The sequence below is a fragment of the Schistocerca nitens genome, chromosome 1, assembly GCF_023898315.1.
Source record: "Schistocerca nitens isolate TAMUIC-IGC-003100 chromosome 1, iqSchNite1.1, whole genome shotgun sequence".
NCBI lineage: Eukaryota > Metazoa > Arthropoda > Insecta > Orthoptera > Acrididae > Schistocerca > Schistocerca nitens.
This window is the reverse complement of record NC_064614.1, coordinates 78385180-78529358: the sequence shown is the minus strand read 5'-3', so window position 1 is coordinate 78529358 and position 144179 is coordinate 78385180.

Sequence of the window (144179 nt, the reverse complement as noted above, 5' to 3'; positions counted from 1 at the left end):
GCGTTGCCAAGGGGAAGTGGCGTTTGGCCATGCAAAGAATTTCCGCGGCGGTGCGGGTTGTTGTTCGGCACACGCCATGCAAGAAGAGCACATTTTCGTAATCGCAGCATCGATTTCGAACCAAGTACAGTGCTGACGAGCAAGTTGTTTCGTGCGCCTTTACCCCAATGTCCTCGGTGGAGAAGCCGTAAGACAGAGGACTGTAACGAACGTGGGACCACGACCCTGGACTGATCATTATCAGAACGCAATAGCAAAACACCACGTCGAACAAAAAGTCTCTCCTTGTGAGCAAAAAATCGGCGAACCAACGGATCGTCGATCCGTGACTTTGACAAGGGCCATTGCGTAGCAACAAAACGCAGAACGGTAGCAAGGACAGGGTCAGCAGCTGTGGCTGAAGCTACACGACGAAAATCAATCGGAAACGATTCGACCACGTCATCGGTTTCCGCATCAATGAACATGGAAGCAAGATCGGAAGAATCGAATGCTCTATCCTCAGCAACAGGCAAACGGGACAACGCATCAGCGTTTCCGTGCTTAGGAGTGGACCGATACAAGATATCGTAGCGGTACTGCGAGAGGAAAATAGACCAGCGAATGAATTTCTGCGCTGTACGTGGAGGTACAGGCTCGTTCGTATGAAAAAGCGATGTCAAAGGTTTGTAGTCTGTGATGATGGTAAAGTGACGACCATACAAGAAATCATGAAACTTAGTAACACCAAATACGAGAGCCAAAGCTTCTTTCTCAATCTGTGAATAATTTCTTTGCGCAGACGAGAGCAATTTGGACGCAAAGGCAATAGGGCTATCATGCGATCCATCTTTGTGCGCAAGCACAGCACCGATCCCGAAATCCGATGCATCTACCATCAACAAAAGGGGTTTCTGGGGATAGAATGGCGTAAGGCAAGTATTTGAAAGCAACGCCGATTTCAACTGGCGAAAGGCGCGATCGCATTCCGTCGTCTAGACGAACGGAACACCTTTACGGCGTAAGCGATGAAGCGGAGCTGAAATGGAAGAGGCCTGGCGCACAAATTTGTTATAGTAATTTATTTTTCCCAGCACACTCTGTAGCTGCTTCAAATTCTGCGGCGAAGGCAAGTCTTGTATGGCACGGAGGTGTTCTGGACTGCGATGTATGCCTTGGGCATTGATTACATGTCCCAGATAGGGTAAGTCACGAGCAAAAAACACATATTTGTCCTTCCGCAAGCGAAGACCATTTTGTCGCAAGACCTGAAATAATGTTCTGAGATTGGCGAAATGTTCTTCTTCCGTCTTTCCGGAGATCACAATATCGTCCAGATAGTTTTCTGCAGTAGGGACCGACGCACAAACAGTTTGCAGATACTGCTGAAACAATGCAGGGGCGGATGCACACCCGAATGGCAGTCGTTTGAATCGATACAAACCAAGATGCGTGTTAACCACCAAGACGCGCTGGGATTCGTCGTCCACTGGTATTTGCAAGTACACATCTGCTAGGTCCAACTTCGAAAAATATTTACCCGGGCACAGTCTGTCAAAAAGATCTTCCGGGCGGGGTAAAGGAAAAGTTGCAATCACTAGTTGTGGATTCACCGTAGCCTTGAAGTCCACACAAAGTCACAATTTTCCGGAAGGTTTTGGCAAAATTACTAAGGGTGATGCCCAGAGAGAAGCCTGCACACGTTCAATCACACCTTGTGATTCCAAATCGTGTAATGCTTTTGCGACCTCATCACGCAATGCGTGAGGAACATTGCGAGCTCTGAAAAATTTCGGTTGCGTGTTGACTTTCAGTTCCAAATGTGCTTGATAGGTCTTAGCGCAACCCAGTCCCGATGCAAAAATGTCTGCAAATTCTTCACATAGACGAGAAACACTGGCGGAAGGCACAGTCTGGTTCACTGATAGGACCTGATTTACTATAGACAAGTTAAACAACTGAAATAAATCTAAACCAAACAAGTTCACTGCAGCAGAAGAACGAAGTACGTAAAATGACACAAGTTTTGTTTGTCCCTTGTATGTTGCAAGAAGGCTGCACTGTCCTAACACAGGGATATTCTGACCGGAATAGCTAGTTAACTTAACATTTGCGGTACACAAGGGAGGTGTGCCCAGATGTTTGTACGTGTCGTTATTGATCAATGAAACTGCAGCTCCGGTATCGAGCTGGAATGGTATCACGTGGCCATTAATGTCCAAATCTACAAAAAGTTTATTGTCCTGCTGACGACAAGAGCGACTGTCTCGTGCAATTTGAACTGACTCTGGTACAGAAGCACTTGCGACTTGACGTGATTTCCGTCGATGTCGACGCACACTTTTTGTGGAACGAACACAGTCACTGTGAGAGAGAGTGGCACTGGGCGCAGTGGAATTAACTACATGAATGTCCATGGGCGAAGGTTCACGAGCCTGAGTATTCTTGGTTCGATTCCGAGTCCGGTGCGAAGCAAAGGGCCTGGAATGGTTGTTAGTGTCCGATCTAAGCTTTTTCTGGCAAACACTCTGAACATGTCCTTTTTTATTACAGAACAAGCAAATAGCTTGGCGTGACGGGCAATTGTCACGCGAATGTCTAGTTGCACACCGCGGGCATGACTTTAGCATTGCATTTGCTTGCTGGTGCGGCAAACGTAGCGGAGAGCTGGCGGCAGCTGCGCGGACGAGCGCGAGGGCTGTTTACTGTTCTGTGCAGCTCGCCCGGCGGGCCGGTTAATCTGACACACAGTTGGCGAAGTTTCAAATGATTCCTGAGCAAAGTCAAGTGTGTCTTGCCGATCCAATATGTCCATCATTTGTTGAAGGGAGGGATTGACTAGTTTCAAAATCTGTTCCCTTATACGAACATCAGAAACGTTCTGTGCAATTGCATCACGCACCATAGTATCTGAATAAGGGAGTCCACATCCACACTCAAAAGCGCAATCCCTAGTAAGGCCTTGCAAAGTTGCAACCCACTCCCGATTAGACTGACTGGCCGTACGTTTGGTACGAAAGAAAGTATACCTTTTTGCAACTACATTGATAGATTCTTTGAAATATGCATCTAATGCAGACAAAATTTCGTCGTAGGACAGAGTTGCTACGTCGCGTCAGGGAAATAATTTCGCTATCACTCGGTACGTGTGCACCCCGACGGATGCTAACAAAAAAGGCTGCCGCTCGTTGCCTTGAATTCTGTAGGCGGCGAGATGGAATCCAAATTGGCGTGACCACTCCGTCCAGCTTTCCAGTGCCGCATCAAAAGGACGAAAAGGTGGTGCAACTGCGTGTTGTGGCTGCGGTAGCGGTGAAGCGGCGGCTGCCGCATCGTTTTGCATTGCATGTTGACCCTGGATGAGCTGTCCAAGGGCATCCAATAAGGCCTGCGTCTGCTGATTCTGCAAGCGATAAAATTCGGACAGTACATCTGGAGATTGTGGCGAAGCCATGACACAATGAAATCAGTCTATCAACAAACACAAAATCCTTGGCGCCAATGTAGTGTTGGCAGAAGAGCCAACACCGTGTTGCTAGAGGAGGCCGAAATGCACGCGTTTAATTACACGCAGACTGGCGTCAGGTCTGGAACAGGACAATGTCTTGAGAATTGCAAATAAAGTACGTAGATGATGTAACACTTAACTTTAATCCATAATTGGTGTACATCGCTCTTGACTGTACATGCTTCTATATAAATATCAATTGAATACGGCGTCTTGCTAGGTCGTAGCAAATGACGTAGCTGAAGGCTATGCTAACTATCGTCTCGGCAAATGAGAGCCTATTTGTCAGTGAAACACTGCTATGAACGTCGGCTGTACAACTGGGGCGAGTGCTAGTAAGTCTCTCTAGACCTGCCGTGTGGCGGTGCTCGGTCTGCGATCACTGACAGTGGCGACACGCGGGTCCGACATATACTAATGGACTGCGGCCGATTTAAAGGCTACCACCTAGCAAGTGTGGTGTCTGGTGGTGACACCACAGTCCTCATCCCGAAAACAAACGGTCGACTTGATCTTGACTCACTTCATATGACTACTTCCATAAACTTCGAGTATAAAATTGTCGCTCGAGCTACAAAAATTCGTCTCTCTAAGTTGTTCGACACCGCTGTGTGGCTGGAGGCTTGATATTTACTTTTGTTATCGAATGTCGAGATGTCGTTTCAGTAGCTGCGTCACTAATATCTCGGAGGCCTTGCTTTTTCTCGACTTCCACATGGTCAGTGCCAGCTTTTTAAAGAGTGCGTTAACTGCCTAGGGCTATAATCGCGATGCATGCCAGGTCCTAACAGATCTTTTCGCTGTTACCCGTGCCTCAGTGGTTGTGAACGGTCTCTTTACTCGCAGGATTTCGATTCGAAGAGGTACACCCCAGAGAAGCCTCTTATTCATGTCTCTCTTTGTTTCTAAAATGAATAGAAACAGTCTCGACAGCTACAAACCTTTATTTTTGTGGATACGGGTTTCGATCAGCTACTGACGAACTTCAGACCTCATACTATGTTGGTAGATGATACGAACTCCACGAACGTAAACTGCTCAAGTTCGTAACGCCTGCTCGGTTCATCGCCACCACCTACCAACTTGGTATGAGGACTGAAGATACTCAGTAACTGACCGAAACCGGTAACCACAAAAATAAAGGGTTCCTGCGTTCGCGACTGTGTTCATTTGAAAGTAGTAAGACTCTCTGATCTTCATCCGTGGTCTTGAGGTAGCGTCTGTGACTCATAATCAAAGCGTCTTCGGTCCCGGGTTCGAATCTCGTCACTGTTGAACTTTTGATTAATAAATAGCATTAGCGGACGAAGACTTCCGGCATAAGAAGTCACCCTCATTCTGCCAACGGCCTTGTCAAAGAGGGTGGAGGAGTGGACGGAGGTTCAGGGCACCCTCTTGTCCTAGTGCGGCGTTGCTGGGTTAAAATTCGCGTAACTACTTACTGCTTCTTTCGTCGTACTGTCAACCACAGAAGTTCCACCTACCTCAGTACGGCGTCTGGTCACCAACCCGCTTCTCTGCAACGTGCTGTCCTGACAATGTTGAAAGCAGCGTTGAAGAAAAACGACGTGAATACTAACGTTAGCACAGTCTGCATTAACTCTGTAGCTAAATGTTATGTAAAAAAATTATAATAATTTTCGGGTGGAGGGTGATTGTTTCATCTCTTACAAAAATGTCAAAATTCGGCAAATAGTTCTTTATTTGCTTTAGATGCCAAATCAAATAGGTACCATCAGCCTGCATTTACAACTAACAGCTAATATCACTGACCTCATCTCACAGCTCGTACCATCTAGTACACACCCAAGACAGCCAGAAGTGTACCATAGTTCAACCCGAATTGTTACGCGATTTTCACATTTTATACTGAGCTACAACATGAGTTTTACATTCCGTCCTTTTCAGTGGATTTCTTTAAAAGAAGTTGCTCGGCAACTATTCCGTAAACGATTACGAAATATGCCACGCGTAATTCTTCACAAAGGCCGAGAGTTCACACGCGTTTATCTCTCCAACTAATTCCTTCACAAAGCTCAAATTTTCACAATCTGTTCGTAAAACCATCTGCTTTCAGGGCGATATAAACCGAACGCGAAATAACAGTAGCTTTTTCATTTGAACTTTTTCGGACACATTCAACATGACCTGCGCGTCCGACAGCGAGACTACGACTGCCTCAGTGCCGTTGCTCGCAGCGCATATACTACTTGATAGAGCGCGGGAAAGACTAGGCTCTCATTGGTTGATCAAATGAACAGCCAATCAGATCAGTTTTTCAAGATCATAATCGTGCCTAGTTTGTTTTACTCCAATCAACATTCACAGATGAATTTAGGTCATTTTATGCTGCAGATATTAATAAAATGTTCCACCAAACCAAACCAAACGAAAACTAATCTTGAAATAACTTTAGAAAACATTATTCTACAAATAACTATTCTGGCTGCCTCCTTACAAAAACAAGCACACTTGGACATACGTCGTCAGAAAGTAAGGGGAATTACAGCTTTCGTTGCGACAGATTGTTGCACTCTTTTCCATGACCGTGTTACAGGTTCGCAGGAGAGCTTCTGTAAAGTTTGGAAGGTAGGAGACGAGGTACTGACAGAACTAAAGCTGTGAGGACGGGGCGTGAGTTGTGCTTGGGTAGTTCAGTTGGTAGAGCACTTGCCCGCGAAGGGAAAAGGTCCCGAGTTCGAGTCTCGGTCGGCACACAGTTTTAATCTGCCAGGACGTTTCATATCAGCGCACACTCCGCTGCAGAGTGGAAATCTCATTCTGGAAACATCCCCCAGGCTGTGCGTAAGCCATGTCTCCGCAATATCCTTTCTTTCAGGAGAGCTAGTTCTGCAAGGTTCGCAGGAGAGCTTCTGTAAACTTTGGAAGGTAGGAGACGAGGTACTGGCAGAAGTAAAGCTGTGAGGACGGGGCGTGCGTCGTGCTCGGGTAGCTCAGTTGGCACAGTCTGCCGCCGGCAGTGCTGCGAGGCGGTCACGCGCCAGAGCGCTGCTGGCGAGGCGCGCACCGTGTGTTTGTGTTTACTTCGGCCGCTGTAAGTTCAAATGGTTCTGAGCACTATGGGACTTAACATCTGTGGTCATCAGTCCCCTAGAACTTAGAACTACTTAAACCTAACTAACCTAAGGACATCACACACATCCATGCCCGAGGCAGGATTCGAACCTGTGACCGTAGCAGTTGCGCGGTTCCGGACTGCGCGCCTAGAACCGCTAGACCACCGCGGCCGGCCCGCTGTAAGTGCCGTATTCCTTGTAGACTACCATGGCGCACAACTATCGGAAGAAGACATTACGTTTCACCTTTGTTCCGACTTCACCCGATCCAAGGCCCTGGAGGTAGAACGATTTATTCGCGATGAAGTTAAAATATCACCAACGTATCTAATTGGTATCCACTTGTTCATAGTTAGCAGTACCGTCAACGGCAAAATGATCAACGATGCGGCGTGCGACAAGGTGCCTCAAGAGCCAAAACGTGGACTGCGCTTCTGTCATTCCGACGGCAACGTCGGACCCGTTACCGTCGATCACACAGGTCTCGGCACGCGGACGATAAGGATCTTCGAACTGCCTTTCGAACTACCTGCAGACGTCGTCATCTAGGCGCTCCGTCCCTATGGCAACGTTATGGAACATGTTGCCGAACGATGAGTGCAATTTCAAACCTATCCCGTTTTAAACGGTGTTAGACAGGTCCGCATCGAGTTGCAGAAACACGTGCCTTCCTATCTACGTATCGGAGGCTGCCGTGCCATTATAATGTACGACGGCCAACCTCGGACCTGTTCCGGTTGCGGGAAAGAAGGTCATCTACGGTCTGAATGCATTCAACGACGTGTCGCGCAGCTCCCGTTGTCGGAAGTGTCCGTCACACCCATGATGACCGCCCTAACGGTCACTTACGCAGCGGCTCTTGCCACGTCTACAGTTTCGTCCAGTCCGTCGCCCGGTCCTTCCGATCGGCACGTCCCACCGTCCCAGTCACCTATGGACGGTGCGGACGTCCCACCTGACAACCTCACTGCCGAACAGGCTCCCGCACCGGACGCTGAGGAGAACAGTACTTCTTCACAACACATGTTTGACAATGTCATTGTACCCACCGACGCCTTCGAACCAGGTCGACGCCCTTCCTTGCCGTCGCCCGACACTGAGGAACACGTGCGCAAACAACGCTCGCCACGTAGGCGCAAACGCCGCCGCCGTACACCCACGGGCTCTCAAAGCGTCGCCACCCGCGACGACGAAGACGACACCCCACCAGAAGACATTTCCATGCAGAGGTCGGCGGCCACCCTTCGCGATGAACAAGACGTTTCGCAGGACGGGACCACCATTGAGGTCGCCACGCACAATGTAACGATCGGTGCGCAGGTTGAGACGCCTGTCTCCCCGCCGACAACTCCTGATCTCTCTCACCACGACGCAGTTCCCATGGACATTGGACAGGCCCACGGCACAGGAGCATGGGCCGACGACATTGAAGAAGATATGCCCCCTCCTCCGGATGAATTGCCTCCGCCGGACGAGGCTACCTGTTAACATCAAAAGCGAGGCACTGCAGCTGATGGGACGGGACTTCCTGTCGGTGCCCTCCTCTTACTTCCCTTGGTGATGGTAGATGCGCGTCCACCACCACTGACACAAACGTACCGGTTTGCCACACTGAACATCAACATGATCGGCACTGCACCCAAGCTGCAACTCCTATGTGACGTTCTTCGGGCCTCTGACGTCGACGTCGCCCTTCTTCACGAAGTACGCGTTGCCACACTACCCCCAGTCTACGGCTACGACTCAAACACGTCCACATGTGATCAATGAGGGCGTGGAGTGGCTTTCTACATACGCGAAGGAATCCCACTCAAGTACACGACAATCCTTCCCTGTGGAAGGGGCATGACTGTTACCATCTTCGACACGCGCGTCATCAATATTTACGCTCCGTCTGGCTCCACGAACCGTCGGCAGCGGGCCACTTTCTTCGGACATGACGTGACGCCCCTGTTTTCTGGACGCTATGATCGCCTTATCATGGGAGGCGATTTCAACTTCGTCCTCCATCCGCAGGACCAAATGTCTGGTTATTCGCCATGCCCGGCGCTGCTCAACTTAATCGCAGATTTTCATCTAGTGGACGTTTGGGAGAAACTTCATGGCAATACCCCCGGTTTTACTTATTATATAGCATATTCTGCGAGCAGACTGGACCGGTTTTATGTCTCTGCCCACCTTGGCAATGAAGTCGCCAAGGTGAACGATGGCCCCTTGCATTTTCGGACCACTGCGCCGTCATTTGTTCCCTGGCTCTGCTACCTGAGTTAGTGTGTTGCAGCAGAGGTTACTGGAAGCTTAATACCTGCCTCCTTAATGATCCACACTGCCGACAATGTATTGCCACTAAATGGGCGTCTTGCGAAAGACGCCTCCCGCAGTACAAATCCACGTTTCATTGGTGGCTCAAATGTGCATCAGAAAGGTCTTCATGCAATGTGGCAAGGAAGCAGCAGCATGGCATCGAGACACCACAAATTTTCACTACGCCGTCCTCTATGAACTCGATGCGCTCCCTCCATCACCCGACACCCATAGGGAACGACAGCGTACTAAAGCTCGTCTCCTCTCTCTCCAACGTGCACGACTTCATGGTGTCGTGGTGCGTTCCCGACGACAAGACCTCCACGACGAAACCCCATCCACAATCCATGCAGCATCGGATCATAGTCGTCGACGTCGACTTTTCGTCCCCAACATCACGACCTCCGACGGCGTTCACCACACAACACAGGCGGCAGTGGTGTCTGCCTTTGTTGAACATTATCGCCAATTTTATGACGATGAACCGATGGCAACGCCAATTCCTGATGATCTCCGTCCTTCCCCTGATCGGACCCTCACCGTAGCGGAGTCAACGTCCATGATGTCTGCAATCACCGCAGAAGAGGTGGTAGATGCGATCAACAAAGGGGCCAAGAACAAATCACCAGGGCCAGTGGAGTTTTACCGGGCGTTCAACACGTTAATGCTTCCTCGCTAGACGGAAATGATTCAGGAACTCTTTATTCCGTCCTTCCCAATTCCACCTGAATTCGTCACTGGCTGGGTGTTGTGTGATGTCCTTAGGTTAGTTAGGTTTAAGTAGTTCTAAGTTCTAGGGGACTGATGACAATAGATGTTAAGTCCCATAGTGCTCAGAGCCATTTGAACCATTTGAATCGTCACTGGCATTCTTCCACCTGTGCCTAAGCCGAAGGGAAGGTCTCAAGTCTCTGCATATCACCCCCTTACACTACTGAATGCAGACTATAAAATCTATGCACGCCTCTTAGCAGCGCGCATACGCACCGTCTTACCTACGGTCCTTTCACCGGAGCAGACCGCACGTGGTTGTGGGGCCACCTTACAAACAGCCCTAGGAGAATGCCGTGACCTCATCGCACTGGCGTCGGTTTGTTGCCTTCGTGCAGCACTGGTATCCATCGATTTCACGAGTGCCTTTGATCGCGTTCGCCAACCATTTCTCCTCATGGTGGCGACACGTATTGGGTTCCCATTACTTTTTGTCGATGCCATTCGCCGGTTACTACTTCCCGCGGTCTCGATGGTACAAGTCAATGGGAGGCTTGTAGGACCCTTTTTCTATATGCCACTCTGTGCGTCAAGGATGCCCTATGTCTAGTTTACAATATACCATTGCACTTGAGCCCCTCATCACTGGTCTTACCTCTAGACTGCAGGGTCTCACTTTGCGTGACTACACCTTTCACTGCAGGTCTTATGCGGACAACCTCCTCCTTCTCACCTGCTCCTCCACGGAACTCAATGACGTCATCCAATGGATCCACCAGTATGGACGTCTTTCTGGTAGCATTCTTAATGTCCATAAATCGACTATGATGCACATTGGGCGCGGCCTCCCGGCTATGGTGCCGACCCCACTCCCAGTCAGTACCACCCTTCGATACTTGGGTATCGACTTTACGAGCTCCACACACCGCACAGTGGCTTTCACTTACCGGCGGCTTTTGCAGTCGATTCGAAACCATGTCCGCGGTCAAGTGCACCCTAACTTAAACAAACCAACTCCAACGTGCGTCCTATGTCAACACGTATGTCGCCCCTAAACTGGTACATGTCGCCCACATCCTCCCAATGCCGTTACTTCTTGGCCACCGCATCCAATCAGCCTTTGGATATTTCCTGTCAGCATAGGCACTTTTCAAAGTCCGCTACAACACTCTACCTCCTGCAAAAAGGTGGCCTCGGACTCGTCAACGTGCGGGCACGATCTTCTGCACCCTTTGTCTACACTATGTTGCGGCACTGGCAGGGGCCGGTCCCGTCCTTAACACGCAGTCTCTTAGATGTCCTCCGACCAGCTTCTCGATCCACCGATCAATGTGGCACCTATTTCTCCATTATTGTACCACGTCGCCAATTGTTTCAAGAATTCAGCTACGTTCCGGCCGATCTTCCAGTCACCCGTCCTCCCCGTACAAAAGATTATTATCGTTTGTTTATGCTGTCCAACCCTTGCCATCCCATGGTGCTACAGCACCCTGACATTAACTGGCCAACGGTTTGGGGGTGTGGGCATGTACTCTTTTTACTGTCGTCTGTGTCTGCACTCTGGTATGTTTTAGTCTATGGCAAATTCCCGACTAATAGTCGCCTTTATCGCATAGGACTGGCCACCTCCCCACTCTGCCCTGACTGTCAGCTCGCAGACACCGACGAGCATCGTCTTACGTGCCCCTGAAACGAAACGTATGGCTCCTCATCCAACGAATCGTGGGCTTTTACCTCCGTGCCCCGCCAACGACGGTAACCCCGGATTTCCTGTTGTTGCCCCAGACATTTCACTACCCTCTTGCTAAGCACCATACCCTAATCTGGTTTCGAGGACAGGCTTTAGAATACCTCTATCAGAGTGGTCCGCATACAGTCCTTGACTTCTGTTACAAAGTTGTGACTGCGCATAGCACCTTCACCCGTAAACCATCTTACCGACCAACTTTTGCCGGTTATCTCCGCAGCGTCTTCCTTGATCCCCCTCAAAGTTGGGGTGTGCCATGCCTACCTGTGACATGATGCATCACCCTTATCCACTTCTCATGCATCGACAAAAAAAAAAACACCGTTAAAAAAAGGAAGAAGACAGAATATGTTATATTTTCTTGTATTTCATGTTTTTCTAATATTTTTTGTTGAACTAACAGTCATTTGTATATGTTTAAATGGTACCTTGAAGAACTCTTGCGTAGTATATATATATATATATATATATATATATATATATATATATATATATATACTTTTAGTTTGTTCAATAAAGATTATCCAAAAAAAAAAAAGAAAGAAAAGGAAGACGACAGAATATGTTATACTTTGTTGTATTTAACGTTATTCTAATAATCTGTTTACGTAACACTCATTTGTATATGTTTAAACAAAAAAGCCTGTTCGGTCAGAGGGTTAGCTGCCCTCTGTAATGAAAAAAAAAAGTGAGTGAAAAAACCTAAGGGCCCGGGTTCGATTCCCGGCTGGGTCGGAGATTTTCTCCGCTCAGGGACTGGGTGTTGTGTTGTTCTAAAAAAAAAAAAAAGTTGTAGAGCACTTGCCCGCGAAAGGCAACGGTCCCGAGTTCGAGTCTCGGTCCGGCACACAGTTTTAATCTGCCAGGAAGTTTCAAGTTACATAATGTTTAACAGGAGATAATATTGAATCTTTACGTATGTCCCGCATACACTCTCTCATTTACACTCATTTATTTACATGACAAAACAAATAGTTATTAAATGAATATTAATTCGCACTGATATCTTTATTACGAAAACGAAAAATAGTGAACGTTATTTAAGTATAAAAATTCAAACATACTGACCTAACATTTTGTAAACTTCGTTAATATTTAGTATTCTTTATTTAGATTCTTAAGGGTTTCAATATTCTGTCACTGGAACTGACACAAGTAGAGCTTCCCAAGGTCGTGCTAGCGACAGGTGCGAGTGAATCACCGCCACAGACTCCAAAGCCCGTACTGCAAGGTAGCTTACTGCAATAAGCTGCTACTGCGGTTTGAGTCGCAACCTTACACTAGGGGTGGGAAACTGCCCCTAAAGGCGGAAGAATCAGCAATGTTGGATGCAGAAGGCAATGTAAACCACTGCATTAAAGACACGTGGCATGTATCCACAGGACGTGCGGCCTGTAAGGCTAGGCGCAAACTGAGACGCGAATAGCACGTGTGACGTGACACGACACTACAGCGCGACACGCACGTTCCGCACGGGTCGCGTGGATCCAGGCGTATTGCGACGCGTACACCATATTTCGTACGCGCCGACTGGCGACGCTCTGCGCTGACAGAACCGAACGCGCGCAACCTGTTATCTTACTCAAGCGATTTTACAGAAACTATTCACTGAAAAAATTTCATTTTTGCCTTACTTCTAGCGTTACGTGTCAGCTTCGTGACGAAGTGCCCATCATCTCGTTAATGGTCATTTTTATTGTGATGAACACATTTTAGCAAGACACTAAGCAAAACTCAAAAAGTTTGCAACGAAAATTAGGGGTCGATGTGATTTTGCGTTTGGTGCTTATTACACCATATGTTGCTGCGTATGAAATTTAGCTAACATGTTGAATTTTTGTTTAGACTTGGGAGGAGGTCTCTATCTGCTCCGATCTTTAGAAAACGGATCCTACGTAGCGCGCTCACTTCCGATCTCACGCCCTCGAGAATGATATACTCGCAACATGTCTCATATCTCCTGAAACGCCCGAGACATCGAAACGAAAGTTTGGCGAATGATAGAAAACAAGGAGGAGAGTGTTTTGCCAATTCTTAAACACACGGAACTTTCTTATCTATGGCCATATATCAGTACTTATACTTCCCTTTTTATTTATTTTACTCCAGTGACTGTAAGTTTTTAAGAGTTATTAACAGCTAGCGAAACAAGAGCTTCCTAAGAAATAGTTCAAATGGCTCTGAGGACTATGGGACTTAACTTTTGAGGTCATCAGTCCCCCAGAACTTAGAACTACTTAAAACTAACTAACCTAAGGACATCACACACATCCATGTCCGAGGCAGGATTCGAACCTAAGACCGTAGCGGTCGCGCGGTTCCAGACTCTAGCGCCTAGAACCGTTCGGCCACTCCGCCCGGCCAAGAGCTTCCTAGCATGAAAATAAACTTAAAATTTCTTCTTTTATGTTACTGCAAACAGACACTATGAGCTTTTTAGTAAGCTATTTAGCTCTGTGATTGCCAATTACGTGTTTAATGAGGCACTCCGTTTCGGAATTCTGTCCCAATAGCTGCTGTGAGATGAGTTCGGCAAATTACACTATGACAAAGGAAGTACAATTAAACCTGTCACCAACAGAAATGTGGCCGTTACTCATAAATGGTGATGCTTCTCGGAATGAGAAAAGGTTAACAACTCACACAAAAATAAATTACCAATCCTCTTGGAATTTTGTTCGAATCCCCGGACTGGAATGGAAACATACCAAAGGATTTTATTCCTTCTCTTGATCTGAGCAGTGTTCAAATAATGACGAGCGTTCCATCATGTAGAACTATAGGCACATGCCAGATATTAGTTACTCACCTACGGCTTGCCAAACTGACAATGTGTGATCGCGAATAAAATAGTTGTTATTGAGAAAAATAAACAATTGATCTGTCGCACAACACAATGGTCAGTGTATTGTCAGCAGCGGAGGGCAGTGCCTTGTGAGCTGGAGCTCGAAAAACATTGTAATGGAAGTAGATCTGCCTTTGTGAGCAGTACATTTCAACAAATTAAATATTTATAGTGATAACACTCTTTTAGGATATTCCTACTTTCGTAATAATACCAACCATTTTCTTCATTTGTGTAGCCTGTTGTGTAATTAGTTTATTAATGCTGATAATGTGCATGCAACAATTGAAATACTTTTTCTCATCACGGTGAACCAATTAAAACATTGCTATTTGGGACTGCTTTTCCACTGTTCCTAGCTTTCAGTGGAAATGTGATGTTCACATGCATGTAGTACAGTGTGATGTATTACATTATTACATCCATATCCAAGTAATCACAGTGAGACTTTTATACTTCAGATCTAGGACGCTTTTTACCAGGAGCACAAAGAGGTCACACCTGTGGAGATTATCCCTTTCCAAATTTTGGTAACAGATAGTACAGATACGCCAGCATACTAGGCAGCGAGAAGATAACCTTGCTTCTTAATCGCATAATTTTGTAATATTCCTTGCTTCCTTATTCTCTTTCCTCTGTCCCTTCTTGCGATCTGAAAACATCGCGGAGGCATATGATAATATTCCAGCGGCCAATGGCTCACCAGTTACAGAAATATAGATTTTTCTTGACAGAAGAAAAACAAAACAAAACCATACAGATACAAATAACAGTAAATTATAATGTGCCAACGAAAATAGCTGGAGCGTTTAAATGGCGAAAAACGAAACACTACACAAAGCAATAAAATTTAGTATACAGTAAGGCAATATTTATCGTATGGGCAATACTACCACCGCTTATATGCGCCGTGCTGATGTGAGCATATGGCCGGGCTACTTTTCCGCTCCCCGCCTCAAATTTCCGTCGGCGCGAGAAACTATGCCACAACCACAACGCCGCGCAACCTGGCGCAGACGCGTTTCGCGTCCCACTAGCGTCACGTCGCAATTTGTGCGGTGCCATTTGAACCTGAGAAGTTACAAAAACGCACTATACGCGTCTAAATTTGCGCCTAGCCTAAATGAGGAAGTGTCATGATGATCACTCCATTGGCAAAGATTCCGAAATAGACCCCTATTCGGATTTCCCTTAAGGGATTGCCAAGAGGATGGTTACCATGAGATAAAGATTGAATAATCAATGGAAGGATAACGTTCTATGACTCGGGGTGTGTATACCAGGAGCTTGCACGTGGTAAGGAAACTAGAAAACCGGGAAAGGGAAATGCAAATTCTCAATCTAGATATATTAGGGGTCAGTGAATTGAAGTGGGAGGAATACAAGCATTTCTGGTCAGATGAGAATAGGGTAATATCAGCAGCATCAGAAAATGGTGTAACAGGAGTAGGATTGGTTATGAATAGGAAGGTAGGGTAGAGAGTGTGTTACTGTAAACATTTCAGTTATAGCGTTGTTCTTATCAGAATGTACAGCAACCCAATACCGCCAACGATAGTTCAGGTACACATGCCGACGTCGCAACCTGAAAGTGAAGAGACATAGAAAGTGTATGAGGATATTGAAAGGGTAATACAGTATATAAAGGGATATGAAAATCTAATAGTCATGGGCGACTGGAATGCAGTTGTAGGGGAAGGAGTAGAAGAAAAGGTTACAGGAGAATATGGCCTTGGGACGAGGAATGAAAGAGGAGAAAGACTAATTGAGTTCTGTAACAAGTTTCAGCTAGTAATAGCAAATACTCTGTTCAGGAAGCACAAGAGGAGGCGGTATACTTGGAAAAGGTCGGGTGGTACGGGAGGATTACAGTTATGTTTCATCATTGTCAGACAGAGATTCCGAAATCAGATACTGGATTGTAAGACGTACCCAGGAGCAGACAAAGACTCAGATCACAATGTAGTAGTGAATAAGAGTAGGCCGAAGTTTCAGACATTAGTCAGGAAGTATCAATACGTAAAGAAGTGTAACCCGGAAATACTTAGGAATGACGAGCTACAATTGAAGATCTCTAAGGTTATAGATACATCAATAAGAAATAGCTCAGTAGGCAGTAAAGTTAGAGAGGAATGGACATCTCTAAAAACGGCCATCACGGAAGTTGGGAAGGAAAACATGGGTACAAACAAGGTAACTGCGAAGAAACCATGTGTAACAGAAGAAATATTTCAACAGATCGATGAAAGGAGGAAGTACAAAAATGTTCCTGGAAACTCAGGATTAGAGAAATAGAAGTCGCTGACGAATGAAATAAATAGGAAGTGCATGGAAGCTAAGACGAAATGGCTGCAGGAAAAATGTGAAATCGCAAAAGGAATGAATGTCGGAAGGACGGACTGAGCACACAGTAAGATGAAAACAACCGTCGGTGACATTGAAAGCAAGGGTGATAACGCTAAGAATGCAACGGAAATTCCACTGTCAAATGCCGAGGAGAGAGTGGATAGATGGAAAGAATTCACTGAAAGCCTCTATGAGAGGGAAGAAACAGGAGTCGATTTAGAAGAGATAGGTGATCCAGTATTAGAATTAGAATTTAAAAGACCTTTGGAGGACTTAAGATCAAATAAGGCAGAAAGGATAGGTAATAGTCCATCATAATTTCTGAAGTCCTGGTGGAGGTAGCAACAAAATGACTATTCACCTCGGTGTGTAGAATCTATGAGTCGGGCGACATACCATCTGACTTTTGGAAAAGCATCATCCATGCAGTTCCGAAGGCTGCAAGAGCTGACAAGTGCGAGAATTATGCACAATCAGGTTAACAGCTAATGCATCCAAGTTGCTTGCAAGTAGCCGGCCGAGACACAAGCAGCAGTAGGAAAGTAACCGATATTGTGACTTTTACGAGTTCCTAACCAGGAGAGAATTTTACAAGGGCATCTGTATGCTTTGAGAGTTTAGTTTCTTGAGTTTCTGTGTATTCATTTAATTTCTAATAACCACAGTTCTCGCGTTTTCGTTTGCTTCGAATAGTAAACCGGTTTTGTGACATATTACTAGTGCCCAATCAGGGGCGAATTATTTACTTTCATCTGGCTGCTTCGGTAGTTAGGTTCTTGAATCTCCGCGTATTAATCTAATTTATTAGACACAGTTCCTGCGTTTTCGTCAGGACCTACAGAAGAGTTGTGCAGCACGTGCCGATTTTCCGTTTATTGGATGGTTTAGTTTTCCACGGTCTTTAGTACGGACAGGGACTGAGACTGTTGTGTGCGGATGCGAGCAGACTTAGTGACACTTCTTTCTCATATTCAGGCTGTGATGGCTTCGGTTACACGGCTTGAGGCTGCAGTGGAAGGTCGCTACTGTTGTGGGCCGGTCGTGGGGATCCAACTGACGTCCAGCACTTCCGAGTCCTCCGATCGTTCCTCAACGGTGGCCAGCCCAGTTACCGCTCGCGCTGAGGTTGACCCCTCACCTGTGGTCGAGTGGGAGGTCTCCCCGGGCGTATCAGGCAGCAAAAGACTTCCCAGGCGGTCGCACGTAAGTCCTCCCCGGTTTGTCTGACTAGCAGGTTCCAGGTGCTGTCTGTGGCTGACACTGTCGCTGAGCCAGATGCTGTCACCTGTCCTGTTTCAGAGGAAACCAATCAGCCTGCAAGATCCGGTGGTGGTGGTGGTGGTTAGTGTTTAACGTCCCGTCGACAACGAGGTCATTAGAGACGGTGCAAGATCCGGACAATCACAGAGGCTGGTATTATTGATAGTTGGGAGCTCCAACGTTAGGCGCGTTATGGGGCTCCTTAGGCACATGGCTACCAAGAAGGAAAAGAAAACCAATGTGCACTCCGTGTGCATACCGGGTGGAGTCATTCCAAGTGTGGAACGGGTACTCCCGGATGCCTTGAAGAGTACAAGGTGCAGCCAATTGCAGGTGGCTGCTCACGTTGGTACGATTGATGTGTGTCACTCTGATCAGAAGAGATTCTCTCTGGTTTCGAGCGGCTCAGAAGTGGTAAAAGCTTCCAGTCTCGCATGCAAGATGAAAGCAGAGCTGATCATTTGCAGCACAGTCTACAGGATCGATTACGAACCTCTGGTGCAGAGCCGAGTGGAGGGTCTGAATCAGAGGCTCATACGGTTCTGCGACCGTGTGGGCTGCAGAGTACTCGACTTGCGTCAAAGGGTGGTTGGGTTTCGGGTTTCTCTGAATAGGGCAGGTGTCCACTGTATCCAGGAGGTGGCTACACGGGTTGCAGGGGCTGTACGGTATGGATTGGGCAGTTTTTTTAGGTTAGAGTGCCTCTTCAGTCACAAATGATGCAGGCCGAACACAGGAAGAACGTAGATACAGCAAACATCGGTATAACGGTTGTAAATTGTCGTAGCTGTGTTGGGAAAGTACCAGAGCTCCAAGCGCTAAAGCTGGATATAAGCTCAACCAAAATTTTGCGAAGAACCCAACGGTGTTCTGAATAGATAGGCTAAACACAGTTGGCCGTGGCGTGTTTGTTGCTGTTAGAAGTAGTTTACCTTGTCGCAAATTTGAAGTAGATGGTTCCTGTGAGTTAGTATGGGCAGAGGTCATTGTTGGCAACCGACCTCCCAATTCAGATGATACAGTTGCTGAAAGGTTCAAAGAAAACTTGAGTTTGATTTCAAAAACGTACCCGACTCATACGATTATAATTGGAGGTTGCTTTAATTTACCCTCGATATGTTGGCTAAAATCCATGTTAAATTCCGGAGGTGCGCATAAAACATCATCCGAAATTGTGATTAACGAATTCTCTGAAAATTATTTTGAGCAATTAGTTCATGAGCCCATGTGAGTAGTAAACGGTTGTAAAAACACACATGACCTCTTAGCAACAAATAATCCTGAGTTAATAACGAGCATCAAAACGGATAAAGGGCTTAGTCAACATAGGGTTGTCGTAGCGAGACTGAACATTGTAACCCCTCAAATCCTCCAAAAATAAACGAAAAATATACCTGTTCATAAACGCAGATAAAGATTCACTTGACGCCTTCCTGAGAGACAATCTCCACTCCCTCCAAATTAATAATAAAGTGTGGACCAGATGTGGCTTGAATTGAAGGAAATAGTATCGGCAGCAATTGAGAGATTTATACCAAATAAATTAACTAACGACGGAGCTGATCCTCCATGGTACACAAAAAGGGTTAGAACACTGTTGCAGGAATAACGACACAAACATGCCGAATACCCATGATTGGCGATCTTTTACAGAAGCTCTAAATTTAGAGCGGACCTCAATGCGAAAGCTCATAACAGTTTCCACAACGATACTTTGTCTCCAAACCTGACAGATAATACAAAGGGATTCTGGTCGTATGTGAAGTATGTTATCAGCAATAACCAATCAAACTCTTCTCTGCGCGATAGCAATGGAGATACTATCGAAGTCAGTGCTGCCAAAGCAGAGTTACTAAACACAGTTTTCCAAAATGCCTTCACAAAAGCAGACGAAGTAAATATTCCAGAATTCGAATCGAGAACTTCTGCCAACATGAGTAATGTAGAAGTAAACATCCTTGGAGTAGGGAAGCAACTTAAATCACTTAATAAGTCTTCTGGTCCAGACTGGATACCTGTTATGTTCCTTTCAGAGAATGCTGATGCATTAGCTCCATACTTAACAATCATATACAACCGTTCGCTCGGCGAAAGTTCACTACCCAAAGACTGGAAAGTTGCACAGGTCACACCAATGTTTAAGACTGGTAGTAGAAGTAATCCACTTAAGTAACATCGGTATGCAGCAGGATTTTGGAACATATATTGTGTTCGTACATTATGAATTGCCTCCAAGGAAACGGTCTACTGACGCACAGTAACACGGGATTAGAAAACATCGTCCTTGTCAAACACAACTAGCTCTTCATTGACATGAAGTGTTGAGTGCTTTTGACAAGGGATTTCAGATCGATTCCGTATTTCTGGATTTCTGGAAGGCTTTTGACACTGTACCACACAAGGGCTTATAGTGAAATTGCGTGCTTATGGAATATCGTCTCAGTTATGTGACTGGATTCGTGATTTCCTGTCAGAGAGATCACAGTTCGTAGTAATTGACGGCACGTCATCGAGAGCTTCACTGCAAATATAAACTCAGCCAAAACATCTCAGCCAAACAGAAGCTAACGATGTCAAAGTTAGCGTAAGGAGGGCTATGCGTGAAGCGTTCAGTGAATTCGAAAGTAAAATTCTATGTACCGACTTGACAGAAAATCCTAGGAAGTTCTGGTCAGTAAGTGGATCGAAACAGCGCATCCAGACACTCTGGGATGATAATGGCATTGAAAAAGAGGATGACACGCGTCAAGCTGAAATACTAAACACCTTTTTCCAAAGCTGTTTCACAGAGGAAGACCGCACTGCAGTTCCTTCTCTAAATCCTCGCACGAACGAAAAAAATGGCTGAAATCGAAATAAATGTCCAAGGAATAGAAAAGCAACTGAAATCACTCAACAGAGGAAAGTCCACTGGACCTGACGGGATACCAAATCTATTCTTCACAGAGTACGCGAAAGAACTTGCCCCCCTTCTAACTGCCGTGTACCGCAAGTCTCTAGAGGAACGGAAGGTTCCAAATGATTGGAAAAGAGCACAGGTAGTCCCAGTTTTCAAGAAGGGTCGTCGAGCAGATATGCAAAACTATAGACCTATATCTCTGACGTCGTTCTGTTGTAGAATTTTAGAACATGTTTTTTGCTCGCGTATCATGTCGTTTCTGGAAACCAAGAATCTACTCTGTAGGAATCAACATGGATTCCGGAAACAGCGATCGTGTGAGACCCAACTCGCTTTATTTGTTCATGAGACCCAGAAAATATTAGATACAGGCTCCCAGGTAGGTACCATTTTCCTTGACTTCCGGTAGGCGTTCGAAACAGTTCCGCACTGTCGCCTGATAAACAAAGTACTTACGAATTACAATTACGAACAACTTGAATTGGAAGGAACATATAGTAAATATTGTGGGGAAGGCTAACCAAAGACTGCGTTTTAATGGCAGGATGCTTAGAAAATGTAACAGATCTACGAAAGAGAGTAAGTACACTACGCTTCTCCGACCTCAATTAGAATACTACTGGACGGTGTGGGATCCTTACCAGATAGGACTTACGGAATACATCGGAAAAGTTCAAAGAAGGGCAGCACGTTTTGTATTATCGCGAAATGTGGGAGAGAGTGTCACTGAAATGATACAGGATTTGGGCTGGACATCAGTAAAAGAAAGGCGTTTTTTGTCGCGACGGAATCTTCTCACGAAATTCCAATCATTAACCTTCTCCTCCGAATGTGAAATTATTTTGTTGACGTTGACCCACTTAGGGAGAAACGATTACCACTATAAAATAAGGGACATCAGAGCTGGTATTGAAAGATATAGGTGTTCGTTTTTCCGCTCGCTATACGAGATAGGAATAATAGAGAATTGAGAAGGTGGTTCGATGAAGCCTCTGCCAGGCACTTCAGTGTGATTTGCAGAGTATCCATGTGGATGTAGATGTAGACGATCCGTTTGAATTTAGGAAAGGTAAAATTACGAGAGATGCAATTCTGACTTTGCGGTTGATAATGGTAGCAAGACTAAAGAAAAATCAAGATACGTTCATAAGATTCGTCGATTTGGAGAAAGCGTTCGACAATGTAAAATAGTGAAAGGTGTTCGATATTCTGAGAAAAGGAGGGGTAAGCCACAGGGAGAGACAGGTGATATACAATATGTACAACAGCCAAGAGGGAATAATAAGAGTGGACGACCGAGAACGACGTGCTCGTATTAAAAAGGATGTAGCCTTTCGCCCCTACTATTCAATCTGTACATCGAGGAAGCAAAGACAGAAATAAAAGAAAGGTTCAGGAGTGGAATTAAAACTCAAGGTGAAAGGAAACCAACGATATAATGGCATTGCTATCCTGAGTGAAAGTGAAGAAGAATTACATCATCTGCTGAACGGAATGACCAGTCTAATAAGTACAGAGTATTGATTAAGAGTATATCGAAGAAAGACAAAGGTTTATCTGTTATGCTGACGATGGTCTACTGATGGCAAATAACGAGGATAACTGACAAAAGTAACTTCATCAGTTTAATAAAACAACTAAGAAATTTAGAGTATAGTAACACCGTAAGCAATATTACATGGACATTTCATCTAAAAATCTAAGTCTATGGTAATCCATGGTTGACAAAAGAACTGTGTCGCTAAGAAGACAGTGTAGAATATAAAATATAAATATACGAAGACAATGAAAAGAAATTGTTTGATGTGGAAAGGATGGGCCCTTCGAGACTAGCTAAAATTTGTAACCATGGACGTCTGCAAGGGAACCCACTACCCGGTCGACCACCCGAGAGATGGGACAGCATTTGGTCCAGTACATTGACGGAATCAGACAAACAGGGACGACCCTAGACAGAAGTAGAAAAAGAAGAAGAAGAGACCAATTCCGTTTACCGCCATCGGATGTTAGCTTCAGTGTTGTCGATGACCTAGTATTGCCCTTTCTCTGTATCTTCGTAACGAGTATGCTGGACATTCCTGTTTTTCAAGATGAAAACAGCAATTACACAGGTCTGCAAGCGGAATTTCCCAGTTTGGCGTACAATCCCATTGACAATATCTGGGCCTTTTTTCAATAGCTGATGCAACGTAACGCTCTACATCACCACACTTCGGTAGCTCTACAGGATATTACCACCAGTGAGTGGTTTCATCTGAACAAAGGATACCTGAAGAAGTAGGCTCTCTTCCTCACCGAACTCACTCTTTATAAAAGCGAGAGGCAGTTTACATGTTTTAGAGTGATAGAACCCGGTTGTGAAAAAAGTTTGCGCGTTCTGCCTTTATTACCAATGTTTGTTGAGGGACACTAGTTTTCCTAAGAAGTTACTTGTAACTTATATTGTAACGTTTGTAAAGAGTGAATCTTTTAAGTTCAAATATAGTACACTCGAGCAGAGAACACAAAGAGAATGCAAATCTCTGCAGATACTTCGAAATCGTTGCTTTACTGGGGGAAATCAACCTGAGCTAAGCATCTGAAGTAAGACCTGATAATAGATCGAAGTTTCCAAAACGCTTCTAAAACAAACATTAAAATTTAGTGATGGTTTACGTTGTGCTTCCTTAACGATAATTGACAGACTCACAGAAACTATCTACCAAACACGGATTTGTGTAAAATTTGCGTGTTTTTCGGTGTGATATGTCGTATGCTAAGCGAGTGTGGTATGAAAAGTTGCCCATTTTATGGGTAACTCACTTATGCACAAATTCAACCGACAGCTTTTTATTCGTCCCTTTGAGTTAAAGGAATTTTGTAGCTTTCGATTTCCAATTGGTGCAAGTTGCTGTCAGTTTGATTTTCAACATTTTTTTCTGAACGGATATGTGGAACGTTTTGCATCAATACACATTTATTTTTCCATCAACTACTTCTTGTTAAACCACCAGAAACATTTTTAGTTACCTTAAAGCATACGCTCACAGGTGGTCAAACGACAGTTACTTACCGTTATTTTGCATAAGGAAGTTCATGTTACACTCCCACATACCATCCCAATGGGGAATATCGCCGGAACTCTACGCTGTTGTTGTTGTTCCAGTTATAGCGACCGATAGACCAAAGTTAAGTGTAAAATATTTAACATTAGTTTTCAACGCATGTAAATTGTGTTTCTTTCCGATCGTATGTAAAGTATCATGCAAGACCTCGTTGCGCTAATTACCGAATTGTTAACAGTAATTTCATGGAAAAACAATGAATTCCCACCATTGGAATAGTGATTTTAATTTTTCCAGTAATTGCCGTACACAATTCAACAGCATAGTGTTCGCAGATAGTGCGCATAGTTACAGTACTTCAGGGTAGTAATGAGACTCTCACTTTTTAGTCCTGTCTTCCTCAGTTGCGTGTAATATTACGGTATATTGATAATTTTTACTTATGGACCGTCTGACAGCAACTGAATAAAACACAATTTTAGTGCCATACGCGTTTCGCCTTTATTTTCTGCAAGGCATCATCAGTGGCCTGGAATATGTACATATGTTAGCTATTTTATTTACATTTTTGTCACTGTGCCTATAGGTTATAAACAGTTCTGGTGGTTGGTACTACTTAATAGGAAATACCAACCACCAGAACTGTTTATAACCTATAGGCACAGTGACAAAAATGTAAATAAAATAGCTAACATATATACATATTCCAGGCCACTGATGATGCCTTGCAGAAAATAAAGGCGAAACGCGTATGGCACTAAAATTGTGTTTTATTCAGTTGCTGTCAGACGGTCCATAAGTAAAACTTATCAATATACCGTAATAAGACTCTCACTGTATAAATTATGTAGATTTAACTCTGCTGTTTTTCCAGAAACACAGTTTCGTATTTTCTTCTTAACGTAGTCTCTTATTTTCTTATTAAAGTAATTTCGCAGAAAATTGGTCTGGCGATATGACGCCCTCTGTACCTTGCATGTTAATTCAAGGCACAGTTTACTTTCCACGTTATTAGCTCTAGCACGCGCCTCGATTATGCGCCCTCCTGCGCCGGAGCACAACGTGCCGCTCGTGAATGGACCTGTCGAATGAGTGTGTGCATTTCGCTGTGTGTACGGGAAAGCTGTACGCGATACAAGCGGTAATGGGTGATAAACGGCAGCTATTGTGGCTGCATTTTTGAGGCCATTGTCGCCCTTGTAAACTCTGTAGACAGAGCAGCTATTCCGATAACATGACGAGTGCATTTTTGATGGTGCTTGCTAAATGCACGATTGTTGACACACGTACTGTCTGCGTTATTTAAACTGATATTCAGCGAACTGGAGCTCTTCTCTACTCCATCACACATTTTTGCGGTGCGTTTCAAAACGAGAGCAATGTTTGCTGGCGTTCTTTTCAGTTAAACTCTAAATTAGAATATTTATGTTGTTGCTCCATAAAAGAGTGGGAAACACAAATAATCTTCCATAGACAGCAATTCATGAGAGCTCGGTAGTTTAGGATTCACATCTGACTACAGTACGTCGACTACGGTATTTGGTCTTATAAATATGCTTCCAATAAGATACACAGGTTAGTGGTTTCGTGCGAAGATAAGAAAACAAACTGTCTATTGAAATCTCCTGCCAGATTAGAACTGTGTGCTGGACCCGAATTCGAACACGGGACTTTTTCCTTTCAGAGGCAACTCCTCTGGCAACTTAGTTACCCGAGCACGAATGACGACGCGTCCTCATAGCTTTACTTTAACCAGTACCTCATCTCCTAGCTTCCAAACTTCACACGAGTTCTCCTGCGTAACTTCTATGAAGTTTGGAGGGTGGGAGATGAGATACTGGCGGAAGTATGACTGTGAGAACGAGTCCTCAGTCGTGCTCGTCTAACTAAATTGGTACTGGCAGGTAGCTCAGCGTGTTTGATCAGAGGAATGACCACATTCTATAATACATTTAAAGTATAAGGTTTTCATCAATAGAATAAAAGAGCTGTCAACCGGCTTCCGTACAGAACGGCTCATCAAAAATGACTAGTAAACTGATATATAAGAACAGGGGATAAAATAGGAAGGTGGTAGAGCACTTTCCCGCAGCAGGTAAAGGTCTCGAGTTCGAGTCCAGATCCAACACACGATTGTAATCTACCAGGAAGGATCGTAAAAGCGTACACTCCACTGCGGAGTGAAAATTCGTTCTGGAAGTTGTATATTAAGCCTTTGAACACATAAATTATACTACTCCAAATTTATTCAAGAGAAGTCATAATATATAGATTATTTTTAGTTAATTGCAGTTATCAGATCTTCATTGGTGTCTTATATACCAAACTAATTACAAAATATCGTGTTCTATACCGACTGCCATTGCACATTTTATCACGGTTTAGTAACCTAGGGCGAAATATAATAGAGCACATTGCGTAAAATAACCGTTCTGACAATTTTGTACTTTTGTTAATGCCATCCTCACAAAGGGTAAAGACAAAAAGAAACCAATAGAAGTCGTCTGATGATGGCTGAAAGTCTCAAATCTCACTAAAAACTGTTGAAAATCTTACAGATTTCGTTTGAAGTAAAGCTGGTTTCGAAAAGGAACAAGGGACTTTGGTTCCCAGCAGAAGGAAAGCCATAGAAATAGGGCTGAACGAGTGGATTGAAGAACTCAGGCAAATGCTTGAAAACGCTTACAACAGGACATCTGATGAAGCCAAAAGAGAAGTGTAAACAAACAGACGAACAAGTTTTTTACAGTTTTATGAACGAAAGAGATTTGGGTACGTATGGAAATTTCGAAATGTGTCACTGTAAGAACGCTCCGAAAAGAAATTAGTTTAAAAGTAATCACCATTAAGATTCAGAGTTAAAATATATCAAATTTTTCAGAGCAACTGGAAGAAAACCACTGTAATGAATCTAAAACAAGCACTCTAAGAACCAATTTTCTATGTGGTAAACGTAAAGGCACCATCAAGCCCCAGTATGAACATGAACTAGCTTACGCGTTCCCGTCATGTAAGCTTCATCTGTGGGAAAAGTGAAACACGGAATTACCGACGACTCCCGAAGACATGAAAAACCATGTAACACGGTCCTATGCTTCGATAATTTCGAAAAAATGTCAACGTACATTAAGTTAATCAGTTTATACTACCTAGCAGTGCTCAGGATCTAGATATGGAGTAGTTGAGATGGTAGTCATGATAGCACTAATCAGATGAAGTGCATTTGAGTTGAGTGCTTGGTTACATTTGATACATCAGATATGCCGTTTACTGAACCTTTCCTTCTGACATTCTGCGACGTTCTTAAGCCTTTACTTCTGACAGCGGAACGGCATTCTGCGGCGCTCTTACTTTTCACTATACGGTGAAATTTCATAAATTTTATGTCGCTATTGTTCTCTTTGAAGACAGTTTCTGATACCACACAGAATCACATACAGATACAAAAAGCAGAAAACAATATCCTTGAGGTAATTAGACTTCTACAAACATTAAACATTCCTTGATTACGTCGTGAAATTATCCACATTGTCCTCCACAACTTCGCGCTAACCGCACCGTACTATGTTTACTCATTCTTGGTATATTTAGGATAGATGAAGCCTATTGTTTCCATGATGGTCCACGTCCTCCGCTCGTGGTCTGGTGGCTAGCGTTGCTACCTCTGAGTCACAGGGTCCCGGGTTCGATGACAGCGAAATTGAGCGCCCCACAAACCAAATATCATAATGATGGTCCATGATGAGCTAATAAGGCAGAGTATTATTTTAAGGACAAATCAGTAAAGGCACGAATGTAACTGATTTATAAATTGTTTAAATAACCTCGCAGTGGATTCCGATAAAAGTCACAGCGTCTGGTAGCGTTTGAGATAAGTCAAAACATTAACAGTTCGATAGATTTATACACCAATCGACTACTTTTACTTACGAACTGCCGGAAGGGCAACGAGCAAAATAATATCAAACATTTCAGTTTAACATGTTTCTCATCTGGACGGAGGCTTTGCAAAGAGCAAAAAAGAAAAAAATAATATTAAAATTGCGAGAACTCTAAAGTGGCTAATTGTTGACCACCACTGTCGTATTCGTGGAAATTACACTCGTCTGGGAAATTTAAGGACGATATTGATAAACTAACATGACATCTCACCAACTCGGTGGAAATGAAGTGCGAGACTGGTTGTCAGAGGTCTCCTAGAGGAAAGGAGGCTGGTTTTCACATGCCATGAGCTAAGAGTGACAATACCGCAAAATGTATCTGGCCCCACAACACAGGGCAGTAGCAGGAACGCTAAAGACAATACGTGTCAGTCAGCGGGCAGCTACGGTCCCGCTCTGATTTACAAAATGACCCGGAGACAACATCTGGGTGAGTTCACATGGGACAGGATCATCGCGAAACTGGAAGAAGGGCGAATTGTGGCGAGTGTAGCGTAGGAGTTTGATATCGCTCGCAGCATTGTTTCACGTGCATGGGGAGTGTTCTGAATAGTAGGAACAGCTGCCGGAAGAACAGGAGGTAGTCAGCATCACGGTCAGCTACAGCAGTAGATCATCCGTACATTGTGCAACAAGCAAGAAGGGACCCCCGTCAGACAGCGGCTGCAAGGCACGCAATCTCAGGCTTCGCGGCGGCACGGTGACTGCACGTGGGTAGCCTCTTTGCCCAACGACCGGTAAACTGTATTCCATTGACGCCCCCGCATAGGCGCCAACGTTTCCGACGTTGCCAAAAGCATGGGAAGTGGACCAACGAGGAGCAAGGATGCGTCCTCTTCCTGGACGAGAGTAGATTCAATCTGAGGAGCGATTCTGGACGTACCCTCATAATGTAACAGGCAGGAACACATTATGCACCCAAGGATTTATGGAACATGATCGTTTCGTTAATCTAGATGTTATGCTGTGGAGAAATGTCCCATGGACATATTGACCAAATCTTTGAGCACGGTCAACATTACTGAGACACATTACCCCTTTCCCATGTGGGTCTTTCCAGAGATGCATTCGGCCCTGACCACACTGAGAAACCACATTGAACAGTGTGGGTAGAGGAGCAGTGGAATGAGAGGGCATTCGGCGAGTGGACTGGCCTGCACATTCTGCATCTTAAATGGGATGCGTCGGGGAGACGTACTGCAGCGAGTCCAATTACACAAATGACCATCCGTTTGTTGTCAACCGTGGTCTTGGAGGAATGAAACACCCTACCATAACAACTCCTACCAACCTTGAGCCCAGCACGGGAGAAAGTTTCAGTGCATCCACTGCCAACGTGGAGATCAGACACCCTATTAAGAATTTCATTCGGCCTTTTGTATTGTCCAGGGACCATGATAAACATCGGTAATATCAGTGTATTTACTGTCTTTGAATAAAAGTGTAATTTCTGATTGTCTTGTAGCTGTCACTGCCAAATGTAGATGTTGGTATGCGGTGGAGGAATGTTGGACGTGGGTGTTAGGATGGGCTGTATTAAAACTCGTCTGTAATCTTCAAGTATTTTATTATTCCCAGCTACAGTGCTGTGTTCCTCTTTGTCTGTGTCACAGGGTGCCATGATGCCGAGGGCGCCACTTCCCTGTCTGCAAAACAGCTTGTTGCGGATGGGCTACCTCATGGACCCATGCAACGTATAGCGGTGTGCTGGTCATTTACAGGCGCGGTGTTTTGACGACGTCAGGGTTTGCTGGCAGCCAACTCAGTGGCCTTCATCTCCACTGCCTCAGCGCTGCTCAGTGGGAGCCATATGGAAGCCCGCTGCGTGCTTCATTACCATCGTGGTTAAGATCGCGGCGACAAAAAGCCACTGTGATCCGACAGCCAAATCTGCGGCACTCACCTTGTAATACCTCTGGCGTGTGTTCGGAGCTGATTGCCTGCGATAGCGAGCCATTGGTGGCCAGCCACTGGCTGGCTACTGATCCCACATTGTCTCAGAGGGTCGAACCAGTGACCTACCATGGGCTGGAACACCGGTGCCCCATCTGCTGCTGCGTGTAGCTGGTGGTGTGACACGCCCCGCCATCCAGGAAAGCTGCCACACTTGAATCCCCCTCGTTAGGAAACCGGCACATATTTATACGTGGCTGTGTACCTCTGTTTTGCTTATGCGCCACTCTGAGTCATGTACTCATAACACCTAGGTTTGGCTAGTGGACCCCTTCTGCTAGTACCTTGCGCCACGAAAACCGCCGTGTTTACTCTTTTCAGCTGTTCTATTGGCCTGTGGCTTCCATTCTACTTTGCAACCGCTGGTAAGTGTAACTTACTGTCAACATGCCTGCACCTGGCTCTAACTTGTGCAAAAAGGTGGTCCAAATGGCTCTGAGCACTATGGGCATTAATTTCTAAGGTCATCAGTCGCCTAGAACTTAGAACTGCTTAAACCTAACGAACCTAAGGACATCACACACATCCATGCCCAAGGCAGGATTCGAACCTGCGTCCGTAGCGGTCGCGCGGTTGCAGACTGTAGCGCCTAGAACCGCTCGGCCACCCGGCTTGCTAACTTGTGCACTCAGAAATATTGCACAGAATATAACTTTTTCCTTTGTTAAACGGTGGTACTATTACAATCTCATTGGATATTTCTTTCAATTACCTTCTGTACTATACTGTAGCAGTTCTTTCTATGTATGTTCCAAGTATAATAAAACAATGTTACTTGTCTGCAGTCAGTAACACATTATGAAAAAGTTACTTTGGTTGTTAAGTTTTGCAGAACAGCATACAAATGAATGCGTGAGCATAAGTAAAGGAGAGAGGGAGAGGGAGAGGGAGAGGGAGAGGGAGAGGGAGAGGGAGAGGGAGAGGGAGAGGGAGAGGGAGAGGGAGAGGGAGAGGGAGAGGGAGAGGGAGAGGGAGAGGGAGAGGGAAAGGGAAAGGGAGAGGGAAAGGGAAAGGGAGAGAGAGAGGGAGAGGGAGAGGGAGAGGGAAAGGGAAAGGGAGAGGGAGAGGGAGAGGGGGAGAGGGAGGTAGAGGGAGAGGGAGAGGGAGAGGGAGAGGGGGAGGGAGAGGGAGAGGGAGAGGGAGAGGGAGAGGGTGAGGGAGAGGGAGAGGGAGAGGGTGAGGGAGAGGGAGAGGGAGAGGGAGAGGGAGAGGGAGAGGGAGAGGGAGAGGGAGAGGGAGAGGGAGAGGGAGAGGGAGAGGGAGAGGGAGAGGGAGAGGGAGAGGGAGAGGGAGAGGGAGGGACAGAGAGAGGGACAGAGGGAGAGGGAGAGAGGTAGAAGGAGAGCGAGAGGGAGAGGGACAGGGAGAGACTCCAAGACGAACGGTGTATGATATGAAAGAGTTTCATCGATCTAAGGAAGTGAAAGCCGCATCAACCATTTGAAATTAGAAAAATAAAAACAGAATTTTCTAGGGTAAATGAAAGTTTTTACAGACTTGTCTCACATGTGTGTGTTCGTCGCAGTATACAAGGAAATGAGGTCCACCGAGAAAGAAATCGAAGTTTCATGAAGCTAGAAGTTGCAGCACCATCACAGTACCTCTAGAACTGAGGAGTTGTTGATAAGGTGGGAGAACTGGAACAATGATGTCATGGTTGCTCAATATTCAGGCCTTATTCTTCGACTGGGAGGATGTATCGGCTACTCTTTCAGAAGCAATATCTGATCAGACGAGACTATAGTCTGCCAGGGTTACCCAATCCCAGTCAGCGCCAGTCTTCGTGCCGAGACGAGCCAGCTAGCTGCCAGCAAGCACCAGATCCTGTGTTCACTAGCTGCTAAGTGTGGCTGCTGCCGTATTGGCTTCTTGAGAACGGCGAGCCACTCACAGGGTGCCTGTCATCAGCTGCCAGCCGCTCTCATCATGGACTGAGTTTGAGCCCGAGATATCTTGCCACGCAGCTGTAACTGCCCTAGCGTGCGGATGTTCATCGCCTAGAGTGGGCACTCGCTGTCTATGTTCGGCATCGCAGCACGGGCGTGCGCCGCCACGATAGCCTGTGCTAGTGGCCGCGATTTGATCCCCCTGGATCGGTACTATTCGCGCTGAGTGATGGGGGCAGGCCGACTGCCGAGAACGCAATGCACTTTCTGACGCACGTCATCCGCTCCCTGTTAAGGGCTACAGCCGCCGTGCTGGCGGTATCACATAGCGGGACGCCGCCGTCGCCTGAGGAACCCATCACACACTGTCCGTCTGCCTGGTCGTAGCTGACATCTACATCTGTCTACTCTGCAGTTCACTCTTAAGTGCCAGGGAGAGGGATCCTCGACGACTTTCACGCTACTTCTCTAACGTTCCACTTTCGAACAGCGCGCCTGCAGAACTAAAACTTAAAATCTTTCATTATGATCTCTGACTTCTCTTGATCATTTTTCCCAATTTAGCACCACGGAATATTTTTGCACTCATAAGAGAAATTTACTAATCGAAATTTCATGGAAAGATCTCGCTGCAATGAACAAAGCGGTTGTTTTCATGACTGCCACCGTAATCCGCCTATTATATCCGTGATACTCTCTTCCCTATACAACAGTAAAAGAGTTACACTTCTACGAACTTTTTCGATGTTCTAGGTCTTTCCAATCAGAGGAAGGTTGAATGCTGCCCTAGAATAATGTAGACGTGGAGGGGTTAGTGAAGTACAGGTATTCTCTTTAGTGGATTTGCCGCAGCTTTTAAGTGTTCTGGCAATAAAGCACACTCTTTTGGTTCGCCTTAGTCACGACGTTATCTATGTAATCTTTCAAATTTAAGTAGTCCGTAACTGTAAGTCTTAGGTATATAGATGAGTTGATAACATTTAGATCTGTGCTAGTCATCGCGTACTCCAAAGGTATGCAATTTGATTACAAGTTGCCGATGTCGAATGGTATCAAATGTTTGAGATCCCCTGGAAACACCACTCATTACTTCATGAGAGTGGATAGCTATTTGTGTTGCACATGAGTGGCATTTGCTGAATCTTTGAACCAAAACGTAACTACAGAGATTTGCATGATCCAGGAAAAAAAGGCTCTATAATCGCATCTCTTCGTGGAACCTGAGCACAAACATGGAATGTACCATTGGGTTAACTTTAGAAAAACGTTGTTGAATGACTTCAAATTCGCCATCGCTTCTGCATTTGTTATCATATCCACAGTCGCAGCTTTGACGTTTTGGTCGTTTGAAACTGGTTACAGATGTTGAAAACACAGCTATATTCAACCTAAATAAATAGAATGAAAATGAAATTAGCGTCTATGATTCTGACTGATATCACTGACATGTATACAAATTTAGTTTCATGAGTTTTTTTGCCCTATCCGTCACAAAACGGTGACGCGTGTGGCAGTGGCTGACACGAGACATTGTCAAACGTCATTTTTATTCTTTTTTATTAAGGTGTGTTATCAACACGTGTGGCCACTTGAGAATTCCGAAAAGCTCGAAACTAGTATAGCGGATATCTTAATGAATGTACAGTCAATGGCGACCATGAAGTCATTTAAAAAATTTCATGAAACTGCGAGCCCACGACACATACAACTGTTTTCTGAACAATGCCTGACAAAGCACTGGTTAAATGCACAAACCAAAATATTATAAACATCGCGCACCGCTAGACTGAATTCAGCCGTCTGACATTCCAGGCATGCGGCGACTTAGCGAAATTATACAGGATGTCCCAGGAAGATTGGTCAGTATCTGGGATATGACAGGAACGGAAATTGGAATCATAAAAGTCGAGTAAACAAGGGAATTAAACCCCATACCTTACGAGCTATTAGTATTTCCTCATTTTCGATATTGTGAAACGAATCTCTTCTACAGCAAGCTCTTACCTTCCCAAAGTTTAAGAGATGGTGGTACGAACCAAAATAAGAAAAAAAAAAATCGCTGAAAATGGGCTCTAAAGTAAATACCTTGAGAGCTTCGAGAACGAGATTTTCACTCTGCAGCGGAGTGTGCGCTGATATGAAACTTCCTGGCAGATTAAAACTGTGTGCCCGACCGAGACTCGAACTCGGGACCTTTGCCCTTCGCGGGCAAGTGCTCTACCATCTGAGCTATCGAAGCACGACTCACGCCCGGTACTCACAGCTTTACTTCTGCCAGTATCTCGTCTCCCACCTTCCATACTTCGCAGGAGAGCTTCTGTAAAGTTTGGAAGGTGGGAGACGAGATGCTGGCAGAAGTAAAGCTGTGAGGACCGGGCGTGAGTCGTGCTTCGGTAGCTCTGATGGTAGAGCACTTGCCCGCGAAAGGCAAAGGTCTCGAGTTCGAGTCTCGGTCGGGCACACGGTTTTAATGTGCCAGGAAGTTTCACCTTGAGAGCTTGTTTGATTTCGTTACTGTGAAACACGTCTGTTCTGCTGAACAAGTGCTCGACCGTGGATCACTGTAATCGTGTCACCTTGTCTAATGAATCACATTTTCTGTTACGTCATTTCGACGGTTGTGCCACATACGCCGTCATCCATGCGAACGACTGACGAAAATATTTTTTTAAAGATTTCTTGATGCCTTCAGCTGCCATTATCTTTATTTCATGCACAGTTGTACAAATTCGGCCTTAGAAAATTTTCAAGTATTTTATGGATGATTGTTTAGTTCAAATGGCTCTGAGCACTATGGGACTTAACATCTATGGTCATCAGTCCCCTAGAACTTAGAACTACTTAAACCTAACTAACCTAAGGACATCACACAACACCCAGTCATCACGAGGCAGAGAAAATCCCTGACCCCGCCGGGAATCGAACCCGGGAACCCGGGCGCGGGAAGCGATTGTTTAGTAGTAAATTATGTCATGCAAGTCGTTGATCCTATAACACCACGTTTTGCTCATTAAATAAATCCGAGATGTTCACGCTATTTTAGGAGCACGTTACTTTCGAGCAGTTGTTGCTCCTGCATCCCTTCATGCCTCATTCTACGATGACGAAGGTGGCATCTTCCCGCAAGATAATTGTCCTTGTCACAAGTTCATGATCGTGCTACAGTGATTCTGGGAGCATGATAGTGAAACCACATACACGTATTTGCCACCTAACATGCCTGATATGGACGTATTTGGGATTCTATCGGAATCCAGATATGTGCCCATAAACCACAGACCTGTGATCTACGGAAATTGAGTGACTTGTGGGTACATATATACCTCAGGAAACATACCAAGTATCTATCAGATCGATGCCTCACATGCTGTACTGTGTTCCAAAAATGAGGGACAAGGCCGACTACGGACGCAGGTTCGAATCCTGCTTAGGGCATGGATGTGTGTGATGTCCTTAGGTTAGTTAGGTTTAAGTAGTTCTAAGTTCTAGGGGACTGATGACCACAGATGTTAAGTCCCGTAGTGCTCAGAGCCATTTGAACCATTTGACAAGGCCTAATTAGGCAGGTGCTAATAGGGCTTTGACTCATCTCTGTGTGTGTGTGTCTATGTGTGTGCATGTGCGTGTGTGTGTGTGTGTGTGTGTGTGTGTGTGTTTGTGTGTGTGTGTGTGTTTCCACCTGACAGACCACACCATGATATGCAGCATACACTCTGCGATTTAAAGAAAAAGTTGTACGGCAGTAGCGACTACTGCGTAATGCATTATGTGCTCAAAAGAATCCGAACACTTGGTTGAAAATGACGTAAAATTTCGTGGCACCCTCAATCGGTAATGCTGGAATTCAATATGGTGTTGGCCCACCCGAAGTCTTGATCACAGCTTCCACTCTCTCAGGCATACGTTCAATCAGGTGTTGGACGGTTTCTTACGGAATGGCAGCCCATTCTTCACGGAGTGCTGCACTGACGAGGGGTATGGATGTCTGTCGGTGAGGCCTGGAACTAAGTCGGCGTTCCAAAACATCCCAAAAGTGTTGTGTAGTATTCAGGTCAGGACTCTGTTCAGGTTAGTCCATTAGAGGCATGTTATTGTCGTGTAACAACTCCGCCATAGGCCTTGCATCATGAACAGGGCTCGATCGTGTTGAAAGATGAAATCGCCATACCAGAATTGCTGTTCAACAGTGGAAAGCAAGAAGGTGCTTAAAACATCAGGGTAGGCCTGTGCTATGATAGTGCCACGCAAAACAACAAGGGGTGCAAGCCTCCTCCATGACAAACACGATCACACCATAACACCACCGCCTCTAAATTTTATTGTTCGCACTATACACCCTGGCAGATGACGTTTACCGGGCATTCGCCATACCCACACCCCTGCCATCTGATCGCCACATTTTGTACCACGATTCGGCACTCCACACAACGTTTTTCCACTGTTAAATTGTCCAATGTTTACGATCCTTACACCAAGCGAGGCGTCGTTTGGCATTTACCGGCGTGATGTGTGGCTTATGAGTAGCCGCACCACCGTGAAATCCAAGTTTTCTCACATCTCGCCTAACTGTCATAGTAGTTGCAGTGGGTCCCGATGCAGTTTGGATTTCCTGTCTGATTTACTGAACAGGTATCATCCTATTACATATTACAACCTTCTTCAAATGTTGGTGGTCTCTGTCAGTCAACAAAATGGTTCAAATGGCTCTGAGCACTATGGGACTCAACTGCTGTGGTCATCAGTCCCCTAGAACTTAGAACTACTTAAACCTAACTAACCTAAGGATATCACACACATCCATGCCCGAGGCAGGATTCGAACCTGCGACCGTAGCAGTCGCACGGTTCCGGACTGCGCGCCTAGAACCGCGAGACCACCGCGGCCGGCGTGTCAGTCAACAGACTAGGTGGCTAAATGGCTCTGAGCACTATGGGACTTAACTTCTGAGGTCATCAGTCCCCTAGAACTTAGAACTACCTAAACCTAACTAACCTAAAGACATCACACACACCCATGCCCGAGGCAGGATTCGAACCTGCGACCGTAGCAGCAGCGCGGTTCCGGACTGAAGCGCCTAGAACCGCTCGGCCACATCGGCCGCCCACAGACGAGGTGGGCCTGTACGCTTTTATGCTGTACGTGTCCCTTCAGCTTTTCACCTCACTGTCACATCGGAAACAGTGGACCTAGGGATGTTTAGGAGAGTGGAAATCTCGTGTACAGACGTATGACACAAGTGACACCCAGTCACCTGACCACGTGAGTAAGTCCGTGAGTTCCGCGGAGCGCCCCATTCTGCCCTCTCACGGCGTCTAATGACTACTGAGGTCGCTGATATGGAGTACCTGGCAGTAGGTGGCAGCACAATGCGCCTGATATGAAAAATGTATGTTTTAGGGGGTGTCTGGATACTTTTGATCACATAGTGCATATGTAGAACAGAGGATGCGGCTACAGGCAGCATCTCACAAATTTGCCTCTACAAACGTTACATTGCGTTTCGAATACTTGGAGCTCAGATGACGACGATTGGTTTGTCTGGTCCGCCTTTACTGATGCGACGCGGGGAAAAAAAGGAATAAAAAACGGAAAGATCACTGAAACGAAACGATTATTATTGCCCCAATTAGCTACTCTCTTATTTCTCTTTATATCCACAGCATTTCGGGTCGACTGAGAAACACCATTGATTAAAAAAACGAACACAGTCATGAGACAGGTTATAACACCACATGAAAGACGGAGAGTAATGTGATTTTTTGCTAGCTAAAGGGGCTGACAGTAGCTTCGAAGGCACATCAGTAGTATGCGGCAACTCATTCACCTCTTCTCTTTTTGTCTTAGATTATCAAATACCATCCACTTGCGGTCTGCTGCAATTTGCTCTGGAAGAAATTTAACAACAACGTGTCTGTCTGTGACAGGATCAATTTCTTTGTTTTGTGTTAGTAGTGTAGCATATGAAACATTTTTCTTTGACTTGCGATGATACGTTTTGTATTTAATGTTCCTGAAGCAAACCTGGCTTTCCTACACTCGAATGAAACTTCCAAGCAATTTGCGCTTGATTTGCTTCACATATCAAAAAATGGCTGTAATCTCTATAGGACTTAACATCTGAAGTCATCAGTCCACTAGAACTTAGAACTACTTAAACCTAACTAACCTAAGGACATCACACACATCCATGCCCGGGGCAGGTTTCGAACCTGCGACCGCAGCAGTCACGCGGTTCCGGACTGATGCACCTAGAACCGCTCGGCCACCGTGGTCGACTTGATATATCTCGAGGTAATAAGCTATAAAGACTGCCTCAGAAATAATGTATGTTTGTACACTACTGCTCATTGCCGGTACACACGATTAAACACGTGAACAATTGTATGCTGGCTTGACATAAACCTTGCCTTTAGGAACTTCAACACTCCGACTACTAGCGTAAAATATCGCTTTAGGCAGTCGAGCTCGCATACAAGAAAGTAGGAAAGCAGTACGTATTCTGGGCTGACAGCAATTTGCTTCCCAGATTGGACATTGTCCTCCAGATAACGAAGTAGTTGATATGCTTATTTTGGTTGAAGCTGCGTGTATGGCCACTTTAATTTCTTGTACAAACCTTCCCCCCGATTTCACTCCAGCCCATTCCATCCCGATACCCTGCATTTCGTATTCCATTTGCTTATAGCCCTCGGTAAGAAATATTGTCAATAGCTCATCTTTTTAGTCCAAGAACGAATTTTTCAAGTTTCGCCATCGTGGTCATTAATCAATTTGTGTATCATTGACGCGAGGTTTTGGGATTTTGGTGTTAGGAGTCTCAAATAGACAATGCCTTTCCCGTCACCCACTGCTGCGATCTACGGGCGATTCAGTTGCACTGACTAATGAAACCAGAGACGTGGCAAGGCGCGCACTTGCTCTTTGAATCTTCTCCACCTCTTTTCCATACCTCACTTGGTAGAGATCACAGAAGGACAACAATATGCATTAACCCGTCTAGAAAACTATTTCAGGGCGAAATTGTAGGGTACCAAGACTAAATCTTGTTTGTTATAATGTTTTTTGCCATTATAATTTAACCTGGGTTCTATCTTGCATAATTGACTGTTTAGCCACTACTTATACAACAGGTATGTAATTATTTGCTTCATTGAAACTGTGTTGTGCATTAAATGATTTTCATTATCAATATATGTATCTAATACCTTCCTGAGGGAATGATTTCCTTATAAAGTGTATACGAGATCTTGAGCAACAAAACCAGTCTGCTGGTGCCTTTTTCTCACCTTGACGCACAAGTGCTAAAAGACTAGCAATCAATAGCAGTCAGCTGTAGTTAGTGATGCAATGCAGTCTATGGCTAGTGTGTACAATAAGCAGTTAATTATCTGCAATGAAATATTTAACAACATTGAATGGATATGTCGATTGGTAGAAAGTCTTCTCAGTGATTTAATTGTATCGGTAGCAAGATTTTTCGAAGCTACAAGTATCGTGCAATTGCTCCCACCACAAGGCCAGTAAATATGGCGAGTGGACAGTTTTGCTGACCATTAAATTTAACAATTTACTCAGTGATTAAATGTCTTTGGCAAAATGCTCACCAAACAATTTTCCAATGTTAATGAAAATGAACAGAGATTTGGTGTGCCATAAGTTAAGAAACAAGCGATTAACATGATAAGCACTTAAATCGCAATGAAAACAATTCCTATTAGTTAACTATAATTATGATATTAATTTTATCTTCGGTAAGAGCCAGGAACAGAATTTTATCATAAAAAACAGACCTTACGGCTTCAACCGCATTAGAGAAAAAAGTAAGGTCTAAATTTGCTACAGCATAAGCAGCGAGGCGGAACAATTTCCGATATACAAACACTCAGTAGTATATGCATATTACATTTCCTTAAATGAACAGGACAATAAGATCGGCAGTACAGCTGTAACAGAGGGAATTTTAACATACGGGGAAAATAAGGGAAACAGTGGCCCCAATAAAGGTATACAATGTAATGACGAAGTTATTAATTGATCCCTTAATGCATTAAGACGAGCGGTCTTTTGGGGCGCTTGGACTGTAGTGGCTGACGGCAAAATATCTGAAAAAGATCAAGCGTGGCTTACTCGCAAGCTCCCCGTCCAAACATGTGTCCAAGGAGCGTCTAGCGCGGTTACAACTTGTCCCTGTCGTACACAAATTCCGTTCGGCCGCTACGAAAGACCGAACAATAAAGGAAATACCTGCAGAACGTTGGTCACTCGATGATCAACCAGCAGTCCGGACTACGACTAATGCAGTGTGGGACGGCTACCTGGCATAATTCCCAGATAAGCACTTACAACTGACAAGGTTCCAGGTAGCATACGAAAATCAGCTGTAACAAACATGAGCCCAAAAGGCAGTTTATCACAAGCTTTAGCTCTTTCGGTCATCCTTACCCACTGACTTATAACCGAACACAAATTCTAAAAGGAAAACTGAGGAGCAATATGTGCTTACGTATGAAAACGACACAAGAACCAACTATTATTTTAACGAGGCCTAAATCCGCGCTAAGGTGAAAAGAATAAAACGTTAAATACAACCTCAGGTGAGACTACTTGACGCAGTGTAATAAAAATTAGCAATCACTTAAAAATTCAAATATAGATTTAAAACCAGGCTTTCGAAACACGTAAATGACCAGATTTGATTACTATCCAGACTTACTGCAGAGCCACACGATTGCCAAGTTTTATGAACTTGGAGTAATTGAATGCATACGGCACATAACCTATAATATTAAATGTTACACACGATCATTATTGTCCTCAAGGCGAGAGACTATAAACAAATATTTTAAGCTTGTGAGCGAGAGAAACACATTAGAGAATATGTCACTTGCTTTCTGGTAAACAAAATAGCCTTAAACTGACTAAATCAAAACCTTGGAAAAAAGCGTTAGCAAACAAATTCGTAAAATGTAATATATAAATGACAGCATATGATAAGCAGAAATTTAATAATGTGACAGATCAATTGTCACTGCTCGGGAACAGGTTAACGGATCAGTCACTTCCTTCACCCGTCGCAACGTACAACTGACGGTCTATTCCACATTTTGCGCTTATGTTAGAGACAAGTCCACTGCGGTTGTAAGTATGGAGGCGAGAACGTATGTCTAGAAGCAGAAGCAGTCACTATCACGTAAATGTGTGGCCTCGTCTCCACGTATAACAAGCCGGCCGCGGTGGTCTCGCGGTTCAAGGCGCGAAGTCCGGAACCGTGCGACTGCTACGGTCGCAGGTTCGAATCCTGCCTCGGGCATGGATGTGTGTGATGTCCTTAGGTTAGTTAGGTTTAAGTAGTTCTAAGTTCTAGGGGACTTATGACCACAGCAGTGGTCATAAGTGTTCAGAGCCATTTGAACCATTTTTTCCACGTATGACAATCTTGTAGAAATAAACAGCAGTCTTTCAATGACGTAAGGTGCGGACCACACAACCTGCTGGACGCACGGCAAATAGGCAGCTCCCCTTTCTCTCTGTCTCTCTCTCTCTCTCTTTCTAAACCACGGAGCGATCGGCTTCTCCATCGTGCCGACTGCCAACCCTCGTCTTCGTCGCGACGGGACCTAAGCTTTCCCCCAGTCTTCGCCAGAGCGCACCAACACCCGTCCACCAGTCCCTCGTGGACAAACCATATACTTAGGAGTAGATTCGATAACCAAAGAGCCACAACGGTTCAGTGTTCAAGGAATGCAATATGAAAAGTAGCAGTTGCATTTTCGATATCAGATATGAGGATACCACCAAGTGTTAACTGCTCACTGTTTACATGTCTATTCTTCAGTTAAAAAGAAAAGCCAAGAAGGTTTTCCAACCTTACTTAGGACTGTGACCGAACTTTTAATTACAAAGGGCCTTCAAAAACTTTTGCACAGTCATCTCTAATTTAATTTATTTTTTGCAGGAGGAGAATGAAATTTTTTGTGAAAATACTTGGAAAATTTAGCTATACATTAAGCCTGCTCAATGTAGCCTGCATCAGCTGTGACGCATCTGGCCCAACGATCTTTCCTTGATGTAAATGCACTTTGGTAAAATTCTGGTGTTTCACTGTCACACTATCGCTTGACACAGGAAATAATGTCTTTCTCACTATCAAATGTTTTACAGCGCAGGTGGGCCTTCAGACGACCAAAGAGGTAAAAATCAGATGGAGCCAAGTCCGGACTGTAGGGAGGGAGAAACAATTTTCCAACCTATTTTCCTGATTTTCTCCTGCATTATAAAGGCTGTACCGGGTTTGGCATTATCAAGGTGTAGTCGGATGAGCTGACCCTGAAGCTGTAGTCTGTGGCTCTTGGTGGTACGTCGCAGCCTGCCCAATGACAAACAGTAACGGTCCCGGTTAACTAGAGAGCCATGTTCCAAAAAGTCAATGAAAATGACAACACACTGATCCCAGAAGAAGAAGGCCATCACGTTTCGACCTGCTGTTCGTCAACGTCTTGGTTTCTTCTTCCTAGGCGAACCCAGATGATGCCACTCCATGGCTTGGGTTTTGCTCTCACGTTCGGACAAGAACAACCATGTTTCATCCTGGGAATGACGTCGTCAAAACACTTTTTCTACTTTTCAGTAGAGAAAGGTCTTCATGAGACCCTCGCACCCATTCTGCCTCATCGTTTTCATTTCTCTTGTCAATAATCTAGGCACCCAACGTGCACAGATTTTTCTCTACCCTAGGGAATGTACCAGTGAAACCACACTACCCAATGACAAACGAGTCATATCAGCAAGCTGACATGTCGTCACACATCTGTCACTTTGTATGATGTGATCAATGGTCTCCTTATGCACATCACTTACTGCCGTTGATGGTCTACCGCATCGTGAATTGTCCGGCAGAGAGAAACTACCTCCTTTAAACCTCTGCAACCACCGCTGGATACTGCTGCGATCCACTGCGTCCTCCCCATAAACAGGGAGCAATTCCTGTGAATCAATGTGGAAGAGTCTTCGCCGGTCTTGAAGAGGAACTTCCTCACCGACCGTTGTCGCAACCTGACATCTACTTCATGGTCCATTATAGCTCACCTGTAAATAAAAGAAACTACTTTTATACACCAGCTTGTAGCTAAATGTATGTTCACAATAAAAAATTCATCCTCCTTGTAGTGTCTCCTGGCCAGTCGTCATAAAAAGCGTGTGATTGAATTTTTTCCCTGTGTGTAAGACCAGTTAACATGTATCGATATAGTGCCACGCACACGGCGAATTTAAACACGACCAAGTGAAGCAATAAAGCAAGACTGTGTAAATATTTCACGAATGTACTATGTGTGTATGTAGAACATTCATAATTATTTGACGTTTTATGCATTTGTTAACTTTGAATCCATTACATATTATTGTCTTTGAAAATCTTGTTAAATGAATTAGTGATTATGATCTGTGACTCACATAAAAAAAATGGTTCAAATGGCTCTGAGCACTATGGGACTTAACATCGGAGGTCATCAGTCCCCTCGAACTTCGAACTACTTAAACCTAACTAACCTAAGGACATCACACACATCCATGCCCGAGGCAGGATTCGAACCTGCGACCGTAGCGGTCGCGCGGTTCCAGACTGTAGCGCCTAGAACCGCTCGGCCACTCCGGCCGTCCAATATTTAACATTTTCTTACAGCTTCCAGCAGTGAAGGCAGACTATATGATATTATTCAGTGCATTTTCAATTTGATTTGGAAGGGGCTGTGCAACATGTTCCATGTGGCCGCAAAAAATATAATGAATAACTGTGTTATGACTTTATCATTTTCACCTTTTGTGGCAAGGTCTGCTCTGTGAAACTAAAGCAATACTTCACATTTTTCCCCGAGATTAAGAGAACGCGTTCTAGCCGCGCGCCTACTCTAATTAACAGTATTCAAAAATCCACTGCATAATGTAAACAACATTGAGTGCTGTAACGATCATTTGAATTTCGTTACTGACTTTTCTGAATACGATGCAAAGTAGTGAGTTCAGATACAGTAGTCCTTCTTTCTTGATAACGTTACAGGAGAAAGTGAATATTACACACATGATTATCCAGAGCAGATGTGGAAAGGCAATAATTTGATCCACGGTGTGCTACACTTATGATAAAAATGCTTATTCCCTCTCCCACTCCATAACCACAAGCCGAATAAAATTATCTCCAGTAGTAAAAAGTGAGAGATGGAGTAAGAGAGACGGAATATCCTCCTGCAAAAAATTAAAAATTAGAGACCACTATGCCAAACTTTTTGAACGCCCTTTGTGTATTAGCGAATGGTGATGTCAACAAGTTCTGGACAATCGATTGACATGTTTTATAACAACATGAGTTACTACTATTTGAAAACCTATCATTCCCTTCCTCCCATGCCATGTCCCACATTCATATTGTTAATCAAGTAGTGATTGCAGGCAGTGTAAATTTTTGCCTAATATAAATTTGTTATAATAGAAGTAAAAGTGAGATCATTCTGCACCCATAAAAAGTAATTATTTGATTTCTTAAAGAAATATTTTGTTTATTTATTGCAACGGTTGCTTGTTCATAGTTCATTATTAATTCATTTTTCCGATACTGAAAGCTTCATTAAAACCCGTTAAATCAACAATTCTTTTTGTTTTTGGAGTAATTCAATAATGGTTGCTGTCCCTTCGCGACTGGTGATCGTACTTTTTAGCAGAGGTTTTAGTTATCACGTGGAAGAATGCAAAGATAGTGTTATGCTGTGTCCTCGAGCGAGTGTTCAACACATTTACTGTGGTTTAATGGATCTTTTGAAGTCATTAAATTAATAAGATAGGAAGCGCAACGTATGTCAATAGTGATTAGTAAAATCGCACATTTTAGTACCCACTAAAACGTATCGTAATAATACGATACCTGAGATAATAATCCAGACAATTTTATGTCAAAATTTCCAGAGGAGAAACACAATTGAATTTACATTCCTTACGACGTAACTCATTGTGCGGTGTCGCCATTTCAATAAACTCCTCGACAAATTTTCTGAAAAAAATTGCCATGCCTGCGAATGTAGCAACTTGTCTAACATTACGTGGTCTTGAGACCTGGTTAACAACGATTACTCTATCAGTATCAATGCAGATTCCTTCCCCAGAAAACGTGTGCCCCAAAATTTCACTAAGGCGCAGGCAAAGACAACCTTTTGGGATTTACTGTGAGCCCCGTTTTCTGTAAACGGTTGAACACCTCTCTTAAATGCGGTAGATGTACCTCAGTAGAACTGCTGTATACTACTAAATCATCTATATTATGGTAAACAAATCGGAAAATATCGCTTCCATTAAATGAGACGACACGTAGCTAACTCCAAAGGAAACCGAATACATTCAAATAAATTCTAAACAGTAGCGAATGCAGTGAGTGGCTGTGAACTCTCTTCTGCAGGTATTTAGTTATGAAACGTCCCCTTTTTGAAGAATTATACACGTGACTCGGCTTAAACTGACACACAATATTTTTAGCGCAACGCAATCTGACTTTCAAAAATCCCTACAAAAGAACGGCCCTGACTAACATTAACCTATACCTTTCACAAATCACATACCTCACAAAAACCTCCGTTACTCAAGCTACTGCAATACAGCGAGCGCCACTACTGCCAGCTAAATAAAAGATTCAAACTACTGAAGGCACTAACTACTGATAGGCATAGTTAGCAAATGAAAGATTTTAATAGAGAACAAACAATGTATTTACCTTAATAGTCATAATATATATAGCAGTTCATAACAAATTTCAAAACTCCGCCATCTCTCTCCCCACATCCACCACTGCTGGCGGCTCACCTCCAACTACGCAACGCTACGTGCTGTTAACATCCAGCTGCCCAACACTACAATGGCAGACAACAATGCAAACCAGCCACAGACTGCACACAGCACAGCCAGTGATTCTCACACAGAGCGCTACGTAACGTTGCCAATAAGAAAACATAAACAGCCTACTTACATAGCCCGCATGCTCCCCACAAAAATTGTACAAATTGTTTTGGGCAGTGGCCAATAACGATTTGATAAAATTTACCATAATTACAATAACAAAGAAATCAAATGCACACACTTATTGATACAATGTTGGTCAAAAGCTAAAATTTTCTCACAGTCCATAAAGACAGTCCTGATCGTTCATCACAGTAAAATAGCAGTGTTTTTCTCAAAGTCTGAGCAGAAAAGAAAATGCACACAGAAGTAGTGGATTTCCATGCTGTCTTGAAGAAGTAGTGTTGTCCTTCCAACGGAAAGACAGTGCTGACTCTTGACATGCAGACAGGTAATGGGCCACATCAGAGCAAACCCACAGCAGAGTCAGTCGAAGTGTTGAAGAATATTGGTAGGTAGGTCATCACAGAGCAGACCCACTGTAGTCCTAGTAGAGATTATGGTATTGGTGGGCCACCAGAGGTGCAGACCCACTGCAGTCCTAGTAGAAATAATGGTATTGGTGGGCCATCAAAGATGCAGCCCCAATTTAGTCCTTGTAGAGACGGCTAGCAGCCATCCGTTGCGACTGTGCAGGTGCACAATCACCATCGAAGAGTCTTGCAGAGAATATAGCAAGTCCATAAACCACCACTAGTGCACTCACAAAGTTTTTTTTTTTAATTGTCCTTAGAACCAGCAATGCTGTTAACCAGTCCCTTGCTGAATTATTAACACACGTCCAAACACTAACAGTCCACACTGCTCACATACTGTGCATGTATTATGACCAACAGAAACGTGTGCAGTGTAACGTAACTTTCAATTACAATTTTATAACATAAGAATACAATAACAAAGGTACAAAATACATCATTAAAAACATAATAATACAGATGACATTTGTAGTACAGGCTTAACAAAAGAATCGAACTAACATATACATCAGTGTTACAGGAATTATGACATAAGTAAATACATAAAAGATCAGAATAACTTTTGAAACATCAACTTTACACATGAGCATTAAAACAAAACAGAATAAATAATGTCTAAGCATATTTACAAGGTAAATAACATATTATTAATGTCAATTATATTTGAGGATAACAGTATTCCTCATCATAGTGAATGTAGCTTAGTATTAGAAGAAAAAAAAATTCTATGAAACTACACAGAGACAGGAAGAACATAAATACACAACTGTACACAAACACATAGTGGGATAACACAAGGAAAGGACAGGGTTTGTTTTACTGCAGTATTTTGCAAACAAAACTTTCTTTACTTGTCGGAGATCTTCCTTCGTTCTTCATTATTTCCAAAAGTCCTATCTATACCTGCTTTCTGTACTTTTCTCGTATAGCCTCTCAGTGCATTTAATCAAATTTATCACAACTCATTCTCTTATAGGCTACCCCCTCTTAAGCTAATTTAAATCTACTGAGCTCAGATGCTAAACTAAGGGACGAGGCAATGCAGCAGCACAAAGCAATTGACGCAAACAGCAATGACAAAAAAAAAATGGAAAATTGCAAAGGAAGCAGCATAAATTAGCAAAGCAAATGGAATATTACAACTAATATAAGGCAATGCGCAGCAAACAAGAAAAATAAATCAGTAGTAAAACTAGATTAACAGGGTAATACAAAGTGAAATTTAATAACACTATGCCTGGCAAACAGCAGCAGCAAATGCTGTAGCTTATATCTAAACATGACAAAGCTCAAGCAGAAAAAATAGTACATTAAAGACAACAATGCATATAAGGGAAACGTCTATTCACATCTTAATGTCTATGTAATTAAAGTGGTGCACCACAACAACTTATTGTAAAAAAAATATTACCATGTACTTGAAAAGAAAGTTATGTGTGCAGTTACTGTTACTAGTCCCTTCTTATTGTTCTTTCCTTTCCAAGTGCTCCTTTTTTTAAGACTGTGGATTACAAAATTATTATTTAATAGATCTGTTGACAGAAAGTGTTCACATTAGCAAATGCATTTTATTTTATAAAAGCAATGCTGCAACACAGCTGGAAACTTGATATCAAATGAAATAAGCAACTATGAAAAGCAAAGCATAAAAATATCATTCAATAGTCATGTGGCATTTCATAAGTTAGTAGAAATTCTCGCAATTCTCGAAAGACAGTAGTCATATACAGGTGTATAGACATAAAAATATTTCTCGTCATTTCATTAGGCATTTCAGTAAATATCATAAATTAAGAGTTCCACAGTATAATCATATGCTTTCAAGTTTAAGCATGTCATATTTGCGATGCTTTCTATAAGAAATGTCAACAGCGAGGATAATGGCCTCCCTATTTTTTTTCACCTAATGGCTTTCTTTTGTCAGACGACTATCTCTCAGCTGGGCGCCCAAAACGCATTACGTCAAGGTCACTTACCTTTCTTACTGAAATATTTACGACAGCAGTTTCCGCTACAGTGGCAGTCTCATATAAAAAAAATTCACAGGTTGAGAATTTGGTTACAAATCTGTAGAAACAAAATCCTATTGATATAACTGTCCAAAAAATTTTCGTCGGCATTGTGATACATTCACGCATTTACACACATTTCATAACTCTTAAACTACGATTCTTGGTTTCCAACATCCTTTTTCACAAGTCAGAGTCCCAAACCACTATTCATTACTCCTTACATTATTACACATATACATATTCGTCGACACTTCTTCAATAAAATAATGGTTCAAATGGCTCTGAGCACTATGGGACTCAACTGCTGTGGTTATCAGTCCCCTAGAACTTAGAACTACTTAAACCTAACAAACCTAAGGACATCACACACATCCATGCCCGAGGCAGGATTCGAACCTGCGACCGTAGCACTCCCACGGTTCCGGACTGCGCGCCTAGAACCGCGAGACCACCGCGGCCGGCACTTCTTCAATATTTCATCATAAGAAATACGTAGCATAATCAAATTCCTCATATATGGTAGCATCATCTTATTTATCATAAACATATCTCAACAGCATAATACACATCGTCATCGCAATAATATCATAACATCTCAGTGAATTCTCAAAATCGTCGTAGCTTCTTCCAATAATTTCAAAACTTAAAAAAAATTCTCTGCTCATTTCAATAGTGTCATCCACCTCAAACGTACTTTAAAAGTTATGATCCCATACCAAATACATCAACATACAGTTTCGTAAGTGTGAAGTTATCCAACGGTGTAATTACGTAAACGTCTGTCACTGATGTATTAAAATAAATGCATCTCTCTCTCAGGTAAATAATCAGATAGCTGTGTAATTCTGTGTTGGAGAAATATGGTACCGATGTGTAAAGTTGTATAAGCAAATACCACATTAGCTAGGGCTCCTTGTGCTTGCCATACACATGGTACACAAAGTAAGCGTGTACCCCCCTGAGGATTAATGTAATTATACCCTCAGGTGTTACAGATTACAGCAATGGAATGAAAAGTACCACGGAAAACCTTCTTTGCTTTTCAAAAATCTTGAAAAATAAATGGTTTAAGTACAAAATTAATCTCTCAAATGCGTGTCCTGTAGCGCTAAATGTGCGTCTTGCTGTAAGATAATTCTGTGGAAGTGTCGTAGTTATCGTCCTCTGTAAGCAAAGTTCTGCTGAAGTCAATGTACTTACCTCATCATAAACGAAAGTGAAATGCTTTGCTTATAGATATCTTAGTTATTACGCTTATTGTTGTGATGAAGAAAGTACTGTACTGTAACGTATTGTTGTGCTATGGAAAAGGCTGTCTCATTGTAGCTATACCACAAAAGTTGCTACTAAAATATGTTTTACTTTCCAGAATAATGCAGAAAAACTGTGCAGATATAAAAGAGAAACACTGCAAAAGCAACATTGTAAATTGTCACTCATTAGTAGCGTCGTGATAAAATCGTGTAGCTGTCACATAAACTAACCACTGTGTCATATGGTATTTCACAGAAAGTACTTTAAATCCAGAATGTATTTTCAAGTAAACCAAAATGTTGCATTAAAATCTCATTGGCAGTACTGGTAAATGTTCTAAGTATGTGAGCCTTATAGTCGTTACATAATCGTGCAACTAACAAGCAAGAATGTACACACACAATAACACTGTGTCGTCTGTTCACAATAACAATGCATTCGTAATTTCTGTTTAAATAAGTTCTCTTGGTTCTTGATTGGATATATAACTTCAAACATTGTTGCATGGTAACAGTTTCTAAGTCTGACAAAGCATACTAGAAATGTGAAGTGAAAAGATTTATGGCAATGACAAAGTTAAAAAGCAGATTATCTTTCAATAAACGGTTTTACATGTGAAATGTGGTGTAAACCTTTACTCTTCCTAGTACGCAGGGTTTCACTTCAACGCAATTATCATGTGGTATACGTCGGTAAGGAATGCTAAATCTTTTCTCAAGGTTAGCGTCTGTGTTGTTTTTCTCTGAGCCAGCCGGCGCACGTGGCTACCTGCGGTGCGAGTCTCGCCTGCTATCTCTTTGTTGGCGTGCGTCGGTATAGGGATTAGTATACCTAACTTCTACAAATTCACTTTGCCGAGAGGGCCCTGCTCTGTTTAAATCCCGCTAGTTCTGATGCAATTCAGGTCTGTCGTTACGATCATATCGTCTGTCGTCATGTCGGTAGTTCCTGTAGTTTCTTTCTTGTCGGTTAAGTGGTGGAGAATTTCTCCCTGAATTATCTCCGCACGGTGGACCGTTGCGTCTGAAGTTATTCTGTCTCCGTGATAATAATAGTTCTGGTTGCCAAATTGTCTGTTTCTATGATTGTCTCTGTCATATTCATTACTATGGAAGTGCGATCTTTCTCGGTACCTATTATTCTGCCAACGGTTGTCATATGGGTGGTGTCTTTTTTGGTCACGATTTGTGTTGTGAGAATAGCCTTGTCGTGTCCAGCTTTTATTTCTTTCGTTGCGGAATTGTGACGGATGTGACCTGTAATTGTTGTGTTCCTGTTTTCGCGTTCCGCGATTTCCGCGATTGTCAGTGTCAATTTCCAGTTCTTGTAACAGTCCCTGAAAAGCTTCAATGTCGTCTTTGCAACGTCCTGCTAAAATAATATATCTTAAATGTTCAGGCAATTTCATTAAGAAAATGCGGATGAGTTCTGAAGGGCTGTATGGGTTTGAAAGATATTGATTCTTATGCAACATGTCTTCAAAATATTTGACAAGACTGGAAAATTCAGATTGTTCAAAGTGTATCATCATCATGATGCTATGTTTTACTCGGTCTTGTGTAGCTTGAGACCAATATGCTGAGAGGAACGCATGGTAAAATTCTCCATCACTGTGACAATCGTGAATGACCGATCGCATTCTTACAGCTGGTTCATTCTCTAAGTAGTCACACATAAATTCTAATCTGTGTTCTAACGACCAGTTGGGAGGAAAACAATGAGAGAATTGATGGAGCCATGCTTGTGGATGAATGTCGTTGCCAGAATTCTTAAATGTTTTGAATTTACGTGTAGTAATGAACAGCTTATAGTCAAAATCATCATGTCGGCGAGTCGCATATCGGTCATTGTTAGGTCGTGTCGGCCGTTCCATCTCAAAATTCGGTGCACATTGCCAATTTCTTTCATAATTTCCGAAATGCCCTGTGTTATTATTTTGCCGCTTTTCCGTATTTCCAAGTCCCTCTTCCTGTGTTGGAGCGCGAGTGTCCTCTGAAATTTGTAATTTTTGTATTACTTGTGCCAACTGATCTTGTACTTCTCGGATTTCTCTTTTGTACTGTATATTGATTTGATTTTGATTGAATTTCCTAATTTGTTCGCATTCTTCTGTGTCATTAAAGACTGCCGGTTTTGTGTCATTCAGATTATCATCTACCTTCGTAGATAAATTAGTGAACTGATCCGAAAGTTCGGCTACTTTCTCCGATAGTGTACTTATTTCCTCAGTGTGTTTTTCTGAACCAAGTTTCAGAGTATCTACTGTGTCCTTTAAGTTTTCCTGAGTTTTTGCAAGTTGCGTAACCGAATCGGTAGATGCAACTGAGTCAAATTTAGCTTGCAAGGCCTCATGATTTTCATGAACAATAGTTTGCACTTCTTTTATGGCTGCTTCGTGATTCTGTAATGCATTTTCATGCCACGAAAAAATAGGTTGAAAATGCTCACAAATTTGTCTTTTTACGTCATTACCGACTTTTTGACATTTCGATTCAATGTTATGTTACTCAGTAGTTAAATCTGCACGTGTTTGTTCAAGAGTTTGTTCCAATGAGTCTAACTTTTGAAGCTGTTGCTGTGTTTGTCCCATTTGTTGTATTAGTTGTAATAACAATGCATTGGTGTCTGAAACATGTTCCTCAGTGCTTTTCGGCAGTGAATTTGCACCGGCAACATTCACATTTTGACAAGCGGAAAATGTGTCTTGACTCATTTGAGAAATCGGTGAGAACCCAAAACCTGAGTCTACAGTATTTGCAATATTGTGTTCTGTCATTCCCGATTCCTGAGGCGAGCTGTTGCCGACCGATCGATCGATAATGCTTCCCTGTTCACTACCTGTTTCACTGTCTACACCATTATTTGACGCCCGCTCCATTTCCCTATGCACAGTTACCAAATTACTACTTTGAATGTCTGTTAATTCATTACACAGCGGTGCTGGTAAGCTACACTCGTCGTCACTATTATTTCTCAGTTTACTTTGTAGCCTAGTGTTACGTTTTTCACACGCCATTATTGTCACAATATTTCACACGATAACACAGAAAAGCACAATTTGAAGAGCAAAAATAAGAGAACACATTAACATAACACTGAAAATAATTTCTAGTTAATTGCAGCTGCAAATACTTGGTGCAAATCTACATGCATGGCACAACTGCTTTACTGTACAACAATGAAAGACTGCAACTACAAAGGAGATGTTCTCTACAATTACGTGCTAGCAATAAACAAAAGCTACACTAATTACACAAACTACAAGAAAAAAAATCAGAAGATTCCAGTGAGGTATCCTCAGCTAAGGGTCGACATATGAAACGTCCCCTTTTTGAAGAATTATATATGTGACTCGGCTTAAACTGACACACAATATTTTTAGCGCAACGCAATCTGACTTTCAAAAATCCCTACAAAAGAATGGCCCTGACTAACATTAACCTATACCTTTCACAAATCACTTTCCTCATAAAAATCTCCGTTACTCAAGCTACTGCAATACAGCGAGCGCCACTACTGCCAGCTAAATAAAAGATTCAAACTACTGAAGGCACTAACTACTGATAGGCATATTTAGCAAATGAAAGATTTTAATAGAGAACAAACAATGTATTTACCTTAATAGTCATAATATATATAGCAGTTCATAACAAATTTCAAAACTCCGCCATCTCTCTCTCCCCACATCCACCACTGCTGGCGGCTCACCTCCAACTGCACAACGCTACGCGCTGTTAACATCCAGCTGCCCAACACTACAATGGCAGACAACAATGCAAACCAGCCACAGACTGCACACAGCACAGCCAGTGATTCTCACACAGAGCGCTACGTTACGTTGCCAATAAGAAAACATAAATAGCCTACTTACAGTTACATGTGTGATTATGGTCTATAAACCAACCGAAATGTGAATGTAATTCCATCAGTGACACTGGGCTTGTTACTTAACTCATGCTAGTGCGCTAGCGGACGATGTTCGCATTTGGATGGTTACCAGGAATATCGGAGATACATATCGTGATTTACATGGCCAGATAACCCCCGGTTATAATTTTTTTACCTTCTTCCTTAATATTTTCATTCTGCGTGTGGATAACATATAAGGCGCCTTCTTAACTGGAACTTGGTCTACCAATTAAATACTATATTACAACATATGGGTGACTCCCCATTCCTCAGTTAGAACACCAGAAAATTCTGCGCAAGTGGACACAATCTAGGTCATCTAATACACTCAAAGAGAAAGAAATGACGCACCACGAAGGAATTTTCTGAACTGGACGGAAATTTGATGATTTATTCCATAGAAAGAGCTTCCCAGGTTTAGAATATCACAAACGCTTGGGTTCACCTCTGGCCCTTACGCGAGCAGTTATTCAGCTTGACTAACAGAGTTGTTGGATGTCCATGTGGTGCGTTATATCGTCAAAATCCAGAGCTGATTGGAGAACCATGACCATAATGCAACGAACGTTCCCAACTGAGGAGATATCTGGAGACCCAGCTGGCCAAGGTAGACTTTAGCAAGCGGAAAGACAAGCAATAGAAACTTTCGCCTTGTGCAGGCGGGCATCTTGCTGAAATATATGGCCAGGGTGGTGCCATGAATGGCAACAAAAGAGGGAGTATATTACTATAATGCTTTCTCTGAAAATTATTTCGAGCAGTTAGTCCACGAACCCACTCGAATTTTAAATGGTTGCGAAAACACATTTGACCTCTTAGCCACAAACAATCCAGAGCTAATAGAGAGCGTTATGACTGATAGAGCGATTAGTGATGACAAGGTCGTTGTAGTTAGGCTCAATACCGTTTCTTCCAAATCCACCAGAAACAAACGCAAAATAATTTTATTTAAAAAAGCAGATAAAGTGTCACTAGAAGCTTTCCTAAGAGACATCTCCATTCCTTCCGAATTGGCTATGCAAATGTAGACGAGATGTGGCTCAAATTCAAAGATATAGTAGCAACAGCAATTGAGATATTCATACCTCATAAATTGGTAAGAGATGGAACTGATCCTCCATGGTACACAAAACAGGTCCGAATGCTGTTGCAGAGGCAACGGAAAAAGCATGCGAAGTTCAGAAGAACGCGAAATCCCGAAGATTGGCTAAAATTTACAGACACGCGAAATTTGGCACTGACTTCAATGCAAGATGCCTTTAATAGGTTCCACAACGAAACATTGTATCGAAATTTGGTAGAAAATCTGAAGAAATTCTGGTCGTATGTAAAGTACACAAGCGGCAAGACGCAGTCAATACCTTCGCTGCGCAATGCCGATGGTACTGTTACCGACGACTGTGCCGCTAAAGCGGAGTTATTGAACGGTTTTCCGAAATTCAGCCACCAAGGAAGACGAATGGAATATTCCAGGATTTGAAACACGAACAGCTGCTAGCATGAGTTTCTTAGAAGTAGATACCTTAGGGGTTGCGAAGCAACTCAAATCGCTTGATACGGGCAAGTCTTCAGGTCCAGATTGTACACCAATTAAGTTCCTCTCAGATTAGGCTGATACAATGGCTCCCTAGTTAGCAATCATATACAACCGCTCGCTCACCGATAGATCTGTACCTACAGATTGGAAAATTGCGCAGGTCGCACCAGTGTTTAAGAAGGGTAGTAGGAGTAATCCAACGAACTACAGACCTATATCATTGACGTCGGTTTGCAGTAGGGTTTTGGAGCATATACTGTATTCAAACATTGTGAATCACCTCGAAGGGAACGATCTATTGATACGTAATCAGCATGGTTTCAGAAATCATCGTTCTTGTGCAACGCAGCTACCTCTTTATTCGCATGAAGTAATGACCGCTATTGACAGGGGATCTCAGGTTGATTCCGTGTTTCTGGATTTCCGGAAGGCTTTTGGCACCGTTCCGCACAAGCGACTTCTAATCAAGCTGCGGGCCTATAGGATACCGTCTCAGTTGTGCGACTGGATTCGTGATTTCCTGTCAGGGAGGTCGCAGTTCGTAGTAATAGCTGGCAAATCATCGAGTAAAACTGAAGTGATATCAGGTGTTCCCCAGGGAAGCGTCTTGGGACCTCTGCTATTCCTGATCTATATAAATGACCTGGGTGACAATCTGAGCAGTTCTCTTAGGTTGTTACCGAGCGAGGTGGCGCAGTGGTTAGCACACTGGACTCGCATTCGGGAGGACGACGGTTTAATCCCGCGTCCGGCCATCCTGATTTAGGTTTTCCGTAATTTCCCTAGATCGCTTCAGGCAAATGCCGGGATGATTCCTTCGAAAGAGCACGGCCGATTTCCTTCCCCATCCTTCCCTAATCCGAGCTTGTGCTCCGTGTCTAATGACCTCGTGGTAGACGGGACGTTAAACACTAATCTCCTCCTCCCTCTCTTAGGTTGTTCGCAGATGATGCTGTAATTTACCGTCTATTAAGGTCATCCGAAGACCAGAATCAGTTGCAAAGCGATTTAGAAAAGATTGCTGTATGGTGTGGCAGGTGACACTTGACGCTAAATAACGAAAAGTGTGAGGTGATCCACATGAGTTCCAAAAGAAATCCGTTGGAATTCGATTACTCGATAAATAGTACAATTCTCAAGGCTGTCAATTCAACTAAGTACCTGGGTGTAAAAATTACGAACAACTTCAGTTGGAAGGACCACATAGATAATATTGTGGGGAAGGCGAGCCAAAGGTTGGGTTTCATTGGCAGTATACTTATAAGATGCAACAAGTTCACTATAGAGACAGCTTACACCACACTCGTTCGTTAGAATATTGTTGCGCGGTGTGGGATCCTTACCAGGTGGGATTGACGGAGGACGTCGAAAGGGTGCAATAAAGGGCAGCTCGTTTTGTATTATCACATAATAGGGGAGAGAGTATGGCAGATATGATACGCGAGTTGGGATGGAAGTCATTAAAGCAAAGACGGTTTTCGTCGCGGCGAGATCTACTTACGAAATTTCAGTTACCAACTTTCTCTTCCGAATGCGAAAATGTTTTGTTGAGCCCAACCTACATAGGTAGAAATGATCATCAAAATAAAATAAGAGAAATCAGAGCTCGAACAGAAAGGTTTAGGTCAGGGCCGCACAAGGTGCATGCCCCGGGGCATCGCACAGTGCAGAGTGCAGAAGGCGGCTGCGCTATGTTGACGACGGTGCAGACCCCACCCCCCACTCCTCGGCTTTGCGCAACAGCGCTGCCTCTCACTGCCTTAGCCTGTGTCGCTCGCGCCGCCTGTCTCGACCTGTTTCAAAGCTTTTACCCTGTTGTCTTCGTCATTGCCAAATGCTAATGTACACTAGGTGGACAGCTTAGTTTGGTGTACCGGTACAAAAGAGATTTATATAATAACTGTAATGGTAACAATTTTAAATTTGGTTTTAACACAAATGTATCTTCCTATGTGCTCTTGATTTTATTTGAAATTATGCTGCTAATATGTGGAACAAGAGATTGCCTGACAGCAATTCTGAGAGAATTTTTAAAATTACACTTAGAAATACTCGCACGCAATTTAGTTTTTGTACAAGACAAAACAGAAAAAAACGTTTCACATACACAAGTGGAACCCAACATAGAAATAATCTTCGCTGCTTCTCTGTGTAACTTGGGAAATTCTTCCTTCGGCAAATTCTGGTAGAATTGGAGCAAACCTTTTGTACTGTAAAACACATCCTTTCGGTGACCATCGCTTTGCAAATCAGTTAGTTCGAAATGTAAATCTGAAGGCGCACTTTCAATTTCCATCGAAAAAGGTTTCACAAAAAAGTCGAGAATTGGCTGCAGGTAGGTAATTTCCTGAAACAATAACAAAGCTAAAGTTAATAAAAGAAAGTAATGTAAGCTGTTGTTTCGAAGTACTAAAATGCGATAGATTTTAACAAACATGTAATGTGTACTATTGGTTTTAATGTAATGTTACACTTGCATATGTAACGCAATCTCCTTTATTTAGCTGTATGTCATATACCGGCACATTACCTGGAATCTGTCGTTAAACGCATTTTCAATGGATTGTAGCACCTCGGCCGGCCGGAGTGGCCGAGCGGTTCTAGGCGCCTCAGTCTGGAAGCGCGCGACCGCTACGGTCGCAGGTTCGAATCCTGCCTCGGGCATGGATGTGTGTGATGTCCTTAGGTTAGTTAGGTTTAAGTAGTTCTAAGTTCTAGAGGACTCATGACCTCAGAAGTTAAGTCCCATAGTGCTCAGAGCCATTTTGTAGCACCTCGACGTATTTTTCAAAGCGCGCTCCTTCCTGCACAGATGCTGTCAAACAAAACATAGTACCGTTTTGATTAGAGCGGTTATAAAAATCAAGCTATTTTAATAAAGGTATAACTTATATCTCGCTTACCTAGTTCAGGAAAGTGTTGCGTATTTTTCTCTGAAAGGTTGTTTTTGAGGAGCTTCAGTTTATACTGGAAAGCGTTTATTTTGCTGATCATAGCGTTGTTGAGATTGTTTTCTTTTTGGAGTTTCAGAGTTAAATCATTTAGGAGAGCCATAATGTCTGCTAAAAATCCTAAATCAGCTACCCAATCAGGGTCATGAAAAAGTGGCTCCGGACGTCCTTTGCTGTCCAAAAAATGAGCCACAGTGTGGCGTAGTCGAAAAATTCGGGAAATCACTTTCCCTTTACTCAGCCAGCGCACCTCAGCGTGATAGGGACTATCTGGATACTCCTCTTCAAAGGAAATCAAAGATTCTTTGAATTGACGGTGAGTGAGTGCATGAGAACGAATGTAGTTCACGATACGCACCACTACCTTCATCACATCTTGAAGACCGAAAACTTTCGCACAAAGAGCCTCTTGGTGTGCAAAACAATGAAAGGAAGGTAAATTCGGCATGTTAAATTTTTTTCCGCAGTAGGCCAATACACCCTTTTGCTTTACCGCACATTGCTGGTGCCCCGTCTGTGGTTACGTAAAACAGCTTTTACCAAGAGAGTCCTATTCCTTCAGCTGCCATTTCAACAGCTGCTAAAATATCCGCCCATGTAACAGTGTCGTTCAACGAAATCATATCCAGGAGCTCTTCCGTTACATGTAGGTCGTCGTCCACGGCACGCAGAAATACTGCTAACTGAGCCGTGTGGTTAATATCCGTGGACTCATCAAGTGCGATGGAGTACGCTAGGAAGTTTTCAATTTTGGCTGCCAGTTGTTCATGCAAATTCTCAGCAATGTCGTTGATTCTCCGATGTATTGTCATTCTGGAAAGTGGTATTCTGCTGTACACGGGAGCTAATGTGGGATTCATTGTCTCTACTACGTCCAACATAATGTTTTTATTGATGTCCCGTCCATAAATGGCCTCTCAGCTCTTGCTAAACGTAGAGCAACTTTGTAACTCGCTCTGAGAGTCCTTTCGCAACACCCCTCATCTTCTTCACCCTAAAGTAGAGAAAAAAAGATATGTTAGAAATAATTTATGCGAAAACGAAAACTGAGGAGTGTAAACAAATGTTATTTCGTTTCGCATGACCTTTAACCAAAGCATGCATGCTAAAGTGCCTGCAACAAACCTCGTTTGTAGATACAGAATTCTCTTCTGGAAGAGTTTGCAACTTCCGTAATTCTTCCTCTCTGGCATCCCCTGTTATATCACTATACTTTTCTCAATGCAATTTGCTGTAGTGCCTTTCAGTAGACGATTTTCTCACACACGTAATTAGTGTACCGCTGATTAGACATTTGGGTTTATCGTCACAACGCACAAAAAAGTAGGAGAGTTCCCATTCCGGTTTAAATTGACTTTCGGCAATTTTCTCTTTTTTTTTTTTGGAGCAGATGGTGCCATAATTCCGGTAACTGTCTTGCGCTAACGTATTCCAATGTTGACTAAGCCGTCTGGCAGCGCATTCGGCAGCGCACAGCGTCGGCCTCACGTAGAAAGCCGAGTTGAGGCGAAGTATGCCGAGTTGAAACGATGCACTGTGCAGGCACTCGCTGCACCTCGCATTGCACGCGTGCGGTTTTCCGTGTTTGTGCGGCCCTGGTTTAGGTGTTCGTTTTTCGCGCGCGCTGTTCGGGAGTGGAATGGTAGGGAGATAGTATGATTGTGGTGCAATGAACCCTCTGCCAAGCACTTAATTGTGAATTGCAGAGTAATCATGTAGATGCAGATGAATAATATCAGCCATCAGATCAATAAAATAATCCCAAAGAAGGTATGTTTTGCGTTCTTCCTGTACAAACTCACTGTCACGACACTCCGCTGCAACCACCCTATCTCATCTCACGATCTGCAACTAAAGTGCGCGTCATATATCTTGGCGGCCGAGTTTAGGTTCGTTCTGCGCATCTGACGTCAAAACATACAGTCAGCCAATGAACAGAGAACGACGTTGCCAGATCTCGACTGTAGTACAGAGCACGGACGAGTGTCTTCAGTTTTAGAAACGTTCAGTCATAAATAAAGTAATAGAACAAAAGCAATGTCTTGATACCAGACTTCGTTTTTTGAAAGTTTGGAAAAACTATTCTTTATGCCAATTGCTTCATTTCCTATTAATTAATTAAACCAAACAAGCAATAAGACTCTTAATTCAGGCGATAGCAAGGAAAGGTGTTTGTATCAATTTCACGAACCGCTTTTTCGCAATAAAGAACAGCGGTAATTGTTTATTTCCTATTGTACTTCGACGAAGTGCGAGTAATTCATAGGCATACCAACAGTGTTTGTCAGAATTTTGTGTAACGTGTTAGAGTCCTTATGGAAAGACATTGAAGGGTAAATTGCGTTAGCGTAATGGTTAAGGCGTTGGATTTGAAGGCGATAGGTAACGAGTTCAAACCTTGTGCGATGCTAAATATTTTTTTTATTTTAAAACAATATCGAAGTGTCTTACTTCACGAATTTTATTCGTTTGAATGCAGTTTTTTTGAAATTTCTAGTGCTTTGTTTCTTCATTAACCCTTTCGCTGCTGCAGTCACGTGCTCCCCGCATTCCGCGCTGTGCGCGATTTTGTCATCACTGCACTGCTCGCCTGTGCAGACACATGGTGTTTCCACTGCTTTGACACACTTATCATTCGATTTCACAAAAACTATTTGGCCCAAAAATTAGATTTTTACACATCTTCTTGACTGATACCTTCCCCCCATAAATGACTTAATTTTGTTTCGATGTTCACCCCAGTTATTGTGCAGCATTAAATGTAGTAAACCATTGCACGAAATTTTGAAGAGTTTGCAGAGGTAAAAGTCCATAGCGTATACTTTCCGTATGGTCGATTTTAGTTGTCACAATGTTGAGAATGAAATGTGGACAAGGTACCTAAATTTCATATAAAATTTACTGTATAACAATATCTCATTTAATTTAAGTACCACATAGATGTCGTATGTAATATTGAGAAATATTCCGTCTTTCGCGACTGTAATAAAAGTTTTATTTACACCGGGCGCGTTTGGCTTTATTTTAAATCACTTCAGTCAGTCAAAGGAAGTGGGGGGAAGGTATCAGTCAAGAATATGTGTAAAAATCTAATTTTTGGGCCAAATAGTTGTTGTGGAATCGAATGATAAGTGTGTCAAAGCAGTCGGAAACACCATGTGTCAGCACAGGCGATCAGTGCAGTGACAAAATCGCGCACAGCGCGGAATGCGGGGAGCACGTCTCTGTAGCAGCGAAAGGGTTAATGCGGCCGTGGTGGCTTTACTTCATAAACTGCGCGCTCCCCCCTAAACGTAAGCTTGCGAACTATACTGTACTATGGCGCTGTTTCTCTTGGCGCGTGCGTCGTGTGTAACTGGCAACGCAGCAATCTCCCGCGTCTGGGCGGGCATGCGCGAGCCGCCAAGATAAAAGAATTCAACTATAACAGTCTACGCATTTCGCAGAGCAAAGGTGACCTAGTTAGTGACCGGACTGTGTAGAGTCTCTGACGATGCATGCGGGTGACTAAATGATACAAGTATTACATGCGCGTCCTTAAAAAAAAAAAAAAAAAAAAAAAAAAAAAAAAAAAAAAAAACTGTATCCACATACCTTCCACCTGTTAACGAGCGAGCTATTTTCCGCTGCCCATTTACTGCAATTCTGTATATTGATATGTCCCTGAAAAAGGAAAAACATGTCCAAAGCTTTGGCAGTTCTCAGTGCACTCACTGCCTGTTTGCATATCACCACTCGATCCTCCCTGCACCGCTGTAGCCACGTTTCCTACTGATGCCCCATCAATTGTTGTCCTCCCTCTGCCTCACTGCACTCCATAGGAACCTCTCTTTTCGAATGTAGTAATCATTTTCTCCAGACCTTTTATATGGGTTAGACCAACGCCTGTTTTCATACCCTTGACTGTCCGGCATACAATCACCTTTCTTGTAAAAGAGCTTTACCAGCAGGATTTTATCTTACTGAGTGACCTAGCCGAAAACTGTTGTTGTTGGTTGTTTTTGGGGAAGGAGACCAGACAGCGTGGTCATTGGTCTCATCGGATTAGGGAAGGATGGGGAAGGAAGTCTGCCGCGCCCTTTCAGAGGAACCATCCCGGCATTTGCCTGAAGTAGCCGAAAACTGAGGAAAAGCCGTGTATCCCACCGTTTTTGTTTGGTATATTCTGCCGCTTACGGTGCCATGCAATGTTTTAATTTTCGTTAGTGTTTTTTTGCATAACATGTCTCCACTAGTAGTAAAATCGGTAGATAATCCCAAGGCGTGTCTAGGCTCATTGCTTTAGCAGTCGAAATATTGCTCATAAACGGGAAATTATTAGTTTAACAGCCGGAATGACACCATCAAGGGAGAACTATAGGGTGACGGTCGAAAAACTCGAAACTTTGTTGTTACGGAGTTCAAATGTATATAAATTGTAGAATTAGTCCCCAAAACGTTATGCGCGAACTCCAAACAGTAATGATTTTGTGAGCGTTTGAAGCCGACCGTGAACGGCACGCCTCGGCGTTAGAGAACTGGTTCCGCGCTCACGCTCCTTATATCCCCGATGATATCCCGTAAGTTTCAAATTTTGTCCCTTTTTTATATGACAAATACTTGTCAAACTTTAAACGCGTTTTTCTCAATGCCATGTTTTTCGACATGGTTGTCATCGTCCACGCTCCAATTTTCAGCCAATTTTAACGGTTTTTGTTCTGCCTTGAAGCAAACTGAATCCTCTTCAGTTCATCGTACCCACTTTTTTATGTTGATATTTAGTATTTCTTGTGCCAAAAAAGGGTGTCCAGAAACGGCCATTTCCTCAAATATCTATAGTTTCGCCAAAAAATTTTGCAAATCTCTACGATGAACTTGAAGTACATCTGTAAAGGTAAGGATGATATGATAATTTCGTGTTTTCGAAAACCACAACTGGAGTTCCAGCGACAACCGTCCATCTACCTCCATTCAGAGCTGCCTCGGGAAAATCCCAGTTACACAGTTAAGATATTAATATTTTTCAATAAAAATGCCAATAAAAACTTCAATGTATGATTCATTCATTGCAGCAAACCCCACTTGTCTACTACATTCCAGTACGGAGAAAAAAAATTCTGAATTTGAGAAATATTTTCTTCCGTCACCCTGCCGTTTCAGTAGTGGCGACTGAACCTGAGAGATCACAGTTCGTGTTACTCCCTACTGTTTTAATATCTAGTTTGTATGGTTCACTCTGGCTCTTCGCGCTATAATCTGGCTGAAAAAAGCGATGAGCAGGTAATAGCTACTAGTAACGATTTTATTGGAAATACGTAAAGCACCTGAAAATTAAAATATGAACAACACTAACAGTTACCGATCAAGAGGGAGACTTTGACGCATGTAGTCAAATCAGATTTCCGCTTTCCAGTTACTCTCCGAGATATTCCAGAAAAGAGTTTTGCCTCCTAGTTGTAAATATGCAATTAACAAGCACTGTAAAGGTAATTCCACTCATGTACTCTGTTATGCTTGTTTCGTTTCGTGGCTGTCCATTCACCATTAGCTAGGCATAAATTATTACGCCCCCTCACAACAACAAGTGCTTCAACATTAACGTCCATCCATCAAATGTGCTTGCAGTTACGCACTTCGTACCAGTAAATACTGCCTTTATTTGAGACTAGCAAGTTCTGTGAAACTGGTCTGTAATTTTTGGATGTAGTCTTTAAACTTAGCTATTTCACTTCCATTCATACACTCCTGGAAATGGAAAAAAGAACACATTGACACCGGTGTGTCAGACCTACCATACTTGCTCCGGACACTGCGAGAGGGCTGTACAAGCAATGATCACACGCACGGCACAGCGGACACACCAGGAACCGCGGTGTTGGCCGTCGAATGGCGCTAGCTGCGCAGCATTTGTGCACCGCCGCCGTCAGTGTCAGCCAGTTTGCCGTGGCATACGGAGCTCCATCGCAGTCTTTAACACTGGTAGCATGCCGCGACAGCGTGGACGTGAACCGTATGTGCAGTTGACGGACTTTGAGCGAGGGCGTATAGTGGGCATGCGGGAGGCCGGGTGGACGTACCGCCGAATTGCTCAACACGTGGGGCGTGAGGTCTCCACAGTACATCGATGTTGTCGCCAGTGGTCGGCAGAAGGTGCACGTGCCCGTCGACCTGGGACCGGACCGCAGCGACGCACGGATGCACGCCAAGACCGTAGGATCCTACGCAGTGCCGTAGGGGACCGCACCGCCACTTCCCAGCAAATTAGGGACACTGTTGCTCCTGGGGTATCGGCGAGGACCATTCGCAACCGTCTCCATGAAGCTGGGCTACGGTCCCGCACACCGTTAGGCCGTCTTCCGCTCACGCCCCAACATCGTGCAGCCCGCCTCCAGTGGTGTCGCGACAGGCGTGAGTGGAGGGACGAATGGAGACGTGTCGTCTTCAGCGATGAGAGTCGCTTCTTCCTTGGTGCCAATGATGGTCGTATGCGTGTTTGGCGCCGTGCAGGTGAGCGCCACAATCAGGACTGCATACGACCGAGGCACACAGGGCCAACACCCGGCATCATGGTGTGGGGAGCGATCTCCTACACTGGCCGTACACCACTGGTGATCGTTGAGGGGACACTGAATAGTGCACGGTACATCCAAACCGTCATCGAACCCATCGTTCTACCATTCCTAGACCGGCAAGGGAACTTGCTGTTCCAACAGGACAATGCACGTCCGCATGTATCCCGTGCCACCCAACGTGCTCTAGAAGGTGTAAGTCAACTACCCTGGCCAGCAAGATCTCCGGATCTGTCCCCCATTGAGCATGTTTGGGACTGGATGAAGCGTCGTCTCACGCGGTCTGCACGTCCAGCACGAACGCTGGTCCAACTGAGGCGCCAGGTGGAAATGGCATGGCAAGCCGTTCCACAGGACTACATCCAGCATCTCTACGATCGTCTCCATGGGAGAATAGCAGCCTGCATTGCTGCGAAAGGTGGATATACACTGTACTAGTGCCGACATTGTGCATGCTCTGTTGCCTGTGTCTATGTGCCTGTGGTTCTGTCAGTGTGATCATGTGATGTATCTGACCCCAGGAATGTGTCAATAAAGTTTCCCCTTCCTGGGACAATGAATTCACGGTGTTCTTATTTCAATTTCCAGGAGTGTAGATTCGTTTATATTTAAACAGTTTAGTTCGATGTTAACCACCCCTGATACGTGATGACTGGCATTTTCCCAGTGATATTATTTTATGGTGAAATAACACAGATCCCTTGAGTTTTGCTGTAATTTTCTTCTCTGTATTGCATTAGTATCCGACTTTTAGGCGTCAGCTACTAAAACTAAAAATTATATTTCAATAAATGTGCTTGGCCATTTCTCTAGTGAAGTAAAATTTCATATGTGGGTATAAAACTGTAACCCCTTTGGGAAGGAAATACGTTCAAATTTCAATTCTCTCACTGAGATTTTGATTTTCCATAGTTTATCGGTGTCGAAGAAGGCAAACAGTGGGACGTTTACTGTGAAGCTGCGGCAGTCGATTTCGTTGCCATGCTTCCCAAGCGTATTTTCCATCTGTAGTTATCACCAATGTGATATTAAACTGCAATCTTACTTGACTTTTGTCATACACTAAGGCGAAAGTAAAGAACTGTTACCATTTCCCCATATTTTATGTCACATGAGTATCTACTCAACAGGACAATTTTGTAATGGCTAAAATGTCTATGTAGGTACCTGTGATTCTTTTGGGGTGGGGAGGGGATGAAAAGAGAGGGAACCGGCGGGTAGTAGGTTGTGAGTGTATAAGCGTGTCTGATTGTACATGAAAAGCGAATGTTCTGGATATTAAGCTTAAGCACAAAGTAAATGTTGTGTGATGTAATGTAAAGCACAAATTCAAACTTCCAGTTTGTACATATATTCGCAACAGGATAACGTATCACTTTTATGTTACAGCTGTTACGTTTCTACACCTGTGTGTGCACTTTCTGATGTAATTTAGAGCGCACACGCAAACATCCAGTTTATACATACATTATCAGTAAGATATTATATCATTATTAGGACCCAGCCGACTTGTTATACATCTGTCTCTACACTTTGTGGATCACAGTGAAATGCGTGGTAGAAGCTAAGATTGATTACCGTTCCATTCATGATGGTAGCAAAGGAAGAGAAGGGGATTGTCCGCCGCTGAGAAAGGTGATATTTATTTAAATTCTTCTACCTGAAGTCTACAGAACAGATATTACGGCACTGAAGAACATCTGTGATACTGCACGCAACATCATTTGTAGACAAAATCCGAACAAGACGAAACAGCTATTATATTTTGTTACACATGAGCTTTGTGGTTATTGAGCTGAGACATGTAGACTAAGATGGTTATTATCTTTCAAGATCGATTTTTTTCTCTGTGCTGATCCTCGCCAGTTTCGTTCTGTTGCGTGAGAGACTTAGATGTGTAGCGAATATGGGCTTAATAGGAGAGACGGAACGATTGCCCTTGATTTTGTAATCAAACGAAAAACTACATTTTAATCTCATTTATTTGTTATAGTATGAAATGTTGTGTAGGAGTATCAAATTAACCAAAGTTTCGTCTTATCTATTAATACTGTCGTAGTAAATTCAACTACGACATTACCATGCACAACATTTATGATCTGAATAAAATGAATAAACAACATTTTCTGGTGAAAAATCTTATTCACTCTCTATTCCCCAGCAAAGTGTTACGTGAAATAATCATTGCTATTGTTTAATATTTTTTAAAATAGTTTATTATAGTCCTCAGGGAGCTTGATGGATCTCGTGGTCAAATCTGTTAAACGTTCGAATTATAAGACTGTTTCAGATCAAGTTAAAGAAGTTGAGTTGATTCACTGTTGCCGATCACATTCCTTGCAAGTGGCTGTGGCAAAGCTATACTGTACATGTGGAGTAAGATACTATTTTACTCTGCATACGCATAAGCAAATACACAACTCATACACTTCAAAAATGGTTCAAATGGCTCTGAGCACTATGGGACTTAACTGCTGAGGTCATCAGTCCCCTAGAACTTAGAACTACTTAAACCTAACTAACCTAAGGACATCACACACACCTATGCCCGATGCAGGATTCGAACCTGCGACCGTAGCAGTCCCGCGGTTCCGGACTGCAGCGCCAGAACCGCTAGACAACCGCGGCCGGCCTCATACACTTCACTTTCATAAGTTCTCTCTCTCTGGCATATTACCCTGCACTTAATTAAAATCAGTGCACATCGTCAGATTCTAACTAAGGTTGATTGTAAAGCAACGAAAAATCCAGCCATAAAATATTTCAATTGTGACTGCCTCTGCTGTCCGCGCAGGATAATAAATAATTTTCGTCTGAAGCGCTGGGCGAGATAAATCTTTCTCAGACAATCTTACAAAAATTATTCGGTAAAAAAATTCTTTTTCTGCTACTTATAGCTTTATACGCCAGTTTTACGACTAAAGGCCCTTTATTTCGTTAACGGTCAAGGTTATTGTGGTATTTTGTTTTTAAATAAGAAGCTATGCCAAATTCGAAAAGTTTATAATGAAAAATATGGGTCTTTAAGACCTTGTGTTTGGTGCAGTTTACATCATATGTTGCTGTGAGTAAAATTTAGGTAACATGCTGAATTTTGAATTAGACCTGGGTGGAGGTATCTATTTGATATCAATCTCGAGAATATTTATTTTATGTAGCGTACTCATTTGTGGTAGCACACACCAACAACAAAACCAAAACGAACTATCTATAGCCATCCGCATATCTCATAAGCGGTTTGAGATATGAAAAGAGGTTTGGTAAATGATAGCTCATAGATTATTTTGCTATGTGGTTATTATGCAGAATTTCGTTATCTACTGTGTTACTGAACTAACTACAGACCTTCTCTATGAAACAATGCAATTTAAGGCCGCCGATACCTGGTAAAATGAGAACTGCTGTCTAGTTTGCAACAACGTAAGTGAAGACATATGTCTATTTTGGCACCGTTTATGTACTTCTTCATATCAGCCTTACTTGATCTCTGTGTCTCACTTAACAAATTTTATAAAACACTCTTCCAGGATTTTCTTGTTGTAGCATCCGCACGACCATGTTAATTAGCTGCCATCGTGTAAACTATTTTTTTAACTCTGTTTTTTATTGCAGAGAAATTAGATTCTAAAATAGCAGCAAGAAACATTTAGGTTTTACTTCAAAGTTACCACTCAAGACGCTTCTTCGGAAGTTACAAATGGTTAACAATCCAGATGAAAGTAAGTCGCTGCTTTCGTTGTATTTTCAGTGGAATTTCTTTAAAATACTAGCCAAAGCAATAGATGTTTTGGATGGTAACTACGCTCCACTTAATATCTTTCTTACACGTTTCAGTTCAGAACGACACTTCTGCACCGTGTGGCATACGCCCAAACCACATCAGGTCGTTGACCGCCTGCCCACAACTGCCACCACTACCGTATCCAACCCCTCCAATCTACCTCCCCCCCCCCTCACACACACACACCACACCCATCCTCCATTTGTCCACACTGCCCAGCCGACGGCACATTCACCAGCCACATTGCTTTCCATGTATTTTTGCCTGCAGGGAGTGCGACTGAAAAGCCTTCTTCATTTGGCTTGGTGGAGGATGAAGAGTACAACAACTACAAAACGATGTTTACTTCATTTCCATGCTATTGCTACGGATTTGTCACAAGGAACCTGTCACTGTTAATCATGCACTCCAAGAACACACTCGTCGCCGTGACTGACAGAATCAGCAGAATCTACAAAACTGTACGTCTTTGGGTTCGAATACTCGCTTGTTTTAGGTAGCTGCCAACCTTACCCCAATGCAGTATCCACTGGCGTTATTGTCATTGTTATGTGTTATTTTCATTGTGCTCAGTATTGTTTTGTGTTAGTTAATTCCATGTGTATGTCTGTCTTCGCATACAAAAACAGTAGACATGCTGAACTCGGTATTGTCTGTTAAAGAGGTGAGGCAAAACTGACAGCGAGGAGAAGCTGTTACTCCCAGTCCAGTAATTTCGATTTATATCGATTCAGCTATTCATTAAATATAGAAAAAATGTGAAACACAAGTAAGTTACTTTGTCAGAATAGGTAGTGAAGAATTACGCTTCGACACACTCGCCTTTGATAAAAAAGCAGTTGTCACACACTGAATTCTCTTCCTGTGGTAATAATCCAAAAGAAATTACAGAACATGAATATTTTTACGATAAGTAAAATAGTTTCCCCAGCAACCTTACGTGATGAATAACTCCTGCATTATGGACAGTTACTTTTAGAGATTGTGCTTCTCATGGACCAAGCGCATTCCGAAAATTAACATCGGTGCGAAACGCAGGAATGCTTGGAGAATGTGCACTAACACAAAACTTCCCGATATAAGTGGAAATCAGATAACAATTATGTAAGGAGAATTCACAATTCAAAGTATTTTGAAACGTGTCCTTGTCGGATCTACAAGCAAGCCAAAATCGTATATATAATTCATTACATTCCAATGACAATGTCTTAACTGAATAAAACGTAACCCATACTGCTGGCGAAATCAATTTCTAGTAGCTGCAAAGACTAAATTGAAATACCTTTAATAAATGTAAAGCAACATCGCATACTAGAAGCCAAAGGGATGGAAAATCTAAGTGGAAATTGCTACTGTATAGGATTCGCTCACACACAGCTGCATCATCTCTGAGTGGCACAGGACTTTAACCAAATACGCTACTGGCCATTAAAATTGCTACACCGCGAAGATGACGTGCAAGAGACGCGAAATTTAACCGACAGGAAGAAGATGCTGTGATATGCAAAATGATTAGCTTTTCAGAGCATTCACACAAGGATGGCGCTGGTGGCGACACCTACAACGTGCTCGCAGTCGATATGACAGGTATCTTATCCGCATGGCTGTAACGGATCGTGCAGCCACGTCTCGATCCCTGAGGCATCAGATGGGGATGTTTGCAAGACAACAACCATCTGCACGAACAGTTCGACGACGTTTGCAGCAGCATGGACTATCAGCTCGGAGACCATGGCTGCGGTTACCCTTGACGCTGTATCACAGACAGGAGCGCCTACGATGGTGTACTCAACGACGAACCTGGCTGCACGAATGGCAAAACGTCATTTTTTCGGATGAATCCACGTTCTGTTTACAGCATCATGATGGTCACATCCGTGTTTGGCGACAGCGCGGTGAACGCACACTCGAAGCGTGTATTCGTCATCGCCGTACTGGCGTATCACCCGGCGTGATGGTATGGGGTGCCAATGGTTACACGTCTCTGTCACCTCTTGTTCGCATTGACGGCACTTTCAACCATGGACGTTATATTTCAGCTGTGTTACGACCCGTGGCTCTATCCTTCATTCGATCCCTGCGAAACCCTACATTTCAGCAGGATAACGCACGACCTCGTGTTGCTGGTCCTGTACGGGCCTTTCTGGATACAGAAAATGTTCGACTGCTGCCCTGGCCAGCACATTCTCCAGATCTCTCACCAATTGAAAACGTCTGGTCAATGGTGGCCGAGCAACTGGCTTGTCACAATACGCCGGTCACTACTCTTGATGAACTGTGGTATCGTGTTGAAGCTGCGTGGGCAGCTCTACTTGAGCACGCCATCCAAGCTCTGTGTGACTCAATGTCCAGGCGTATCAAGGCCGTTATTACGGCCAGAAGTGGTTGTTCTGGGTACTGATTTCTCAGATCTATGCACCCAAACTGCGTGAAAATGTAATCACAGGTCAGTTGTAGTATAATACAGGGTGTTTCAAAAATGACCGGTATATTTGAAACGGCAATAAAAACTAAACGAGCAGCGATAGAAATACACCGTTTGTTGGAATATGCTTGGGACAACAGTACATTTTCAGGCAGACAAACTTTCTAAATTACAGTAGTTACAATTTTCAACAACAGATGGCGCTGCGGTCTGGGAAACTCTATAGTACGATATTTTCCACATATCCACCATGCGTAGCAATAATATGGCGTAGTCTCTGAATGAAATTACCCGAAACCTTTGACAACGTGTCTGGCGGAATGGCTTCACATGCAGATGAGATGTACTGCTTCAGCTGTTCAATTGTTTCTGGATTCTGGCGGTACACCTGGTCTTTCAAGTGTTCCCACAGAAAGAGTGTCACAGGGGTTCATGTCTGGCGAATAGGGAGGCCAATCCACGCCGCCTCCTGTATGTTTCGGACAGCCCAAAGCAATCACACGATCATCGAAATATTCATTCAGGAAATTAAAGACGTCGGCCGTGCGATGTGGCCGGGCACCATCTTGCATAAACCACGAGGTGTTCGCAGTGTCGTCTAAGGCAGTTTGTACCGCCACAAATTCACGAAGAATGTCCAGATAGCGTGATGCAGTAATCGTTTCGGATCTGAAAAATGGGCCAATGATTGCTTTGGAAGAAATGGCGGCCCAGACCAGTACTTTTTGAGGATGCAGGGACGATGGGACTGCAACATGGGGCCCGCATCTCGTGGTCGTGCGGTAGCGTTCTCGCTTCACACGCCCGGGTTCCCGGGTTCGATTCCCGGCGGGGTCAGGGATTTTCTCTGCCTCGTGATGGTTGGGTGTTGTGTGCTGTCCTTAGGTTAGTTAGGTTTAAGTAGTTCTAAGTTCTAGGGGACTGATGACCATAGATGATAAGTCCCATAGTGCTCAGAGCCATTTAGCCTGCAACATGGGGCTTTTCGGTTCCCCATATGCGCCAGTTTTGTTTATTGACGAAGCCGTCCAGGTAAAAATAAGCTTCGTCAGTAAACCAAATGCTGCCCACATGCATATCGCCGTCATCAATCCTGTGCACTATATCGTTAGCGAATGTCTCTCGTGCAGCAATGTTAGCGGCGCTGAGGTGTTGCCACGTTTGAATTTTGTATGGATAGAGGTGTAAACTCTGGCGCATGAGACGATACGTGGACGTTGGCGTCATTTGGACCGCAGCTGCAACACGGCGAACGGAAACCCGAGGCCGCTGTTGGATCACCCGCTGCACTAGCTGCGCGTCGCCCTCTGTGGTTGCCGTACGCGGTCGCCCTACCTTTCCAGCACGTTCATCCGTGACGTTCCCAGTCCGTTGAAATTTTTCAAACAGATCCTTTATTGTATCGCTTTTCGGTCCTTTGGTTACATTAAACCTCCGTTGAAAACTTCGTCTTGTTGCAACAACACTGTGTTCTAGGCGGTGGAATTCCAACACCAGAAAAATCCTCTGTGCTAAGGAATAAACCATGTTGTCTACAGCACACTTGCACGTTGTGAACAGCACACGCTTACAGCAGAAAGACGACGTACAGAATGGCGCACCCACAGACTGCGTTGTCTTCTATATCTTTCACATCACTTGCAGCGCCATCTGTTGTTGAAAATTGTAACTACTGTAATTTCGAAAGTTTGTCCGCCCGAAAATGTACTGTTGTCCCAAGCATATTGCAACAAACGGTGTATTTCTATCGCTGCTCGTTTAGTTTTTATTGCCGTTTCAAATATACCGGTCATTTTTGAAACACCCTGTATATTTGCCCAATGAATACCCGTTTATCATCTCCATTTCTTCTTGGTGTAGCAATTTTAATGGCCAGTAGTGTACCATCTGCTATGTCATTACTAAATATATTGTGAATACGAAAGCAACTAACTCGAGTTCATCCATCTTGAACAGAGGCGTCATTTCGTTGTAGGTTAGTGGTAACGTATAGTGTCGTAGAAAATGTTGAAATGTGTGTGAATTCCTAAGGGAGCTCATCGATCTTTAGACTTACACACTACTTAAACTGACATTCTCTAAGAAAAACACACACACCTATGGCCGAGGGAGGACTTGAACCCCCGGCGGGTGGTGTATTGTTGTACCTAGAGGGTTGTATACCGAGAAGCACACGATATTTTTTGCTCAGTACTTGACTATAGTGACTGATTTTAGAATTACGCCAAGGAACACGCACTAGAGATCGCCATAAGCAATTTCCGTAGTTTTATACGGGTGTTGTTGTTGTCAGACGTGAGTTGGTGTTTATGTATCATTTGTAAATACTTTTAGTTCAACACGTTTAAGTGACAAATAATAGACTAAAGCCATTTGGGATTTATTGCATATTCTTCAGGTATAGAATTTTATGATGTGTAATGTTATAGAGTTTTAGAACAACATATGTAACGTTTAGTCAGCTAAGCCATTCATTGTCTGTCGTGCACCACCTTGTGCTACGAAGCGAAACGTACTTTCTACCATGTAAGACGTGAGATTCTTTGATGACTTAAGATTTTTACCTCTTTTGAAATTGAAAATTGTTTTTGGTTTTTAACAGCTTCTATTTCAATTAGATAATGAGCACTATTTTTTTCTCAGTATCTCTTACCTCTCCAGTCCTTCAGTATAGTCTCCACCCTTCTCTGTGACTGAATTCCAACGTCTCTGATGATCTATTATTCCACCCAGAACATCACTTCTGTTCATCTGTCGAATAGCTCGGGTAACGGTCGTAGAAAGTCTTGCAGAGAAAGATGATGACGTCCAAGCATAAGTTAGTTTTTCAGCTTCGAGAACATGTCGGAGTGTGGTGGACTCATATCTTGGTGGTATGGTGGGGGGGGGGGGGGGGACGCGGCAACACTTATATACGTATTCTCTCAGTTTTTGGGTTACAAAATTGGCATCATGCGGGCGAGCAGTGTCGTGTAGAAAGAGTGGCCCAGCGCTATGCATTTTTCTGCGCATGTTTTGCATGAAGTCACGATTATGCACATTTTTTTCCACGTAGAATTCTATCTGTCATGATGATTCCTTGGTAATCATAAACAATAATCATCATTTTCCTCAGCTTTGATTGAGCACGTCGAAACTTTTTTGGACGAGTAGCATCTGAATTTCTCTACTCATTGGACTGTGACTTCAATTCAGGTTTAAAGCCTCTTGCATGCGTTTCATCAGTTGCGACTGCTCGACACAAGAATCCTCGACCTTGACGGTCGACTCGTTGTTTGAGCAAGGTTACAATAGTCAGACGTTTCTGATCCTCTTCACCAGTCAAACAGTGTGGGACTCATATTGCAGAAATTTTTCTATTTTTCAGATCATTTGTCAGAATACGACATGGTGATGTTGGGGGTATTCCATAGGGTTCAGAGAGTTCCTCGCAAGTCTCACTGCGATAATCTTTAAGAGCATTTGCCACAAGTCCCACACTTCGACCATATGATGACGTGAGCTCCTGGATACGATTTTCACGAAAACGATGAACCCAACGTGAAACTGCACTACTGTCCACTTTAAACTCATCACAAACGTCATTTAACGCGCTGTGCATTTCTGTCGGATTTTTGTCGCGTAAAGTTTCGATCACAATGTACGACCTCTGGTCTTCAACCGTCACAGTACCCGGGACACCCGCAGAGTCAATTTCTCTTTACCGCCAGTTATGAATTATGTTTTAGAGTACGTCGAAAAAACAAAACATGTGCTTCCCCCTCAAGCTCCCAACTACATGTGATGTAACTTTCACAGTTTTTGCATCAAACAATCCGCAGTAACTGTCAAATGTAAAATTTCAGGGCCGGAAATATCACAAGTAATAAAATGTTCTGGATTGTTACGCCGTGGTCGTTTGGATTTCACTTTAAAACCAAGCTGAAATCCATTCGACCACGTCATAATAGGCAGGAATATTTTATTAATCCACAGTAATACCATCCTGCGAATGATTTGTGAAATGTCACTCCCATTTAACTTGTAACTGGTTTTATAGAACAGTTCTGTTTAGTTTGATTTCACTTACAGACAGCTGGTGTGTAGAACGGTAATAATGTAACAGATACACTATTAAATACGATATTAAAAAGATTTTCCCGACTACAGCGCTGTGAAATATCAATTTTGTTCCTATGTACATGACAATGTTTTATCTGAGAACATGTTTCCACATTTGGAGAGGCCATAATTATTTCGTTTGATTTTTTAATATAAGAAAAACGCGTGCAGCACATAAAAATTGAATGCCGTAATTTCAAAATGGAATGTTGAAATGAGTTAAACTTCTGTTATGGGGATGGAGAGGAGGATTTCTGAAGACTGTACCGCGGTGCGACATTCTCACCTAGATTCCACAAGGAACTGTCGTGCACAGCGATTAAACAGTATAAGCGAGGAGAGACAGAAAGCTATCAGTCGCCGACACATCGGTCTTTATGATTCTTTTATAGAGTTACAATCCAACAAACTCACTGATGTACATGTCACCATACGATCTTAGTGGCGTATAGTGGTGTGAACCTAATAACAGCTTCATACAAATATACACCAATAAGATAATATGGTCACATGTACTGCCGCCAGTTTATTGGATTGTAACCCAAATGCGCTGAAGATGGCTGTATGTAGCCCTAAATCTAGATACGCAAGAATAATAAAAACTAATAGGAGTGCCACTGATTGCTGTGTGCTCCTCCTTCCCTATTCTCCCCCACAGTGAAAGTCGCCATATGGAATAAAATGAAGCAAACTCATCCTCCACACACACAGTGGCATCGTGTCTTACGACACATCTGAAGTAGACCGACGCCAGGAAGGGTGCGATTATTCGCAGCGGGTCCCCGCTCCGCCTAGAACATACGAGTGCGGAGTGGCCCCTCGACGACACCGCCGCAAGTAGCACATTTCACGCGGCGCCGCACAAACAGCGTAAAAAGACGACGGAGGGGAAGCTGCGCAGTCTACTCTCGCCGTTGGCGACGGCGGCGAGGGGCTGCATTTTTCGCGCACAGCGTCATTTCCGGGCGAGATACTGCGAGACGACGGCCACCACTCAGCGGGCGAGGCGCTTCCGGTCGCGTCAGCCAGGGGAACCCCCTTCCGGTAGCGGCGCGCCTGCGCCCGACGGCCCGCAGTCACCCTCCGAGTGTCTGCACTTCCCGTCACTACGGGCCCGACACCTCGCTCTGTTCCCTTCTACAGATATGTTTCTGGTTCAGAATGGCTGCAACTTTCAATTTTTACATATCTATACGCAACCAGTCCCAAGAATCACAAAGACAGTGTTATCCTTTTACGATACTTTCTGGTTAGCGCATAAAAGACTGCGTGACTGGACGCAAGGGCTCCACTGATGTACGTCATGTGCAGATTATCCCGATCGAGGTGGTGACAATTCCTATTTTCAAGAAGAATCTCTAACAAACACACATATAGAGGTTAGAAAAAGATATGTGAACACCGCGATAAATGCGTGCTTGAACGTTAATGTAGATGCTGGCCAAACCTGCAGGTTTCGCTGTTGTACTTGGCAATGAACTTCACCTGTGCGACTTCGTCAATATGTTGGAAGTGTCAGGTGTCAGTCATGGTCAGGACTGTACAGTCGACAACGCATTATGTCGGAGCTAAGTGAATTAGAACGTGGGCGAATTGCTCTTGCTTCTGCGGTGGGTGTTTCCATAACCAGTGGAACCGAAGTGTTTGGTGGTTGAAGGGACACCGTATCGACGAGCCAAGAAGCCTCAGCCACTTGTGGCAGCGTCATTAGGTAGCTGCTGATCTACAAGCAGCTACTGGATTTGATTGTTCTGGGTCTTGAGCTTGTGCCGCTAATAGAAGACCTGTATCGTGTCTTTATCCAGCACTGTGGACACCTTCAAATGGTTCTGTGTTAAGCGTTTGTGTGGCTACCGGGTCCAAGAACTTGTTTTGCCCAGTACTGTTATGACAAGTTCAGCCCATAATCACGCAGGTGACGGAGGCCGTACATTTTGCATTGTGGTGGACAGCGGTGATCCGTTATGTTGTGGCAGGTGTTCTAATATGCGACTCTCAACGAGTTTTGAAGCATTATCACTTAATTTATAAATTTATACAAAAAAAACAGAACTCAGACTAGAAGTAAGTGGTAAACTGACAGCTTTCCACAAGAACGGAATCAGAGGAATACGCAACAAAAGTTTCTCTTTTCAACATTTGGACTGACGATGTCATGTTAATGAAAAGCGAGTAGTTACTTTTGTATCTGGACCATCTCCAAACTACATGGAGCTACGGAAGGAAATCTAAATTGTGAGAAAATTATTACTAAAGGTCCTATGAAAATTTTCGAGTACAAATAAAAAAAATTGATTGCTGGAAATTGTGGGTGAAATGACCATGACAAAAAAATTGAACGAAGGGAGAAGAAACGTAATGAGTCTTCAGGATACAGGATGAATTTTAGCATGGCCATCAAGTGAATACCAATGATTTCACAAGCTCCCCTCTCCTTTCAGTGATTACATGATTCTTATCAGTAATGTCATCAGGTCTATCCCCCTTATCTTCTTCCCTCCTCCATCTCGAATCAGTCAGCCTATAGAATTAAAAATGAAATATCCAGTCAGATCCAAGATGGCAGAACTAGTTCACTTGTGCTAGTGGAATTTTAAAAAAGTACAACGAGGAGGAACTACACTATGTGATCAAAAGTATCCGCACACCCCCAGAAGCATACGTTGTTCATTTTACGTGCATTGTGCACCCACTGCCAGGTAGTCCATATCAGTGACCTCAGCAGTCATAAGACATAATGAGAGAACAGAATGGGGCGCTCCAAGGAACTCACGAACTTCGAATGTGGTCAGGTGATTTGGTGTCACTTCTGTCGTGTGTCTGTACGGGAGATTTCTACAATCCTAAACATCCCTAGGTCCATGGCTTCCGATGTGACAGTGAAGTGGATACGTGATTGGACACATACAGCACAAAAGCGTACAAGCCGACCTCGTCTGTTGACTGACTGAGACCGTCGACAGTTGAAGAGGGTTGTAATGTGTAATAGGCAGATATCTATCCTGACCATCACACAGGAATTCCAAACTGCATCATGTTGCACTGCAAGTGCTATGACAGTTAGGTAGGAGGTGAGAAAACCTGGATTTCGTGGTCGAGCGACTGCTCATAAGCCAAACATCACGCAGGTAAACGACAAAAAAGACGCCTCGCTTGGTGTAAGGAGCGTGAACATTGGCCGATTGAACAGTGGAAAAACATAGCGTGGAGTGACGAAACACGGTACACAACGTGGCAATCCCATGGCAGCGTGTGGGTATGGCGAATGCATGGTGAACATCTGCCAGCGTGGGTAGTGCCAACAGTAAAATTCGGAGGCGGTGGTGTTGAGGTGTGGCCGTGTTTTTCACGGAGAGGGCTCGCACCAGTTGTTATTTTGCGTGGCACTATCACAGCACAGGTCTACACTGATGTTTTAAGCACCTTCTTGCTTCCCACTGTTGAAGAGCAATTCGCGGATGGCGATTGCATCTTTCAGCGCGATCGAGCACCTCTTCATAAAGCATGGCGTGTGATGGAGTGATTACACGACAATAACATCCCTGTAATGGACTGGCCTGCACAGAGTCTGATCTGAATCCTATGGAACACCTTTGGGATGTTTTGGAACGCCGACTTCGTGCCAGGCCTCACCGACTGATATCGATACCTCCCCTCAGAGCAGGACTCCGAGAGGAATGGGCTGTCATTCCCCAAGAAACCTTCCAGTACATGATTGAACGTATGCCTGCGAGCGTGGAGCTGTCATTAAGGCTAAGGGTGGGCCGACACCATACTGAATTCCAGAATTACTGATGGAGTGCGTCACGAACTTGTAAGTCATTTTCAGCCAGTTGTGCGGACACTTTTGATCACATAGTGTAGCTCAATTAAGCTTTGCTTCTTACCCACTCTATCTCACCAGCCATTCAGAGAAAGGTACTGAAATGATAGGAAAAAATTGTGCCAGACGTGCAGTAAAATGTTATGTAACCCTCAGTTGCAGACAAATGCCCTGTATTTAATTACCATAATATTCAAATGATAAGTAGCAATGTTGTCAGCTTACGTTATTACAGCAGAAGTAATTGTGTGCACAAATATTCCTCTGTATTTCCTCAGCATGAAATTAAAATACACATTGCGTCAGTTTGCATTATACACATGAAAGCAAAAGATACTTACACATTAATACCTCTCTGTTTAATAATCACAAAAACATCATGATGCTTTAAAATGGTTCCATACTGCAATATTTTAGGGAAGTCAAATATATTTATGTAAAATGGTGTTCACAACCATTCCCCATCTCCCCCACAAACACACACACTCACATGGAATACACAGACGCACACATAAACACTTGCAGATTCTGTTAGGTGAGCGCAATGATTGACATCTAACTTGGTACATTTACTCCGAGAGCAAGACCGAATTCCAACCACAATGCCATATTTAATAAACTGAATTAAGGAGACTTAACATTGTGTTCCATAATTATGTAGCTGTAGAAATGACAATTTTAGATACTTCGAAGATACAGCTTGTAGATTTTCTTTGTGACTATAGATTGAAGAAATTTGAACCAATGAATGTTAAAAAGTTTATAATGTGCTGCACACATCCCCATGAACCATAAACCTTGCTGTTGGTGGGGAGGCTTGCGTGCCTCAGCGGCACGGATAGGCGTACAGTGGGTGCAACCACAACGGTGGGGTATCTGTTGAGAGGCCAGAGAAACGTATGGTTCCTGAAGAGGGCCAGCAGCCTTTTCAGTAGTTGCAGGGGCAACAGTCTGGATGATTGATTGATCTGGCCTTGTAACATTAACCAAAACGGCCTTGCTGTGCTGGTACTGCGAACGGCTGAAAGCAAGGGGAAACTACGGCCGTAAATTTTCCCGAGGGCATGCAGCTTTACTGTATGGATAAATGATGATGGCGTCCTCTTGGGTAAAATATTCCGGAGGTAAAATAGTCCCCCACTCGGATCTCCGGGCGGGGACTACTCAGGAGGACGACGTTATCAGGAGAAAGAAAACTGGCGTTCCACGGATCGGAGCGTGGAATGTCAGATCCCTTAATCGGGCAGGTAGATCAGAAAATTTAAAAAGGGATAGGTTACAGTTAGATATAGTGGGAATTAGCGAATTTCAGTGGCAGGAGGAACAAGACTTTTGGTGAGGTGAATACAGGGTTATAAATACAAAATCAAATAGGGGTAATGCAGGAGTAGGTTTAATAATGAATAAGAAAATAGGAGTTCGGGTAAGCTACTACAAACAACATAGTGAACGCATTATTGTGGCCAAGATAGACACGAAGCCCACGCCTACAACAGTAGTACAAGTCTATATGCCAACTAGCTCTGCAGATGACGAAGAAATTGAAGAAATGTATGATGCAATAAAAGAAATTATTAAGATAGTGAAAGGAGACGAAAATTTAATAGTCATGGGTGACTGGAATTCGATAGTAGAAAACGGAAGAGAAGGAAACGTAGTAGGTGAATATGGATTGGGGGGAAGAAATGAAAGAGGAAGCCGCCTGGTAGAACTTTGCACAGAACACAACTTGATCATAAAAGAATCATAAAATGACGTTGTATACATGGAAGAAGCCTGGAGATACTGACAGGTTTCAGATAGATTATATAATGGTAAGACAGAGATTTAGGAACCAGGTTTTAAATTGTAAGACATTTCCAGGGGCAGATGTGGACTCTGACCACAATCTATTGGTTATGAACAGTAGATTAAAATTGAAGAAACTGCAAAAAGGTGGGAATTTGAGGAGATGGGACCTGGATAAACTGAAAGAACAAGAAGTTGTAGAGAGTTTCAGGAAGAACATAAAGGAACAATTGACAAGAATGAGGGAAAGAAATACAGTAGAAGAAGAATGGGTAGCTTTGAGGGATGAAGTGGTGAAGGCAGCAGAGGCTCAAGTAGGTGAAAAGACGAGGGCTTGTAGAAATCCTTGGGTGACAGAAGAAATACTGAAATTAATTGATGAAAGGAGAAAATATAAAAATTCAGTAAATGAAGCAGGCAAAAAGGAATACAAACGTCTCAAAATTGAGATCGACAGGAAGTGCAAAATGGCTAAGCAGGCATGGCTATAGGACAAATGTAAGGATGTAGAGGCTTACCTCACTATGGGTAAGATAGATACTGCCTACAGGAAAATTAAAGAGACCATTGGAGAAAAGAGAACCACTTGTATGAATATCAAGGGCTCAGATGGAAACCCAGTTCTAAGCAAAGAAGGGAAAGCAGAAAGGTGGAAGGAGTATATAGAGGGACTATACAAGGGCGATGTTCTTGAGGACAATGTTATGGAAATGGAAGAGGATGTAGATGAAGATGAAATGGGAGATATGATACTGCGTGTAGAATTTGATAGAGCACTTAAAGACCTAAGTCGAAACAAGGCCCCGGGAGTAGACAACATTCCATTAGAACTACTGACAGCCTTGGGAGAGCCAGTCCTGACAAAACTCTACCATCTGGTGAGCAAAATGTATAAGACAGGCGAAAAACCCTCAGACTTCAACAAGAATATAATAATTCCAATCCCAAGGAAAGCAGGCGTTGACAGATGTGAAAATTACCGAACTATCAATTTAATAAGTCACGGCTGCAAAGTACTAACGCGAATTCTTTACAGACGAACGGAAAAACTGGTAGAAGCCGACCTCGGGGAAGATCAGTTTGGATTCCGTAGAAATATGGGAACACGTGAGGCAATACTGACCCTACGTCTTATCTTAGAAAGTAGATTAAGAAAAGGCAAACCTACGTTTCTAGCAATTGTAGACGTGGAGAAAGCTTTTGACAATGTTGACTGGAATTATGTCTTTCAAATTCTGAAGGTGGCAGGGGTAAAATACAGGGAGCGAAAGGCTATTTACAATTTATACAGAAACCAGATGGCAGTTACAAGAGTCGAGGGGCCTGAAAGGGAAGCAGTGGTTGGGAATGGCGTGAGACAGGGTTTTAGCCTCTCCCCGATGTTATTCAATCTGTATATTGAGCAAGCAGTAAAGGAAACAAAAGAAAAATTCGGAGTAGGTATTAAAATCCGTGGAGAAGAAATAAAAACTTTCAGGTTCGCCGATGACATTGTAATTCTGTCGGAGACAGCAAAGGAGTTGGAAGAGCAGTTGAACGGAATGGACTGTGTCTTGAAGGGAGGATATAAGATAAACATCAACAAAAGCAACACGAGGATAATGGAATGTCGAATTAAGTCCGGTGATGCTGAGGGAATTAGATTAGGAAAAGACACACTTAAAGTAGTAAAGGAGTTTTGCTGTTCGGGGAGGAAAATAACTGATGATGGTCGAAGTAGAGAGAATATAAAATGTAGACTGGCAATAGCAAGGAAAGCGTTTCTGAAGAAGAAAAATTTATTAACATCGAGTATAGATTTAAATGTCAGGAAGTCGTTTCTGAAAGTATTTGTATGGAGTGTAGCCATGTATGGAAGTGAAACATGGACGATAAATAGTTTGGACAAGAAGAGAACAGAAGCCTTTGAAATGTGGTGCTACAGAAGAATGCTGAAGCTTTGATAGGTAGATCACGTAACTAATGAGGAGGTATTGAATAGGATTGGGCAGAAGAGGAGTTTGTGGCACAACTTGACAAGAAGAAGGGATCGGTTGGTAGGACATGTTCTGAGGCATCAAGGGATCACAAATTTAGTATTGGAGGGCAGCATGGAGGGTAAAAATCGTAGAGGGAGACCAAGAGGTGAATACACTAAACAGATTCAGAAGGACGTAGACTGGAGTACGTATTGGGAGATGAAGAAGCTTGCACAGGATAGAGTAGCATGGGGAGCTGCATCAAACCAGTCTCTGGACTGAAGACCACAACAACAACAATGTGCTGCACAGACACTGATAGTTTAATACCATGCGGTGGTATAGACAGATGGCAGTATATCGCCTACACGAGTATGCAGGGGAAATGCACTGATGCAGGTGTTATTTTTACTCCGGTGATTCACGCGATAAATTTTCCGATGTGATTGTGGCTGCAAGGCACTAATTAACAGACTTTGAACGCGGAATGGTAGCTGGATCTATATGTAAGGGACACTGTAATTCGGAAATCGCCAGGGAACTCAATATTCCGAGATCCACAGTGTCAACAGTCTGCCAAAAATGCTAAATTTCAGGCATTAACTCTCACCACGGACAATGCACTGGACGGCGACCTTCACTAATGGACCGAGAGCAGCGGCGTTTGCATAGAGTTGACCGTGCTAACAGAATAACAACACTGCACGACGTAACCGCAGAAATCAAGTGGAACTTACGACGAACATATCCGTCGGAACAGGACTGCCAAATTTTGGGTTAATGGGTTATGGCAGCAGACGACCGACGCGTGTTGCTTTGCTAGCAGAACGCCGTCCTTTGTAGCGTTCGTGATCATACCGGTTGGGCTCTAGACAACTGAAAAACGGTGGCCTGGTGAGATGAATCCCGCTTTCAGCTGCTAAGATCTGATAGTAGGCTTAGATTATGGCGCAGACTCTATGAAGACATGGACCCAGTTTGTCAACAAGACACTGCCCAAACTGGTGGTGACTACACAATGGTGCAAGCTATGTTTACATGGAATGAACTGGCTCCTCTGGGTGTTGGGCCACTTGGAGTCCATTTTCACCTATTCGAGTACGTCATGTTCCCAAATAAAGTTAGAATTTTTTCGAATGACAACACGCCATGTCACCGGTCTACAATTGTTCGCAATTGGTTTGAAGAGTATTGAAGAGTTACTGGTTTGACCACACAGCCCGCCTGACATGCATCCAATCGAACATTTATGGGACATAATGGAGAGGTCAGTTCATGCACAGAGTCCTGCACCGGCAACACTTTCGCAATTATGGACGGCTATAGAGGCAGCACGGCTCAATATTTCTGTAGAGGATTTCCAGCGACTTATTGAGTCCACGCCACGTCGAGTTGCTGCACTATGCCAAGCAAAAGGAGGTCCGACACGATAACAGGGGGTATCCAATGACTTCTGGCACCTCAGTGTATGTCATGTACTAAAACTAAACTCCTTCCGAACAGGCTATAAAGGCCCAACGCTCCTGACCGACCGTTGTGTCATCCTCAGCTCTTAGGCGTCACTGAATGCAGATGCGGAGGGGCATGTGGTCAGCACAACGATCTGCCGTCCGTATGTCAGTTTCCGGGACCGGAACCACTACCTCTCAATCAAGCAGCTCCCAGTTTACCTCACAAGGGCTGAGTGCAGCCCGCTGACCAACAGCGCTCGGATGAGTGGATGGTCATCCATCCAAATCCAGCCCGACAGCGCTTAACTTCGGTGATCTGACGGGAACCGGTGTTACCACTGCGGAAAGGCCGTTGGCATATATCATGTAATCGACAGAAAATATATATGATGATGAAATAGTTAATGGGTGAAAGGCCAGATTTGATCGTCCAAAGGGCACAATACCGGCAAGCGACCATGTAGCCATCATCGTGTGCTGACGAACTGATTTCCTAGGAGTTGGAGCAGAGCTTATATCACCTACCCCCGCCTACCTCCCCCCCCCACCCAACCCCCTCATCCTGCCACCATGTCGCTCAGCCCAAGGTTCGCTCCCAGAATCGCATTTCGCAGTCACTGAGTCATTTCTTTGTGGGGTATTTCCTTCCTCTTCTTAACGAGACTCATTGTGCTTTCCCACAAATTGATGACAGAAAATGTATATGATAATGAAATAGTTAATGGGTGAAAGGCCAGATTTCATCGTCCAAAGGGCACAATACCGGCAAGCGACCATGTAGCCATCATCGTGTGCTGACGAACTGATTTCCTAGGAGTTGGAGCAGAGCTTATATCACCTACCCCCGCCTACCCCCCCCCACCCAACCCCCTCATCCTGCCACCATGTCGCTCAGCCCAAGGTTCGCTCCCAGAATCGCATTTCGCAGTCACTGAGTCATTTCTTTGTGGGGTATTTCCTTCCTCTTCTTAACGAGACTCATTGTGCTTTCCCACAAATTGATGACAGAAAATGTATATGATAATGAAATAGTTAATGGGTGAAAGGCCAGATTTGATCGTCCAAAGGGCACAATACCGGCAAGCGACCATGTAGCCATCATCGTGTGCTGACGAACTGATTTCCTAGGAGTTGGAGCAGAGCTTATATCACCTACCCCCGCCTACCCCCCCACCCAACCCCCTCATCCTGCCACCATGTCGCTCAGCCCAAGGTTCGCTCCCAGAATCGCATTTCGCAGTCACTGAGTCATTTCTTTGTGGGGTATTTCCTTCCACTTCTTAACGAGACTCATTGTGCTTTCCCACAAATTGATGACAGAAAATATATATGATGATGAAATAGTTAATGGGTGAAAGGCCAGATTTGATCGTCCAAAGGGCACAATACCGGCAAGCGACCATGTAGCCATCATCGTGTGCTGACGAACTGATTTCCTAGGAGTTGGAGCAGAGCTTATATCACCTACCCCCGCCTACCCCCCCCCCCACCCAACCCCCTCATCCTGCCACCATGTCGCTCAGCCCAAGGTTCGCTCCCAGAATCGCATTTCGCAGTCACTGAGTCATTTCTTTGTGGGGTATTTCCTTCCTCTTCTTAACGAGACTCATTGTGCTTTCCCACAAATTGATGACAGAAAATGTATATGATAATGAAATAGTTAATGGGTGAAAGGCCAGATTTGATCGTCCAAAGGGCACAATACCGGCAAGCGACCATGTAGCCATCATCGTGTGCTGACGAACTGATTTCCTAGGAGTTGGAGCAGAGCTTATATCACCTACCCCCGCCTACCCCCCCACCCAACCCCCTCATCCTGCCACCATGTCGCTCAGCCCAAGGTTCGCTCCCAGAATCGCATTTCGCAGTCACTGAGTCATTTCTTTGTGGGGTATTTCCTTCCACTTCTTAACGAGACTCATTGTGCTTTCCCACAAATTGATGACAGAAAATATATATGATGATGAAATAGTTAATGGGTGAAGGGCCAGATTTGATCGTCCAAAGGGCACAATACCGGCAAGCGACCATGTAGCCATCATCGTGTGCTGACGAACTGATTTCCTAGGAGTTGGAGCAGAGCTTATATCACCTACCCCCGCCTACCCCCCCCCCCCACCCAACCCCCTCATCCTGCCACCATGTCGCTCAGCCCAAGGTTCGCTCCCAGAATCGCATTTCGCAGTCACTGAGTCATTTCTTTGTGGGGTATTTCCTTCCTCTTCTTAACGAGACTCATTGTGCTTTCCCACAAATTGATGACAGAAAATGTATATGATAATGAAATAGTTAATGGGTGAAAGGCCACATTTCATCGTCCAAAGGGCACAATACCGGCAAGCGACCATGTAGCCATCATCGTGTGCTGACGAACTGATTTCCTAGGAGTTGGAGCAGAGCTTATATCACCTACCCCCGCCTACCCCCCCTCCCAACCCCCTCATCCTGCCACCATGTCGCTCAGCCCAAGGTTCGCTCCCAGAATCGCATTTCGCAGCCACTGAGTCATTTCTTTGTGGGGTATTTCCTTCCTCTTCTTAACGAGACTCATTGTGCTTTCCCACAAATTGATGACAGAAAATGTATATGATAATGAAATAGTTAATGGGTGAAAGGCCAGATTTGATCGTCCAAAGGGCACAATACCGGCAAGCGACCATGTAGCCATCATCGTGTGCTGACGAACTGATTTCCTAGGAGTTGGAGCAGAGCTTATATCACCTACCCCCCCCTACCCCCCCACCCAACCCCCTCACCCTGCCACCATGTCGCTCAGCCCAAGGTTCGCTCCCAGAATCGCATTTCGCAGTCACTGAGTCATTTCTTTGTGGGGTATTTCCTTCCTCTTCTTAACGAGACTCATTGTGCTTTCCCACAAATTGATGACAGAAAATGTATATGATAATGAAATAGTTAATGGGTGAAAGGCCAGATTTGATCGTCCAAAGGGCACAATACCGGCAAGCGACGATGTAGCCACCATCGTGTGCTGACGAACTGATTTCCTAGGAGTTGGAGCAGAGCTTATATCACCTACCCCCGCCTACCCCCCCACCCAACCCCCTGATCCTGCCACCATGTCGTTCAGCCCAAGGTTCGCTCCCAGAATCGCATTTCGCAGTCACTGAGTCATTTCTTTGTGGGGTATTTCCTTCCTCTTCTTAACGAGACTCATTGTGCTTTCCCACAAATTGATGACAGAAAATGTATATGATAATGAAATAGTTAATGGGTGAAAGGCCAGATTTGATCGTCCAAAGGGCACAATACCGGCAAGCGACCATGTAGCCATCATCGTGTGCTGACGAACTGATTTCCTAGGAGTTGGAGCAGAGCTTATATCACCTACCACCGCCTACCCCCCCCCCCCCCACCCAACCCCATCATCCTGCCACCATGTCGTTCAGCCCAAGGTTCGCTCCCAGAATCGCATTTCGCAGTCACTGAGTCATTTCTTTGTGGGGTATTTCCTTCCTCTTCTTAACGAGACTCATTGTGCTTTCCCACAAATTGATGACAGAAAATGTATATGATAATGAAATAGTTAATGGGTGAAAGGCCACATTTCATCGTCCAAAGGGCACAATACCGGCAAGCGACCATGTAGCCATCATCGTGTGCTGACGAACTCATTTCCTAGGAGTTGGAGCAGAGCTTATATCACCTACCCCCGCCTACCCCCCCACTCAACCCCCTCATCCTGCCACCATGTCGTTCAGCCCAAGGTTCGCTCCCAGAATCGCATTTCGCAGTCACTGAGTCATTTCTTTGTGGGGTATTTCCTTCCTCTTCTTAACGAGACTCATTGTGCTTTCCCACAAATTGATGACAGAAAATGTATATGATAATGAAATAGTTAATGGGTGAAAGGCCAGATTTGATCGTCTAAAGGGCACAATACCGGCAAGCGACCATGTAGCCATCATCGTGTGCTGACGAACTGATTTCCTAGGAGTTGGAGCAGAGCTTATATCACCTACCTCCGCCTACCCCCCCACCCAACCCCCTCATCCTGCCGTCATGTCGCTCAGCCCAAGGTTCGCTCCCAGAATCGCATTTCGCAGTCACTGAGTCATTTCTTTGTGGGGTATTTCCTTCCTCTTCTTAACGAGACTCATTGTGCTTTCCCACAAATTGATGACAGAAAATGTATATGATAATGAAATAGTTAATGGGTGAAAGGCCAGATTTGATCGTCCAAAGGGCACAATACCGGCAAGCGACCATGTAGCCATCATCGTGTGCTGACGAACTGATTTCCTAGGAGTTGGAGCAGAGCTTATATCACCTACCCCCGCCTACCCCCCCACCCAACCCCCTCATCCTGCCACCATGTCGCTCAGCCCAAGGTTCGCTCCCAGAATCGCATTTCGCAGTCACTGAGTCATTTCTTTGTGGGGTATTTCCTTCCACTTCTTAACGAGACTCATTGTGCTTTCCCACAAATTGATGACAGAAAATATATATGATGATGAAATAGTTAATGGGTGAAGGGCCAGATTTGATCGTCCAAAGGGCACAATACCGGCAAGCGACCATGTAGCCATCATCGTGTGCTGACGAACTGATTTCCTAGGAGTTGGAGCAGAGCTTATATCACCTACCCCCGCCTACCCCCCCCCCCCCACCCAACCCCCTCATCCTGCCACCATGTCGCTCAGCCCAAGGTTCGCTCCCAGAATCGCATTTCGCAGTCACTGAGTCATTTCTTTGTGGGGTATTTCCTTCCTCTTCTTAACGAGACTCATTGTGCTTTCCCACAAATTGATGACAGAAAATGTATATGATAATGAAATAGTTAATGGGTGAAAGGCCACATTTCATCGTCCAAAGGGCACAATACCGGCAAGCGACCATGTAGCCATCATCGTGTGCTGACGAACTGATTTCCTAGGAGTTGGAGCAGAGCTTATATCACCTACCCCCGCCTACCCCCCCTCCCAACCCCCTCATCCTGCCACCATGTCGCTCAGCCCAAGGTTCGCTCCCAGAATCGCATTTCGCAGCCACTGAGTCATTTCTTTGTGGGGTATTTCCTTCCTCTTCTTAACGAGACTCATTGTGCTTTCCCACAAATTGATGACAGAAAATGTATATGATAATGAAATAGTTAATGGGTGAAAGGCCAGATTTGATCGTCCAAAGGGCACAATACCGGCAAGCGACCATGTAGCCATCATCGTGTGCTGACGAACTGATTTCCTAGGAGTTGGAGCAGAGCTTATATCACCTACCCCCCCCTACCCCCCCACCCAACCCCCTCATCCTGCCACCATGTCGCTCAGCCCAAGGTTCGCTCCCAGAATCGCATTTCGCAGTCACTGAGTCATTTCTTTGTGGGGTATTTCCTTCCTCTTCTTAACGAGACTCATTGTGCTTTCCCACAAATTGATGACAGAAAATGTATATGATAATGAAATAGTTAATGGGTGAAAGGCCAGATTTGATCGTCCAAAGGGCACAATACCGGCAAGCGACGATGTAGCCACCATCGTGTGCTGACGAACTGATTTCCTAGGAGTTGGAGCAGAGCTTATATCACCTACCCCCGCCTACCCCCCCACCCAACCCCCTGATCCTGCCACCATGTCGTTCAGCCCAAGGTTCGCTCCCAGAATCGCATTTCGCAGTCACTGAGTCATTTCTTTGTGGGGTATTTCCTTCCTCTTCTTAACGAGACTCATTGTGCTTTCCCACAAATTGATGACAGAAAATGTATATGATAATGAAATAGTTAATGGGTGAAAGGCCAGATTTGATCGTCCAAAGGGCACAATACCGGCAAGCGACCATGTAGCCATCATCGTGTGCTGACGAACTGATTTCCTAGGAGTTGGAGCAGAGCTTATATCACCTACCACCGCCTACCCCCCCCCCCCCACCCAACCCCATCATCCTGCCACCATGTCGTTCAGCCCAAGGTTCGCTCCCAGAATCGCATTTCGCAGTCACTGAGTCATTTCTTTGTGGGGTATTTCCTTCCTCTTCTTAACGAGACCCATTGTGCTTTCCCAAAAATTGATGACAGAAAATGTATATGATAATGAAATAGTTAATGGGTGAAAGGCCAGATTTGATCGTCCAAAGGGCACAATACCGGCAAGCGACCATGTAGCCATCATCGTGTGCTGACGAACTGATTTCCTAGGAGTTGGAGCAGAGCTTATATCACCTACCCCCGCCTACCCCCCCACCCAACCCCTTCATCCTGCCACTATGTCGCTCAGCCCAAGGTTCGCTCCCCGAATCGCATTTCGCAGTCACTGAGTCATTTCTTTGTGGGGTATTTCCTTCCTCTTCTTAACGAGACTCATTGTGCTTTCCCACAAATTGATGACAGAAAATGTATATGATAATGAAATAGTTAATGGGTGAAAGGCCAGATTTGATCGTCCAAAGGGCACAATACCGGCAAGCGACCATGTAGCCATCATCGTGTGCTGACGAACTGATTTCCTAGGAGTTGGAGCAGAGCTTATATCACCTACCCCCGCCTACCCCCCCCCCCCCCCTAACCCCCTCATCCTGCCACCATGTCGCTCAGCCCAAGGTTCGCTCCCAGAATCGCATTTCGCAGTCACTGAGCCATTGCTTTGTGGGGTATTTCCTTCCTCTTCTTAACGAGACTCATTGTGCTTTCCCACAAATTGATGACAGAAAATGTATATGATAATGAAATAGTTAATGGGTGAAAGGCCAGATTTGATCGTCCAAAGGGCACAATACCGGCAAGCGACCATGTAGCCATCATCGTGTGCTGACGAACTGATTTCCTAGGAGTTGGAGCAGAGCTTATATCACCTACCCCCGCCTACCCCCCCACCCAACCCCCTCACCCTGCCACCATGTCGTTCAGCCCAAGGTTCGCTCCCAGAATCGCATTTCGCAGTCACTGAGTCATTTCTTTGTGGGGTATTTCCTTCCTCTTCTTAACGAGACTCATTGTGCTTTCCCACAAATTGATGACAGAAAATGTATATGATAATGAAATAGTTAATGGGTGAAAGGCCAGATTTGATCGTCCAAAGGGCACAATACCGGCAAGCGACCATGTAGCCATCATCGTGTGCTGACGAACTGATTTCCTAGGAGTTGGAGCAGAGCTTATATCACCTACCTCCGCCTACCCCCCCACCCAACCCCCTCATCCTGCCGTCATGTCGCTCAGCCCAAGGTTCGCTCCCAGAATCGCATTTCGCAGTCACTGAGTCATTTCTTTGTGGGGTATTTCCTTCCTCTTCTTAACGAGACTCATTGTGCTTTCCCACAAATTGATGACAGAAAATGTATATGATAATGAAATAGTTAATGGGTGAAAGGCCAGATTTGATCGTCCAAAGGGCACAATACCGGCAAGCGATCATGTAGCCATCATCGTGTGCTGACGAACTGATTTCCTAGGAGTTGGAGCAGAGCTTATATCACCTACCCCCGCCTACCCCCCCTCCCAACCCCCTCATCCTGCCACCATGTCGCTCAGCCCAAGGTTCGCTCCCAGAATCGCATTTCGCAGTCACTGAGTCATTTCTTTGTGGGGTATTTCCTTCCTCTTCTTAACGAGACTCATTGTGCTTTCCCACAAATTGATGACAGAAAATGTATATGATAATGAAATAGTTAATGGGTGAAAGGCCAGATTTGATCGTCCAAAGGGCACAATACCGGCAAGCGACCATGTAGCCATCATCGTGTGCTGACGAACTCATTTCCTAGGAGTTGGAGCAGAGCTTATATCACCTACCCCCGCCTACCCCCCCACCCAACCCCCTCATCCTGCCACCATGTCGCTCAGCCCAAGGTTCGCTCCCAGAATCGCATTTCGCAGTCACTGAGTCATTTCTTTGTGGGGTATTTCCTTCCTCTTCTTAACGAGACTCATTGTGCTTTCCCACAAATTGATGACAGAAAATGTATATGATAATGAAATAGTTAATGGGTGAAAGGCCAGATTTGATCGTCCAAAGGGCACAATACCGGCAAGCGACCATGTAGCCATCATCGTGTGCTGACGAACTGATTTCCTAGGAGTTGGAGCAGAGCTTATATCACCTACCCCCGCCTACCCCCCCACCCAACCCCCTGATCCTGCCACCATGTCGTTCAGCCCAAGGTTCGCTCCCAGAATCGCATTTCGCAGTCACTGAGTCATTTCTTTGTGGGGTATTTCCTTCCTCTTCTTAACGACACTCATTGTGCTTTCCCACAAATTGATGACAGAAAATGTATATGATAATGAAATAGTTAATGGGTGAAAGGCCAGATTTGATCGTCCAAAGGGCACAATACCGGCAAGCGACCATGTAGCCATCATCGTGTGCTGACGAACTGATTTCCTAGGAGTTGGAGCAGAGCTTATATCACCTACCCCCGCCTACCCCCCCACCCAACCCCCTCATCCTGCCACCATGTCGCTCAGCCCAAGGTTCGCTCCCAGAATCGCATTTCGCAGTCACTGAGTCATTTCTTTGTGGGGTATTTCCTTCCTCTTCTTAACGAGACTCATTGTGCTTTCCCACAAATTGATGACAGAAAATGTATATGATAATGAAATAGTTAATGGGTGAAAGGCCAGATTTGATCGTCCAAAGGGCACAATACCGGCAAGCGACCATGTAGCCATCATCGTGTGCTGACGAACTGATTTCCTAGGAGTTGGAGCAGAGCTTATATCACCTACCCCCGCCTACCCCCCCCCCTAACCCCCTCATCCTGCCACCATGTCGCTCAGCCCAAGGTTCGCTCCCAGAATCGCATTTCGCAGTCACTGAGTCATTTCTTTGTTGGGTATTTCCTTCCTCTTCTTAACGAGACTCATTGTGCTTTCCCACAAATTGATGACAGAAAATGTATATGATAATGAAATAGTTAATGGGTGAAAGGCCAGATTTGATCGTCCAAAGGGCACAATACCGGCAAGCGACCATGTAGCCATCATCGTGTGCTGACGAACTGATTTCCTAGGAGTTGGAGCAGAGCTTATATCACCTACCCCCGCCTACCCCCCCACCCAACCCCCTGATCCTGCCACCATGTCGTTCAGCCCAAGGTTCGCTCCCAGAATCGCATTTCGCAGTCACTGAGTCATTTCTTTGTGGGGTATTTCCTTCCTCTTCTTAACGAGACTCATTGTGCTTTCCCACAAATTGATGACAGAAAATGTATATGATAATGAAATAGTTAATGGGTGAAAGGCCAGATTTCATCGTCCAAAGGGCACAATACCGGCAAGCGACCATGTAGCCATCATCGTGTGCTGACGAACTGATTTCCTAGGAGTTGGAGCAGAGCTTATATCACCTACCCCGCCTACCCCCCCACCCAACCCCCTCATCCTGCCGTCATGTCGCTCAGCCCAAGGTTCGCTCCCAGAATCGCATTTCGCAGTCACTGAGTCATTTCTTTGTGGGGTATTTCCTTCCTCTTCTTAACGAGACTCATTGTGCTTTCCCACAAATTGATGACAGAAAATGTATATGATAATGAAATAGTTTATGGGTGAAAGGCCAGATTTCATCGTCCAAAGGGCACAATACCGGCAAGCGACCATGTAGCCATCATCGTGTGCTGACGAACTGATTTCCTAGGAGTTGGAGCAGAGCTTGTATAACCTACCCCCGCCTACCCCCCCACCCAACCCCCACATCCTGCCACCATGTCGCTCAGCCCAAGGTTCGCTCCCAGAATCGCATTTCGCAGTCACTGAGTCATTTCTTTGTGGGGTATTTCCTTCCTCTTCTTAACGAGACTCATTGTGCTTTCCCACAAATTGATGACAGAAAATGTATATGATAATGAAATAGTTAATGGGTGAAAGGCCAGATTTCATCGTCCAAAGGGCACAATACCGGCAAGCGACCATGTAGCCATCATCGTGTGCTGACGAACTGATTTCCTAGGAGTTGGAGCAGAGCTTATATCACCTACCCCGCCTACCCCCCCACCCAACCCCCTCATCCTGCCGTCATGTCGCTCAGCCCAAGGTTCGCTCCCAGAATCGCATTTCGCAGTCACTGAGTCATTTCTTTGTGGGGTATTTCCTTCCTCTTCTTAACGAGACTCATTGTGCTTTCCCACAAATTGATGACAGAAAATGTATATGATAATGAAATAGTTTATGGGTGAAAGGCCAGATTTCATCGTCCAAAGGGCACAATACCGGCAAGCGACCATGTAGCCATCATCGTGTGCTGACGAACTGATTTCCTAGGAGTTGGAGCAGAGCTTGTATAACCTACCCCCGCCTACCCCCCCACCCAACCCCATCATCCTGCCACCATGTCGTTCAGCCCAAGGTTCGCTCCCAGAATCGCATTTCGCAGTCACTGAGTCATTTCTTTGTGGGGTATTTCCTTCCTCTTCTTAACGAGACTCATTGTGCTTTCCCACAAATTGATGACAGAAAATGTATATGATAATGAAATAGTTAATGGGTGAAAGGCCAGATTTGATCGTCCAAAGGGCACAATACCGGCAAGCGACCATGTAGCCATCATCGTGTGCTGACGAACTGATTTCCTAGGAGTTGGAGCAGAGCTTATATCACCTACCCCCGTCTACCCCCCCCTTAACCCCCTCATCCTGCAACCATGTCGCTCAGCCCAAGGTTCGCACCCAGAATCGCATTTCGCAGTCACTGAGTCATTTCTTTGTGGGGTATTTCCTTCCTCTTCTTAACGAGACTCATTGTGCTTTCCCACAAATTGATGACAGAAAATGTATATGATAATGAAATAGTTAATGGGTGAAAGGCCAGATTTCATCGTCCAAAGGGCACAATACCGGCAAGCGACCATGTAGCCATCATCGTGTGCTGACGAACTGATTTCCTAGGAGTTGGAGCAGAGCTTATATCACCTACCCCCGCCTACCCCCCCACCCAACCCCCTCACCCTGCCACCATGTCGTTCAGCCCAAGGTTCGCTCCCAGAATCGCATTTCGCAGTCACTGAGTCATTTCTTTGTGGGGTATTTCCTTCCTCTTCTTAACGAGACTAATTGTGCTTTCCCACAAATTGATGACAGAAAATGTATATGATAATGAAATAGTTAATGGGTGAAAGGCCAGATTTGATCGTCCAAAGGGCACAATACCGGCAAGCGACCATGTAGCCATCATCGTGTGCTGACGAACTGATTTCCTAGGAGTTGGAGCAGAGCTTATATCACCTACCCCCGCCTACCCCCCCACCCAACCCCCTCATCCGGCCACCATGTCGCTCAGCCCAAGGTTCGCTCCCAGAATCGCATTTCGCAGTCACTGAGTCATTTCTTTGTGGGGTATTTCCTTCCACTTCTTAACGAGACTCATTGTGCTTTCCCACAAATTGATGACAGAAAATATATATGATGATGAAATAGTTAATGGGTGAAAGGCCAGATTTGATCGTCCAAAGGGCACAATACCGGCAAGCGACCATGTAGCCATCATCGTGTGCTGACGAACTGATTTCCTAGGAGTTGGAGCATAGCTTATATCACCTACCCCCCCCTACGCCCCCACCCAACCCCCTCATCCTGCCACCATGTCGCTCAGCCCAAGGTTCGCTCCCAGAATCGCATTTCGCAGTCACTGAGTCATTTCTTTGTGGGGTATTTCCTTCCTCTTCTTAACGAGACTCATTGTGCTTTCCCACAAATTGATGACAGAAAATGTATATGATAATGAAATAGTTAATGGGTGAAAGGCCAGATTTGATCGTCCAAAGGGCACAATACCGGCAAGCGACCATGTAGCCATCATCGTGTGCTGACGAACTGATTTCCTAGGAGTTGGAGCAGAGCTTATATCACCTACCCACGCCTACCCCCCCTCCCAACCCCCTCATCCTACCACCATGTCGCTCAGCCCAAGGTTCGCTCCCAGAATCGCATTTCGCAGTCACTGAGTCATTTCTTTGTGGGGTATTTCCTTCCTCTTCTTAACGAGACTCATTGTGCTTTCCCACAAATTGATGACAGAAAATGTATATGATAATGAAATAGTTAATGGGTGAAAGGCCAGATTTGATCGTCCAAAGGGCACAATACCGGCAAGCGACCATGTAGCCATCATCGTGTGCTGACGAACTGATTTCCTAGGAGTTGGAGCAGAGCTTATATCACCTACCCCCCCCCTACCCCCCCACCCAACCCCCTCATCCTGCCACCATGTCGCTCAGCCCAAGGTTCGCTCCCAGAATCGCATTTCGCAGTCACTGAGTCATTTCTTTGTGGGGTATTTCCTTCCTCTTCTTAACGAGACTCATTGTGCTTACCCACAAATTGATGACAGAAAATGTATATGATAATGAAATAGTTAATGGGTGAAAGGCCAGATTTGATCGTCCAAAGGGCACAATACCGGCAAGCGACGATGTAGCCACCATGGTGTGCTGACGAACTGATTTCCTAGGAGTTGGAGCAGAGATTATATCACCTACCCCCGCCTACCCCCCCACCCAACCCCCTCATCCTGCCACCATGTCGTTCAGCCCAAGGTTCGCTCCCAGAATCGCATTTCGCAGTCACTGAGTCATTTCTTTGTGGGGTATTTCCTTCCTCTTCTTAACGAGACTCATTGTGCTTTCCCACAAATTGATGACAGAAAATGTATATGATAATGAAATAGTTAATGGGTGAAAGGCCAGATTTGATCGTCCAAAGGGCACAATACCGGCAAGCGACCATGTAGCCATCATCGTGTGCTGACGAACTGATTTCCTAGGAGTTGGAGCAGAGCTTATATCACCTACCACCGCCTACCCCCCCCCCCACCCAACCCCATCATCCTGCCACCATGTCGTTCAGCCCAAGGTTCGCTCCCAGAATCGCATTTCGCAGTCACTGAGTCATTTCTTTGTGGGGTATTTCCTTCCTCTTCTTAACGAGACTCATTGTGCTTTCCCACAAATTGATGACAGAAAATGTATATGATAATGAAATAGTTAATGGGTGAAAGGCCACATTTCATCGTCCAAAGGGCACAATACCGGCAAGCGACCATGTAGCCATCATCGTGTGCTGACGAACTGATTTCCTAGGAGTTGGAGCAGAGCTTATATCACCTACCCCCGCCTACCCCCCCACCCAACCCCCACATCCTGCCACCATGTCGCTCAGCCCAAGGTTCGCTCCCAGAATCGCATTTCGCAGTCACTGAGTCATTTCTTTGTGGGGTATTTCCTTCCTCTTCTTAACGAGACTCATTGTGCTTTCCCACAAATTGATGACAGAAAATGTATATGATAATGAAATAGTTAATGGGTGAAAGGCCAGATTTGATCGTCCAAAGGGCACAATACCGGCAAGCGACGATGTAGCCACCATCGTGTGCTGACGAACTGATTTCCTAGGAGTTGGAGCAGAGCTTATATCACCTACCCCCGCCTACCCCCCCACCCAACCCCCTCATCCTGCCACCATGTCGTTCAGCCCAAGGTTCGCTCCCAGAATCGCATTTCGCAGTCACTGAGTCATTTCTTTGTGGGGTATTTCCTTCCTCTTCTTAACGAGACTCATTGTGCTTTCCCACAAATTGATGACAGAAAATGTATATGATAATGAAATAGTTAAGGGGTGAAAGGCCACATTTCATCGTCCAAAGGGCACAATACCGGCAAGCGACCATGTAGCCATCATCGTGTGCTGACGAACTGATTTCCTAGGAGTTGGAGCAGAGCTTATATCACCTACCCCCGCCTACCCCCCCACCCAACCCCCTCATCCTGCCACCATGTCGCTCAGCCCAAGGTTCGCTCCCAGAATCGCATTTCGCAGTCACTGAGTCATTTCTTTGTGGGGTATTTCCTTCCTCTTCTTAACGAGACTCATTGTGCTTTCCCACAAATTGATGACAGAAAATGTATATGATAATGAAATAGTTAATGGGTGAAAGGCCACATTTCATCGTCCAAAGGGCACAATACCGGCAAGCGACCATGTAGCCATCATCGTGTGCTGACGAACTGATTTCCTAGGAGTTGGAGCAGAGCTTATATCACCTACCCCCGCCTACCCCCCCACCCAACCCCCTCATCCTGCCACCATGTCGCTCAGCCCAAGGTTCGCTCCCAGAATCGCATTTCGCAGTCACTGAGTCATTTCTTTGTGGGGTATTTCCTTCCTCTTCTTAACGAGACTCATTGTGCTTTCCCACAAATTGATGACAGAAAATGTATATGATAATGAAATAGTTAATGGGTGAAAGGCCACATTTCATCGTCCAAAGGGCACAATACCGGCAAGCGACCATGTAGCCATCATCGTGTGCTGACGAACTGATTTCCTAGGAGTTGGAGCAGAGCTTATATCACCTACCCCCCCCTACCCCCCCACCCAACCCCCTCATCCTGCCACCATGTCGCTCAGCCCAAGGTTCGCTCCCAGAATCGCATTTCGCAGTCACTGAGTCATTTCTTTGTGGGGTATTTCCTTCCTCTTCTTAACGAGACTCATTGTGCTTACCCACAAATTGATGACAGAAAATGTATATGATAATGAAATAGTTAATGGGTGAAAGGCCAGATTTCATCGTCCAAAGGGCACAATACCGGCAAGCGACCATGTAGCCATCATCGTGTGCTGACGAACTGATTTCCTAGGAGTTGGAGCAGAGCTTATATCACCTACCCCCGCCTACCCCCCCACCCAACCCCCTCATCCTGTCACCATGTCGCTCAGCCCAAGGTTCGCTCCCAGAATCGCATTTCGCAGTCACTGAGTCATTTCTTTGTGGGGTATTTCCTTCCTCTTCTTAACGAGACTCATTGTGCTTACCCACAAATTGATGACAGAAAATGTATATGATAATGAAATAGTTAATGGGTGAAAGGCCAGATTTGATCGTCCAAAGGGCACAATACCGGCAAGCGACCATGTAGCCATCATCGTGTGCTGACGAACTGATTTCCTAGGAGTTGGAGCAGAGCTTATATCACCTACCCCCGCCTACCCCCCCCCCTAACCCCCTCATCCTGCCACCATGTCGCTCAGCCCAAGGTTCGCTCCCAGAATCGCATTTCGCAGTCACTGAGTCATTGCTTTGTGGGGTATTTCCTTCCTCTTCTTAACGAGACTCATTGTGCTTTCCCACAAATTGATAAGGGTGTAGCGACTGTAAGGACTGATCAGCAGTTGCTTTACTCTGACCTCTAAAGATTCTTTAATGGAACATTCCCAGAAGTTAGACTATGTCAGAAGATTAATATGGTCGGAATCCATTCCGTGCAGTTCCAGTAGGCAATATTCCACGGATGCCAAGACGTTAGACTACTGTAGTTGCTGTGCTGTAGGTATTTTAATGATCTTCGACAGTACGCACCTTTTAGGCTATGTAAGACGTGCCCGATTGGTGTGGATGTGATGGATCCCGTATTTCCGTAGTCTGAGGTATTCTTTGCACGATCAAGCATTACCTGCATTTTGGCTGTTGGGCAGAAGACAGGCTTTACTTACTGTTTCGATGTGTCCAGATATAGTGACTCAAATGGAATAAATAGAATGACCACATCCCCCTGATGTTCCTCTTCTGCTTCCGTCGGTTGTACAGTCCTGCAGAATGCAGATTGTGAGTACTTAGAATATGCCACTCTGTGTATCCGTGTTTCCAAAACACTGTCCTCATGTTTTAAAGTTCTTGATTGAGGCTGTCACTGTCGGAGAGGGTGTGAGCCCTTCGTACCAATGGTTTGAACGAGTCGGTTCTCTGCTCTGGGTCGTGAGACTTTTCTGCATGTAAATGTAGGTAATGTGCTTCTTCTTACGGAACACGCTGTGGACCAATTTTCTGTCCACTCGTCTTTTTACCAGGATATCCAGAAAGGAAAGCATTCCATTCACTTCGACTTCCACGGCAAAACATGTTCTGGTGTACATAACTGAGATGTGTGAGAGAATCTTTCAGATCGTCTCTTCCATGTGGTCTTATTACAAAGGCTTCGTCGACATAACAGACGAAACAGTAGATTTCCTCACGGCTATTTCCAATGCTATATCCTCGAAAAATTTCATGTACATCTTGGCAACAACAGATGAAAGCGGACTCTCCATAGCCACTTCTTCCATTTGGTAGTAGCAACCACCATTGAAATGAAAGTGTGTCGATGTCAAGGCATACCTAAAAGGTATGGTAATCTGTATGCAAATTTCTGACCAATAAGTTCTGAAGAATGCTGTAACATCACTCTGGCGGAAGACAACATCGAAGCTCGCAAGGATGTCAGAATCACTGAATCCTTGGAGCTGCAAATATGATGTGGAAATTTTTCGCTATAAGAGTTCAACACATCCTCCAGGCATTTAGTGAGTGAGTACATCGAGACAATAACGATACTGATAATTGGGTTTTAAGGCACCCCATCTTTGTGAAACTACGGGAGTCAATAAAGGCTATGTAGAACAGATGCGCTATCGTAGCATCTTAACATCTCCGTCTGGCAAGTCGTAATCCCTCAGAAGCACCAAAATTTTCCTCTCTGCCCTCGGTAGGATCAGTATCGATCTTCGAGATACACTGCCTTCTACCATGCCTCATGTCTTTTCCATGAAATCCTGGTGAATTCGGACCAACCTTGTGTTGCCTTTGTCGCCTGGTAAGATAAAGATATCTAGATCTACTATTTCTTCCCAAGTGGCTGCTCTGTCCCTGCAAAAGCTATTGTTCATGTAAGAGGACAACAAGTTTTGCAATGCAGGTCTCAGCTCGAAGGTAACTCATCACTGAAGACAATTCTACTCTAATCGGTGAGGTTCCAGGGCGAATGCTACCGACACCACTGCAAATACGCTTGTTGGTGTACATAGACCAATGGTAGTCATCGCGAGGGATGTCGTGAGCTCAGCCTTATTTCTGCGACCTACCTGTTAGTAGTCCTTGGTGTTATTGAAGCACCAGTTGTACGTCCAATCAGTGATTATGATCAGTCCTTGGCTATGAATGCCAGTCTGACGACTGTCTTCTCTCCAGGTCTTCTAGATGCTGTGTTCGGTCATAGTACACCCATTCCTGCCAACATCGTCGAATGGTGGCATTGTTCCAATTCAAATGTCGAGCGATTCGCCGATGACTCCAACCAGCTTTTTGGGGCCTAACGACGTGTTCTCTCTCAAATGCTGACATCTGCATATATCGTTCACGCGCCTCTCTACAGGGCATAGTTACTGTCGAATTGAGTACACTGAATGACATTCGCAAAGATTTTCGTGCAGTGATGTCGATATGTCCCCTGCTTAACATCCTTGCTCTCTGCGTGGTGTAACTGAGCTGCAGCGGCACACATGCATATATCGGTAGTCAGATATTACAATTTTGCATTGTCCATCGATACCTGTATGAATATCAAAACAGAGTTTTTCATAACTCCTTCCTGGAGAAAATTACACTACACATGAAAACTGCTACACCACGAAGATGACGTGATACGGACGCGAAATATAACCGACAGGAAGAAGATGTTGTGATATGCAACTGATTAGCTATTCAGAGCATTCACACAAGGTTGGCGACGGTGGCGACACCTACAACGTGCTGACATGAGGAAAGTTTCCAACCGATGTCTCATACACAAACAGCAGTTGACCGGCGTTGCCTAGTGAAATGTTGTTGTGATGTTTCCAATTTTGATAGAGGTCGGATTTTAGCCTATCGTGATTGCGGTTTATCGTATCGCGACATTGCTGCTCGCGTTGGTCGAGATCCACGACTGTTAGCAGAATATGCAATCGGTGGGTTCAGGAGGGTAATACGGAACGCCGTTCTGGATCCCAGCGGTCTCGTATCACTAGCAGTCGAGATGAAAGGCATCTTATCCACATGGCTGTAACGGATCGTGCAGCCACGTCTCAATCCCTGAGCGAACAGATGGGGACATTTGCAAGACGACAACCATCTGCGCGAACAGTTTGACGACGTTTGCAGCAGCATGGACTATCAGCTCGGAGACTATGGCTGTGGTTACCCTTGACGCTGCATCACATATAGGAGCGCCTGCGATGGTGTACTCAACGACGAACCTGGCTGCACGAATGGCAAAACGTCATTTTTTCTGATGAATCCACGTTCTGTTTACAGCATTACGATGGTCGCATCGGTGTTTGGCGACATCGCGGTGAACGCCCATTGGAAGAGTCTATTCGTCATCGCCATACTGCCGTATCACCCGGCGTGATGGTATGCGGTGGCATTGGTTACACGTCTCGATCACCTCTTGTTCGCATTGACGCCACTTTGAACAGTGGACGTTACATTTCAGATGTGTTACGACCCGTGGCTCTACCCTTCATTCTATCCCTATCCGGAAGGATAATGCACGGCCGCATGTTGCAGGTCCTGTATGGGCCTTTCTGGATACAGAAAATGTTCGACTGCTGCCCTGGCGAGCACATTCTCCAGATCTCTCACCAATTGAAAACGTCTGGTCAATGGTGGCCGAGCAACTGGCTCGTCACAATACTTCAGTCACTACTCTTGATGAACTGTGGTATCGTATTGAAGCTGCATGGGCAGTTGTACCTGTACACGCCATCCAAGCTCTGTTTGATTCAATGCCCAGGAGTATCACGGCCGTTATTACGGCCAGAGGTGGTTGTTCTGGGTACTGATTTCTCAGGATCTATGCACCCAAATTGCGTGAAAATGTAATCACGTCTCAGTTCTAGTATAATATATTTGTCCAATGAATACCCGTTTATCATCTACATTTCTTCTTGGTGTAGCAGTTTTAATGGCAAGTAGTGTAGCACCTTAGGTGACTTTCAGTATGACTTTTTGTAAGGTAGAAGTGCTAGAGAGACAGCTTTTGACTTTGCGATCCAAATGGAAGGAAGAATTTAAAAATGTAAAGCCACGTTCATAGGATCTGTCGACCCAAATGAAGCATTCGATAACGAGAAACGTGAATAATACAAAGTAAGATGTTGGAACGACACCATATCGATGACATAATTGGATTGGTAAACGAAACACATAACCATATACTACAGCTACGCAGAGTGATCAGTAGCGCACACTCAGATCACACTTTAAACCAAAACAGACCAAAAGATACACTTCCTAGACATAGTAATGGGAAACCAAAGTACTGAACACCGGTTCTGAACATGCAGAAATCCTATATCAACCAGTACAATAATATACAACAGATCAAGCCTGTACAGAGTGAACAGAATTTCGATGGATGAAGATAGCCACAGACAAGAGCTAAACATAGTCAGACAAATTTCGACAGAAAATTATTACAGAACAAATATAACTGAAGAATTAAACCAAGAAATAAAAAAGGAAAACAGTATAAAAAACAATGTTACAGAACAATTCACCAGTAACGATTATACCACAGAGAACACACAAAGTAAACAAAATGAAAAAAACATAAAGACAGGAAAATATGGCGTACCATGACATTTGGCTACAAAATAACACACAGAAGTGGAAACATTACAAGGAAACTAGGAATTCAATTGGCATATAGAACAAACAATACACTACAGAAAAGGTAAAAGCACCTACCACCACACTAGATGAATTCAGCAAAGCAGGTATATACATAGTAATTAGCAATAACTGATAGCATTACACCGTATTTTACGCCTTTACAAAGCTCAATAACACTTTTCCAGAGACAGCTCTAATCACCTAGTTGTAAAACATAGCTGATGAGGTTAATAAGTAAAAAAAAGTCTACATGCAATATTGCAGCGTTCGTAAAATAGTGTATAATGGAATGCACTAAAATCGACTGCCGTCAGTGGCTGTCCCATCTCATACCGCACTCTGCACCAAGACGCATCCTTCCTTTTGCCTGTACCCTCCACAAGTGTCAAGATGACTCTACTGAGCAGAAACCAGAGGTTGTTGAAAACCGTCATGTCCGCTGTATCACTGCCTAAGCTCAACTATTGCCTCATCCATAATGCTATTCTATTGGACGCCTAAACAGCTTTTAGCTGTTTCGTCAAAGAGACATCGCAAATTTATAACTTTATATTTCCCTTAGAATAATTCTCCAAAGGCCTTATCTCACTGAGTTATTATCAAGCGCATTCAGAATATTGTTTCTTTTCATGAATGGTGATCTCCATTTCCTCCAAAAAGAAGAGTTTCCTCTCTTTCTGTTCTACGTGCAAAATTTGCAAGTCTTCTTCTATCCCCTTAAGAGGTTGGCCTGTCTACACATACAATCTCCAAATATTGTAGTCGAATATAGCTGAATGTACATGAGAAGTACATACTCAGAACGCTTGAGAACACAGGAAAGCAACAGCACACACTTCACATTAATTTTGCTGGCCACCTTACTGAAAATAGCCACTAGCGCGTTGGTGTAGATACAGACCTGCAGATCTTAAAATTACTATCATATAAGGCAAAAAGTCATCAATGATCAAACAGCACTATGCTACAACATTCTAAGTGAGCTATCAAACAACACACAACAAACAATCGCACATGCAAGCACGCATAAACACACACACACCCACACGTACACTCTCCCCCTCCCCCCCCCACACACACATGCACGCAAACACACACACACACACACACACACACACACACACAAAATGGTTCAAATGGCTCTGAGCACTATGGGACTTAACATCTATGGTCATCAGTCCCCCAGGACTTAAAACTACTTAAACCTAACTAACCTAAGGACATCACACAACACCCAGTCATCACGAGGCAGAGAAAATCCCTGACCTCGCCGGGAATCGAACCCGGGAACCAGGGCGTGGGAAGCGAGAACGCTACCGCACGACCACGAGCTGCGGACACACACACACACACACACACACACACACACACACACACACATTGTAAGTAGGCTGTTTAGGTTTTTTCATTGGTAACGCCACCTCAGTATGAAAATCACCGGCTGTGCCGTGTGCAGTCTGTGGCTGCTTTGCATTGTTGTAATACTCAACCATTGTAGTGTTAGGCAGCTGGCTGTGAACAGCGCGTAGCGCTGGGCAGTTGGAGGTGAGCCGCCAGCAGTGGTGGATGTGGGGAGAGAGATGGCGGAGTTTTGTAATTTGTCATGATATCAAGGTAAATACATTGTTTGTTCTCTATTAATATCTTTCATTTGCTAACTATCCCTATCAGTAGTTAGTGCCTTCCATAGTTTGAATCTTTTATTTAGCTGGCAGTAGTGGCGCTAGCTGTATTGCAGTAGTGGGAGTAACCAAGATTTTTGTGAGGTAAGTGATTTCTGAAAAGTACAGGTTAATGTTAGTCAGGGCCATTCTCTTGTAGAGAATTTTGAAAGTCAGATTGCGTTGCGTTAACAAAATATTGTGTGTGGAAAGTCAGATTGCGTTGCGCTATAAATATTGTGTGTCAGGTTAAGCACAGTCGTGTAAAAAATTGTTCAAAAGGGGACGTTTCATATGTCGACCCTTAGCCGAGGATACCTCACTGGAATCTTCTGATTTTTTCCTTGTAGTTTGTGTAATTAGTGTAGATTTTGTTTATTGCTAGCGCGTAATTATAGAGAGAATTTCATTTGTAGTTGTAGTTTTTCATTGTTGTACAGTAAAACAGTTGTGGCATGCATGTAGATTTGCAGCAAGTATTTCGCAGCTGCGCTTGCAATTAACTAGATATTATTTTCAGTGTTATGTTAATGTGTTCTCTTATTTTTGCTCTTGAAATTGTGTTTTTCTGTGTTGTCGTGTGAAATACTGTGACAATAATGGCGTGTGAAAAACGTAACACTAGGCTCCAAAGTAAATTGAGAAATGACAGCGAAGACGAAAGCAGTATGTTAGCGCCGCAGAGTAATGAATTAACTAATGTTAAAAGTAGTAATTTGGTAACTGTGCATAGGGAAATGGAGCGGGCGGCAAACAATGGTGTAGACAGCGAAACAATTAGAGAACAGGGAAGCATTATCGATCGATCGGTCGGCGACAGCTCGCCTCAGGAATCCGAAACGACAGGAAACAATCTCGCAAATACTGTAGATTCAAGTTTTGGGTCATCACCGTTTTCTCAAATAAGTCAAAACACATTTTCTGCTTGTCAAAATGTGAATGTTGCCGGTGCAAATGCACTGCCGAAAAGCGTAGAGAAACAGATTCCAGACACTAACACATTATTATTGCAATTAATGCAGCAAATGAAACAAAATCAGAGTCAAACACAGCAACAGTTAGACACAATGGAACAACACCATAGACAAACACAGCAACAGTTAGATGCAATGGAACAAAATCTTCACACCACGCTTGAACAAACACGTGAGGATTTAACTAATGAGTTACATCACATTGAATCGAAATGTCAAAAAGTCTGTAACGACGTAAAAACACAAATTTGTGAGCATTTCCAACCTATTTTTTCGCGGCATGAAAATGCACTACAGAATCACGAAGTAGCCATAAAAGAACTGCAAACTACTGTTCATGAAAATCATGAGACCTTGCAAGCTAAATTTGACTCAGTTGCATCTACCGATTCGGTTACGCAACTTGCAAAAACCCAGGAAAACTTAAAAGACACAGTAGAAAGACACATGGAGGAAATTAGTACATTATCAGAGAAAGTAGTTGAACTTTCGGATCAGCTAAATAATTTATCTACGAAGGTAGATGATAATCTGAATGACACAAAACCGGTAGTCTTTAATGACACAGAAGAGTGCGAACAAATTAGGAAATTCAAACAAAATCAGAATCAAATTAATACGCAACACCAAAGAGAAATCCGCGAAGTACAATGTCAGCTGACACAGGTAGTACAAGAATTACGTATTTCGGAGGACACTCGCGCCCCAATACGGGAAGAGGGACTTAGCAATATGGAACAGCCACAAAATAATAACACAGGACACTTCGGAAATTATGACAGAAATTGGCAAGGCACACCGAATTTTGAGATGGAACCGCCGAAACGACGTAATAATGACCGATATGCGACTCGCCGACATGATGACTTTGACTATAAGCTGTTCATTACTACACGTAAATTCAAAACGTTTAAAAATTCTGCCAACGACATTCATCCACAAGCATGGCTCCATCAATTCTCTCATTGTTTTCCCCCTAACTGGTCGTTAGAACACAGATTAGAATTTATGTGTGGCTATTTAGAGAAGGAACCAGCTGTAAGAATGCGTTCGGTCATTCACGATTGTCATAGTGAAGGAGAATTTTACCATGCCTTCCTCTCAGCATATTGGTCTCAAGCCACACAAGACCGAGTAAAACATGGCATCATAATGATGAAACATTTCGAACAATCTGAATTCTCCAGTCTTGTGAAATATTTTGAAGATATGTTGCACAAGAATCAGTACCTGTCAAACCCATACAGCCCCTCAGAACTCATCCGCATTTGCTTAATCAAACTGCCTGAACATTTGCGACATATTATTTTGGCAGGACGTTGCAAAGACGACATTGAAGCATTTCAAGGACTCTTACAAGAACTGGAAATTGACACTGACAATCGCGGAACGCACGAGCACAACAATTACAGATCACATCCGTCGCAATTCCGCGATGAAAGAAATAATAACTGGACGCGACAAGGCTATTCTCACAACACAAATCGTGACCGAAACAGACACCACCCGAATGACAACCACTGGCAGAGTAATAGCTACAGAGAAAGATCGCATTTTCGTAGTAATGAATGTGACAGAGACAACCACAGAAACAGACAATATGGTAACCAGAACTATTATTATCAAGGGAGACAGAATAATTTCAGACGCAACGGTCCAGCGCGCAGGTACGATTCAGGAAGAAATTCTCCACCACATGACCGACAAGAAAGAAATTATGAAATCTACCGACACGATGACAGAAGAGATAATCGTAACGACAGACCTGAATTGCATCAGAACTGGCGGGATTGAAACACGGCAGGGCCCTCTCGTCACGGTGAATTTGTAGAAGTTCGGTCTCCGAATCCCATTAACGACGCGCGCCAACAATGACCCGCACCGCAGGCAGACACCTGCGCCGGCTGGCTCCGAGAAAAATAACATTGACGCTAACCTTGAGAAAAATTCCAGTATTCTTTAACGACGTATACCGCATGTTAATTGCATTGTTCAAACTCTGAGTACTATGAAGAGCAAAGGTTTACACCACATTTCACACGTAAAACCGTTTATTGAGAGATAATGTGCTTTTTTAACTTGAGATTTTAATGCAACATTTTGGTTTACTTGCAAATACATTCTGAAATTAAAGTGCTTTCTGAGAGATACCAGATGACACAGAGGTTAGTTTATGTGACAGCTACACGATGTTATCACGACGCTACTAATGAGTGACAGTTTACAATGTTGCTTTTGCGCTGTTATCTGTTTTATATCTGCACAGCTTTCTGAATTCTTCTGGAAAGAAAAGCATGTTTTAGTAGTAACTTTTGTGGTATAGCAACAATGAGACAGCCTTTTTCGTGGCACAGCAATACGTTACTGTACAGTACTTTCTTCATCACAACAATAAGCGTAATAACTACGATATTTATACACAAAGCATTTCACTTTTGTTTATCATGAGGTAAGTACATTGACTTCTGCAGAACTTAGATTTCGGAGGACGATAACTACGACACTTCCACAGAATTATCTTACAGCAAGACGCACATTTAGCGCTACAGGACACGCATTTGAGAGATTAATTTTGTACTTAAGCCATTTATTTTTCAAGATTTTTGAATTACAAAGAAAGTTTTCCGTGATACATTTCATTCCATTGCTGTAATTTGTAACACCTGAGGGTATAATTACATTTATCCTCAGGGGGGTACACGCTTACTTTGTGTACCATGTGTGTGGCAACCACAAGGAACCCTAGCTAATATGGTATTTGCTTATACAACTTTACACATCGGTACCATATTTCTCTAACACACAAATTACACAGCTATCTGATTATTTGACAGAGAAACAAACATTCTTTTTACTACATCAGTGACAGATGTTTACGTAATTACACAGTTGGATACCTTCACACTTACGAAATTGTATTTTGTCTATACTTTGTGAACTGTTCATATTTTTTTGGACCCATTGTGATACTACGTGAGCTTTGAATGATGTATTTGGTATGGGATCATGATTTTTAAAGTACGTTTGAGGTAGATAACACTTTTGAAATGAGCAGAGAATTTTTTTTAGGTTTTGAAACTATTGGAGGAAGCTACGACGATTTTGAGATTTGACTGAGGTGTTATGATGTTATTTTTACGACGACGATGTGTATTATGTTGTTGAGGTATGTTTATGATTAATAAGCTAATGTTATATGAAGAATTTGATTATGCTATGTATCTAATGATGAAGTATTGAAGAAGCGTCGACGAATTTGTATATGTGTAATAAGGTAAGGAGTAATGAGTAGTGGTTAGGAACTCTGCCTTGTGAAGACGTATGTTGGAAACCGAGAATCGTACTTTTAGAATTATGAAATGTGTGTAAATGCGTGAATGTATCACAATGCCGACGAAAATTTTTTGGACACTGTTATATTCATGGGATTTTGTTTTTACAGGTTTGCAACGCTAATTCTTGACCTGTGAAATATTTTTATTTAAGACTGCCATTGTAGCGGAAACTGCTGTCGTAAATATTTCCGTACGAAAGTTAAGTGACCACCTGCACGTAATACGTCGTGGGCACACAGCTGTGTCAGACACCTGGGCGACAGCCGCCCGAACAAAAAAAAGCCATTAGCCTTCCAGCGGCACAGGTAGAAGAAAAAAGAGGCCATTATAATCGCTATTGACGTTCCTTTGTAGAAAGCATCGCAACGTTTCACGGCTATTGTCGTGCTAGTTGAGAGAAATGCCATATGGCGACAGAAATGCCTAATGAAATGACGAGAAATATTTTTACATCTGCACACCTGATTACGACAAGCGTCTTTCTACGAGAGTTAACTTATGAAATGTCACATGACTATTGAATGATATTTTTATGCTTTGCCTTTCATAGTTGCTTATTTCATTTGATATTTAGTTTCCAGCTGTTTTGCAGCATGGGTTTTATATTAAAAAAAAATTTATTTGCTAATGTGAACACTTTCTGTCAACAGATCTATTAAATAATTATTTTATGACCCATATTCTTCGAAATAGGAGCTCTTGGAATGGAAAGAACAATAAGAAGGGACTAATAACAGGAACTGCATACATAATTTTCTTTTCTAGTACTTAGGAATCTTTTGTAGAATTAGTTTTTGTGGTGCACCACTTTAATTACTTAGACATTAAGATGTGATTATACATTTCCCTTATCTGCATTGTTATCTTTAGTGTACTATTTTTTCTGCTTGAGCTATGTCATATTTAGGTATAAGTTGCTGCTGTTTGCCAGGCATAGTGTTATTGAATTTGATTTTGTATTATTCTGTTAAGCCAGTTTTACTAATGATTTATTTCTTGTTTGCTGCTCATTGCGTTATATTAGTTGTAATAATACTGCTTGCTTCGCAAATCTGCGTTTTTTTTTTATTGCTGTTTGTGTTAATTTGTTATGTGCTGCTGCATTGCCTCGTCCCTTAGTTTAGCATCTGAGCTCAGTAGATTTAAGTTAGCTTAAGAGGGGGTAGACTATATAAGAAACTAACTATGATGAATTGGAAGAAATGCATTGAGAAGCCACAAGAAACAGATAGGGCCAAAATGAGTATTGTACAATGAGAAATAATTATTTTGAAAGAAATATGGTTAGAATACAGAAAAGAGGTACAGATAGGACTTTTTGGGAATAATGATGAACAAAAAAGGTTTTGTTCACAAAATACTGCAGTACCAAAAGTTACACTGAAAACAAACCCTGTCCTTTCCTTTTGTATTATTATGCTATGTGTTTGTGTACCCTGGTGTATTTGTTTTCTTCCTGTCTCTGTGTAGTTTAATAGAATTTTTTCCTCTTCTAATACTAAGCTACATTCACTATGATGAGGAATACTGTTATCCTCAAATATAATTTGCATTAATAATATGTTATTTACTTTGTAAAGATGTTTAGACATTTATCTGTTCTGTTTTGTTGCTCATGTGTAAGTTGATGTTTCAAAAGTTATTCTGAGTTTTTATGTATGTACTTATCTCATTATTTTTGTAACACTGATGTATATATTTCTATTCTGTTGTAAAGCCTGTACTACAAATGTTATCTGTATTATTATGTTTTTAATGTTGTATTTTGTACCGTTGTTATTGTATTCTCATGTTATAAAATTGTAATTGACACCAGTTCATCAAATTATTAACTTGTAAGTTACGTTTCACTGCACACGTTTTGTTGGTCATAGTATATGGACAATATGTGAGAAGTAGGGACTGTTAGTGTTTGTATGTGTGTTAATAATTCAACAAGGGACTGGATGACAGCATTGCTGGTTCTAAGGACAATTCCAAAAACTTTGTGAGTGCACAAGTGGTGGTTATGGACTTGCTATATTATCCGCAAGACTCTTCAATGGTGATTGTGCACCTGCACAGTCACAACGGATGGCTGCTGGCCATCTCTACAAGGACTACAGTGGGTCTGCATCTTTGATGATCCATCAATACCATTATTTCTACAAGGACTGCAGTGGGTCTGCGCCTCTGGTGGCCCACCAGTACCGTAATCTCTACCAGGACTACAGTGGGTCTGCTCTGTGATGACCTACCTACCACTAGTCTTCAAAACTTCGACTGACTCCGCTGTGGGTTTACTCTGTTGTGGCCCATTACTTGTCTGCATTTCAAGAGTCAGCACTGTCTTTCCGTTGGAAGGACACGACTTCTTCAAGACTGCATGGAAATCCACTACGTCTGTGTGCATTGTCTTTTACTGCTCAGACTTTGAGAAAAACACGGCAATTTTAGTGTGATCAACGATCAGGACTGTCTTTATGGACTGTGAGAAAATTTTAGCTTTTGACCAACATTGTATCAATAAGTGTGTGCATTTGATTTCTTAGTTATTGTAATTATGAAAAAATTTTTTCAAATCTGTATTGGGCACGGCCCAACCCAATTTGTGAAATTTTTTGTGGGGAGCATGGGGGCTATGTAAGTAGGCTGTTTAGGTTTTTTTATTGGTAACGCCACCTCAGTATGAAAATCACCGGCTGTGCCGTGTGCAGTCTGTGGCTGCTTTGCATTGTTGTAATACTCAACCATTGTAGTGTTAGCCAGCTGGCTGTGAACAGCGCGTAGCGCTGGGCAGTTGGAGGTGAGCCGCCAGCAGTGGTGGATGTGGGGAGAGAGATGGCGGAGTTTTGTAATTTGTCATGATATCAAGGTAAATACATTGTTTGTTCTCTATTAATATCTTTCATTTGCTAACTATCCCTATCAGTAGTTAGTGCCTTCCATAGTTTGAATCTTTTATTTAGCTGGCAGTAGTGGCGCTTGCTGTATTGCGGTAGTGGGAGTAACCAAGATTTTTGTGAGGTAAGTGATTTCTGAAAAGTACAGGTTAATGTTAGTCAGGGCCATTCTCTTGTAGAGAATTTTGAAAGTCAGATTGCGTTGCGTTAACAAAATATTGTGTGTGGAAAGTCAGATTGCGTTGCGCTATAAATATTGTGTGTCAGGTTAAGCACAGTCGTGTAAAAAATTGTTCAAAAGGGGACGTTTCAACATGTACGCAAACAAAAGCAGATCGGAACGATCTGATATATCCCATATCCAATCGAAAACGAAACAGTAAAACAAAATGTCAAGAGCGCACCTGAAACATATACTATACAGTGAAACGTGTATCTAAATCAGGTAAACGTTGTGAAAAACAGAATTTCACTAACGAGCTGGAGAAAATGTAATTTTAAATATAAAAGCAACAACAGAAACACATTTTGGAGACAAACAGATATCATGTACAGCTCAGCACAAGTCCAACACATCAATGAGAACATAATTTGTTAACGTCGATATCTAACTGATTTCTGTGGCAACCAGAGGGTGCACACAATGTAAGAAAGATGAGGAACGTATTTACTTCAACAACAACAACATCTGATGCTACATTTACTAAACCTACTTAAAATTTGGATGTTTATGTTTCAGAAACAACACACAGACAAAAAGAAAGATCACTCGGGATGAAACAACTGATGTGAAATACATTCGGAACCAAACAAAAATTTGTCTTCTTGCAAAAAGACGGAAACTCCTTAATCCATTACTAACTGAATAAAGTACATGACGACAAGTGTTTCAAAATGTCACAGGCAATGTTAAGCTTTCGTGCTTGGTTCCTAGTCACTCACTCTGAAGACAAGTTAGTATGCCCACAAACCTCATTCAACTGGATGACGTGATATAGGGCACTATGACATTCGTAGCGAAACCTTTAGGTCTGGTCTGTGCCTGTAGCTTTGTAGCGTTTTCTGCTCGATTAAAAGACAGTACGCACGCAGTGTTCAACTTGTTTTAATTTTTATGATGAATTTTGAAGAGACCCATCCGTCGTCAGGCTGGAGAATTTCAATTTGTTCTGTTGTGCGGATCTCTGCCACTTAAGGAAAATAACGATTTAGTGACAGTGAAAAATATTTTGGAGGATTAAGTATGCAAAAGTCAGAATAATACTGAGCATAAACATTTTTAAACCTTCTGCATATGACGGCAACTTCGTTTTTTCTTTTTTTCAACGATTATATTGAACGCTTCAAATGGACAATAGCATATTTCGCATCTGGAGATTCGACCACTTAACTGGAATTTTCTTTTTTAAAAGTAGTAATCCGTTTCAGCGTTTTTGTTTTGCACAGAATGGTACACTGAACCTACTCTTCTCCCTATAAAAAGCTATAATTCATGTTGCAGAACCTAAAACGCGAAGTAGATAATTTCTTTCAGCGGCAGCGATATTATAGTTTAACGAATTTTCATTCTACCTCGTTTAATCCCCTTGGCATGATTGTTGGCAATGTCTAAACTTAGTGCTCGTAACATAATTTGACTTTCTCCTGTTATCATCGACACCGATTTCCCTTCATTCAGTGACTACTGTGCTCTTTACAGTGCCTCGCGGAATGAGCGATCTCATGGTGGGAGGGAGGGAGGGAGGGAGGGGCACCGATTGGGTAAGTCTCACGAGAAAGTTTTCTCATTTCCAGGCAATCCTGAAGAATTTTCCTTCGAGTCGCCTAATGCATGCTGATGTCCACCGCATCTACTGTGACCTACGAATTCCATTCCGTGTGGGAGTGCCTGCGATTACTTTTCATCCATATTCTGAAACTTCACCAGAAAATAATACTTTTGAACGGCAATAAAGAGGTACATCACGTCAACTGTGTTAATCCAGGATTGGTAACGAAATATCTGTTCAACGCACTTCGCAAACAAAGAAGAACATCAAAGGCAAATTAAGTGTTATGGTCTCAGTGTTGGGTGTTAATAGACGGGACCGGCAATATAATTTACTCCGTAAGTACTAGTACATTTGTCGTATCTCTGATTTCCTGTCGCATTGGTAGTGAACATCCCTGTGTATCACAACATTATTTTTTTTTCATCCAGACTGTACGCATCTGGTTTTAATTATTCACTTCTGTACTTAACTAATAATTGTAGAAACTAATTCTTCAATTCATGGCGAGCGTTTGCAAGAGTATGCCTTTCGATCATGAAACCTTATTTCGTTTGTTCTTATCTACTTCCTACGACTTCCGTAAATTACCTAAGATCCCTTGATCCACGCTTCGTAAACAACTGGCTTCTTTACTTATTGTTTTGCCATCCCAAATTTGTCTTAATTTGCTCAAATTTGTCTTAATTTGGTGTTAATGGTTCTAATATCAACGTTCAGAAAATTTTGTTTTATGTCTCTCTGTCTTTCTTTTTGTCCTTGGTCTAAACTTGATGCTAGAAGCACATTTTAAACTCACGCCATATTCAACCATGAGAACTAACTCTTGTACGTTTTTTATTCGTTTAAAATCTAGCTCATAACTCTTCTCATTTGTTCCCTACATCGAGTAACATATTCTCATCAGCTGTATATTTAAACTAATTAGTTTTTATCAGTGAAACACAAATCTGAAAGCAGATTCGAAAACTAGCGTTTCCCATATTTTGCGTACCGTTAAATTTTCGGTTTGATTGTCTCCCTTCATGCCAGAGAGACATTTGTTACATAGCCTGTAAAACTGCTACATAAGAATGTCGAAAATTGGATGTAGGATCTCCGAAAAATCGGCGAGGAAAGGAATATATGGAAAATACTCTTAAGAAGGGACAAGATGATAGGACATCTGGTAAGACATCATGGAATAACTTCCATGGTACTAGAGGGAGGTGTGTAAGATAAAACCCGTAGACGAAAACAGATACTGGATTATAATTACAATAGCCCGCCGGAGTGGCCGAGAGGTTCTAGGCGCTACAGTCTGGAACCGCGCGACCGCTACGGTCGCAGGTTCGAATCCTTCCTCGGGCATGGATGTGTGTGATATCCTTAGGTTAGTTAGTTTTAAGTAGTTCTAAGTTCTAGGGGACTGATGACCTCAGATGTTGAGTCCCATAGTGCTCAGAGCCATTTGAACCATTTTGAAAAAAATGGTTCAAATGGCTCTGAGCACTATGGGACTCAACTGCTACCATTTTGAACTGATGACCTCAGAAGTTAAGTCCCGTAGTGCTCAGAGCCATATAATTACAATAATTAAAGAAGTAGGTTGCAAGTGTCACTCCGGGATGAAGAGGTTCGCGCAAGTGAGTAATTCTTGACCGGACGCATCAAATCTGTCAAAAGACTAATGAGTCAATGAAAGAAAAAAAAGCACTCTCTTTGTTTTATGTATAAACGTAATAACAGTGTAGTTATTATTAATACAAAGTTCCTTGGTACAGCGATATTTCACTGACACCAAGTAATTTACAACACCTGCGCTGCAGCACATTGCTAACACACAGTGTTGACGTTCTGACTTTGTTTTATACTTTACATAATACGAGTTAGTGAACGGCAAGTATTTAAAATATCTTTAACAACATGCTGTACATCCTAGAAACCCCTCATGTATATTATTCTATTCATAAAGTATTTTACTATTATATTGGAAATGCCAGATTAGTAAAATAACAAAGGGTAGAAGTTGATAGACATGGAGGCTGATATATACTTACCGGATTAATTACAACCAGAACGAATATTACGGTAGCTAGCCTCATTTCATCACGAGTCACTGGTTTGACTAAACTCCTCGCACCTAGCACTCCCACAGCCGTTAGGACGACGTCAAGACCATGATTATATCTCTGCCTATTCATGTAATTCAAAATTTTTGGTAACATTTTTGGGAAAGCAGAGATCTTATAATCTGTATAAAATCAGTGAAAAAGCATTCTTGATCTTGATGGTAATTTTATTAAAATACGTTTCAGCTACTGAGGTCAACTTACTGTTCTACGCACCGTCAACTTCAGCCGATGGTGATGTCGGAATATTGCTTAAGTGTAGGCCGAAACACGACGTTTTAGGAAAATAACCATCGTGAACAATATTTTTCTCTGGTTTTATGTATTCATTAAATTCCTTGTGTGCTGCCATTTGCCTCTGCAAAACACAGTGAGCACCATTCCATAATAAAGTAGATGAGTCCTAGAAGAGGGCATGAGGCTAACATTTTCCATCACAGGTCTGGGACACTTTTCCTTTAGTAAGAATTATTAATCGTGAAATGTGGCATAATTCTCGTTTCCGAGAATACAGTGACTGATTAAATAATACCTTAATTCGTCTTTTCTTTCATGGGACAGTATCCACAGATTTAGCATACGCAGTTGACTTGTAATCAGCAGTTACATTCAGTGTCCGTGTTTCACCAAAATAAGCGTCGCCGTACAGAAACACGTGTTGTGTCGTAATAGTTGAAGCTGTGATTGTATAAATGAATTGTGGATTATTGAATGGTTATATAAAAGAGGGAAACTCGTAATCGTCTCAAAACGTATATATAGATTGATAGAGAAGCTTAAATTTGTGTAAGTCATATAAATATGGAAACAAAATTTATAAAAAGCACGTCTTAGAGTTTCTACACTAAAAAGACAAAAAAGAAAACAGCAACGTGAACTTCGTCTGATATTTTACAGAAGTAAATCAAGACTCACAGAAAATAAGAGGCAAACAGGAAAATAGATACATCGTGTTTTTCAGAAGGAAGAGTTTAAAAATCCAAAATTGCTTGTGTTATTTATGTAATCTTACTTTCTACGGTGCTCATTATTTAAGAACAGAGCCTTAACAGATACTTAATAGCTACTGGTTTCAATAACCTTTTTTGTTTTCTTGGTCAACATACTGTACCGGTAGGAAACGCTGTATCGCATCTTTTATTTAATTTTTCTGGGCAAGTGTAGGATAAATGTGCCTGTTGTTCCATGTTTCTCTTAGTGAGCGTAACTCGCTGGTGGCTCTAGTAAGATGGTGTAGTTACAATTGCCAACTCGTTCCTCTTCAGTGCTGCTTGTGTTGGTGGGGTTCCAACGGACGTCATGCGAGTATGGGACCGCTGCATTCACTAGGACAATACTCGACGTCATTCGGGATCTGCACTGCTCAAAAAGACTAGCACCCGAGAGGAAGGATATATAATTTTCTCGGCTACAGAGGATCGAGGAGCCACGTCATGTATCTTGAGTGAGGAAACTGGCTTGTTTGAAGCATATTACGCATCTACACTGAATCAGCGGGTATGGAGCATCATTAACAGTCAACAAGGTGACGGTTTTTCAGAATTCCCTTTAGACAGAAGCAGAGAAAGGCGCATCGTAAATTGTGGGCCCTGCGACTAACGCTGGGTGTCTCAGTGACACCACGTCGTCTCTTCGTTAGAGGTTTGATACTGCGTATTGAATTGCGGTAGACGTATCCGTTATGAAGGCCTAGAGGAGAACGAACGATGTCAGACTGCGTTCAGCATCGCATGAGTTCCCACTACCAGGCGTGTGAGTATTGGATACCTTAGATACAGAAACAGTTATTTGTGGTTTGCAAAGGCATTGATCTGTACAGCAACCGTTCCGTTTCTAACATATTAAGCCTTGTCGCCATGTCCTGTCTTTCAACAAGATAACACAATACTACTGCCCGTGCTGTCCTTGCCTATCACGATATAGACAATGTTCAGTCGATGCCTGGTTAACACTTCTCCGTTACTCTCTACCGACTGAAAACATCTGCTCACATACGGCCGACATTCTGTCCTATCAGCAGCCGCTAGTCAAAGGGATTCATGAGGGCTGTCATAGAACTAAAGCAGAAAAGAATCAGGTAGTGGTATCTGTCAACAAATATAAACTTGGCTCGATGCTCAGCCGTATTAGAGTATTGTGTAACTCTGTATATAAATTTCGCGTTTGTTTACTCCAAATCACCTGCAATTTTTTCGTGTCTTCTTCCTACTATAATGAATAACTGCAATAGACTTAGTAAACTGTCGTTATTTGGTACCCAGTCAAGTGTGCAATATTAATGGTCAGCAGCGTACGTACATCAACTGGGTAACAGCTAACGCTGTATCTGTATATACACTGGTGTGCGAAGCTTATAAATGAAAGTACCTTTCGCAATATGTGCCGCTGCCAAGCAATAGAGCTCGATGAAACTTGGACTATACAATAGGAAAAACTGCTTCAGTGTAATACAGAAGGTAAGTAAAAGTTACACCTTATGATACGAACAGAAACGACACATTTATTCAAAAACAGTGATTACATTGAATTCACCACGATTCGTGATGGTCCCCTGGACATTACAAAAGTTGGGACATCGTTCTTAATGGAGTGTGTTATCAACGTGGTCGGCAATGCATGGTCTGCAACGTGCTCCCATGCTTACCAAAAGGTTGACTAGGTGTACTTGTGGTACGGCGCTCCATTCACCAACGCGGTTGACAACACTTGGATGGTCAGTAGTTTATGCGTAACTATTGCAATACGTCTCCCCATGCATCTCACATGTACTGGAAGTGATTTAAGTCGGGGAACGGGCAGGACAATGCATTTGCCGAATGCCCTCTCGTTCCAAGAGCTCCTACACCTGCGTTGTTCGAAACGGTCGCGCATTGTCATCTATAAAAATGAAGTGGAAGAAAAGACGCACATGACGTAGAAGTACAGAGTCACAATTACGTTCAAACATTTCGAGGTCAGTACGCTCATTCAGCACCACGATTCCAAACACCTTAATACCGGGACCACCAAAACGACCATGCTCGACAATGTGGTGTATTATTACGTGTTAGCACTTCAGAGTGTGAGAGTGTGAGGGGTCCGCCCCCAGTAACTATTGGTAAAAAAAAAAGAAAAAAAGAGCACTCAATAATAAAAAAAAGTGGTCAGCATGTCAATCCTAAGGTTCAAATGGTTCAAATGGCTCTGAGCACTATGGGACTTATTTTCTGAGGTCATCAGTCCCATTGAACTTAGAATTACTTAAACTTAACTAACCTCAGGACATCATACACATCCATGCCCAAGGCAGGATTCGAACCTGTGACCGTAGCAGCAGTGCGGTTCCAGACTGAAGCGCCTAGAACCGCTCGGCCACTCAGGCCAGCTTCAATCCTAAGGGCTCGGGTTCGATTCCCGGGTGGGTCGGAGATTTTCTCCACTGAGGGACTGGGTGTTGTATTGTCCTAATCATAATCATTTCGTCCCCATCGACGCGCAAGTCGCCGAAGTGGTGTCAAATCGAAAGATTTGCTCCCGGCGAACGGTCTACCCGACTGGAGGACCTAGTCATACGACACTTACATTTTACTTACCGTGTGAGGGAATGTCCAGCACTGTTGAACATGATCGATTTGAGTGTCCTGATATGGTGGTGCGGATGTGAACAACCCGTAGCGTTAGGCTGTTGGAGGTGAGCCGCCAGCAGTGATGGATGTGGGGAGAGAGATGCCAGAGTTTTGAGAGGTTACTGTGAGCGGACGATCTGGACATGTGTCAGCCAGAAAAAGGAATTTTATAAGAGTGGAAGTCATGGACTGAAATATACGTTATGACTTTTGAACACTATTAAGGTAATTACATTGTTTGTTCTCTATCAAAATCTTTCGTTTGCTAACTATACCTATCAGTAGTTAGTGCCTTCAGTAGTTATAATCTTTTATTTAGCTGGCAGTATCGACGCTCGCTGTATAGCAGTAGTTCGAGTAAGGAAGATTTTTGTGAGGTAAGTGATTCATGAAAGGTATGTTATTTTTAGTGAGGGCCATTCTTTTGTAGGGATTATTGAAAGTCAGATAGCGTTGCACTAAAAATATTGTGTGTCAGTTTAGTGACGATCACAACAAGTAAAGAGAGAAGTGTCTGAGTACGTTCAGTTTTGCTCAGCTGTTTGAAAATCAAATAAGACTTTTTCCAGTACTCACATTCTTTACATACAAAGGGGAATTTTCAGACTTTATTGTCACATTCAACTGCTTGCAATATGCTTCTTTCCATGGGTGCATTCAGCCCTGACTGCATTTTTAAGGACAAAAATCTGTCTGCCCGTTCCGCCGATTTTAATCCCATAGAGCATGAGTACGATGCGTTGGAGAGACGAACTGTAACCAGTCCGCATGCACCGAGAACCATCCTGCTATTGTGTGTTGCCCTAGTACAGGAATGTTCTACCATAAGAACTCTTCAGCAGACTTCTGGCCGGCAGATGAGCACTTTGCAGAGCATGATAGCCATCTGTGGTGATAACACACAATAATAAGAATCTTTGGTCGCCATTTGTGATATGCGTCAGACTGTCATATAGCGCGGTGACGTGAGTGTAAAAATGTTCAAATGTGTGTGAATTTCTAAGGGATGAAACAGCTGAGGTCATCGGTCCCTAGACTTACACACTTCTTAAACTAACTTAAACTAATTTATGCGAAGAACAACAAATACACCCATGCTCGAGGGAGGACTCAAACCTCCTGCGGTAGGGGCCGAGCAATCCGTGGCAGAGTGCCTCAAACCGTGCGGTCACTCCGCGCGGCTGATTTGAGTGTAGTTAATGTTTTTACTAAAGTGTCATTTCCATTCGTCTTATTCGTCATTCCATTCAGTTACCTTATGTACTGCAATGTGGTAGTTCTTTCTTTCTGTGGTCCAGCTTTCATCGAGCTATATACCGTTGTAGTGACACGTCATGTGAAAGGTTCTTTATCGTCCTTACGTTTTGCACACCAGTGTACTTCCCGATGCCATCTAAATGTCAATAATGATCGCTTATAATATTACAGACATGAGTAAGTACAATCATGAAGTGAGTCCGCAGTCACGCCGGCCGCTGTAGCCAAGTGGTTCTAGGCGCTACAGTCCGGAACCGCGAGACTGATACGGTCGCAGGTTCGAATCCTGCCACGGGCATGGATGTGTATGATGTCCTTAGGTTAGTTAGGTTTAAGTAATTCTAAGTTCTAGGGGACTGATGGACTCAGATGTTAAGCCCTATAGTGGTCAGAGCCATGTGAACCTTTTTGAGTCGGGAGTCAATGTTACACTACGCAACGCTACACAACGGAACACTGAACAGCAGATTTAAACCAAAGGATTGTTGCTTAAAGCACGTAGCCAATGATGAACTTGGAACCTCTACGATAATGGTCGAAGCAGAAGAAAGAAATTAAAATTTGTGCTGCGGCCGGGACTCAAACCCGGGTTAGAGTCCCGGCCGTAGCACAATTTTCATTCATTTTTTCTACTTCGGTCATTATCGTTGCTAATGAAGAGACTTAAACGTCTCAGGTAAACATTTAATTATAAGATCTACACTTTGAACATGTGTGACAAAGAGCCTCATATATTCTGGTGATACCTTCCTTTCCATGGGTTTATCGCGACTGGCATATTGTGCAAAATTGTTGAAAATGATTTACAACACTGAAGTAAACTGTTTCGAGGTTCATGTCCACATAAGACATCTACGTCTGTTATTTTAAGGGGATTTTTCCTGAATGTTTGGCATGTTGTCATTATTCACTCGTTTCTATCTATTTTGTAGTTCACCACACATCAGTGACTGTACCTTGCTTTCTTGCAGAACATCAACAAGTATTGCGGTATGTTTTCCTACCGAGAGCGGAGAGTATCGTTGCCTTCAGGAAAACACGGCAGCTCTGCCTTGCAGCAGCATGCTCACGCTGAACTACTTTGGTAGCTCCGCAGCTAACGGCTCGCATGAGCGCCTGTGTTGGACCTGGACGAAGAGCTTCTTCCGTGAGTACGTCGTCTATATGCAAGAGAACTGTACGGTTCTATCAAACTGTTAGAAGCTGCGATGATGGCGCGTCCAAAATTCATAAAAGGACACGGGAGGTTCAGGCCCTGCTGTCGTAAATCTTGCACGCCGCGAAGCGGACTCGGATTGAGAGAAACGTTGGACGGCTCTGTTCGCCGAGCAGAGGAGCGAGACGAAGGAACGACTAAAATAGCTACGCCATAGATTGTGTGCGTTTAAGATTCAACTCCAGCCGCTGACCTACTTATTCTGTTACCCACTACCGCAGATACACTGAGCAGCTGTCTAATGTAAGCTTCACTGCTACTTAATGACGTATTACTTCAGGACTTTATCTTACTGTTTTGTCGTTCGACGTTTAACTACTTAAGATTTTATTTTAATTACACTAACGGAAAGGAACTACTACACCAAGTAACAGTTAATGTAAAGTAACGAAATTGAGTAAATACATTTGTCTGAGTACCATATTTAAGTGATTTACATTGCGAGATCACAATGTAAGCGCTATATATACCACTGAAAATGTGAAATGCTAAACCGGTGCAACCACCAGAAAGTTGAAACTTCCTGACAGATTAAAACTGTCAGCCGGACCGAGACTCAAACTCAGGACTTTCGTCTTTCGTGGGCAAGTGCTCTACCAACTGAGCTACCCAAGCACGACTCACGCCCCCTACTCACAGCTTTACTTCTGCGAGTATCTCGTCTCCTACCTTCCAAAATTTACAGAAGATCTCCTGCGAACCTTGCAGAACTAGCACTCCTGAAAGGAAGGACATAGCGGAGACATGGCTTAGCCACAGCCTGGGCACCAGAAAGGTGTATTCAAGCATGGATACGAACATTCATTGTGTTTTGTTGTTGTTGTTGTCGTTGTTGTTGTTTTTGGGGGAGGAGACGAAACAGCGAGGTCATCGGTCTCATCGGATTAGGGAAGGATGGGGAAGGAAATCGGCCGTGCCTTTTCAAAGGAACCATCCCGGCATTTGCCTGGAGCGATTTAGGGAAATCGCGGAAAACTTAAATCAGGATTTAACCGTCGTCCTCCCGAATGCGAGTCCAGTGTGCTAGCCACTGCGCCACCTCTCTCGGTATTTTGTATTTTACAGGTGCCAGATGTCGGTTTGGGGAACGGAGTTCCGTGCCTGTTCCTTTTGGTCGGTCAATACAGGGACGATTAATGATGTTTGTGAATGACGCTTGAGTTGTCTGCCACTGTGTGGTCAATTGGTGACAGTGATAGAGCAGGCCAAGGGTATATGTCGACACTCTGTAGAGCATGTTGGGTTACAACAGTTATGTGTGAGCGAGCGTTATCCAGATGTAAAACACTCCCTGGAATGCTGTTCATGGATGCCATCTCAACAGGTCGAAACACCAGATTGACGCAGAAATTAGCGGTGAGGAAGCGTAGCACAACCACGAAAATGCTCTTGCTATCTTACGTAATCGCACACCAGACCATGACTCCACCTGTAGGTTCGGTATGTCTTAGGACGTTAAAAGGTTGGTTGCAGGCCATCAACAGGCCTCTCCCTCTCATTTGCAAAAATGGCTCTGATCACTGTGGGACTTAGCTTCGGAGGTCATCAGTCCCCTAGAACTTAGAACTAAGTAAACCTAACCAACCTAAGGACATCACACACATTCATGCCCGAGGCAGGATTCGAACCTGCGACCGTAGCGGTCACTCGGCTCCAGACTGTAGCGCCTAGAACCGCACGGCCATCTCTCATTTGCATCGTAGTACTGCGGCTACTAGCGGCAGTCGCGCCATTAGTATACGACAGGCGCAAAAGCTGAATAAACATCATCTTTCAGATGTAGAAACATGTCTTTATGTCGAACATTTCATTCTTGGTAGTGCGACTTTTTTCGTCAGTTTAGCTACATTCGAAATATTAAGTTCTGTGTTAAAAGTATTTCGAATCGCGAGTTTCTCATAATTTATATGTACTGTGTCAGATAGCGGTTAATATAAGCAGTATTATTAATAATGACGAAAATAATAATAATGGATTCTCAAAGTTGAAGGGACACATAGAATAACAAGAAATATTGGCAGTAAAAAGTACAGTGCAAAGCAGTAGCGAGCCGAGAATGCTGCTGCACAAGTAAATGTCTAGCTCTGAAAAATATGTTAGACAAACTATAAATACATAACAGAAAAATTCCAAGGATAATTCTGAATTTAGTAAGAAATATAGGAGCCTGATTATGCACTGATGAGACAGAAGATCATGTCAAAGAGCGTTGGTAGACCTCTGTCACGCAATAAAGCCGCCTTTCTTCCTCTCAAGGATTAGACAAGTCCTTGGCCCCAGTGGTCTACGCTCAGGTCTCGCAGTTCTAGTAACTTACGGGCCGGTTGATAGTGGGCACGTAACTGGCGTAGAATAGGGTCCCAAATATGTTGCATCAGATTTAGGTCAGGTGACTCTGATGGCCCAGACATCAGTGTAACAAAATTTGATATGTAGGACATCTGCAGCTGAGAAGCATGATAATTAATTTAGAGAGGTCCACTTCAGTTGTACTAATTATTTATTCAAACCAGTACCGGTTGCGAGATTTTAAAATCCCATCATGATCCACCACGATACGGCGGTCAGGAGCCCTTGCACCGAAAATGGAATTTTAATATCACGAAATTGGTCATGGTTTGAATAAATAAGTAATCCAACTGAATCAGAACTCTCTAATTTAATTAACATCATCGCAAGTTTAGTATCATGTTGCTCCAACTGTGTAACGCTTATGCTGCTCAAAGATAGCATCACCGTCGGGGAAGGCATCAACCTTAAAGGAATAATATGGTGCACAATAATATTCACGTAGTCCACAGTTGTTGCGGTACCTTTGATCGCTACCACACGTTCTACTGGATCCCATCAGAATGTCCCACAGTGTCCCTGGAGCGCTGCGTGTTTCGTCTTTCGTAGATGACCATTGAACTGGCGTGCCAAGAAACGTAATTCATACGACCTGGGGTCATGTTTAAATGCTGATTCACGGTCAAATCTCGACGATACTGAACCCAATACAACTGTAATAGACGAAGTCATTTGATTAACATGGGAACACATAGGAGTCGTCTGCTGTTAAGCGCCATATTCGACAGTGTGCGATGGAAAGTGTGCTCCGAATCACTTGTACTGAAGCAGTAACGTTTTCTATCGTCTCACTTGCTTCAGATCGCCGCCTATCCTGTGTTTTAGAATGGGAAAATCTCTGACCCCCAAGTTCTTTGATGAGCTGTGAACGTCCAAAGACGTGTCGCCTACTCCTCGTTCCACAATTCTCCACGCACTTTCCATAGGTATTCACAACAATAGGTCGCGAATAGTCTACCAGCATCGCCGTTTCTGAACGACTATTTCCATAGTGTCGGGCCATAAAAATCCACACTAAGTCGCTTATGTCAGTATAATTGCACACTTGTTGGGAATATTGTGACTAGGATGGTTCCCCGCTCGCCCCTGTTCCGCTGATACAATTTCTGTACCGCGCCGCGAGCTCACAACGTCTGTAGGTGGTATTCAGTCTCGTACATGGCGGTTACCGCAGTCTCCTCACTGCATATCAAAAGAAAAAATAAAGTCAGTAAGATTTAAATTTATTCTAATCTATTGTTGCGTGGTAATACAGCAAATTTATAATGTGATTTGTATTAAAGACAAAAAAAAACAGTTAATGATTGCAAAGTGTTCTTACCAGTAAAGTACATTTACAGCCTGGGAATGTTTTTTAATTTTAACGCAAAAAGGAGTCGAAGACTGATATGCCTTTTAACATAGGTACAGAAAAAAATGATAATGAACTGTCCGTCCTCTGCTAGAATTTTACTGTTCGGTATGGGATCCTTGCAAAATAGGATTGGCGGAGGAGATTGAAAAAGTTCAAAGTAGGGCATCTCGTTTTATATAGGGGAATAGTGTCACGGGTGTGGTACGTGAGTTAGGGTGGCAATTATTTAAACAAAGGCGTATTCCGTCGCGGCGAGATCTTTTCGCTAAACTTCAACATCTTTCTCCTCCAAAATACAAAATATTTTACTGACGCCACCTACATACGAAGAAATGATCACCTTAGAGAAATCGTAGCTAAGGTTCATTTTTCCCGCTAGTTGTTCTATGGAGGAACGGCAGAGAAACAGCTTGAACGTGGTTCAATGAGCCTTTCGCCACGCACTTAATTGTGCGCTGCGGAACAGTTATGCAGATGTAGGCTGACGAAACATGTTTTCCAGAGTCTCTTTGAAATTAACATGCTTGGTTCAAGACATTTGGTGCTACTCGTCATAGAAGCAGGAAAAGCAGCAGAAAGAGATATTTTCACTAGCAGCTTGTTCAATTTAGAATTATTCCAAGCCAGGAGCAGTAAGATAATTGTTGCTCCGAAGTCGGACGAAACGAAAAAGAAAAATGAAATGAGAGAAAGCTACAGGAAATGCAAAGAGCGAGTAAGGCGGAACCTGAAATTTGCTCGTGGTCCCTAGTTATGTAAATTGGCGCCAATAATAATAATGAGGAGAAAATTAGAATGAAATCTATAGGTACCACAGAGATAAACATACATAAAAATTGGAATGTAATGAGGACGTTTGTTAAGGTAACGTTGAGACACGTCCAGAGGGGCGTCTCTTCATGTTTTACTGAAATTTTCCGTGATATATTTGACCTGGTAATATAGTTGCAGTTACGTACTCAGTCTTGCAATATTTCGCAAAGCTTCAGCAAGTTCATCTCTGATCACCTTGAGGCAGCAGTATAATTAATTATAATCTTTAGGAAGTTACACTCTGGCCGGAATTTTCGTGGGTCAGTATTCAAATGGGAGCCTTCGTGTGCCCTATACGATTCCATTCGAAAGAGGGAGGGGAGGCCTAAATGGATCGTTTTCCCGTTATTCAAACGCCCTCTTCCTGCGGCCTCATCACTGACCAGATGTGATCGCCGCTTAAACGACACGCAACACCACTGGCCACCATCAAACGCCCCAGACATGAACATTATTCAACATATCTGGGAAGCCTTCCCACGTGCTGTTCAGAAGCAATCTCCAGCCCCTCGTACTCTTACGTATTTATGGACAGCCCTGCAGGATCCATGGTGTCAGTTCCTTTCAACACTACTTCTGACTTTAGTCGAATCCATGCCATGTCACTTCTGCGTACTCCTGAGAGCCCTACACGATATTAAGCAGGCGTACCAGTTTCTTTGGATCTTCAGTGTACATCGTCCCTAAGCTCTACAGACATGTTTTGATTGAAGGTGCCAACTTTCATGCACTAAACTAATCTAGATAAAATAAATGTTATATATATTCGGTTACATTGAGGTCATTTGCAATAAATGTAAGTAAGAGTTGGTTCATAAATACATAAGACAGCATTCTTGAGCAAGTTTGTTCACGATAAATGACAACAGACTTTCGTTAAACAGTTATTTTTGCCTCCGCGAACGAAGCAACTTTTGGTTCTCTTTTCAGTTGTGATGTCCGCTAACTTATTCGATAGACAACTTTTAAATTAACATAGTTTTTAATATCACTTGCAATTAACATTAAAATAAAGTTACTGGAAATTATTACACTGTTCATTAACTAAAAACACAAGTATGACAAAATAAGAGGTAGTGCTGCTGTATCCATTAGCTGTGTGAATGTGGGAGATACAATTATGTGACAAACATTTACAGATTGAAATAGATGGAAAATACGTAGTAAATCAAAAAATAAAATGGATACAGATACATAGCTTTCAGGGATGACAGCACTAGTACAATACTATCATCGAAGATAACATTTGTTGAAATCGCATGAAGCGATTACGAGTTTTTAATTCGGAGGTTCATTGTGAAAACGATTATTCCCTGTGGAATATTAACTTCTGTAGTTTTAAAAATATTATTGTGTCATTAGATGTGCCTAATTTTTCTGCGGTAGCACGTATATTCAGATTGGCATTAATATTCGACTGTAAATTATTATATACACATCAAAAAAAGTTTTGCATCACTTTGGTACAGAGAATTACGGAGCCTGTGCAGAAAATTGGAATAGAGAACAACATAAACATCACATACGACCTATTTATTGCTCATGAAAACAACACATTGCGTATTGTACCACCATACAGTGAGACCTTCACAGGTAATGGTCCAGAGTGCTGTACACGCCGATACCTCTAATACCCAGTAGCACGTCCTCTTACATTGATGCATGCCTGAATTCGTCGTGGCATACTGTCCACAAGTTCATCAAGGCACTGTCGGTCCACATTGTCCCACTCTCCAACAATGATTCGGTGTAGATCCCTTACAGTGGTTGATGCGTCATGTCGTCCATAAACAGTCCTTTTCAATCTATCCCAGGCATGTTAATATGGTTCGTATCTAAAGAACATGCTGGCCACTGTAGTCCTGAAGGAAGTCATTCACAAGATGTGCACGATGGGGGCACGAATTGTCGTCAATGAAGACGAAGGCCTCGCCAATATACTGCCGATGTGGTTGCACAATCAGTCGGAGGATGGCATACACGTATGGTACAGCCGTCACGGCGCCTTCCGTGACCACCAGCGGCGTACGTCGGCCCCACATAATGCCACCCTAAAACAGCAGGGAACCTCCCCCTTGCTGCACTCGCTGGACAGTGTGTCTAAGACGTTCAGCCTGTCCGGTTTGTCTCTAAACACGTCTCCGACGATTGTATGGTTGAAGGCATATGCGACACTCATCGGTAAAGAGACCGTGGTGCCATTCCTGAGCGATCCATTTTGTTAGGCCCATCTGTTGCGCGCTGCATGGTGTTGTGTTTGCAAAGATGGACTTCGCAATGGACGTCGGGAGTGAAATTGCTCACCATGCAGCCTATTGCGAACAGTTTGAGTCGTAACACGACGTCCTGTGGCTGCATGGAAAGGATTATTCAACATGGTGGCGTTGCTGCCAGGGTACCTCCGAGCCATAATCCGTAGATAGCGGTCAACCACTGGAGTAGTAGCTCTTGGGCGGCCTGAGCGAGGCATGTCGTCAACAGTTTCTGTCTCTCTGTATCTCCTCCATTGTCCGAACAACATCACTTTTGTTCACTCCGAGACGCCTGGAAACTTCCCTTGTTGAGAGCCCCTCCTGGCACAAAGTAACAGTGCGGACGCGATTGAACCGCGGTATTGACGGTCTAGGCATGGTTGAACTACAGACAACCGAGTCGTGTACCTCCATCCTGGTGGAACGACTGGAACTGGTCGGCTGTCGGACCCGCTCCATCTAATAGGTGCTGCTCATCCATTTTAGATCTTTGGGCGGGTTTACTGACATATCTGAACAGTCAAGGGGACTGTGTCTGTGATACAACATCCACAGTCAACGTCTATCTTCAGAAGTTCTGGGGACCGGGGTGTTGCAAACCGTTTTTGGTGTGTGTAGATTGTCAAATAGCTGTAAGAAGTCATCTTTGAGTTTCCCTCATTGCCCACAATCTCTGGGAGTGTAATTGGCCCTCTTAAGCAACCGACGTGTCGTCCAATTTCCCCATGCCGAGATTTTCCCGCTTCTGATGACTCTGCTCTTCTCTGCACCTGGCTGTCTGGTCAACTAGACGGGCTGCCCACGGCGCGCTCTACACTCTGGGCTTGTTAGCGTTCAGCTGAGCAACACATTCACCATAGTTCGTACCAACTCTAGGCAGCCAATTAGATCGCCTACACATGCGTAACGTCACAGGTGGTGTAAGATGTCATGAACATTTATAATAGCATGGGAGTTAGGATAATGGGGAACGGAATAAGATATAGGTCGTTACTGAACTGTTAGAGAAGTCACCTCTACCTTTATTGACAGAATGCACTGTACGTACACAGGAAGAACGCCAACATGTTCTTGTTGACTGCAAGCCTAGTACCAAATAAGGCGTGAACCGCTTACACTGAAGTGACAAACATCATTTGATAGCGATATACACATACACAGATGGCGGTTGTGTCGCATACACAAGGTATAAAAGACCAGTGATTTGGCGGAGATGTCATTTGTGCTCACGTGACTGATGAGAAAAGACTTCTGACTTATGGCCACACAACAGGATTTAACTGACTTTGAACGTGGAATGGTAGTTGAAGCTAGACGCATGTGACGTTCCACTTCGGAATTCAATATTCAGATAACCACAGTGCCTGGAGTGTGCCGAGAATACAACTTTTCAGATATTACCTCTCGCCACGCACCACGCAGTTGCCGACGGCCTTCACTTACCCACCGAAAGCAGCAGCGCTTGCTTAGAGTTGTCAGTGATTACAGACAAGCATCATTTCCTTACATAACCGCAGAAATCATTGCATGACGTAAGAGGAACGTATCTGTTAGGACAGTGCGGTGAAATTTGGCGTTAATGGACTATGGAAGCAGATGAGTGACACGACTGCATTTTCTAACAGCATATCGTCTCCTGCACGGCCTCTCCTGGGCTCTCATCGCCAGGAGCCTTTTTTTTTCGGTCATCATTCTACTGACTGGTTTGATGCGGCCCGCCACGAATTCCTTTCCTGTGCTAATCTCTTCATCTCAGAGTAGCACTTGCAACCTACGTCCTCAATTATTTGCTTGACGTATTCCACTCTCTGTCTTCCTCTACAGTTTTTGCCCTTTGCAGCTCCCTCTAGTACCATGGAAGTCATTCCCTCATGTCTTAGCAGATGTCCTATCATCCTGTCCCTTCTCCTTATCAGTGTTTTCCACATATTCCTTTCCTCTCCGATTCTGCGTAGAACCTCCTCATTCCTTACCTTATCAGTCCGCCTAATTTTCAACATTCGTCTATAGCACCACATCTCAAATGCTTCGATTCTCTTCTGTTCCGGTTTTCCCACAGTCCATGTTTCACTACCATACAATGCTGTACTCCAGACGTACATCCTCAGAAATTTCTTCCTCAAGTTAAGGCCGGTATTTGATATTAGTAGGCTTCTCTTGGCCAGAAATGCATTTTTTGCCATAGCGAGTCTGCTTTTGATGTCCTCCTTGCTCCGTCCGTCATTGGTAGCAGAATTCCTTAACATCATTGACTTCGTGACCATCAATCCTGATGTTAAGTTTCTCGCTGTTCTCATTTCTACTACTTCTCATTACCTTCGTCATTCTCCGATTTACTCTCAAACCATACTGTGTACTCATTAGACCGTTCATTCCGTTCAGCAGATCATTTAATTCTTCTTTACTTTCACTCAGGATAGCAATGTCATCAGCGAATCGTATCATTGATATCCTTTCACCTTGTATTTTAATTCCACTCCTGAACCTTTCTTTTATTTCCATCATCGATGTACAGATTGAAGAGTAGGGGCGAAAGGCTGCAGCCTTGTCTTACACCCTTCTTAATACGAGCACTTCGTTCTTGATCGTCCACTCTTATTATTCCCTCTTGGTTGTTGTACATATTGTATATGACCCGTCTCTCCCTATAGCTTACCCCTACTGTTTTCAGAATCTCGAACAGCTTGCACCATTTTATATTGTCGAGCGCTTTTTCCAGGTCGACAAATCCTATGAAAGTGTCTTGATTTTTCTTTAGCCTTGCTTCCATTATTAGCCGTAACGTCAGAATTGCCTCTCTCGTCCATTTACTTTTCCTAAAGCCAAACTGATCGTCACCTAGCGCATTCTCAATTTTCTTTTCAATTCATCTGTATATTATTCTTGTAAGCAGCTTCGATGCATGAGCTGTTCAGCTGATTGTGCGATAATTCTCGCACTTGTCAGCTCTTGCCGTCTTCGGAATTGTGTGGATGATGCTTTTCCGAAAGTCAGTTGGTATATCAGGACCCTACACAACTGCAAAACAGTGCCGTTCCCAGATGAGTCCGATTTCCGCTGGTAAGAGCTGATGGTGGTATTCGAGTATGACGCAGTCGCTACGAGGATATGAACACAAGTTGCCAAGGCATCGTGCAAGCTGGTAGTGGTTCCAAATGTGGGCTGTGTTTACGTGGAATGGAGTGGCGCCTTTGGTCCAACTGAATCGACCATTGACCAGTTTTGTTTGGCTATTTGGAGTCTATTTTCAGGCAGTCATAGAGTTCTTATTCCCAAACAAGAATGAAATTTTCATGGATGTCGTGCACCATGTCACCGGACTCCAGTTGCTCGAAGTTGGTTTGAAGAACGTTCTGGAAATCGCGAGCTAGTGATATGGCCACAAGATAGCCTGAAATGAATGCCATGGAACACTTATGAGACGTAATGGAGAGATCAGTTTGTTTATAAAATCTTGCAACCGTCACACTTTTGCAGTTACGGACGGCTGTAGAGGCAGCATGGTTCAATATTTCGGCAGGGGACTGCCAAGTCTTGTTCAGTTCATGCCACGTCGAGTTGTTTCACGACGTATGGTAAAATAAGGTCCGGCACGATATTGAGGTATCCCATGACTTTTGTCACATCAGTGTGGTAATCTAATCCAAAAGCGAAACATTCCTATGAATATTTTTCCATATGGACTGGGAAGGCTGATAAGTCGAAGTACACCATAACTAATATTTTGTTATACAATTGCAAAATCTATAGTAAAGTTTTTAGCCACACAAGCGTCTCGTAGTGAAATTGCGTGCTTATGGAATCTCGTCTCAGTTATTGTGATTTCCTGTCAGAGAGGTCACAGTTCCTACTAATTTACGGAAAGTCATCGAGTAAAACAAAAGTGATTTCTGGAATTCCCCAAGGTAGGGTTATAGGCCCTTTGCTGTTCCTTATCTATATAAACGATTTGGGAGTCAATCTGAGCAGCCGTATTCGCTTGTTTGCAGATGACGCTGTCGTTTATCGACTAATAAAGTCATCAGAAGATAAAAAGAAACTGCAAAACGATTTAGAACAAATATTTGAATGGTGCGAAAAGTGGCAGTTGACCCTAAACAGCGAAATGTGTGAGGTCATCCACATGAGTACTAAAAGGAACTCGTTAATCTTCGGTTACACGATAAATCAGTCTAATCTAAAAGCCATAAATTCAACTAAATACCTAGATATTACAATTACGAACAACTTAAATTGGAAAGAACACACCGAAAATGTTGTGGGGAAGGCTAACCGGAGACTGCGTTTTATTGGCGGGACACTTAGAAAATGTAGCAGACCTACTAAGGAGACTGCCTACACTACGCTTGTCCGTCCTCTTTTAGAATACTGCTGCACGGTGTGGGATCCTTCCCACATAGAACTGACGGAGTGCATCGAAAAAGTTCAAAGAAAGGCAGCACGTTTTGTATTATCGCGAAATATGGTAGAGAGAGTGCCACAGAAATTATACATAATCTGGACTGGACATCCTTAAAAGAAATGCGTTTTTCGTCGCGACAGAATCTTCTCACGAAATTCCAATCACCAGCTTTCTCCTCCGAATGCGAAAATATTTTGTTGACACCGACCTACATAGGGAGGAATGATCATCACGATAAAATAAGGAAAATCAGAGCTCATACGGAAAGATATAGGTGTTCATTCTTTGCGCGCGCTATACGAGATTGGAACAATAGAGAATTGTGAAAGTGGTTCGACGAACCCTCTGCCAGGCACTTAAATGTGAGATGCAGATTATCCATGTAGATGTAGATGTAGTAACCTACGCGCGGTCAATAATAAGGTATAGGAATTATTGATTCGTCCTCTGCATGTATCTGTTTCACTTATAATTTTGCACAATTGTTGCTACAGAGGAAATAAGAATTAACCTAGGATCATGTAATAAATGATGAAAAGCCTTTAAAGAAATTTGCCTAAGAGGCAACAAGTAATGGTTGGGGTTACTGTACTGACTCGAGAACACAACTGTATCTAAGAAGTTCTAAAGAATAACTCTTAAATTAAAGCTGTTTACTGATACTTGACTGAACCAGAAACTTAGCCTTTCGCTGATGATTATCTTATCAAGTGAGCTATCCAACGTCAACTCATGGACCACCGTCAAAAGTTTATATGTAGAAAAAAATAATGCCAAATGATAACTCAGTTCTGGGGCCACCAATGTACTGGGGAAACTGTTCCTCGCGACTGTTTTACATCACAAATAATTCAGGTAGCAACATATTTTTCCATCGCAGGAATACACACCAACCCAACATTCTGAATGTAATAGTATTTACCTATGTATCCAGCTAAGCATGGTTCTGCATACTTTTTGTAGATATTAACGAAAAGGAATTCACGATTTATCATGTCATGACAATATGTAGAAACGGGTTGGTCTGCGAGTTTTATATTATTCTTATTATTTAATGTTATAATTTATTTTTTACCCGCCGCATTCCCACTTTTAACATCATGTTATCGTTTTGCATTTCAAAATTATGTAAATAAGGGGGATTCCATTAAAGCGGGGACAGTGTTTCGAGGCCGGCCGCAGTGGTCGAGCAGTTCTAGGCGCTACAGTCTGGAGCCGCGCGACCGCTACGGTAGCAGGTTCGAATCCTGACTCTGGCATGGATGTGTGTGATGTCCTTAGGTTAGTTAGGTTTAAATAGTTCTAAGTTCTAGGGGACTGATGACCATAGATGTTAAGTCCCATAGTGCTCAGAGCCAATTTCAAAGTTCTATGGGACTGATGACCTCAGAAGTTAAGTCCATAGTGTTCAGAACCATGTGAACCATTTGAACAGTGTTTCGAGGCTTTATGTGGAATGGTTTACACTGTAAAGTTATGCAGGAAATCGAGGGAAGTCAGATTTTCCTAGCGTACCGTAGAAGACGTTACGGACATGCAAGTCAATTAATGCCCACAGTTCTGTTACATTCAATCGGTGATATTAATTTCTTTATGTTTTCATAAAGCAAAATGCTTCTGAAAATACCGTTTCGAACATTAGAAAATCAAACTTGTTACAGGACAACTCTGCCGTTGTACAAAACAAGAATCTGTATTGTACTATTTTTGCCCTTGTCTGTTTAGTTTGTTAACGTACTTTTTTGGTTGAGGTTATCGGTCTCAAGTTCCGTGACTTTGATGCGAGAACACGACATGTTACCAAATGTACCCGACCATATACCCAGTATGAACATGTGCCTCTTACACTTTGCTATGAACGTCGTTCAGTTGAAAAATGAAAAATGTTCGCCTTGAAACAACAATGGTACGAACCCAGTAACTTTGTTTTATTGTAGCTTTGGTAAGTAACACACTTCCCCAACAACGACTAAGCTCATACAGTTTTCTATTAACAGCAACGTTGCGCTTCCACATTAATTAAACAGTTAATCACTTATGACGGAAGCCTTTTTATTTACTTACTACTAGCAATATGTCGTCCATGAAACTTACTGACTCATAAACAGTAAACTTTTTCAGCCACATATCTCCATACTAATCCCGCCTGTCTTTCTGCAAAATTACCGAATTACTCACTTTTCTTCCACGAACAGACGAGAAGATTTTAGTTGTTAATTACAATTTCTGACTTATTCGGCGTTCGAAAAGTAGTGCAACATATTATTTCTCAAAGCAGGGAGGTTTTATTCAGGACCCCAGTGCACCATTCATTTTCCATCGCTCAGTACGGGAATGGAATAGGAAACAAAACCGATTACAGTGGTAGGCTACAATGTACTCTCTTTTGCACTGCACATCGGCCTGCGGAGTCTGTATGTAGCCGTGCTGGGAATGATGAGTAGTTGATCTCGAACACGAAGATCGATGTTCGCGTCCCTCTCTGGAGCGAACTGGTAGTCTGTCAGCAAGTTTAAAACTTACAGAGTTTGAAACATCCATAGAAGGTTTAAGTGCCGCCAGCCTTCCTCATACTGGTTCGAAGATTTTGAACACAGAAGGGACGTTTTTACGTAGAACAGGCCAACTTCAGTGATAGGACTACAAAGTGAAGCGGCAGGCAGAATCGTAATTCTGGAGAAGTTGCTAACGCAAACCTATTTCCCTGGAATCAAGACAATCTACCGAAGAACGGTACTACTTAACTAAGGACGGAGAAACGATAATCACATGAATGAAGTGAAAGAGAATAACCTTGCTAGTTTTTAAATACGATAAAACGAGACGCTGATAAATTAGAACGAACAACCTGATAAGCTGTATCTGCACTGAATGCTGCGTCGGCAGCTTTCGCTTTAGTGTACTTTAAGCAAAATTATACAGATAAAACATTGTGATACGCTTTAAACAGTCTCCACTCGTACAGTGTCAGTCAGATTCCAACAAAAAAAATTATTACTCGTCAATGCACATACTTGTCAAAGACTGTGACAGAATTATTTACGGAGCAGTAAGAGAGTGGTGGAGCCAGGTTGCTTACATCCATTATGTTTCACAGTATTTTTAAAAGCTATTGCACATTACATAATCAAACTTGAAACCACCCAATTACTGAATAAGGTAAACTTTTTCGATAGTAAACAGAAAGTTATCACCAAGTAGCATAACACTTTTACAATATGAAACTTAAGATCCGACATTGTACGTATACGTAGTGAAAAGAAAGTTTCTGCTACCAAGTTTTCATTGCCTTAATGGTGTATATCTGCAATGGCTTACTACTCGTAGATTCGGCAGGACCAAGCTGCCATCTTCAGGATCACAGGGTAGATGTTATGAAATAGTGCTGTACTCTGTGATTCCGAAGATGGAAGCTTACTCTTGTCGAAACTAGTAACCAAATGTACATATGTGCGGTCAAGGTAATAAAAAACATTTTATCAGAAGCTTTCTTTACATTGAATGAATCGATCGCTTTCCAGCCGACAATGTTAGGCATTTATAATATTTGTATATCTGATTAATACTTAATCAAAATTGATATTAACGATTAGAAATAGTAGAAATTCCATTCTTCATGTCAAAATCTCCTACAAAATAAGGATTCTTTTCCAAATATGATCAGCTGACCTTGGAACTCAGTTCAAAAACACTTTCCTATATACCACTGAATCAACGACCACGACTTAACGAATTTAAGCGTTTTCGAAAGGAGCGGCGCTAGTAGCTGCGCTATAGCTTGATTGGCGACTCCATGGCGTGTTGTGTGCACCACGACCAAATAGTGGATAGAATTGGAAGGAAAATCAGCATTGGCCGTATTTTGTTGTTTTATTGTCAACAAAATTGATTTTCGGTCATTTAGTGACCATCCTCAGTGCTATAATATACAATTAAAATAGGTAGGCACTGGTGTCAAGCTATAACCACAAGCTTAGAGCGATCACATAAACTCATGTTGGTAGTTGTTTCGCCGTTTAACTTGGGCCCAAGACCCCACAATCAAGGTCCATGTCCTATCTCCGTCAGTGTAGGGACAACCGCGACCTCTGTATGTCAAAGCGGTATCATAACACAGAGCCGCCGCGATATTAAACGCCATGTCAGCGCCACTGGAATCGTGCTACGCCAATCGCGGCACAATTATTAGAAACAAATCATGGTAAATAATAGTAGATCTACATTTTCATTTTTGCTGTTTTTTCTGAGTTAAATAATGAACTGTGGGTTCGAAAAAGTCACAAATTTACAATCTAGTAGGATCTCTTGACTATTATAAAAATGAACACAAATTCCGCGAACAGAGATTCTGTCAATCTCAGCCGGATTCGTCCGTCCTTGAAATTCAGAGCGCCATAGGTGTCGTCCCTAGGTTGATGCCACATTACTTGTCTTCCGGAAGACATTTGATACAGTCCCGTTATGACGCTCAGTAAAAGAAATACAGCTTACTATCGGACTAGATTTCCAAGCGCAGGCAGAGCTGGACACATCTCTCTTAACGGATGAAAACCATCAGATGGAAAAGGTAGTTACAGGGGTATTACTAGGAAGTTTGAAACCATCGTTTCGCTTCCGCGAAGATTCGGGATTGTAACCGGATGACGTCGACATCTTGGACGATATTTCGGCTGACAAGCCTTCAGCCATCTTCAGAAGAGTGTTTTTGACCGGACACTGCTAACGAACGTCGCTAACGTTACACCAAACATTGGCGTGTAGTCAGATGTGCACAGACACCCGCTGTGCCGGTCGGAGTGGCCGAGCGGTTCTAGGCGCTTCAGTCTGGAACCGCGCGATCGCTACGGTCGCAGGTTCGAATCCTGCCTCAGGCATGGATGTGTGTGATGCCCTTAAGTTAGTTATGTTTAAGTAGGGGACTGATGACCTCGGATGTTAAGTCCCTTGGTGCTCAGAGCCATTTGAACCATTTGAACACGCGCTATATAAGCACCCTCCGTCGAGTTTAGCTAGATAAGGCATACGGTTTGTTTCGAATATGTGGGCTGGGACTATTCACATTCGGAATTGTCAGTGCTTCAGACCATTTGCATCATATAGTGACGTAATTTATGTTTGAAAGAGCTGATCTACACTGTTTACAAAAGACTACACAACAGCTAATGTATTTTAATTAGAGTTATCTGACGGAGAGATGGCATCATACGCTGCAGACTAATCGGTCAATCTGCAACTGAAGTCGATACGTTAAAACGCTCGTTATACCCAACGAATACTTAATTACTGCAGACACCAAAAACCTCTCCCTTCACAGTGCAGTTGGTTATATCAAAATACACAAGGTCAGTAGCGTCAATATCTACGTCATTCATGATGCAGAATTATGTAGCTTGTACAAGAAGGGCAGAATGAATTTGCCTGAAGTGGTTTGCACAACATATAAATCTGAATGACAATATGATAAAAAGGTCATACGATTAAGGATCCTATGCAACCCATTTACTCATACTTTCGTATTAACTTAATAGAAATCGAAGATCAGTACGATTGCAGTCGCAGTAAACAGAAACACAGTCCGGTGTAAAGGATTTCTAGAATAATGGCGTACGATGAAGAAACCCGAAATGAAAGGAAGAACAAACAGTCTGATTTAGATAGGAATTAAATGTTTCACTGTATTCAATATTTGAAATGATTAAGTAAAATTGTAACTCCATAACACGATCAGTCGTAATACATGAAACCATTGGAAATGTAGTAGATTGTCTGCGGAATAACCAAATGAAATAAATAGGAACTCCGGGGCAGTTAAGGCGAATGGTTTCCAGAAAAATGTGAAAAATTCCGAAAGATATGGTCGTCGTTAAAACCCATTCAGCATGTAGCAGAGTCAAACCTCTGATGAAATTGAAGCAATGGCGGCAAGATGGTAAGAGTACGCTGAAAACTTCTACGAGTGGGAGTGTTTGCCGGCCGCGGTGGTCTCGCGGTTCTAGGCGCGCAGTCCGGAACCGTGCGACTGCTACGGTCGCAGGTTCGAATCCTGCCTCGGGCATGGCTGTGTGTGATGTCCTTAGGTTAGTTAGGTTTAAGTAGTTCTAAGTTCTAGGGGACTGATGACCACAGCAGTTGAGTCCCATAGTGCTCAGAGCCATTTGAACCATTTTTTTGGGAGTGTTTAGCAGATTGGACTCGCATTCGGGAGGACGATGGGTAAGATCCGCGTGCGTCCATCAAGATTTAAGTTTCCCGTGATCTCTCTAAATCACTTCAGGCAAATACCGGGATAGTTCCTTTGAAAGGGCGTGACCCATTTTCTTCCGCATCCTTGAACCGATACGAGCTTGGGCTCCGTCTATAATTGTGCACTTTGTCAACGATACGCGAAACCCTAATTTTCCTTCTTTCTTTCCTTTACGTCCGACGTTCGGAAAAATATCTACACAATTGTGAATAGAGCGTGGGTAGATCAGTTCGAGAACTATCACACAATCAGCTGAACAAGTCGAATATCAAAGTTGCTAACAAGAAGAAAATTGAAGGTGTGTTAGACGACGATCAGTTTGGCTCTGGAAAGGTAAATGCACCAGAAAGGCGTTTCTCAAGTTTCACTTGATAATGGAAGCAAAAAAAAAAAAGTCAAGACATTCTCGTACGTTTTGTCAACGTAGAAAATGTGCAAAGATGTTCGACATTCTAGGAAAAATAGAGGTAAGTTGTAGGGAATGACGATAATATCAAGTACGTACAAGAACCAAGATGGATAAGTATGAATGAAAGAATAGAAAGATGCAGCCTTTCGCTCCTACTGTTCATATGCAAATTGAAGAAGCAACAACGAAAATGAAGGTGCAACAGTGGAATTAAAATTCATGGTTAAAGGTTGTAAGTGATAAGATTCACTAATGACATTACTATTCTCAGTGAAAGTGAAAAAGAATTACAAAACCTGCAGCATGGAATAAACAGTCTGATGGGTACAAAATATGAACTGAGAACAAACCCAGAAAAGGCGAAAGTAACGAGGAGTAGAATGAATGTGCGTTTAACACTTTGGCTACTAATATGTTATCATAGATAGTAATGTATGGTAATTTTTATGTCGTAGTCAGAAGTAACAATATGAAAAGAATATTGCCCTGCTTTTCTAGTTTCAACAATTGGAGTGTTAGGACATAAAGGATTATTCACAAACACAGGGGAAGACGACTGCGCAAAAACTACAAGACGTACGGAAAACTGATATGCATCGGTGTACAGAGGATCCGTACAACATTGCAACTCATGGGTGCACATTGTGAGTTTCGTTTGTGGTGCGGCAAACGTAATATGTGATTGCAATTCAATGACACGATGTGTTCGGTTTTGGGTGTTGTCTGCCCGATCTGTACATCTTGAAATCGGATTGTCTGTTTGCAGGCACGATCTAACTATATGTGACAATATGGAGATGAGGATAGACAATGAAACTTGAGAACAGTAGAACTACAGATGTAGTCCCTAATTATAGGAATTCTGTGAAGCATTAGCAGGCTTATTTTACCAGTTTGACCAAGATACTTTGCAAGAACAGGTAGCAAATTCCTTCTTATTCACTGAAAACTTACTGCGCGACGCACATGTTCCAATGGTAGTCAAAGGTTTTTATATTTACATCAAAACTGGCGACCACGAAGTAACCGACGTTAAGGAATATTCCTAAATTAGCACACGATGGACGAAGCAAAGAGGACATAAAAAGCTCACTACTACAGTTAAAGAAGGCATTTCAGGCCAAAGCGAGAAGACTAGTATCAAACATAGTCCTTCATTTGACAAAGAAATAATTTGAATATACGAAGTAGTGGATTGTGTGGTAGTGAATCATGTACTGTGAGAAAACCAGAAACGAAGAAAATCTATGGGTTTCAGTTACGGTTCCGTAGAAAGATGTTGAAAATTGGGTGCACTGATAAAATAACGAGTCAACAGCTTCTCCGAAGAATCAGCGGAAAAGAAACGTAAGGATAACACTGACAAGAAGAAAACGTGGATGCAAGGATGTCTGTCATGGGGCTCCGGAATGTTTCAGAATCTCAAATTTTCAATTTTTACTTTTTTGCTAATTCTGGAGCTCCTTTGTGTTCCGTTTCGTCTTCCATTTATTCTTCTATCGCGCCATTATACAGTTCCTCCGGGTAGTTAAGGTGTTCTGTGTGATCTTCCCACATATTCGCTCTCTCCTCTGCGTTTAAACGGAATTAGTCTTGCATAATCAATTTTGACACGTTTATCTTTTAATTTGATTCAAAATGGTTCAAATGGTTCTGAGCACTATGGGACTTAACATCTATGATCATCAGTCCCCTAGAACTTAGAACTATTTAAACCTAACTAACCTAAGGACATCACACAACACCCAGTCATCACGAGGCAGAGAAAATCCCTGACCCCGCCGGGAATCGAACCCGGGAACCCGGGCGTGGGAAGCGAGAACGCTACCGCACGACCACGAGCTGCTGACTTTTAATTTGAGCGGAAGTTGTTTTAACTTTTTAATTACGTAAAAACCCGTAGTTTTATACATATTATCCTTTCATTAAGTCGACCTTTTTTCTAAGTAAACCATTAAATTACTAATTTTGATAACTCTAATGGCATTCAGAATTCAATAACATCTGTGCAGGTTATATACCTCTCGATTTTTACTTACAGTCTATAAATTCTGGTTTCTTACAGAATCTAAAAATTAATAAAGTGTCATTTTACTGTTGTACGAGAGATATTTAAGACACAGTTCACAATGAAACGATAGTTTCACAGAACGACTTTCAAAATTTTTATTCGTTTTGTTTTGCAAACAGTGTAGATAGTATTTATTTGGCTTATTTCAGCAAAAGATCGTACTCCAGCATAAAATTGTGAGGCCACTGCCACGGATGAGAAAGCACAAATTAATTATAGCTCTTAAAATGGGCATGGTTACCAGAGACAACTGCAGGCACTAACTCCTCCGAGGACTGGCCTGTGTCACGCACATGAAAGAAATAAAGCAGTTCGCCTCCCGTGGACTAAAAGAGAAGGATGTAGATCAGTTAGTAGACGCAGTCTTCACTTTTCTTCACGCTCAGCCTCGGAAGTGCAGAACTTTGTTCAGATTTTGTTGTGACTACACCAGACTTTGCTTTCTGAACCTTTTTGTCAGAGTCGAATGAAAGAAATTGAATTGCTGTTTTAAACACGCAGGCCTCCGCAGCTGGTGTAATTAAAATTCTACTGGATGTGGAGCTGCGTTATCTGTAAATACTAAAATAGTAGGCGTTACTGCTCTGTAGTAGAGGCCCTCCTGAGTATAACGATGAGGCGACAGTACATTCATAAGTATTTTAGTTAGTTTCTATTAACAGTCTTCATAATACTGTCCGCTATAAATACCGCGTAGCAAGTAGAGTAATAGATGCGTGTGAGAAACTGATTAAGGTTATGGAAGTTTGTAAAAACCTATTTTAGAACGAGCAACAACGAGTGAACTTTGACAATGACCAAACCTAAGCAGACATTCGAGTTACTTAAACTGGAAAACGATAGTTTGGATGATATTTTCATATTACATAGATTTTAAAAACAATTACGGTTATTGTAATGCCTTGCACCCATTATAGAGTGACAAGCGTTAATTATTCCGTAATGGGCAAAGTAGACAGAGGACCACTACCAACTAGTCCACATACACGGACCATCTTATTTCGTTATTATAATATCCCGGATAACTGGCGGTCATTTTCTAGCTACTTCTTTCCCTGCACCTCTCCTCGCAAATAGTGCGATGGAAAGTAAGGTATATTGTGACGTAAACAACACAGTACTTTGTAAAGCGTAGGAGAAACTTTTGCGTAAGGCAGCTGTGGATAGATTTTTAAATTCTATCCGTTTCTTTTTGTTTCGAAGAAGTGCCAGAGAAACTTCCCTCAAAGAAACAAATCAGTTCTTATGTACTTGTGTTCACAGGGGCGGATCAACGCATCGTCACAGGCTCCTGTTTGCAAAAAGGATTGACAAACAGCTTTGGTGTCTCTTAGACCAGAGGCTGTGTGTTTGGTATGGCAAATCGGAACGAGGTCCGACGACATAAAAAAAGGAAGAGCTCCTTTCTGCCGGAGGGTAAGCCGCGGAGCGAAAGGCGAATATCTTCAGCGAGAAGAACATACCCCGAGTGGGGGTCCTTTGTCGCGGTTAATGGAATCGCAGCAGTGATCCGCTTAGCGGCGCGGGCGGTCCAGTCCGTCTGCTCGGCCGCCACCGCCTTAGCCAATGGGCGTCGCCGGACGGCGTCCGCGCAGCGCACAGTGGTCTGGAGCAGAGGGCGGCGGGAACCCGAGGCCGGCGCCTGGAGTGGCCTCGCGGCCGTTGGAACTGGAACTGGAGCGGGGGCAGGTGCGACCGACCCGGCTGGCTCGTTAAAATGTTACAGCGAGCTGCGTCGCTTCAAAGGCGCTCTCCGCCCGCACTTATTTCTCCGTTTGCCTCTCCTGCAGGTAATTGGTACAGAAGCTGTGGCTGGTCGTCTGTGAACGGCTGAAAGATGGCCTCCACAGAATTGTCGGAGGATCCCCGTCGCTGAGTTCCTCCGTACCATTTATTATCGAACAAGTCGCTCTGCTCTGATACCATTCTTCTCTCCATTCCTTGCAGGTATTTTAGTTGCTTTATCACTGTTCTCATTATGGAGAGATCTTTTATGCATCGTAGCATGCCATTTTTAAAAAGTACGTTACCTTCAGTTAAGCTGTTCTCGCATATAACGTTTGTTCTGTTTTCTTAAAAAAATTACTGCATTCGCCTACCAAAAGACGTCGTTGACCAAGGTAGTGTAATGGGTAAATACGACCTGACAATTTCCGTACTGTTTTCTAGATGAGTATTTTATCAACCGTTTTAGTCAGTTTCGAGCGCTTGCCCGCATCTCGTGGGCGTGCGGTAGCGTTCTCGCTTCCCACGCCCGGGTTCCCGGGTTCGATTCCCGGCGGGGTCAGGGATTTTCTCTGCCTCGTGATGGCTGGGTGTTGTGTGCTGTCCTTAGGTTAGTTAGGTTTAAGTAGTTCTAAGTTCTAGGGGACTGATGACCATAGATGTTAAGTCCCATAGTGCTCAGAGCCATTTGAACCATTTTTTTTTCGAGCGCTTCCTCATTTTCAAATGCACGGATAGATGTGGACAAGTCATACTGGCAAGTACTGTAAAAACTCTGTGTAACGCTGTTGTCAGGGAACGTGTTTCACTCCCTCATTACTGCGTAACAACAGAATTTTTTTTTTTTTGTCATCAGTCTACTGACTGGTTTGATGCGGCCCGCCACGAATTCC